The sequence below is a fragment of the Miniopterus natalensis genome, chromosome 5 (assembly GCF_054644295.1).
Source record: "Miniopterus natalensis isolate mMinNat1 chromosome 5, mMinNat1.hap1, whole genome shotgun sequence".
NCBI lineage: Eukaryota > Metazoa > Chordata > Mammalia > Chiroptera > Miniopteridae > Miniopterus > Miniopterus natalensis.
The window spans coordinates 57,739,266-57,859,919 of NC_142085.1; the positions used below are offsets into that span (position 1 = coordinate 57,739,266).

The following is a 120,654-nucleotide window of genomic DNA, read 5'->3' on the forward strand; positions in this document are numbered from 1 at the left end:
TAAGAAAGGAAATAGGCCAAGAAAGGTGGTGCTTGATATCCTGCAGCTGGTTAGCAGCAGCGCTGAAATCTCCCCTTTCATCCTACTATCCCACCTTCTCTATGTAATGCCAACTAACTGTATTTTTTTAAACTGTCAGGTTGGTGTCATAATCTGTGTGGCTTCCAGCTTTCTGTCTCTCTGACTTAGTTGGTTTAAAAGAAACACTCAGCTATTTGGATCATGTTTATTTCCTCCTTCAGCAAAACCACCTGTAGCTAAAGCCATTCTCATGGCCTCTTCCATTAGAGCTGGGCCCCATCGCCTCCTCAAAACTGCTCACAAGTTCATTCCTTAGTCACACTTCATAGTTTTGAGAACACAATACTTCTTCTCACCTTGTTTTTACTCCTTGAACATGTTTTAATCACTTTTGTGGAAACCCCAGTCCCTACCGTTGTCCTGAGTAGCCTCACACCATCACACCTTCCTTCTCTCATAAACTGAAAAACAGTCTGTGCTACTGGGGATTGTGGTTCTATACACGGACTCTAAAGGTTTGTTTTCAGGGAATTGGTACAAAGAAAGGACAATGAGGACTGAGAAGCGAAGACTGAGGTTTACTATCCTAGGATATCTTCCAGTAATACTTGAGCCTTCAATTATTATTGTATTTATTCAATGCAATTATTACATAGCTCTCAAGTCCCCAAGAAAGACCTCCAGGTTAGCGTCCTCTAATCGGGAGTGAGGACACCAGCAGCACGATAAACCACCCTGCCAAGAAAAGCATAAACTGGCCCTGGCCCGTTTGGCTCAGTGGAGTGTCGGCCCACGGACTGAAGGGTCTCGGGTTCGAATCGGGTCAAGGGCACCTACCTCCATTGCAGGCATGTGCCGGAGGCAACCAATTGATGTGTCTCTCACATCAATGTTTCTCTCTCTCTCTCTCCCCCTTCTACTCTCTCTAAAAGCAATGGAAAAAATATCCTCAGGTGAGGATTTTTTAAAAAAGAAAGAAAGAAAAGGGTAAATTGTGTCTAGGTACTTTTAATGCCAGAAAAAATTTTCAGTAACAAATGCTGATGAAATAAATTCACCGAAAAATCCCATGTGAAATAGCTTTCTTTACTCACATTCAGCAATTATCTGTTGAGCACCTCCTACCTGGCAGGCAGTGTAGCCCAGCCTCGGCCCTTACCCTCGCGGCGCGCACTCTGCTGGGAAGGAAGGACAGACATTAGGGACGCAGACACATCCAGGCACAAGGTGCGTGGCGACAGGGAGACCAGAGGGCATCACGGGCGCATAGCTGGGCGCCTTAAGTGGGGTGGGGGTCCCTGAGGAAGCCACGTTTGACCTGACATCAATCCTTGAGAAATAATATTGTCTTGTACAGATAATAGCTTATTTTTATTAACATAATTATGGCTCCATTAATGTTATAGAACCCCCTTGACTGTTCATCATATGTACCCACCCAGGGGTGATCTCAAAATAGCCAGCAACCAGTGACAAAGGACCAAGCGCAGTTAGAACAGAAGCCAACCATTGGGCTAGGGCAGGGCCTGGAAGCTGCCTAGGGTGCTGTGCAGTAACTGCTCGATCTTGGAGAGGTTTGGGGGTCCTGGGGGGACTACAGTGGAGGAGAATGACTCAGGACCACAGCCATTTACCAACCCCGATAGCTCCCAGGTACATACCGATTGCATGTCTGTCCTATTATACTGGGCCCCTCTATTAGAATAGTCTAGATTAGAATTCAAACTTGACAGGAAAAAAAATCCCTTGTTGTTTTAGATCATCTTACTGCACAAAACCACTCACTAAAAAAAACAAAACACAAAGTCTTTTGTACAATAATATGAAGTTGCTAGTTTTACAAAGCATTGGTTTTAAAGTGTTGAGAACTAGCATTTTTCCATACAGTGCTTAACATAAAGTGAGACATTAACCCTGCCTCATTTATTTTTCTTAAGGACAGAAATACAGTTACTTTATTAAAAGAACTTCAATAATTTCTAAATTTAGGCAGTTTAAGAATATACTGAATTTTGGGGGGTATGATCATATGATAAGTAAAGGTCCAATACCTCTTTCAATGTAAGAAAAAGGAAGACATTTTAGCAGAAGTTTAAATGTTTTATTGAATTCACAAAAAGCCAGCAATTGGCTAATACAAAAGAATTATGTTATTGCTTAAAAGGCAAACACAGATTTATATCCAGAAGAAGAGAACAATTATATTAATTGAGTTTGGAGCTGCCATTGTATTGTCAAGTACAATAATCTGTCTAAGTGAGGCCTTCATTTTTAACCCGGCAAAATATGATGAGGCTTGTTTTCTGGTATAAATCCAAGCTTTGCAAAATCCAAACAGGTAATACTTAGGAAATGCAAATTTTGTACTGTATTTACTATGTACTAAACTCTTACAGCCAAGGCAGAAATGCTTACATGAATAGCCGATCTGAACTAAACACGGTAAATTCATGTATTTACTTTTGCTCTACCCTGATGTAAATATTAATGGACCGTCAGTCAATTCTAATGGAAGTTTGTTTACTTCTCCCTGGCTCCCTTCACTTGAGCATGTCAAACAGCTACAAATATTTATATGATAACCTAGAATAACTTTACCAAATGCAATCCCTCTAAGAAAGGGGAAAGGGAAAATTGTTTTTCTTTGACCTTAGTCTCAGGTTGTAACAGAGTTTGTGCTAAAAGGTGACCTCTAAATCTTACATCCTCATATGTTTTTCACCTGGAAAAAGAACAGGGTTTTTTTTAATCGTTGGATAAGAGCATATTAAATTTGTGGGTTTTTTTCAGATTCATTTACGAACATTGCTCTAGTAAGAATTCATTATGTCACAGATATTCACATCGGGGCTCATTTAACTAGATCGAAAACTAGTTTGACAAAGGGAACTCACAATGCACTTCCAAGTGCCTGTGCCCTTTCTAAAACCCAGGAGGAAAGTGCCAAGTTTTGGGACGAGCCAGGGACCAAGAGTCACTTCCAAGGCTTTGTAAGAATATATTCTGGTAACTTGAATATATTGACAGAGAATTTGTTGGGCCCCCATATTTTTTCAGTAAGCCTCCATTTGGCAGGCATATTTTAAGTAGGTTATTTGAATTAAACCTGCATACTACAAAAATAACTCCAACTCGAACAGATTTGCAGGTCCAGTCTTTATATATTTATAGCTTTTTCCCCATTTACTAAAAGGAAGGCAAAAATACATCCTTACAAAGAAGCATCTTACATTCGCTAGAGGCTGTTGAGGCAGCATTGTGGAGGGACCAGCATGGGCTTGGGGACCTGACAGACCGAGATGAGGATTCCTGCCCCACCATCTACTAGTAGAATGATCTGAATAAACTATTCAACCTCTTGGAGTTTCCTTACCTGTATATGTCACTGGGAAAATTACACTTCGGATGGTTGTTGGGAAAATCAGGAATAATCTATGACAGTACTGGGCACATAGTAAGTGCTCAATAAATACTAGCCCTGGATTTTGTTTGTTTGTATTTTGTTTGTGTTCTTTGTGGTGGTTTTGCCTGCTCTTCATCAGTAGGATCTCCCCAACACCAGTGCTGTGGTAAGCTAGACTGGTTCTCATGGCCTACCCCAGTCCTCCATGGTGGGGGATTCTGCCCCCTAGGGGACATCTGGCACCATCGGGCATCTAGTGTGGGGGACTAGAAATGCTGTTAAACATCCTACAATGCACAGAACAGCCCTCCCTCCCCCTACAAAGAGTCATCTAGCCTGAAACGGCAGTAGTGCTGAGGCTAAGAAACCCTGGCCAATAAAATAAGCATAATAAATTCTAGAGGCAGGGAAACCATAGCAACATCAGAAAATTCATCATAAATTTCAAACTCTCTATAAAGGGAGTGAAGGACGGCTTTAGAAATAAGCATAGAATAAGTACAAATAACTATTGAACAGGCTGCCTAGTAGGTGGGAGTGAGTGGGTGGGTGTGTGATTTATTTTGAGTTTGTCTTTTTTTTTTTTTTAACAGTACACCCATTCTTGTTTCAGATATATATGTAGTGTAATGAAGTCAATGTCCTGTGCCATCAATCTGGAATAAATGGTAACTTGCCCTGTACAAAGGGGGCTTTCAGCAATGGCATAAGTCTTTGAATTAAAAATCTTGATATGGGTGTGTACATATCTGGACACTTAAGATCAGTATCCTTCATACTTTAGTGTACAAGGAGGTTTAAAAGTTTAATGTATAAAAAGGTTTATTGTATATGCTTCAGTGTATAAAATTTTTATGAAAAAAATAAAGGAGAATCTGTGATATAATCCAAACAGGAACTGGACTAAAATTTGGAGGCTACGCCATGCAAACCAACAGTATAACTTCAGAGTTTTTATGGACACTTTGTACTTCTGAAATTCCTGTGGACAATAAAAGAAACTGAACTGCTATTACAAATCACACATATTCAAGCTGGTCTTCCTACCTCAATGACTTTTATTAGTGTACTATGGGTTTTAAAATAGAAACCTCATTTATCTTTTTTAAAATCATCACTAATTCAGAAAGTCTTGTTTCTTTTCAACCCAAGCTAGTGAGACCATCCAACTCTAATATATTTTGGTTTTTCACTTGAGGAATGGTATTTTCAAACCACTGCAAGAAATAAAAAGCCAACCCAGGGAATGTCTGGGGTAGAAGTAGATAAAAAACCAGGAACAAAATTTAGTAGTAATCATTATTCTATTCCCTCCTCAAATTTCTTGAACAAACATGTATGTATGGTTTTCCTGCTCTGTCAGGATATAAAGAGTGTCAGAAAAATATATTTAACATAATAAAGTGATAATTTGGTTTATTTTATACTATGTAATTAATTTATTTGAAATAGGATTTTTGAAAATTATTCATGAGTAAATGTCTAATCCTACAAATAGAAAAGGGTGATTTGAACTATTTAGAACCTGCATTTTCTGCTTAATAGTTTTTTAAAAAGTAAAAAGGATTGGTGCTATTGAAACATGATGTAACCATCCTAGGAAAGAGACTCTGTTCCTCAGACCTCAGACTTAAACCAAATACCAATTGGCAGTAAAGAAAACTCACTTAATCTTTGAGATAATGTATTTTTTTTTAAATGAACTGACAGTGTAGGTGAGTCTGTGGTTGAGAAATCAGGTCTGAAGTCCAAAGAGGCAACAATAAGACACTCAAATTCTGCTTTGTGCTTAGTTCATAGGAACAGATGGTGATTTAAGGCTGCTATGGAAAGAATGCTGAGTTGCAACTCTTGATGGCCTAGTCTTAAACTCAGTGACAGAAGCTGGTGTGTCTCAGTTCCCAGATACTGGAATCGGTGTTCTTATAAAACCATGGCGTGGCCTGGGCACAGGCCAAGGAGGAATGGTTGAAATCTGCAAGGCGTCAAGGACGTTACTGACGAGGTGAGCAAGAAGAGCCTGAAAGAGGTGAGTTCCAGTCAATGGAAAGTCCTATTTTAAACAGCAGGCTACACACTGAAGAATCTCATCAACCCAGTAAAAATGGAAAATGTATGTAATTTTCTTTTTCATGTTGGTGAATTCATGGACTATAGCTATATAATGAATTTTAGAGAAAACTGAAGTGGGGGATTATCTTCCAAATCACGGTGAAGGAAGACAAGCATCCTGCTCGGTCAGAGGCAGACAGCAAAGCGCTGGGTCTGGGTCTGGGTCTGGGCGGAGGAAGGCTGACTCCTGTGTCCACCCCTCCAACAGTATTAACTGTGCCCCTGCCGCGTGGAGGCACCAGGCTCATGCACTACGAAGGCAATAACAACGCCTGCCTCAAGCAGGTAACAGGCCAGAGGGAGGCTGCGCAAGTAAAACGACAGAATCATGGACGTACTCCAGTCTGCAAATATCTCCTTGAGTCCTTGTGAGGCCCTGCATCCTATTTCCACCTTGTATTTACCCAACTGAGAGTGTAACAGCTACTTGCATTGAAAATGTCTTTCTTCAGGAATAGCTGAGGTTTAGATAAATCTTTGTAACTGTGAAAAAGCCTGAAATCGTTCAGTTCTAACTCTTTGAGGAGGCTGTACCAGAACCGTACAACACTGCTGTCGCTGCCGCTGACCTCGAACCCGGGCCAGTGGAGATGGATCTCAAAGATGAGCTGTCCAATCTGTTCAAGGACATCTTCCAGAATAAGATTTTCCAAAACTTTCCATTCTGCGCTCTCCAGATCTGCTTTGAGAACATCAATCTGTAACAAAATGATAAACTGAGATGAACAGATTCAATAAACATGGTTTAAAATGTAATCTTGATATCAGGAGCACCACTGTTTAACTACCTCCCCAGAAAGCAGAACTGTTCAAATTTTAGATTTAGAGGCCTTTTTTAAATGGTCACTTGTGAATTTTTAACCTCACTCCATGCCAAATATTAATATACAAATAATGAAATGCCAGTCAGAAATCATAATGGACCCTCTTACCTTCTGTCCAATGGGAAATGATGCCTGAGGAGGAGATGCTGGACTATGTGTATCACGAAGCTCTGTGTCCACAGCCTCTTTCCAGAAACCTACATGCTGCACAGCGGAACCCATGTGCGGCCTGACAGAACAGTGGCCTGCAGGGCGGGCCTGACAGAGGTCCACTGCCTGTAGGGACCACCTCACTAACCTTACCCACTCCAACTTCATCAGGCCTGGAAGCCGGGGAAAGAGTTCTCAGGTATTTGAATATTGGACTTGTAAAAAATTATTGTTATTATTCCATTATTTCTTTTTTTTTATTTTTTATTAATCCTCACCGGAGGATATTTTTCCTATTGATTTTGAGAGAGAGTGGAAGGAAGGGGTGGGGGGGAGAGAGAGAGAGAGAGAGAGAGAATGGATTGGTTGCCTCCCACTTGCACCCCGACTGGGGCTGGGGATCAAACCTGCAACCCAGGTATGTGCCTTGACCAGAAATTGAACCCAAGACCCTTCAGTGCGTGGGCTGATGCTCAAACCGCTGAGCCACACCAAACAGGGCCCATGATTTCTTTTAAAAGTATATAACAGTACAGCATTCTTTAAAAAAAAAAAAAAAGGCAAAAATACCATTCTCTGTTCATTTAATGAATACAAGTTCACAGTCCACATGAATAAATATGGGGGGGGAGTAAGATGGGAGAGATTTTACAATTAATAGTTATGAGAATCAGATCCTTTTTGCTGGCTTTGCACAAAATCCATTAGAATAACGGAACCCCAAATACACCCAGAAAGCAATGAAAGCTAATTACTTACTGAGAGCGAATATGAACCTGGCACTATGCTAACTGTTTCATCTTACAATATCCATTTACTCCTCTCAACAATTCTGCAAGGATGACTCTCCTAGTACTTCTATTCAGAGTTTAGGAAAACAGACTCACAATAGCCCAGCCCGTCACACAGCTGGAGACGCAGAGGGACCTTTGAACCGAATCTGTCTACTGGCCCATGTTCTTAACCATTACACAACGTTGACTCTCCACAACCGCAAAAGGAGAAACAGTAACTTGGAGTCCTTGAAAGGCTTTAGTTTGGAAAACAAGGTGTTATTGGAGAGCAAACAAGGGACAATGAGTAGGCGTATTGTTATCAACATCACCATTTTACATTTGCAGAGCACTTTCCATCTTAAACAATTACTTTCTACATCTATAATCTCAGTAGAACAGCCCAATCAGCAGACAAGGATTTGGTAAAGATGCCTTTCTGTTGCCAAGGAATGGAGAAGTGGAAGCAATTATGAGACCACACCGGGGAAGGTGACAGCATTCAGACACAGACTAGAATAAGGATGGAGGGAATCGCTGTAGTAGAGCAAAGGATGGCTTCCCAAGAGGTGACAGCACAACCCTCATCAGCTCTTCAGGAAGTGCCAACTGAAGTCACCCATATCCTGCCCATGAAAGTAAAATATCTTTGCCTGTTTAGAAGGATGGATAAAGACCAAGACCAATTCTGCCCCAGCCTCTCCTCTCTCAGCACATGGCTGTTTGATAAGTTTCTCAGATGTAGCTGAGTCATGAGGCTCTCAGTGCAGTGATAACATTTCTTGTGGGATTTCAGAGTTGGATGGAGAAGATGCATAGAATTTAGACATAATTGCTCCAAGAAAATGGTCTTTGCCTGGTATCCTGAGGTCCTGTAGGAGATGCTTTCAGTCTTGTGCCTTGGATAGCACCTCCTAGTTCATCGGGGAAAGAGTGATGATGATAACAACCCTAAAATTACCAAGAAGTCTTAGAGAAGGCTAGGTATCTATAAACCAGCTGGTTGGTTCAATGGTTCCAAAATCAAAGAGAAAAACTTAAAACAAACAAACAAGCAAAAAACAACTTTTCTGAAAGGAACAGAGTAAAAGCAGATTCCAAGTGCATACACAAGGCTAAAATAATTCTTGTCAATTGGACACAATAGAGTTAACTCACATTTTTTTCATCTCTGAGGCCCTGGCACTTCCTTTGCTTTAATTTTTTAAGTCTTATGAAAAATATTCCTGAATTAGGGTAATTAACCTGCCAAAAGAAATAGTTAATCAGCCCAGCCTGCATGGCTCAGTGGTTGAGCATCAGTCAACCCATGAACCAGGAGGTAACGGGTTCAATTCGTCAGGGCTCATGTTCAGATTTTGGGCTCAATCCCCAGTAGGGGATGTACAGAAGGTGGCCAATCAATTATTCTCTCTCATCATTGATATTTCTATCTCTCTCTCCCTCTCCTGTCCTCTCTCTGAAATCAATAAAAACCTGTTTAAAAAATTATTTTTTAAAAAAAAGAAATAGTCAATCAAAACTTCACATTTTCTAATTGGTATTGAACATATCCAAAACCCCAAATCAACATTTATTGTGCTGATTCACATAGTCAGGAATTTCTTAGGTTCCTTATAGATTTATTTTTTACTAAATCTTTCTGTGAGCTTGCATATGTTGAATGATCAAAGCATTAAAGGGATAGGGTAAAGCTAATCAACCTAAAATTGACCTAAAAACTATAATTTTGAAGTATAGAGGAATATACTTTACATATTTTTCCAAGTATTTTTAAAATCAGCTGTTAATCAGAAGTTAGGAGCAACTGGAAAACAGCCAAATTATTAGGCTAAATCATAGCAAATATATGCTTCCTTTGGAAATCCAATTTTTATTTACAAAATGCTAACCCATTCTAAATAGCAAAAAGTATATTCAAATAGGACAACATCCCTACCCCTTTTTTATTTCAGCGACTGAAAATTCTCCACTTCCGTCAGAGCTGCACAGGTTGATCTAACTCATGCAGCCCAGGCATGGTGTGGCGCTGAGGAACACAGATAGCCAAACTGCTGTGATTAAAACATGGTTCTCTCTTACACTGTGCTTTTTCTACTTTTAGCATTTCAAAATGTTCTGTTACCACCATTTTGCAAATATAATTTCCATTATTACTGCATAATGTACCCAATATTATTGTTATTATAAAGCATTAAACATTTCTGAATAAGACATACCAATTTTAATACTCTAATATCAGTTTTCTACAATTATGGCACTAAAAAAATCATGCAAATGATCGTATCAGAATTATCAAGTGCCAATCCTGATACAGTTAGGCTAAATTGAGTTTCTTAAGAAGAACGAAGTGTTAACTCTGTAATCTCTAGAGTGACAAGACATTCTTGGGTAGAAGGGTCTCAAACAAGGTAGATGAAAGCAACTTTTTGGTATCATTTCAGAGGCATTAGAGGGGTCTTCCTATCAAAAATTATCTCCTTTTCCTTATGCCTGAAATACATAACAAATCACATTTCATAGAACTTCTGGAGGAAATGAGAAATTTAATTTTAACTGAATTAAGTTGTGAGGCCATCTGGCAGCTTCCTCACTATGGGCAAAGCTTATGCCTACGTTCATCCACCCAGAAATGAGAGATGAGAGGAAGGGAGGGTGGGGTGGAGAAGGGACAACATCATTTGTATTAGTTTGGTAGGGCTGCTGTGTAACAAAGTATCACAAATGGTGTGGCTTCAACAACAGAAATGTGTTGCCTCAGTTCTGGAGACTAGATGTCCAAAATCAAGGTGTGAATTCCTTCTGAGGGCTGTGAGGGAGAATCCGGTCCAGGCCTCTCTCCCAGCTCCTGGTGGTTTGCTGGCAGTCTCTGGCATTCCTTGGCTTCTGCATCACTCTGATTTCTGTCTTCATCTTCATATTATGTTATCCCTGTGCATCTGTGTCCAAATTTACCCTCTCGGTGGGCTTGTGGCTATTGACTAATAGAGTAGGATAGAAGCGACTCTAGGGAACATCCAAGCCTGAGCCATAAAAGGTGATGCAGCTTCTGTTTTGTTCGCTAGTATACTTACTCTTGAAAACTAGCCATTAGGCAAGTGTCTGCCTGCCCGGAGACCACCATGCTGTGAGAAAGTCCAAACCAGCCTTTGCAGAGACCACGTGAGGAGGCCCTGAATTAGAATGAAGAGAACTGCCTGGACGACCCCAGCTGCCACAGCCATCATCTGACGACAACCACATGGCAGAGCCTGAGCCAGGACTGCCCAGCAGAGCTGGTCCCCAAACTGACCCCCAGAAACTTGAGACATAATAAAATGGCCACTGTCATCATTTTAAGTTTTGAGGGTGACTCATTATGTGGCAGTAGATGACCAGGAGTGAGGGCACGTGGATGAGGCCCTAGATCACCACCTCCGTTCAACGGGGGCAACTCCTCTTCTCTGTCTTTTTTATATTTGGAATCCACTGAGAATTTCTACTTGAAAAAGAGCTTTCCTGAGAAAAAAGTTTGAAAGCTTCCATCTATAACCTGCTTTTTTTAAATGACCTTTCTATTGTTTTAATTTATTCAACCAGTCCCCTTTCTGATAGACACTTAGGTTCTTTTCAACTGGATGATATTACAGCTTGTAGTAATAACTGATGTGATCAACAACTTATAGCTAAAGTGTGTTTCATTATTTTCTTAGAATAAGAATACTCCCAGAAGTGGAGTAGCAGTTTCAAAGGACAGGCATGCTTTACAACTTCTAATAATTTCACTAACCTGTAGCCTCTCCCTGTCCCCTGCTCTTGAGAAACAGGACAAACCAGGCTGTGCTCAGGCCAGGAGCCCTGTGCAGGTTCTTCCTGCCATCAACACCTGCTCGTATTCTCTCCCCGAAGCCAAGTGACACTCTGGAACATTCCTAAACATACCTATGCCTTTATGTCTGAACAATTCACTAGATGAGACAAAACTTTAATGCCACTTAAAGAAAGAGAAAAGGAGACAAATCCATTTTAACTAACTACATGTGAAATCATCTTCACATAACTTATTTAAAACATTTTAATAAAAAAATGCTTTATCTGTTGTTCTATATTAAATCTTTAAAAGGATATAGGTTCTTTTTCCACCCAGGAAATGTGTATTAAAGCTTAAAACTGGTTATTACCATATATTATAAAGTTAATTAACCATTGCACTAATAAAAATCTCTGGCTAAGAGCCAAAGCTATATGTGTTACACCAATAAAACATCGATATCAATCATCCAGCTTATCAATCCACTAACACAGAAAAAGGGACTTCCCATGCAGGGCACAAATGACCTACAAACATAGCTGCTTGCCTCAATATCAGCTGTCTAGTTTGGGGGCCAGAGCCATGCACTCTATGCTATTTACAGATATATCTCACATTTTGTAAAAGATAGATTCCTGAAAAGGAGTGTGGAGATTGAGTTTTGTAATTGGGCTCATATTTTTGAAATTATTATTTACTGACCATTCATGTAGTTTTTTATGAATATTTTTTAAATTCTATTATAATCTATTACCTACCACCCCCCAAAATCAAGCTATATTCATTCTCCATATTCATTACAGTTTGGGTCAATATTCAATCATAATTATAAAATAATTGTGTCAATATAACTTCTTCCTGCTTTTTGGGTTAATTCTGGAAAGTTGTTCTTAATTATTAAAGTAAAGTAAATCCAAGCTTTTATATAGCAAGTCTACTTAAAGCAAGATACGTATATCTGCACCTACAAAACGAACACTGAACACAGTAGAAAGAGGATCAGTTTTTGTAGAAAAATAGAAGAAATTATTCTATCGTAAAGGAACAAGGGGATTAAAAGTCTCTTTAAGAGCCTTAGATTTTAAGTACATTAGATCAGGCTCAATTATCACGGTCGGCTGGCAGAAATGTAACATTACAAGATTTCTGCTACCACCAGGGGAAGGGAGATAAGCCTTGCCCTGCATATTATGAGAAATATAAAGGGCTACTCTAAGCTAGTGTAAGACCAATTCTGAACTAAGAAAATAAGTTTTATGTAGTAATCAGCTTACAGAAATAACCTCTGTAGGGGAGTAACACTCAGCAAATGAATTTTTTAAAAAATAAGGAAAACATTTACAAACAAAGACTTTTTTGCCAGATCTCAAGCCTATTCCAAAGAATCCAACCTGAGGCTGCTGAACAAGTACTTTCTGGGTGGGGTCAGGTGATGTGATACATAACCTCAGAAACCCACGTCAGGGACAAGTAATTGGTGAGCTGGTGACAAGTCAAGAGTCAGAAGTCAGCAAGATATGGATGACAGAGAACAGCACGGAATGAAGCAGTGCGAATTCAGGCAGGCCTGAGGTGGCGGTCAGGGACCTGGCCAAGGGCAGAGTCACGCAGAAGGTAGTGGCAGGACCAAGGACAGCGCCAGGCAGCTGCTTTTATTGCTTTCTATCGACCTCACTTCCCTGGGCAGCTGAAAACAACAGCTTTCTCTGACCTTAGATCAGAACCCCGTGCCTTAAACCTACATCATCTGCTTATTTTTCTGGTCTAATCATATTTATACAAACATACTCAAGTATTTCCAGAAAGAGATGAAACATAAAACATAAACATGGATAAACTATTCCTAAACAAATGGATGTGTAAAGAAGTAAGTGACCAAGTAAACATCCAAATAAATGTTCTTCAGCCCAGCCGGGCGTGGCTCAGCCGTTGAGTGTCAACCTAGGATCCAGGCGATCAAGGTTCAATTCCCGGTCAGGGCACATGTCCGGGTTGCGGGCTCAATCAATGACTCTCTCATCATTGATGTTTCTATCTCTCCCCCTCCCTTCCTCTCTCTGAAATCAATAAAGATTCATTTTTTTTTTAAATATTCTTCAGCTAGACATGTTCTTGAGGTTCAGTAGGAGGCCCTAGAAGTAGGACCAAGTCAACCTCAGAGCATGGTGAGGCCAGCAATGTGACTTAGGTTACATAAAACATGGCAAAACATAAAACAAATGCAAAAGGCAAGCACCAATTTAGGACACAAAATAAACTCATTGGGTTATTTAGCTATTTTTTCAATATGCCAAAATATGAATTAAAAATAACACTTTCCTGGGGCTGAAAATTATGAAAAGATCAGCAGTGACTGAAGTCAGGTGTTAGAAGTCAGAAATGAGAGGAGATGAGGGAACAGTAAGAGATCTCAGAGTGTGTGCTGTATGTCAGGGTCAGCTGGCTGTCCTCCACTTCTGGACCGTGGATGGACTTCTAGGGAAGTGTATAACATGGTTTCCACTCGTTAGTGGACATGCCTGATACACCCCCCGCCCCCTTCCTTGAGCTGTAAGTTCTTCCAGGGCAGGACCTAACTCCTGTTTGGTATCAAGTTCCTATGAGAGTTCCTGGCAGGCATTCAGTGTAACATCCTATCAGATAACAAGTCCTGTCTGTTCTGCCTCTGTAACATCTTATACCTGGCCCTTGTCTCTATCTTTCACCTCCACCACCGTGATCATCTTACTTAGGACTCCACTGATTAAAAGGGAGGAGGGAGGAATCAAAGGTTGAAGTTAGGAACGAGGGAGCTATGGATTCCATCGTCCCACTCTGCACCGATGGCGTCAGGGTCTTGATTAGCAACACTTTATGAACCCTACTCTTTAGCCAAATGCAATTCTTTGCTTTCCCTTGAAATGCCATGAAATGCCCCACCCTAGTTCCTTTATACATGCTGCTTTCTCTGTGTAGAACATTAAACAACAGTTCCTGCCGGTCACCACCTCTCCTCTCCACCAACACCCAGAGCCCCACACAGGCTGAATTTCATTCTTTAAGAAACTTCAGGTGTTGGGGTTCTTCAAAAATCCTTACCCTCAGGATCTAAAACAGAAACAATAATCTAAGAAGGATCTAATTACCATAATTCTGACAAGGCTTGGAAATATATACAAATTGTTTTTCTCTTCCAAGATATTTCAGGGGCAATAGTCTAAAAGGCTCCCATCCCAAACATTGTCCAGTTAAATGATCCCAACAGTGAAGTAAGGAAATAGATGACATCGATACATAATTCTATACCTGGCATTCAGTTCTGTTGTTTTGTCATGTTGTGTATAATGCCGCAAACTGTTCCAACGTAAACGCACGCACAGGAATGCTATGGGGCGGAGCTGTGTTGTTCTGTATGATAGCCACTCACCATCTGTGGCCGTCTAAATTTTAATTAATTAAAATCAAATCAAATTGGAATTTCACTTCCTCTGCCACATTTCAAGTGTTCATCGCCTGTGCTCGTGGCTATCATATTGGACGGCGCAGCCACAGGACATGCCCATCACACAAAGTTCTACTGGACAGTGCTGCTCAGGGTCAGCGCTTCAGAGTCACCTGGAGGGCCTGTGGATACACAGCTTCTGACTCAGGACGTCCTGAGAGGGGCCCCGATATTTGCATTTCTTCCAGAAGGCCAGCTGATGGTGATGCTGCTGGAGCTCAACCTTATTTTAAATGCATTCGACATAGTCTAGTATTCTTAGTTACTTATGAAGAGCGGAGCCTCTATGGGAAAGCATATTGGGAGCTGAAGCCTCCTGTGAAGTAGTCAGTGGCAGTGCAATAGACCAGCAACCTACTAACTTCCGTGCCTATTGGAAGTTAAAGTCCCCACTTAACCCTTTGCGGTCGTATTAAATTTGGACATGGGTGTCGTACTGGTCGGAATTAATTTCCATTGAAAGAGCAGTGATACATAACATGCAAGATTATGAAGGATAAACAAGATTTATGAACTGATACATGAATGGAGTTAAGATTTGTACGGTTCCTTGCTGTGGTGGCTGAGAGCAGACAAACGACCGCAAAGGGTTAAAAGTCTACTGTTCTTATTCAGCACTTCCTGAAATGCTAAGCGACTTTCCAGTTCTGGGATTGTTGCCCTTCCTCTGGATTCCCTACATATTTCCTTCTTGCCACCTTCTTCTTGGTTCCAGAACCATGGCAGTTCTTCTGCGGCCAGAATTCTCATGACCACCACACTGCACTGTCCCTTCCTCTCTCAGCCCAGAAATGTGCAATGCATTCACGAAATGCAGCTGCAGCCTGAAAAAGGTGGGTTTGAGGCATCACGCTAATGAGCTGGCTCTCTTCTTGGTCTATTGTATACATTTGAAACTCTAGTACGGACTTAGAAGCCAAATACTGACGTCACTTTGACCATTCAATGAATTCTACACTTCTGTAAATTTTTATTGAAAGCATAGGTGCTTTTTCTTTAAGAAGCACAGCAAAATTCAGTCAGAACTCAAGTGGAACAAGAAAATAAAGATATCTTTAGTCTCATAATGCTCCCATAATAAGATTCAACTTAGACTGTTTTAAGCTGAATGTGTCGAGCCTTTCACCTGAAAAGAAATGTAATATAATTGGGGCAGAGCCTGGCTTTCTAGAGCTTCAAGCTTATTTAATTTGAGGGTCCTCTTTAAGAAAAAGAATACATAATTATAAACTACAGAATGAGGTAAAATCAGTTCTGATTATAATGAAGACATATGCACAAGTCTCAACCCAAGAGGAAAGAAAGGATTAAGTGAAAGTAAACTATAAACAGATGTAAGGCTAAAAGCCAGAAAATAAGAAAAGAAAAAAAAGAGTATTTTTTTTAAACCTGCAAGAAAAGAGTATAAGCAGTACCAGTTTTGAACCTTCTGTTAAATGTATGTAGCAATTAAAATGAGAGGGGAAAAAAACTTTTTACACAAAAAAGATTAGCACTGACTAAAGATATCACCCATACAATACTCAAAGGAATGTGTTAGATATTTAGATATAGGTTATATCTAAAATCCTCATTTAAGGGAATATTTTAAGACAATGATTTGTAGAAACAACATTCATTGGCGCTCGCTGTACATTGCTTCAAAGCCCCTAACATTTGCTTTAGATGTGCTATCCCCCTTTTTCTAAATCTTGTATCAACTGGTAGTAAAAAAAAAAAAAAAAACCTAATAGACAACTTTAATCAAGCACTTGCTATGTGCCCAGCCAAGTAGCATGCTAAGCACTTTACAAGCAATGTCCCAACCAGTCCCCAACAAAGGAAGTAAGTGTTTTATTTTCTTCATTTTACAGATGGAGAAACTGAGGCCTGGGTAGGTCACACACAGCTTGTGAGAGGTGAAGCCAAAACCAAATTCAAGCAGTTTCCATAGAAACATGAGATTCAGAGAAGTTAACCAACATCCCAGGTGACATAGCTATTGAGTGGTAGAATCAGGATTCTAACTGGTCTGACTTGACAACAGAAGTTCTTCACACCATGTTCTCATACTCTCACAATAGTAAAGATCCAAACACAAACTGTGACATCGTCGAGCGTTTCTGGACTTACGGTTCTTTTGCAAAGATGACAGACAGGAGAAAAGTCAATGTGGAGTATTTATTAATTTAATAAGTATTTTTTAATTTTATTTTTTACTTACAGTTTACATTCAATATTATTTTGTATTAGTTTCAGGTGTACAGCACAGTGGTTGGACTCAGAGACACAGAGAACAGACTGGGGGTTGCCAGAGGGCAGGGCTGGGGGGCTGGGATTCGGGAACTCCTTGTTGAGCTCCTCGCACATGCGCGGCCCACCTGCTGCCATATCGAGGTCGAAAGGCAGCCTTCAGGCAGGACACGCGCATTTCAGCAGCTGTAGCTTGTTTTATCATTGGAACTAGTGTCCTCTCCCCTTTATTCCATGTACTTTTTCTGGAACAATAACTCTGTCATTTATATTCATTTCATAGCTTCCCTATGATCAAAAGACATAATCTGGGGCTGGGACATTTTCCTTTCACTTCATGTTTTATCAAGTTTCATACAAATTAATATGAATACATTATAAGAAGAAAACCACCAACTGCATCTGTGGAGGCTAAAATAACTTCGAGTCCCTTGTTCCTGCCAAAAAGGGGTTCCCTCCCACTAACTGTCCCCCAACACACACCAAAAATGGATTATGGATTATGGATTCCCTTCAATTCCAGATTCAGGTCCAGTTGGAAGGGATCAGGACTACAGCCAGCACCATATCACATGTTAAAGTGTCAAAAAGAAAAATCATTTAAGACCTAACATACTGTGAAACGAACATCTGACCCAGGCTTCTCCATTCCCTAGAAGAGGATCAGTTTGGGGTGATGTTTGTTTCTGTTTATAAAAATATGACATGGAATTGTTAAAAACTGGGAAAGTACAAGAAAAGATATACAGAAGAAAAAAATAAATGTCCAAAATCCCAGTCCCAAGAGGAAATGACTATTAACATTTTGGTTGTATTTCTTTCAGCATTTTATCTACTTTTAAAAATAATTAAGATCAATTAGTACTGTGTAATCTTGAAATCTGTTCCTAGTGGGGGTTTTCTTGTTGTTATTTCACTTTAAAAGGCCATCTGCTTAACATTCGTGTACAGCTCCCTTACTTTTCAGGCAAAGATAATTTCAACATCTTGACTTGAGCATTCTAGAGACTGTCTGCAAACAGCCCTAGATTCTCTTAGGCGTCGTTCAGTATAGGCTGCCCTGGGACTTTTTAACCCCACAGTAGTGAGGAGGCGCCCACTCAGTTTACCCTACATACAGCTACATAACAAGATGAGCGCTGACCGTCCTGAAAAATATCACCTTGCATTCTATTTTCATGCTAATACGAACTGAGCAAAAAGTTTGTATTTTTTCATGTTTCACAAGATCTACACCAGGCAATCTCTGAATTGCACAAGCAGGAGTGATTGCAAATCGGGGGGGGGGGGGGGGGGGGGGGGGAGGAAAGAAGGAAGGAAGGGAGGGAGGGGAGGGGAGGGGGGAGGGGAGGGGAGGGGAGGGGAGGGGAGGGGGGGAGGGGAGGGGGGAGGGGAGGGGGGAGGGGAGGGGGGAGGGGAGGGGGAGGGGAGGGGGAGGGAGGGGGAGGGAGGGGGAGGGGAGGGGACGGGGAGGGGGAGGGGAGGGGACGGGGAGGGGACGGGGAGGGGAGGGGAGGGGAGGGGAGGGGAGGGGAGGGGAGGGGAGGGGAGGGGGAGGGGAGGGGGAGGGAGGGAGGAGAGGAGGGGAGGGAGGGAGGAGAGGAGGGGAGGGAGGGAGGAGAGGAGGGGAGGGAGGGAGGAGAGGAGGGGAGGGAGGGAGGAGAGGAGGGGAGGGAGGGAGGAGAGGAGGGGAGGGAGGGAGGAGAGGAGGGGAGGGAGGGAGGAGAGGAGGGAGGGAGGAGAGGAGGGAGGGAGGGAGGAGAGGAGGGAGGGAGGGAGGGAGGGGAAGGAAGAAAGCAAGCACATATGGAAGAGCAGAGGAGTCATTTAAACATTTATCAGGATAAAAGTGTGTAAGAGCCTCGTTCGTGTGCAAGGAGCAGGCCGAGGAGGGGGTGGAGGGCAGGCGAGGCAGCCTCCCTGACTGCGGCTCACCCACAGCGGGCTTCTGGCCGCGGTGTCGCCTCTCACCTGCCCTGACACCGTCCCTTTCCTCAGCCCCACAAGAATAATCGGGTGGCTGCCCGTCGTTAGAGGGAAAAGATACCGTTACTACTTTGTTTGATACGAATGGACATGCGGGAGATTTGACGGGTGACTATCTCTGAGGATCATTCAAATCCATGGGCTTCTAACTGAATCCGAGCGATCAATACATATAATGGGTTTTTTAAGTCTGTGCGTTGGCGCAGCTGTCACAGAGAGAGTGGAGGTCATCGGGAAAGGTTTGTGGGTTGTCAGCCAGGGACTTCATCGTCCTGCTTGATTTCGGTGGTGGCTGTTGTTACAATTTTTAAATTGAGATCCCCAGGATTCTGTCTTCGTTCTTTAAAAGAATCGCTGATGCCTGGGAGGCTTGAGCCACGAGGCAATTCCCTTTTATTGGGGCTGGGGTTTTCCAGATGGCATCTTTTTCGGTAGAAACCAAGGGTGGGATGCGGTGTCCCGACACGCACGCCACGTGGAGCTTGGCAGTCAGTCTGCTGTGATCCGGCGCTGCGGACACCTTCCCTTAAATGGAGGCTCTAGGTTTCCGAGAGTGGGTGGTTTCAGGCAGGCATTTGTCAGGCACAAAGGGAAGCTCTGAGTTATGTTAAAGAGAATGAGAATCGTTACCTCACAGCCTACCTGTTTCTTCCCTGGTAATGTAATCACTCTGAGCCCCCTGGAGAGCCAAACCTCTTACAAAACATTATTGTAGCAAGTTGAAGTTCCTTCAGTTACTAATGATCCTCATACTGGAGTTTTCCACAAATGTCTAAACGGAGGAAAATGCATCCTAACCTTTGCATTTCTCACAAGGGAGGGAAAAGCAGCAGCCTCTTGGTTCTTCTGAAGTGAGTCTCCAGATTGGTTTGAGTTCCTTAGTATGGGAAGTTTAACTAATGAATTCATGTTGAAAACCGTTTCTAATATCCTTAGTTAAGAGCATACATTTTCAATTTGTTGTTTCCATAAAACTGAATGTGGTAAACTAGATGATTTCAACTGTGAGCATCCTGATCTATGCTAGAAATTATCATCCGGACACACATTTGAACTTTGAAAAAACAGTGTACAGGGAAGGATCAATAAGAGAGTCCATAGTCCATGCAAAACATTTATATAGTCTATATTTTTAAAGACAATTCTCAGTTATCTATTGGGTAATTTCCAAACCCACATTGAAAAGCAGTTATAAGTGCACAGTTCATAGCTAAATATCAAATACTTATCTTGAGTTATCTGCAATTTGGATTATCTAGATCCCTGGAGGAATATAATAAATTGTTCATAGTGCAAAAAACAGCTTTCATTGTTTTCAGGGAATGTAACATATTTCTGTTTTCTTCACAAACAAAAACCCAGTTCAAACTTGTTTATAGCAAGCCCCAGAGGAACTTTAAATGTTTTAGTAATAAATATTTCCTTTTAAAATGAATTATTAAATAGAGCTTTAAAATGTGTTGTACTGCAGCTTTAATTTTATTGCACTGGGATTTGACTTTTTTTCAAAAATAAATGTATTTTATTAAAAAGTTGGTTGTAAAAATGCAACTAAGAAAGAAATGTATGAAACAAAAAGTAGAAGTCCCTTATTCCTGCCCACATTTTAGATTTTGGTAGCGCTTCACCAACACTGGCTCTTAATCATGCTTGTTAAGGCTGCTCGCCCAATATTTCTAATGAACTGTGTCTACTCTCAAGAGATCTTAGTCTTGAATTGCCTACCTTCCACAATGTTTCTGGAATTATCTATCTAATTTCAAACCTAGTCAGTGAAGCCCCGTGTTTCAGGGCTTCTGTTGGCCCCCTGCAGTTACGAAATGAAATCCAAACTCCTTTACAGAGCTCACCAGGCCCCTAACAGCCTGGGCTGAACCTCCCTTTTTTGCCTCATGTCCTTGCTTTCTCCACAAATCACCTTCCGTGCTAGCCAAATTTTTTACCTTTTTTGGAATTCGTGATTCTCTTTCTCACCTCTACAACCTTGCTACTGTTTCCCCCCCCTTCTAGCTCTAATAAACTCCCATTCAACTTTTGAGAACCAGCTGAAATAGCATCTCTTCTGTGCCACCTCCCTGACCACCCAAGAAAAAAAGAGCCACTGCTCTTCTGTGTCTCTTATGGTTGCACTTAGTACATTACAATATAATTTTGTACAAATGTTTCTCTCCCCCATAGGCCGTAATGTCTTCAAGGGCAAGGGCCCACATCGCTGTTTCTTTGTCATTGGTTGAGTTCTTGATTTATAGGAGGCCCTCAAAAGAGTTACTGAACACCTAAAGAATGTTCAATAGCATCCAGCAAAAGTAAACAACCAACAATAAAAATCCAGTCTCTCTTCTTCATCTATAGCATGGAATATGATATATTTGAGAGTAGTTAGTACATAAAAGCATTAACAACCTATGGCTGACATGTAGAGGAAAGCACGCCATGAAACTGTGGGTAGGGCTTCCCCAGCGTCATCACAATCACAAAGGGCAAACCCCACCCAGATGTTTCCCCTCCCCGCCTTCCTTCTGCCCTCTTCTTCCAGGTCCTGTGACTTCACACCCACAGCATTCACTCTCAGATGCCCTCCGGCTGGCCAAAGCTCTTTATTATAGAACATACACCAAGCTACACACAAAATGTTCTCCTTTTCCACCCCAGCCAACTTCCATTCCCTCAGCCAATATCGCACAACACCTGCTCGAGAAACAAATAAGATTACACGACTTAAGTAGGCGATGCTCAGGCAAGAATAAGCTCAATCTTTCAGAGAGAAAAATCTTTTTAAAAGATTAGCTAATTAACTCAAATGACTCTAACCAGCAGAATATACTGAAGAGATACTTCTACTGGAAGGCCATCCAGAAGTGCCTTGGACTTTCTGGGTCAGTAGAGACCACCAGCCCCGAGATGGAAGAGTTGGTGTCAGCGAGCAGCCCCCCTCCGCACCCTCATTTTCTGAAAGGTTGCCCACATCTGGCAAGTCTGCAGGAATTTCCCATTGCACCCTCATTAGAGGGTCAGTGCTCAGAAGATCACAATCTCTGAGCATACACTTTTGACCTAGTGGAAAGAAATCATTAAAAAACAAATAGAATTAGCACAAGGAGAGCAAGGAGAAAAAGGCTGAGAGAAGAGATGTGTCAATATTGGGGGAACCACACGGAAAATACAGTGCCTAAATAGATGGCACTCACACAAAAAGCCAAATGAAAGAATCAGAAATGCGGCCATCCCAACATTTTTTTTTCTATTTAAAATGCTTTTCCTCCTCCAGAAGATGTGTCCTATATTTTGTGAAAAATTACAAAAGATTGAGTGAGTCAGAAACCCCAGAGCACTTTTCTTCCTGAAATTATGAAAGCCTAGCTCCCCCAATGTTTCTAATGAACTGTGTCTACCCTCTGACTGGCTCAAAATGTTTCTGCTCTCCCTTCGCTTCTGGTGATCTTCATTTCTATCCCCAATTTGATCTTATTTCCAGGACAGCCATTCCTCTTACAGCCACACACGTTGAGATCAAAGGATGGAGAAGCTGTTACATGCAAGACTAATGCTACAGAGAGAAGAGTTGGAAAGGGCTGAAACTTCATTATATAAAAAAAAAATTTTTCCAAAGGATAAAAACCATTTTCAGAGGAAGCCAAAATCAAAAATAGTAGCAACTGTAAACTTCATTTTAGGAGCCTGAGGGATGTTATAGCCCTCCATGTGGTTGCCTGGGGAACAGGATTCATTTGTCCTTTGCCATCCAATAATTTCTTGGAAATTGCCACTCTGTATTACATCTATGATTGTTAAATTCTCTAAATGAAAAAGTCCCTTCACAATTCTCTGTAAATAGAAAAGCCCCTCAAAAAGTGCAGTTTAAGTTATAGTTTGGGGGATCTTTGTCAGGAAAACGGTACAGAAAACTAAAGTTCCTTTAATATCTCTTGTTTTCTACTTGAACAGCAGATGTTCTTCTCCTTATCTTATACTTCAGTTTGATTACTAACCATGGAGTCTTCTTATAAATAGGAGAATCTGTCTTGATTAAACACACTTAACTTAGGACGTCAAAGAATATAAATGGGAATATTCGAGTCTGAACTAAGCCATGCAAAATTATTCTGATTTTCCCCTAAGCGTGAATAAAAGAATATCCTTGATAACTGATATGTAAGAAGCCAAAAGAATGATTTTTGGTTTTTTGTACATGATACATTTTCTTCAACTCTTGCCTGATGTAGGCCCAACCATGAGGGTGAAAAGCTTGGGTAGCTGTCCTGGGGAGGCTTACTGAAAGTGCCATCGATGTATTAACACATGTTTGTTGTATATAAAAGCAACACTGCTGGCCAAACCCCTATCCTTTCTACTTCCTGTAATTCTATCAGGCCCAAGTAATTATTTCACTGAATGTGCTGAGTCTTTCGTTTCTGATTCCCTTGTGTTGTTAAATGAATAAAGGGCATTCGGAGAGCTGACTCTCCAGCGGGTAGAATATTCCTTCTGCTTATGTTCCTTGCTAATGCTTTTGGCTTCTCTACTCATCACTTTTCACAAGGAAGCTACATGAAGCTAAACTTTATCTCTTCTTAGAAACAGCTTGTGTTAAAATCTAGATCAGGGAAAGAAACTGAGACCCATAGTGAAAGGGGGGGGTAATATGTGATTTGGTGAGTTCTATTTTGTATGAAGTTTTAAGATCCTGGATGTCTTGTGCCTGAGACAGAGATGTTGTAATTCAAACACTTATCCTCTAGTAGAACCATCTATGAAATGATAGCTATCAGCTGAGTAGTAAAATCTCAATTAACCAGAATTTAATCACAGGAGTAATGTTCCTACTTGTCATAAAGCACTGTCTTGGGCACTTTGGGGCTTAAAAATATGTCCCAATAATTTTTTCTGCAGGTCAATTTTAAGGGAGTTGAATGATAACAGAACAGATTCACATAAGTAATCTTATTTTTTAAAAATAAAAAAATTTCCAGGGAATTCATAAGATAAGTGCATACCCAATTCTATTTTCTACAACTGATTACTGCACCAAGAGAGCAAAGTTCAGGATGACTTTACAGGATTGTCAGATATCTCACTTTCCTCACTCCGTTTATCAATGAGGGCCTATTAATGACTATTTTAGGCTCCTGTGGAACACGGCACAGAAGTGTTTGAACACTGAAGTGCTGAGTGAGGTTAGTGATGAAAGCAACACTAATCAACACAATCTTATCAATTTTAGGGTTTAAATTAGTAATGTGCATTTCTTGTTTTATTTGAGGCTATTCAATTCTGCTATAGAAAATGAGAAATCAAATGGGATGGGTGAAACTTGTAAGATGTGTTAGGTATCCATAAGTAACTTATGAGACAATAGGCATAAATAAAATAAGTAGCACATACATGTGCTGAACACAGACAAGGACAGAAATGCTGAACAAACACAAAATTGTCACTGCGCATTAAGTATACATGAGGTATACAAATCACTCAATATTTACAAGGTCTGAAATTGGCCACCCATTAGTTACACGCATTCTGGCCCCACAGACACTCTGCCAGATAAAATCCAGAGCTGCTCATAGACTAACTGGTGAGCTTACAGACATATTTGTCCCTGTGTCTCTCCAGTGGAGACTCCTTGCTCCAAATTTCAACTCTGTTCCTCTTAAACACACCATAGGCAGGTAAGGCTGATGGGGGAGGAGGGGGGAGGAAGAAAGGAAAGGGGAAGGAGGAAGGGGAGGAGGGGAAATGGGGGTGGAGACTGACCGGCCTCAGGCAGTGTGGTCCTCTGCCTCACTTGTACCCAGTGCTAAGTACATAAACCTACTCCATCTCTTTCTCTTTACTTCTCACTGTGTGTTTTAAATGGATTCAATAAGCCATGTAATTCGAACATCTTAATTTGGGAATAGCTTGTCTGGAAGTATAAATTTGGAGGCTGCATTGCATCAAGGTAATTTCCCATATGACAAAACTCATCAGTGCTTCTTAGGCCTTCATACTATCTGCTAATTGTCTGCCACCAAGGGCCAAGAGAAGAAAAATAAATGAAAGGTAGAAAGCAATTATTAATGAGGAAACCTGAAGTAGTCAATCCTGCTTAGTCCTACAGGTTGGTTACAGCTGATCTTTGTTGTGATTTTATATTACATACATATAAGTAGTCGTGTTTTCTCCTGGTAAAATTATCCCTAAGTCGAATCATTAAATTATAGATATTGGCATTTCATAATGTTCCGCAAAGAGTATAGTGGTCTTATAAGGAAGGCTATAATCTCAAGATGCTCAGCCAGCAGGACAAGTTTTACTACCGTCGTTTTAGAAAGGTGCTTACCAACGGTGTAAAACTAACTCATTTCACTGCACTTGTATTTATTTAATACACATTTCACATGGGCCAGGCACTATGGGAAAGATGACTGAATTACAAGATTTCTACCAATGCCATGAAGCAGGTAGACTATTTGAAATGCGCACCAATTATATTATGATTGTTACCAATTATATTAAGATTGATCCCAAGGACACTGAAGAGGTGTCTGGACATCAGGTTCACACTGCTGCTGTTCTAAACACTTCCAAAATCCAATCCAGAATGCTGACTCTCTAACATTTTCTGGAGTAAATGGTTGACCTATTGGAAATTTCCCACTATCACTAAGAAAGCAGAAGCGCAATAAAATATACCAAATAGTCCATACCATAGTACTCCTTTGCAAGTACTTGAATACTGGCCTAAAACAATTCAAATCAACCCAACCCAAAAACTAATAAACAGCTTTCATATGGGGAGCAACTGGCCAGGCACTGTGCTAGGTTCCTTACAGACCTTTTTGTCTTTAATCCTAATGGTCTTGCAAGAAGGTATTAACATCTCTATTTTATAGAAAAATAAAACATGGCTCATAGGGCTTCATTCACCTGTGCTAATCACACAAGTAACGGGAGGTAAAGCCTGTATTAGGGTCTTCTTGGCTGAGAGCCAGTGACCCTTCCACTGGGCAACGCAGCCCAATTTTGCCACCTACCTCAAAGACAGCATTCTGAAAATGTCATCATCATTGTTTTCCTGTGCCAATAACATGATCAGAGCAACTGTGAGAAACCCTCAGGACTCATTTCAGACGGATAACTGATCTCTCCAGCTCATCAGGATAACAATGCCATGGCAAACAGCAAAACCAACAAAAATTTCTAAGGAAAGAGCTGTGCCAAATATTTTTGGGGGCCAGCCTCTTTCTTTGCCTCAATTACTAGCAAAATAAAACACTGGACAGAATAATAACTATGTCTTTCATTGGTTTGGGGATCGGGTAAACAGATTCCTTTTCTAAAACCAGGGACAAGAAGTTTAAGTCTCCAAATAAAATGCTCAGGCATTTTAAACATCTGAAATTTCCTTTAAAATCTCAAGGATGAAATTTCAATTTAAAATATCTATAAATAGCAGGGAATTGAGCAAAATGTTATTGATTTGAGCCAAATGAGAAAGAGGCCCTTTTTCTATTTTTATAGAACAAAGTTCTTTAGGGAATAGGGGCAGCATTCTAAGAATAGAGAGAACATTTTCTCCACGAATACCCACCACTCCCTAACATCACTGCTCTCTCATCTTACATCCTCAGGCGGCGTTCTCTTTACTCCCCCAAAGAAAAGACAGAGATGTATCTGGTGGAAGTATCTGAACATCTCTGAATATTAGATGACATGCAGAACGAGGAAAAGAACATTACTAGGAAAATGTTTTCCATAATCTCACCAGAGACCAATAGAGGCAAACAAGGAAAGCTAGTAATCTACAGTGGTACCTCGGTTTTCTAATTTAATCCGTTCTGGAAGGCAGTTCAAGTTCTGAAACATTCAAAAACCGAGGGATCCACGGCCAACAGCTGGGCCTCAGGACCTTGCCCTCTGCGGAAGCCGCAGGGCATGTTCGGCTTCTGAGGCCTGTTCGAAAACCGAAGCATTTCCTGCCGGGCTTAGGGTGTTCGTAACCACCAAGGGTCTGAATGGCTCACTCACCCACCCACCGAACACTTACGGAGTCCTCACTATGGACTAGCCATCAGGAATACAAAAATCAATGGCATATTAGGTTGAATTTTTCTAGTAAACACTACCATAGCACATGGTACTTCTCTGTAGCACTTATTACAGGACCACATTTCTATCTTTTAAGCGGCATGGAAATCTTAAGAGGCTTGTTTATGGGAATGTAAAATGGTACAGCCACTATGAAAAACTGTATGGCAGTTTCTCAAAAAAAAAAAAAAGTAGCTACCAGAGGGCCCAGCAATTTCATTTCTGGATCTGTATCCAAAAGAACTAAAAGCAGAGTTTGGAAAGCTATTTGCACCCATTCTCATAGCATCATCACTCACAATAGGCAAGAAATGGAAGCAACCCAATTGTTCACTGACAGATGATGGGATAAACAAAATGTGGTAATTACATACAAGGGAATATTATTCAGCCTTAAAAAGGAGGGAAATCCTATCACATGCTACAACACAGGTGAACTTTGAGGACATAATGCTAAGTGAAATAATCCAGTCACAAAAAGACAAACACTATATGATTCCACTTATATTAGGCACCTATAGTAGGCGAATTCACTAAAACAGAAACTAGAATGGTGGTTGTCAAGGGCTGAGGGAAGAAAGGAATTAGTATTTGATGCACACAGAGTTTCAGTTTTGCAAAATGCAAATGTTCTAGAGATTAGATGCACAACAATGTGAATATATGTAGCATTACTTAACTATGCACTTAAAAATGGTTAAGAAGGTAAGTTTTACGTTGTGTATTTTACCACAATTAAAATTGTTTTTAATTAAAAAGAGATTGTATCTTTATGATTTAAGCACAGGTCCTTGCATATAGAATATGCTTAATAAATATTTATTCAATGAATGAATGGATGGACGGATGGACGGACCAGAAGTACTGATGGGAATGTAAACATATGTGCAACATATAAACCAATAATTACTATGCCACGTGAACATAGAGAAATCGGCTCTGTGGATACAAAGAAGTAAAGCGTTTTTGTTATAGTTGATTTTGACATAATATTTATCATATAGAGTTATTTTATTTTATCTACCAATACCACAAAAAAATTTAATATAGATTTAATTCTTTCTAGTTGAATAATTCTTATTTTTTCCTCTTGTTTCTTTTCACTACAGTATAATCTGTCTTCTGACCAAGATGATATTGACACAGAGAAAAATCCATTTTCTGGCACCTTTGCTCTTCCCAGCACCTCTCTTAATTCTAAAGGGTAATGTGAAATAAAGCTTCACTCAACACTGCAGAGGATGGAAGCAGGTGATAAGTCGCTTGCCCGTAGGTTATTAATCAGCTGTCCTCTGGGGCGCAGCATTAGGAAGCTGCATCTGTAATAAACAGCAGGCGAAGAGAACACTCTCCATTTTCCGACTCTGAAGCGCAGGCATGTGCTATAAAACTAAATTGACATCTGTTAGTAGGCTTGTCACATGGATTTTTTTTTCCTGCAGAATCTGGAATAAATTAAATCTTAAAATAAAACTTGGAACAGAGAGGCTGCTTTACATAATTCCTTCTAATGGTGTGCTGTGAACCCATGGCACTGATTTTCAAGAGAAGATCTTATAAGAAATGTTGCAGTATCATTTTAATTGCAAAACTGTTGAACACCAAGCCATGCTAGGAAATCTGTGTTTTTAAAATGGTCCTCATATTTTTCACTAAAATGTGGCAAATGTAATGTTCCTTTCCTGATATTTTTACTGGCTGAAAAATAAATCAGGTTTTACCTCCAGATGAGAATGTGATGCCTTTTCCCAAGCCCCTGGGGTCTGCTTCATGGGTGTTTTGTTATGCCTGGGCACCTCGGGGAGCTGGCAGGGCTGAGCCCCGGGGCAGAAGTGGACAGCCAGGGTGGGACCTCACAGGATCTGCTCAGGAATACACGCCCCCAAAGGGTTCGCTAACATGACAGCGAGTTCTGGGGGCTTTTACTGTCGAAAGGCATTAAGCATCTTTAACACACATAAGGGAACTTGCTGAGCTACGTGACCCAGCGAATCCAAGCTGCAGGACACCAAGCATAACATTCCTCCGTCGACCACAGTCTCCTCTAGGAAAGGAAGCCACACAGAGGAAAACCTTTATGGGCACCTGAGGCTGAGCGCCCCTCTGCTCCCTCGGGATTCACTTGGCTCTTAGTCCCCAAATTTTGTCAAAACGGCAAGATTCTCAGCCAAATACGCCCACCTCTGGTTCACAGCAAAGAACAAAACCAAATGCCAGCTCCCTGGAGACTAATTTCCTCCATATGTGAAATCTTCCTCTTTTGTAATAATACCAGCCCCCTTTGAAAATCTCAAAGAAGCTATTTTTGCCATAATGTTTTTTTAATATATAAAATCACAATTCTGGTCTCATCAAAACTTCACTTCTCTCACTGACATGAGTTTACTTGCTGCACAATCTTCTCAAATGGCAGGTGTTACACACCACACATCATACAACAGGGGAAACTGAGGCAGAGAGGACGCAGCGACTTGGTAAGGAGACAGGGAGGGAGGCTGCAGAAAGCCACAGTCAGGCTCCGGACCACCTTCTTGTTTAAAGGGTTTTGTGTACAGCAGGGGATGAAGGTCTGTAAATGGGAAGCTCAGCCCCTAAAGTGCCGTCTACACACTGAGGGTCATCACAGGGTGACCTGCACATCACCTGGGCCAGAGTGGGGTGCAGTGGGTTAAAATGTGGATTCCTGGGCTCCATGCCACACCAGCTAAATCAGCATCTCTGAGGTTGGTCCTGGGTTTGTCAATTTCAATCAAGTTCCCTAGGTGATCAGATTCTGTGCTTGGGGCCTGACATTGTTATTTTTGGTTTGTTTTCCAGTGTTCTGAATCCCAACAGTAAAATAAGAGAACCACTTGGTTGCACGGGGTGGAGTGGGTCTCTGAATTCCAGAGCACCATTCACACAAAACACCAGTCACGGCTTCTGCCCAAGGAAACCAAGGGGAGAACACAAGCCACCGCTCCCCCCGGTGTGCCTAGTGCCCTCCTCAGATGCACTTTACAGTCTATCCTATCTACACGCTAGCCAAGCACTGAGGGGTGTGAAAGTCATCCAGAAGAGCCCAGGCATTTTGTTTCACAGCGAATCTCACCATCAGGGAAAAAGGATAAAAAGCCAAAAGGATAAAAAGCCAAAACTCACTTCCTAAATGTTGAGAGAGGAGCTCCTGACTCACTTTCTCAAGATGGCTTGTCCTTAGGGGCCACTGCAGGCTGATGGGGACCAGAAGATATCTCTGCATTTCAAATTGCGATTCAGGGCCGTGAATGACTCATTACTCCTAAATTGCCACTGGCTTATTTCGCAGAAACACAGCACCATCGTGATTAAACAGCAATTCTGCAAGATGAAGCTGCCTTCAAATACACAGAAAGATACCTCTCTTTGAAAAAGGAATGTAAACAAATCGAAATAGAAGACTGCACTGGGGCCGAAAAGAGTCACCAGGGCTTCTTCCTTTACCACAGCAAATCCTGTTTCCCTGGAGTTTTCCACCCAAATGTTCTTCTGCAACATCACTGACTAAGGCCTCTGGATGCTCAAGCTGCTGCTAATTAATTCTGAAATAGGCTGTATAAAAGATAAAGTAGTCGGGCTTTGATACCTGCACATTTTATTTAGAGGGTTCTGATGAGAAAGTCAGGTTGGCAAGTATCTTATATATTTCCTGAGTCTTTCACCACCCAGTTGGGATGGGATTCCACACAGTAAAGGGTCTCTGGCCTCGCGCTGCACAAAGCCGAGTTAGGAACACACATCTGAGAGCAGGGGTTCAGTTAACCCCTTAGTCGCCTAGGACTCAGGCATGTCTGGGCCTTGAATTGGGTGACAGACAACCAGAGGACATTTTTGTCCCAGGAAAATAGCACCTCTAGTATAAAAATCTGGTGCAGTGGGCTGGCACGGGAACGGATATGGCAAATGATCTGGAGCACAACACAGCACCGGCGCCTCGCACCACCCTTGCAGGGACTCGGGCTGAGGAGGAAGGACACCTTAGAGCACAAAGTGGCCCAGTGCTGGGCCTCTGGGGGAATATCACCCAGCTTCAAGTCCCAGCACTGCAATTACTATTAAGTATCCTCTGCTCCTGTGTGTCTCAGGCCCTAGTACCAATCTCGCTACTCAGTGGATGGTCCTCCAAAGAGCAGCATCAACACTACCTGGGACCTCAGTAGAAATGCAGAATCTGGGGCCCCACCCCAGACCTCCTGAATCAACCTCTGCTCTTTTTTTTTTTTTTAAATATATCTTTATTGATTTCAGAGAGGAAGGGAGAGGGAGAGAGAGAGAGAAACATCAATGATGAGAGAGTCATTGATCGAGCCCGAAATCCAGGCATGTGCCCTGGCCGGGAATCGAACCCTGATCGCCTGGATCCCAGGTCGACGCTCAACCTCTGAGTCACGCCCGGCCGGGCGACCTCTGCTCTTTAATTAGATCTCCAGAAGGTTCGCATACATATTAAATAAGAGCAGTCTTAGTATAGAATATGATTTGGGACAATATACATGTAGTTTTATTTGCATTTCTCATACTGTAAGAATATTTTTTCATATGAGCCATTTGTATTTTTTTTTCTGTGAACTCTTTTCTCCATTTTATCCAATTTTCTATTAAGCTTCTAATCTTTTCCTTATTGATTTGTTGAAGCTCTTTATATACCAGTGAAATTAGCTCTCTTACAAAGTGAATTACAGATATTTTCCCAGATTGTTATTTGTCTTTTAATTGTGCTTTTGGTATTCTTACCATGCAGAAATTTTATATTTATATATAATCAAATTAATCATCCCTTCTTTTATGGCTTTCTTACTTCAGGATTACTTTTAAATTCCCCATAGTTTTTTCTAGTAGTTTTACAGTATCAGCTTTTTAAAATATTTATTATTTGACTGGTTTGAATTTTTTTCAGTAGAAGGCATCAAACAAGGATCAAAATTAATTTTTTAACAAATTCCTACCCAGTTGTCCACATAACTTTTACTGAACTATCCATCTTTTCCCACTGATTTGAGATAACACCTTCATCATATAGCAAATCTGCATGTATTTGGATCTATTCTGGATTTTTATTCTGTCCATTAATCTATTTATCTATTTATGCAAATGTACCATTTTCTTTAATTATTACAGATTTATAAGAAATTTTAATATCTCATAGGTCTAGAACTTCCTTAATTACTCTTCTTTGCCAGAATTAGATTGGCTATTTTTGCTTGTTAATTCAATGTGAACTCTAGAATCAGCTTATGCAGTTCTACCAAAAAAAAAAGAAAAAAAACCTACTGGCAATTTTATTGGGTTATGTTAAATGAATAGAGTAAGATAAGAAAGATTAAATCAATATGATGTTGATCCCTTCTATCCAAAAACATGCTATGTTTTTTAATACGTTCATGTCTTCTTTAAAATTCTCGAGTAGTTAATATTTTCTTATTGTAGAGTTTCCATGTCTTAAGTTTATTTTTATCTCTTTTTGTTTCTTTTGTAAATGGTGTCTTCTCTTCCTTTACATATTCTAACTGGTTACTCATAAAAGTAAGGTTTTAAATTTTTGTATACTACATTCAGAAAACTCATGAAATGTTCTTATTGCTTGATAGTCTTTATTAGAATCTCTTGAGTTTTCCACTATGCAATCATATTATCTGCCAATGAGTGCTCCCATAATAAAAAATAATACAAATGCTTATAATAATAAAAATTTTATCTCCTTCCTAAATTTTACATCTAAAATTTCTTTCTCTTTCCTAATCTTTTTAGCTGTTATCTTAAGAGCTGTGTTAAATAACAATAATAATTACACACTCTGTGGTACCATTTATATAATATTCTTGAAATGACAAAATTATAGAAATGGAAAACAGATTAGTGACTGACTACCTGGGGCTAGGAAAAGAGGTGGGGGAGGAAAGTAGGCATGGCTGTAAAAGGACAACAGGATCCTTATGGTGCTAAAAGTGTTCTGTATCTGAACTGTATCATTACCAATATCCTGGTTGTGATATCATACAGATACCCTGGTTTGCTATTGGGGGAAGCTGGGTTAAATGTACATGGAATCTCTGTATTATTTCTTACAACTACCTGTGAATCTATATCACAGAATAAGTTTATTTATTTAGAAAATAACTCTAATCCAGTTTTTTAAAATGATAATGACAGACACCCTTACTTTCCCCTGACTTGAATAAGGATATTTCCATTATTTTTACATTAATCATGATTCCAGCTCTTGGGTTGAGATATACTAAAGTAAAAAGCAATTAATCCAAATATATCAGCAACCATGATTTTTTAAAATGGATTAAACTTACATAAAAAGGTGACATATTACAGAAATACCCATCCATTCCTTTCCATTGTTTTTCTTATTTGCAGAGACAATAGTTGAACACAACTATATATATCAAAGAGAGGGAAAATGTAGTAAATACTAACAATTGATGAATCTTAGTAAGAAATATATTAGAGTTCGTTGTATTATTCTTATTCTTACAACTTGAAATTTTTAGAAAAGACAATATGAAAAAAGTAAGGTAAAATCAAAACTCCCAAAAATAACCATGTGGGGTCCATGTTCAATGATCAGTTAACTTGCTATAATCCTTGTTGTATTTAGGAGGAATACAAAAATACTGATAATTTTACATGTTGTTTTAAAATTTTGAAATTATATACATTTAAATTTTAAAGGTAACCATGAAGAATTAAACAAAGAAGCTTTGGCAAGAAGGAAAAAAAAGTACAGAAAACCAAAAAAGCCCAATTTAAAAGAGTAAAAATTAGTCCAAATATGCCAGTAATCCTAATTACTATGAATTAAGTGAATTGAACACACCAATTTAAAGACAAAGATTATCAGATTGAATTTAAAAACACAATCTGGGCATATACCAAATGTCATTCTTATACGCTACATAAACTGAAACTATATCTAAAAAATGAAAATAAAAGAATCTAGAATGGCATTTTATAAAAATACTTATCCAAAAAGATCTGAAATGGCAGAACTAATAGCAGATTAGTTCTTAAATAGAATTTAAGGCAGATTTCTAGGAATTAAAAGTGACATCATATGTATACATGGTTGAATTTCTTCTGGAAAGGGACTGTCACTTTCCACTTCCAGCAGCAAAGCATGAGAGTTATTCCAAACAAGCACTCCAATGTAGCGCAGCATCAATATCTTGTTTATATTTGCCAATTTGATAAGCAAAAAGAAAAAGGAATCTTTCTGTAGTTGAATTTCAAAGCCCATATTCTCTCTCATATAGCAACGACCATAAAACAGAACTGATGTTTTGTGATCAGTGGGGAGCCCCTCAGCCCAGGGAAACAGACACTTCTCCTCCTATAAGGATCCGCAGGGACACTCAGCTGCTGGGGCCCCGTCCAGGGAGGAGAGGGGGGACCCACCCCCTCCTTCCTCAGCACTGAGCAGGGAGGAAGTCCAGATCCACCGGATCGTCCCCTTCGGGTTGCATCTGCTCTGTATTAAGTCTCAGCAGCTTATTTCATTTTTATACAGCACCGTATTTACTTTCTACACAATGGGAGCAAAACTGTTCAGTATCCAGAGACAGCAAACAATAATAGTTCCCAACAACCACGTCTGAAGGACCAATTGCCCTGCCACGTCACACAAAGCTTTCGTTAAACACTCTTGACTGGAATTAGGTGCATTTAGCAATTTCCAGAAAAATCTCCAATGTATTTTCCCTGGAAATAGAGCAAGAAAATGTTTTCTATGAAATTTAGTAAAAATTTCCTGAAACTGTTAATAAAAATTCTTTGAACTTACAAATGACTAATTCATGCCAGGCACTGCTGGAGCCTTTCACATTGTGCTTTCTGACCTAATTCTCAGAAACAACCCATTTAGGTAGCATCATTGTTCCAATTTTACTGACAATCAAACTGAGCACCGGAGAGTCATTTAAGACTTGTCCAGTGCTAAAAACCGACAAGAGGACCCATACCTCAAACCTAGATTAATGAATTTGCAGCGGTAAGCTCTAACGCAGTCCTGTTATATCATCAGCATGGCTGAGACTGAAAAATATAATTTATCACTAACCTGCCTGGATCATTTAGCATACTCTGTGTAATCAAGACCTTAGGAAAAAAGCCTAGATTATGATTAATATGTGCAGAAATTTCAGATTCAATATCACTAGTCATATTGTGGAACAATTCTAATGCGTAGTTACAACAACAAGCAGTTGGGTAAAGACAGTTAATCATTTCAGATAATGCTGGATTCAGGTGAAATTATTCCCTGGCAGACTGGGCTTCTGGTTCCTGAGCTTTTGCTGATGCAGCTGCTCTCACTTGATGCTTTAAAAAGATTTTTTTGATTTATAGTTTGAAGTTAAAATTACCAAAGAGTTTTAAAAGCACTAAGAAAGCCATATGCATCTTCTGTCACCATCTCAAAATACTGCCTTTCCTTTTGCCGACATTTCTGCCTGAGTGGCTGGAATCAAGGTCTGACAAAAAGAAGAAAAATAACAGCTAAACATGGAAAACATCACCGAACTATAGGAGATGTTTTAAAGTCATGAAGTGAAAAACACCACCACTAAAACCTCTTTGGTTTCTATAGTCACTTTCAGAAAAAATAAGAGAAGAAGGCAAGGCGAAAAGCACTGCCATGTTTTACTGTGCGGTGGTTTTCTTTTGTTTTGTTTTTTCTGTCTGCGTCCCCTGCCAGAGCCGCATCCTATCTACCAGCGTCTGTGCACATGCAGAAAAATGAAAACAGACCTCTCCTGCTGCAGGCCAGGAATGAGGTTTCCCTTTATCTGGTATCACATCACTCCTAGAAGCACGCTCCTAAAGGAAGCCATCACTCACTGCTGGGTTTAGTTTTGTTTTGTTTGAAAGCATTCCCCCAAAAATCATCTCTAGAAAAGAATATCAGTCTCTTTTAAATCCTTCAACAGGGATTTTATTTTTAAGCAGCAAAAACATATCTGGCAATTCTAAGCCAGGTCACTTTCATTATTACTGGGGATTTTTTGTGTGTGTGTGGTAAAATACACATAAAAATAACCATTTTAACTATTTTTAAGTGACATTATTCATGTTTTTAACAAAAAAAGTAGCCTTAGGAATACAAGAAATTTTAAGAACATTTCTCCTTTCTAGGTATGTACCTGCTCCTGCTGCTTCAGGAGAGTGTGTAAAGGCTTCATGCCTCACCCCCAGCACAGAGGTTTGCCCACCTCAGCTCCCGTGGAGTTACACAAGCACAAATCTGGTGCAAGCCTGGTTTTCTAAAAGCACATTGTCCATAGGCAGTGTGGCTTAGAAAAATTACATCCACAGATCACTTTCCAAAGTCTTATTTTATCTTCACATTTATCAAATCTTTTAAAAATAGTATTGAAAAAAGCAAAATCACTTTGAGTTTTACCTCTCTTCTCTCCTCCGTCTTTTCTTAAAGAGTGGGGGTGGATAGGGCCAGGATGCAAAGAGCATTAAGGAGGAGCAGGAAAATGCCTAAATGAACGCAAAGATCCGTAGTGAGAGCTCTGAATAATCTAGAGTTTACATATCGAGAATCAGGCCTGTAATTTTCAAGCTGTAAAAAACAGGTCTATGGCGGTAACAAGCAGCAAAAACAAAATAAAGTCCTAAAGAAATGCTCTCACTTCTTTGGGTTCTACTCACAGATTTTACCCCCAAAATCCTATATAATTTTCATTAAGGCTCCCAACTATTAAATGCTAGTTACTCTCAGTGGCAAAGCAAAATACAAGTCAATAGTTAATTACATGTTAAAAGAACAGCAAATTCTTTGAAGTTGTTCTTGAAGAAGCTCCTGTTGTTGAATTAAAGGGAGTTTGTGTGCTGGGTTTTTTTGTGTGTTTTTTAAGAAAAAAGGAAAAGAGGAGGAGAAGAGGCAGGAGGGGAAAAAACAATGCAGACAACAAGCCCTTTTATTAAAGATCAAGCAGCAAACTCGAGTTTAAAATTGCACTCCATGAACACTGTTTCTCAGAAATCCCCATTCTGGCATGTTCTAAATTACATGTCATCTCTGGCTGGGAATAATAGGGCAAGATAGACCAGGCCCAGGAAGGCTGGTGATCAAACATAAGCCAACTGCACTGAATTTCTCTAGTGTCTGCCTACAAAATGCAATGAGCTCAGCTCTACACCAAAATTTGCTTGTAAGGACACAGTTCAAAGTTTGAGTTTCTTTTCTGCTATCCATTCACAATAAAATATTGGTAGAGATTTGACATCCTTTGAACATAAGCATCTCAGTTGCAACACACATAATGTCCATTCAATTTTACACAGTACATTTTAATCAAAGCTACACATATTTTCTGACCTTTAAGAGCCTGGAGACTCAAAATAGTTGTTACAACAGTGAGAAATATGATACACAAGCAATCTGTTATCAAACATAAACCTGACTCTGATTACTTTTTGTATTTGAGGCTGACATAAATAGTTTCTTCTGTCTGGAAATTTTAAATCAACTGCCCATCGGAAATGGCACTCTGGAGCCTATGCCAGAAGTAGGTTTGCTAGTCTCTCTGTCCCGTCTTAGCCAAAACCTTACTTAGCGCTACTCAACAGCAACTAAAATTTTCAAATCAATTTAAAGATCTCTATCCTTGTCAAAACCTTATGTTACAGAGCGGACTCTATAAATAATGATGAGTGATGTGTAAGGTTAAAACTGGACCATTTAGCTACAAAATAGTCACAGGAATGTAAAGTACAGCATAGGGAATATAGTCAATAATATTGTAATAACTATGTATGGTGCTAGATGGGTACTGGAAATATTGGGGATCACTCTGTGAAGAATATAATGGTCTGACCACTATGCTTTACACCTGAAACTAATACAAGATAATATTGATTGTACACTGTAACTGAAAAATAAAATTTTAAAAACCTGGACCTTCAACTATCCAATTCTTGGTTTGCATTTTTAAAAATCACAGTTTATGAGTTTGTTCACTTTATTTAATTAAGAAATCAAATGAAAAAAATCTCACCTTGTGATGCCCAAATTCATTCAAAATGGTTCCCAATTTTCTGGTGTTGCTATGTGGTTTTTGGGCAGCAACAGCCGGATGGGGGTCCCGCCAGTCGATGGACAAGCGGTGATACCAGAGGCGCTGACTCTCCAGAATGTGAGCTGACTTAACACTGGGATCAAAACGATGCACTTCACATCCATTGTTGGCCATGCTAACCTCAAAGTGGGTATCATCACTCCCCAGCCTGCAGGGAAAGAAGAGAGTGGAAATCAACACACAAAAAACATATGATGAAGCAAAAAGTGTTGGCTTGAGAAAATGACAGTTCCAAGGCCAATTTTCTTAGTTATATCAAGCCTTCTCCTATTTTAACAGGTGGCTAACTGTGCACATTCAATAATCCTTCTTTCACAAAGAGCACTATCGCTAAAAGCTTCTGTCTGGATGAAAGAAAGTAGGGAAATTACCTGCTAAAAAGACACAGACAGACCAGAGAATCACATGTTCAAACATGTAGAAGCATATCAAATGTGTTTTTTTAAAAGATGTAAACCATAGTAGCAATGAAACAAAGACTATCCAGCTGTCTTAAGAGATTTTTCCAGTAATATGTCAAAAATATAAGCCCCAGGATCAGCTCCCTTAAGGAGAAGTACATTCTATTAATGAGGAAATTTGTCTCCATTCTAATGGCCACAGTGCTGGGCATACAGCTTGATTTAAAGACAGCAGCTGTCTTCTTAGAAATAGAGTGTGCTTTAGAATAGCGCTATAAACAACAGACAAATGTATGTGGTCCCACCGGATTCAGTGTTCAAGAAGCAGAAGAGGTACCTCACCTAAAATTCACTTCAACAGGGGAAAGAAATCAGATTTAACTACCCAGTAGGTGGCACATTGTGTGCAAAATTCATATTCTTACAAATTCTTAATTTACTCAAAAATATTCCTTATTTAGTGATATATAAGGAATATAAATGAAAAACATGAAATTAACCGAGAGAAGGGTATATTTTAAAATGGTGACTATGGTTTCTCTGACCAAAATACTATAATTAGATGTGATTTAAGATTTCAAAATCCCAGAGTTTCTATAATACATTGGCCAAACTTGAACCCAGGGCAGAAATACTTCATTCTCTTAGACTCTACTATTTCAGAATATTTCATAATTTAGAAATATGCTAGCTCACTGGATAACAATTATTTACCTGGTTCTAGTTAACTGTAAGTTTTCAGTAGAGAGTTTCTCCACTTAGACATTCTTTTTTGTTTTTTGTTTATTTGTTTGTTTGTTTAAAATATTACAGATGTCCCTTTTTCTCCCCAATGACCCCTTCTACCCTGTCTCACCCCCCTCCCCAGTCCCTCTCCTCACCATTGTCCGTGTCCTTGGGTTGTGCATATATGTATATAAATTCTTTGGTTACTCTCTCCCCCTCCACCCACCTGCCCTCCTCCATCCCTCTGACATTCGTCAGTCTGATCTATGCTTCCATGTCACTGAACCTATTCTGTTCATCAGTTTATTAAGTTCTTTAGATTCCACATAAGAGCGAGATCATGTGATGTGTCTTTCTCTGCCTGGCTTATTTCACTTAGCATAATATTCTCCAGGCCCATCCATACTGTCCACTTGCACATTCTTAATACTCTTATTTGCCTTGTCCTCTCCCTTCTCTCCCACTACACTGCTCTTTTCTTCACTAGCTCCATGGCATGTCAACCCTCTGATGTCCCTCAGTTATAATTCTCTCCATCCTTTTGGCCTAGAAAAAGATTCAGAACTCCTCTCACCAACCTCCCATTCCTTTTACCCAAGAGGTCTTGTTTCCTATTTTTAGCCTCCTATTGAACCTGCACAGTTCAGAACACCGTAATCTCCACTAAGTTTTCCATGATCTAATCTGGTGTAGCAGAACCACTACCTAAAAGTAGAAGGGATGGACATGGCACTGTTTCAGGTCCTTGGTTATTCTTTTAAAAAATATTCCTGAGAGTACTAAGGTGAGTGCCCTTTATGTTCCCTGGGAATCAAAAATTCAGGTTATAAATACATAAAAAGATGCTCAAGATCATTAGCCAAGAGAGAGAAACAAATCCAAACCTCAATGAGATACCATTTCACATCCACTAGTGGCTATAAGGTGGCTATCTTTTTGAAGGCCATAATCAAAAAGACCAATAATAAGTGTAGGCAATGATGTGGAGAAATTGCAACCCTCATACATTGCTTGTGGGAATTTAAAATGGTATATATATCCAAGAGAAATGGAAACAAATGTCCACACAAAAACTTACACATGAATTTTCATAGCAACATATCCATAACAGCCAAAAAGTGGAAACATCCCAAATGTCCATCAACTGATGAGTGACAAATAAAATGCAGTATATCCATACAATGGGCTATCATTTGGAAATCAAAAGGAATGAAGTACTGATACGTTACAACATTACTTGAAAACATATGTGAAATGAAAAAGCCAGTCACGAAAGGCCACATATGCTATGCTTCCATTTATATGAAATGTCCAGAATACGTAAAACTACAGAGACAGAAAGTAGGTTAGTGGTTGCCTAGGACTATGAGGCGAAAGGGAGGGGGAGTGTTGGAAAGAAATTAGCAGTGGTTGCTACTGGGGTACAAGGCTTCTTTTGGGGGGAGTGGTAATAAAAATGCTGTAAAAATGTGACCAAAAACCATTGAATTGTACACTTTAAATGAGAGAATTGTGTGGTATGTGGATTATATCTCAACAAAGTTGTTAAAAAAAAAACACCTTAGCCCGGCCGGGCGTGGCTCAGTGGTTGAGCGTCGACCTGGGATCCAGGCGATCGGGGTTCGATTCCCGGTCAGGGCACATGCCCGGGTTGCGGGCTTGATCAATGACTCTCTCATCATTGATGCTTCTATCTCTCTCTCTCCCTCTCCTTTCCTTTCTCTGAAATCAATAAAGATATATTTTAAAAAAAACAAAACAAATAAAAAACACCTTAAAAATAAAATACAATCAGAGCAGCTACAGGGAAAGTCTTTAACCGGCACCACTGAGCGCAGGAGGGTTGAAAGAAGTGTGAGCATGTACTGCCTGGATGGAGGGGCCATATGACCCACCGGCCACCTGCCCTCCCCACCTATCTCACAACCTTCCCAACACTCCCAACACTGGAACCCATGCACCCCAGGGCCGTGGCAGCAGCAGCACCATGCCACTGCTGTGCCCTGTCACCTCTATCTTAACTGAGGACGATGGATACAGCCGCAGCTGAGGGTAGCCTTCCTGGGGTGAGGGAAGAAGGGATCTGAGGACATGAGGATCAGAGGACAAGGGCTGACTGCCCTGCCTTTTGGTCTATTTCCTACCTTTCCTCCACCCCCAAGAACTGGAGCAGGTTTCACCTCCACTTTCTCTCTGAAGTTTCTTTACTAGGAGCCAAAGCTTTTTATTTCAGGAACACCGCTCTGCCCTGGGTCTCTTTCTTCCTTCAGCATCAATTGGGATGCTGTCAGCTGCTATTTACCTGCTCCCCAAGCAAGCAATTCACCTGAGGAAGGGAGGATGCTTGTCTGGACCTTCAGTCTTGAGTAACAGTGTGATCAGCATATACATCTACAATCCAAAGCATCCTTTTTTAGGGCATAAGAAATAGTTTCTTTAGTTCCCAGTTTTCAATTAAGCATCTCCAGGTTTTGAATCAAATGTTGGCCTTCATAATCTATTCGTTTCTATTTCCAGTGGAATTCATCTGCTCTGATCTGCTCTTTACAAAGTCGATTTTGAATAGTGAAGATTTAAATGAAAATAAGAAACCACCTTTTTGCATGTAATAATCTGATATCTTCCAGCAGAACTATCTTATCTAAAGGCTGAAGTATAAGGAAAGCAAAAGTGAATTTTTAAAATTTCTCTAAAAACAGCTTTCCCAGTTTCATTTTACTCAGTTATATGCTTTAAATGAAATTATTCCAGGGTGTAAAATATTAAGCAAAATATAAAGGCAGTTTGGAGCAAGAAAATAAGACCAGGCTGAGATCTCCAATTTGCATGTGGCACTGCAATTATTTTTATGACCTACTTTCATACATTTTTAATGTGATAGCAAATAAACTCTCCTGTCACAACTTCCCATTCTTCCTACAATCTTGAAGCAGAGCTGGTGGGCTCCTGGCAAAAGAGCTCTGTTCTAGTCAACTGGCTGAGCAATTTATTTCCTAATCCTTGAGCCTCCAAGTTTAAATCACAGCAGAGCCAGCTTCCCTCCTTAGTCTCCTTACCTCCAGCAATCAATCATTTATATAGCAAATATATAGTGAGTGCTTACTGCTTATCAAGCTTCACTGATATATACCATTACTCTTCATTTAACCCATAGAAGAATGCTTCTATTAATAATCCCAAAACTCTTATTTGAAACATTTGTGTGTGTTTTTAAAAATCCACAATGACTATAACTAAGAATTCTTGTTTGATAAAGTTTGGCAAGCGATGGCCATTCTCCAGACATCAGCACCTTTGGGTAGGCCTCCACCTCACCCAAATGTCCCTAACACTCACCATTTAGGATGCTGGTGGGCAGCTGTCACTCATGGGCCTGAATGTAAATCGTAGAGGTGATGAAACCTATTGGTGAGGAATAAGCATGTAACACTTGTTGGGGTCCCCAGTGCTTTCATAAAGGACCTCAGGGATCTTGCCTGAAACCTAACTACATGGCTTCCACAAAGAGTCTATGGAACAGGGTGTTCCAAACAAAAGTAACTCTCTCCTGCCTTTTTGAGACATATGTCATTTGTAAGATCAGAACTGTTTAATGAGCAGTGGTGCATTTGGTGAAATAGTTTCATTACTTTATATTCACCCTTTTACAAAAAGCTCTCTAAATCCATTTGTACATTTAGGTCATTTTCAGCCTGAATAACTGAAAATCAATATTTCCCACAGTTTTGACAAAATCTCAAGGTTTCATAAGAGGTTCCTTTTCTTTCTTTCTTTTTTTAATGTAAAAGCATACCCAGATTTACCATTGGCACAAAACATAAAAAATTCAATCATGGCCATTTGCCTTGGGTCACTCACCACACCGTGTATAGAATTTCTAATATCCTCACGGTTCTTCCTTTTTCCTAGGTACACTCTTAATATTTTTCTCTCTCTTTATAATAAGGATGCTCCGATTCTACCTGGAAATCACTGACTTCACCAAGAGGATCATCATTATGCTGAAAACGGAGGTTGCCAACTTATTTATTCTACCTGCAGAATGAGAGAGAAAGTGGCCTTGGCCACTTTGGATGATCAGCACGTACCCACAGTTCCATCACAGACAGACGAGTCTGAACAACGGCAGGAGGCAGAGGATAGCACCTGCTCTACACCGCACCCATTCCTAACTCTGTGTTGCTGAAAAGACCTTGGCCACCTGCAGAAGCGTTTCTGTTTTCTGCTGCTGTAAAACGCACTCACCCTAAAGAGTAGAGACGGCACTGCTTGTTGCGGATTTGATGAGCTAAGCCAAACTTGTCATCAAGACAAACCGACCAGGGCTTCTTTGCAGGGCTGGAGTCCGTAGCCAGGCTGTCTGTGCTCACATGATCACATGCAATCTGCAGGGATTGGAAATCAGTGTGAATAATTTAAAGCACTGGGTGATAAATGGCAGGTAGGCACTTACTGCTTCCTTGGCCCCTGAAAACCATAGCAGGAGAGTTATGCCCTCCACTGCTAACTACACCCTTCCCCAGGGAGACACAGCCTGCTGCTCAATGTTCAGAGCAATTCCAAGTACCAGATTATAAAGAACCTCATGGAGACTAGAGGCAGGTGTGAAGGGACATTAAGAGCGGCTGTAGCCATATGCACAGAGCACACAGGGGAGAACAAGTCAGGAGCAAAGATGCAGGGAGGAGGGGTCAGGAAAGGTTCCACAGAAGGTGTGTTAGTCTTGGGGTATGAAGAGAAGCTGAGACCATGAAGAACATTCCAGACACGGAGGGCAGTGCCTTGGAAACAGAGGCCTGTTACCCACGGAGTTCCTACTGGAAGTCGTGATTGCCCAGCTGGTGTGGCTCAGCGGTTGAGCATCGACATATGATCCAGGAGATAAAGGTTCAAGTTCCGGTCAGGGCACATGCCCGGGTTGCAGGTGTAGGAGGCAGCCGATCAGTGACTCTCATTATTGATGTCTCTCTCTCTCTCTCCTTTCCTCTCTCTGAAATCAATAAAAACATATTTTTTTTTAAAAAAGTCATGAGATACGATCACAGGCATGGGTCTTAGAAGGATTCAAGATTATTGATTCCTTATCTCAGGCAGATAAAATGGGGCCACCACAGGCCAGATAGGTAGCACGTGTTACCCAAGGTTAACAGCTGCTCAGGGGTCATGTAAAATTAATCCATAGTCCCTGCTAAGAGGACAGCGTGCTTTGTAATCTCTTGTTCTAATGAGCTTCTGCCTGGGGTAGAAGCACAAAGGCCCCAGCAGGAAGGAGGCTCTCCCTGAACTAACCAAAGAGCTTCCCTTAACTCATGCACCATTAGACAGGAAAACCAAAGGGAACAAGCACCTAAATCAAGTGGAAGCGAGTCGCCAATTTCAAATGCGCATGAAGTAAATATCTCTGTAAGGAGTTTCTGACTTGTGTTTGAGTCTGACATAGAGCTCAGGGCAGAGGCTGCTGGAGCCAAAGAAACCAAATCTGTGGCCAAGGTATTTACCTTGCTGAGCAAGAGTACTTCCCCCTAATCCCTCAAAACTCTCCTAGTCATCAGGATGCTCCACAAATCCTGCAGCAGCTCTCGCTGCCACAACAGATGACTCCGGATGCAAAAGGTGTTTTGAGGTTCACTGCTTTAATTCATCAGAAAACATAACAGCAAACAATTTTCTTCTTAAGAAGGTATTCTAGGTATTCTAGGCTTGCCAATCCCTTTATTTAACTGATTTTGCAAAATTTTAATCTGAAAAGAGTTTATTACATGGCACCTAATACAGCATCTCCCTTACTCTTGTAATCTAGGGCTGGCCTGGTAAAGTCACCCTAAACTATTTATCAGTGACTATGGCAGAGTCTTCTACTAGGATTTGGACATTTTAGAAGGAAGCTTAAAAACTGAAACCCTATGTATGTATATTCTTTTCCCTCAACCCGGTATCTCTGTCTACAACCACTGTTTAAAGGGAAAAAAATAATAAATGGAACTGAATCTTTCCCCAAGCAACTAGTACAGAATACATTTATTAACTGGATGTGTCAACATATTAATTTGTATAATTTATTCCTATCATTCTCCCACAGATAAATGGAAATTATGCCTCTGTCCACCGCCTAGTCTCCACCCACCCATCCAATGGAGAAGTTGCTAATCTAATTAGTCGGAGCTGTGTGTTCATTGGGCTTGTTGTTACTAGTTGTCGAGTTACTGTGCCTTAGACAATAGCACCTCCACGGCACTGGTCATACCCTGCCTCCTGCAGCAGTTAGTTAGGCCAGGGCAGTTCTGTGGGCCTCCAGGCATGCCTGGTCCTCAGAGCTGAGCCATCTGGTATGGGGCAGCTCTCTGGGGTATTTTTATTAAAGTGTGGTGATGATGCCCATCTGCTATTGTTCTTTGTGTATACTTCTCCCTATGAACTGCCATAATGACAGATCAAAATAGGGACACTCATAGGTTCTTATTCATAATTCCCTCCTAACACCATTAAAAACTAACTCTGGACTCTCCCATGGTGCGTCTCATGGCATGGCCTGCCTACATTATGACGGACATGGGAGGTACTTAAAAATGCAGATTCCTGGGTGCCACTCCAGATGAGTAAGATGAATCTTTGAGGCTGATTCATGTATCTTACCAAGCTCACCCAGGTGATTCTTATGCCAGTGGTCCTGAGAGTCTACTGGAAGCTCTTTGTAAAGCCCCACTGAAATGTTTAGCCAGCCTCCCCTGTCCTTTAGCAAATTAAGGGAAGAGGCTACTCTTAGGCCTGAGCTTTGATCTGAAAACAGCAGCCCCTCCAACCCTACCCCTAACAAAGCCAGACAATTAGACAGAGGCCTCTAAGAGTCAGTAACTATTAAGGGTCAAGATTCAGGGCTTTGGGGTTTAGCTGCTCCTCCTTTGCTAACACTAGGAGTATAGTTTTATTCTATTAAAAGTGATACTTTAAGCATTTTCTCTTCTTCCACAGACTTCATCTTGCACAGATATATCCCTATTGGAAACGCATTCTTTTCCATTCAGTCTCTCTGCTAATATTCCCCTTTCCTCTCCTAGTTCAAAAATAAAACACAGTTTTTCCATTTTAACCATTTACTAGCCATCTCATTGACAGACATTAGTTTTTGAAACAACTAAGAGTACTCAGTAAAATTCAGTTCCTAAATATTAATTAAATATTGATTTTTCAAACTTCCTTGTTAAGATTTATGGGCTAAATCATAAACCCTCTTACAAGCAAATAAGTGAGGGCAGTAACTCCTAGCTAAGCTTTAACTCCAGTAATTACTCTCTCTCTCTCTCTCCCTCTCCCTCTCTCCTAATTCACCTTGTAATTTTGGCCATATAAAAGCAAATTAGGTCTACAGGGCTTTTGTTTGCTGGGAGTACTTTTATTACTGCTTTGATTTCATCAGTTGTTATGGACCTATTCAGGTTTTCTGATTCTTCCTGATTCAGTTTTACATGATCTCACCCATATGTGGAATCTAATAAACAAAATAGACTGAGGAACAAAATAGATCCAGTGATATAGAAGCATGGAACAGACTGAAGGATCTCAGAGGGAAGGTGGAGGTAGATGGGAAGAGATTAATCAAAGAACTTATATGCATGTGTGCATAACCGGTGGACACAAACAACAGTGAGGCGAAGGTTTGGGGTGGGGGTGGGGGTGGGGTAGAAGGGGTCAAGGATGGAGAAAGGGGGACATCTGTAATACTTTCAACAATAAAGACAAATTTAATAAAATAAAATAAAATTAAAATAAAATTAAATAAAAGCAAATTAGGTCTAGACAAAGGAAAATAGACTCAGGGTGAGGGTAGAAGGATGTTTCCTAAAATGCTTTTTAGTTGTTTAACTAAAAGTAATCTAATTTATTTTTATTTTATGTTGTATTGCAAAAGCTTAAATAGCTTTTCTGCCAATCCATAAGTAGAACCTGACAAAGGGAGCCCTTAAAACTTGGGGACTTTGGCAAGAATCACTTCACTGATCAACTATATGTTCATGTAATACCATTATTTTGAAAGCTAAAAATATCAAGGAAAGAGTTCTCTTTTTGTTGCTTTTATCCCAATCTGTGTGTGTGTGCATGCATGTGTGTGTGTAATAGTAAACATAATAAATACTATTGTTATGAAGTTCTAAAGTCTTCCTCTTCAGAACCTAGGTTCTAATGTTATTCTCAAAAATCGGTAGGCGGGTAGATGATTAAATAAATGATAGATGATAGATAGATAGATGATAGATGATGATAGATAGATAGATGATAGATAGATAGATAATAGATAGATAGGTAGATAGATGACAGATATAGACAGATAGATGATAGATAGATAGATAGATAGATAGATAGATAGATAGATAGATAGATAGATAGATGATAGATAGATAGATAGATAGATGATAGATAGATGATAGACAGATAGATAGATGATAGACAGATAGATATAGATGATAGATGATAGATAGAGTTTAAAATGTATTTTATTTTTTAAACAGCAACTGTTGCTTAGATGAATTGTGTACTGCAAGGCATGCTTCCCGGAGGCATATGGTTTGGGGGTTGCCATAAAAAGCTAGATCTGGAGCCTTCCCTTAGCAGAGAGCACTGTGTTTATGATTTAACTGTTAGTTAGCAGCAGCGTATCATCGGCTTCAACACTCAGAGATGTAACCATGATCTTTCACATTAGAAAACAATACCCAATTAACTGGAGCATGATGTTCTGCACACCTTACCCAAACACCACATCCTCTGGTGTTTCGTTCAAAATGCAGGGCCCCAATCAAGCCCGGGAGCGCCATGTCCACCGCAGCCCAGTGCCACCCTGTCCCATGTTCTGGGCTTCCACTCCTGAGCTCCCTAGGCCTGAGGGAGCTTCCCGACCCACCCATCTACCCTGCCGGAGAGCACACACCTTCCCTGTACCCTGGCTGTTTACCAGTGTGAGTGGGTATTTAATTCAGGTTTGGTATCCCAGCCTGTGTCCCGCACAGTGCCAGCCACGAAGCAGGAGCTCAACAAATGTCTCCTGAGCTGAGGAAAGAATAAATTAATGATGAACATATCAAGTGCTGGGCCTTGCTGTACAAGTTGGAACACAGATTTGAGGGAACTAATTTTTATTTGATTTTAAAAAGCAGCAGAAGAGGACGGGGGTGGAATTTGCTTTAGTACCTTGAGAGGTTTAATTTCTTTTCCTTGCCCATATGACTCACTCTGCTAACTGAACATTTTAGGTAATAGTGACTCTAATATTCTGCCAGTTTTATAAATTTTCATCTTCAAATGAGTTCCAAATGAAGCATAAGCCCCAAGAGCAGCCAAAAAGCTCTGCATTACATAGAAAGGGGGAGAGAACACTGGGAAGCAAAAGATTCTATTTAAGAACAAGTGAGTGTCATCTCTGATGAGCTCCCACTTGCTGGCCTCCGAGTGACCCGGAAGTACATAAAAGCACAGCACTTAAGCTGGGTAAAATGAATGATCCCTGATCACAAAACTGCTGTGAGGTCTGGAACTTTATCTCATTCTTTCTGGAGGACAGAAATCCTCCTAATGACCTTCATCAACCCAACATCTATTATTGTACTCACCAAGCTGAATAATCATTGTATAGCCGCTTCTCTGCCTTTCCAACTAGTTTGTTAGCCTCTTGAGGCTTCTATTATATCCCCAGTGCCTAGCACAGCTCCTGTTACATGGTAGGTGCTCAAAAAATAACAATCCTTACACTACTCTCAGCACAGTACAAGGTCACGGGACTGAGAGGGACCTCAGAAATAAGTTAGTACTCTTCCTTTTCGAGATCAGAACAGTGACAGGCAGAGAAGCAAAATAAATTGCCAGGGTCACAACATCAGAGCACACAGTAGTGTGCCTTTTTTTGTGGGTTTTTTTTTTTTAATGTTTCTCCTCTCAGCCCATAAGTCATGGGAAAGATCCAAGAGAGGCTTGAAATGACCTTTTCATGCCTCAAGAGCTTCTTCTAAGTAAATGTGTCTTTTAGAAGTTACAGAACATTAACCTGCAGTACATAGAAAATGGAATGTAGAGGCTTTCACTTGGTCAATTTATTTTGGGGGGTGGAGCCCATCATTCTCAAATTCAACTCATAAATTTAACATCTCTCCTTTTTCTCCGGGGCCTTTAAGGGCTTCTTAAAGTCACAGTTAAGAGGCCCAGCTTCTTACCCTTCACATAAAACCAAATCATAAAATTACAATTTCAGTATTTTAATTAAGTCTGTGTGAGTCCACCAAGTTATTCTGTAGCAGCAAAATAAGATAAAAATTATGTAAAGCACAGGGACCAATTTATCACCCCTTTACTCATGATTAATTCAACAAGCTTTTACTTCCATGTTGAGGTGACAAATAGTAATATCCCTGATTGACTGCATCGTATGAGAAATGGGACTTTCTTCTACCCCTAAATTAGCCTTCTACAGATCTAGAAATATATTCTCTAACATGGATGAAAAATGGGCTTTGCTGCCAGTGAGATTTGGGAGGAGTGAAATGCCCAGAGCCAGTGGGCTGAAGAGATATCAAGAAACAGGGGTCCCCAGTGCCACACCAGCTCCCAGTGAGGTTTCCTGAGTGGGCCTATGCCTCACAGACAGTCTGAGTTGCTAATTTACTAGCACCTCTCTATTCAGGGCAGTTTCCCTCAGGCCTTGATTTCCTCTTCTGTCTCTCTCCCCTGGATCAGGAGACTTGAGAATGGAACCTCCTGATTAATGTGTCAAGAATCATAGACTCTCCTTAATGGACGATCTCTCTGCCTGCTCAGGGCACCGACTCAGCCTGCTGAGCTGGGTGGGAGCTGCCACAACGCGTTAAATTCACAAACACAGGCCGGTGCTCGGTAATGATTCAAACTGCCCTAAAGGACAGAAAGCCTCTGGATCCATAAGCTCCTCTTCAGACTGCCTGCAGGGTCTCCTCTGCTCTCTGCCCTGGCACGTCCCTGCCAAGTGTCTGTGGCAGGAAAGCAAAGATGCGGATTCCTCTAGTCACAAAACGAAGCTTGAACCTCCAGATGAGGGTTTTGTCTTGTGACACACTCGACTGCCTACTCACAGGCACGAATCTGTCTCTTCAAGCAGTTTTCCAAAGCAATTTTCTAAAGTGGATCCTTAAAACACGTCGGGATGAATCATTAAAACATTTCAGGATGGTGATGCTCCTGGAAGGGAAAGGATGCTGCAGAGAATGGAAGGCACTTCTCTGCTTCTGAATGAGTAAATGAATGAAGCAGCAGTGCCTGGGAAACCTGCCCCTCTCACATCTCCATCAGGAGTCGCTGAAAACCCCACCTCCTCACTGACAAATCCTTCTTTAAAAGGGGCAATCAGTATCTATTGCATCATCTCCAAACCCCCTTGCACATGAAACACAACCTGGGTGGTGCTGATATATCTCAGGAACCTCAAGGCCTCTTCATCCAGGGACTGAGCAGGGCCTGCCCAAGGCTGCAGGTCTATGTGCCACCGAGAACCCTGTGAGAGAGAAAACATAGTTGGTGTTTAAGGGGTGAGGAGTTTGAGGGTGGGGCTGGAAAGACCTAGAGTACGAGACAGGCGACAAGGCTGCTCCAGCTGCCTGCAAAACAAGCCCATCTGCACACAGGGCGCAGGGAGCTGGTTCAGAGCTGCTGTCATTAAGACCACATCAGTCACAGGGAGACAAATGAGGCCTGAGAAAGCCCAGCTACCAGGCTAAGCAGAAGATTGCAAAGACGTCCCTGGGGATATCTGACTCTTCTGATCAAAGGCAAACGCCACTTGACCCCATTCAGCTCTCTCAGCTGCAGCTCCCATTCAGAAGAAACACTCCCTAAAGCCTAGTGCATCAGAGATATGTGCCTACTCTACAGGCGAGTTTTGTTGCCTCAGCACCATAATGCCTGAAATCTTGGGACACTTGGCACCTTCCCCAGCTCAGGGAGACAGACGAGGTGGCAAGGAGGCACGGTGGCGCCACCCAGTGTTCCAGATTTCCTGGCCTTTGGGACTTCGCGCATGTGGGTGAGGTGCCCAGAGCTGTCACCAGCTGGATCTGGCAAGGGTGGCCTTCTAGCACTGTGAGGCAGCCCCCACCTCTCAGCAGAGGACATATGGAGCTCCCCTGAGCAGACTGGCTAGAAATCAACCCTAAGACTCCTTTTGTAGTAAGAGTGGTGAGGTGGATGAAGGGTTGGAGGAGGCAATGGTCTGGAAGAAACAAAAATAGGGACCCCTCCAGTCAACAGGAAGCAATAGTCATGAAGTCCTTGCTAGAGTTCAAAGTTCCCCCACCTATGGTTCTTACCACCTGGAAACTTCCTGGAGGCTCACTGTAATTCCAAGGGGTGAGTACAGCGGTGGAAAGGGCTGGGGGGCCTGAGAAGCTCAGCTGCTGGCAGGGTACACGTCTAGTGTCAGGAAAGACTTCTGAGTGTCTTAGCGCAGGGGTTCCTGCAGAGTGCTTGGGATGGTCCCCTAAACTCCCTTTTATGGTGAGGAAGGGGACAAGGGAGGGTTCTGGGGACAAGCAAAGGGACACTTCCTGTATATACATTGTTATTCAGTTAGGTATTGTTATCATCTGAATGTTTGTGCCCCTTCAGAAATTCTTAATTTTTGAACAAGGGGCCAGCATTCTCATTTTGCACTGCGCCCCACAAATTATGCACTCTGTTTGCCCTGAGGGGCAGCTTTTCTGGAAAAACAGCCTTTTCTTATAGCTGTTCTTGTTCTGTGAAGGTTGAACAGGCAGAGACTCTATCAGAGAGCGCCTGAGAACATTAGCTCATATATCTTTCTAGTTACTGTCTTCTACCCCCACCCCAGTTTTTTTTTCTTCTTGTGAATTTGTTTTTATTGGGATACGGAGGATGGGTCAGGAAATTCCACCACCACCACCACCCACGTTTCTTTTTCCCTTCTCTGAATTCGATGCTGATTATCATTTGGTTGAACAATGTTTACGACGCGTCAGCCACTGTGCCAGGCACTGGCCAACACAGATGTGAATAAAACCCGGACGCCCCCGGAGGTGCTCACAGTCTGGTGGGGGAGATGAATGTGTACAAAATAACTTTGATAGGGAAGGGCTGCAACCCTAGGGAGAGCTAGTGTTCGCAGGGCACTATTTAATTACGAAATCATGAATGATAAGCACATTTTAAATACAAATGCCTCTTAGTTTTGCCTGGTCATGTTGTTTTTGCATCAAATGACAAAGAGTGACTTCCCAGGTTGCCACTGGTGCCAGCACAGCAGCTTAATGCCCCATGCGGACCTGCCTGGGCCTGGGGTTTAAAGCTTCCCACGGCACTGTCGTGGGACCGCTCACAAGTGCCCCTTGGCCCCGGAGCCTCTTGATGAAAATTATAAAGGTCATCCGTTACAGTTTTTCTCTAAACCAAGGATCAGTAAACATGTCCTGTAATGGGTTAAATAACAAATGTTTTAGACTTCGCAGGCCGTACAGTTTCTGTTGTAGCTCCTCACTTCCGGCTGTAGCTCAAAAGCAGCCTTAGACAGTAAGTAAACAAGTGGTCATGACTGTCCCCGACAAACTCCATTGACAGAAACAGGCTGGATTTGGCCCGCAAGGCTGCAGTTTGCTGACCCCTGCTCTACTTGATTATAATTTGGAGGTAGAATGGCCTAGAAGAGAGTGTTTACTTGAAATAAGGCAAAAGAGACAGATTATCATATCTAAATTATAACCAACTTTGTCATCTGGGTGACGTGGGCAAATGCCCGTCAGGGTCCCTGCAGTATACAGTGGGCTCCTTCTGACTGGGTAATTCGAGAAGAATTTAATAGACTCTTTTCAAAGGTACAGGCAGGATTTAATGAAACCAAGAAGGAAGAATGCAATAATATTTGTGGCAGGTAGCACCAGACAGCCCTTATAAACCACAAACCTGAAGGAGAAAGGAGGGGGGCAGTTTTTGAAACCCAGAGAGGGAAACAAGATGGAGAAGGCACTTAATGGGGGAACACAGCCAATCTTATCACATTCAGTCCTATTACATGCCCGCCCTGTCAAAGCCAACAGGAAGGCGGAGAGGAGGGAGCCTGTGGTTGGTCTACAGGGTACAAAGCAGGAGGAGCAGGGTACAGGGTGGACCTTGAGGGGCCAATGGCAGTGCCCCTGCACAGCATCCCATGGTGAACCAAATGGAAACTGTGATGTTATCTCAAGGATCCATAAACAGTATCCTTCTTGCACTCTGATATTTCTCATTTCCAACTGAGTGCTGGCCACAACACTACCGCTGGAACAGTGAATAATATAAGCTGAGAGATCTCAGGTGGCAATATAATAGAAACACACAGCCAAGAGATGCCCCCAGAAGTGCCCTGGCCCACTGCTTTGGTTGAGCTGTTTAAAAAACATTTCACATAAAGTAATGTTCTTATTGGAATCAGTCTGACAGTAATTTGTGATTATTTCCCCAAGGAAACCACTAGCTTTTATCATCTCTTTCAATTATCATTTGTCTTAATTCTATAGTGCACACATCAATATTTGTCCTTCAAAAAAATCCCACAAACTGAATTCTCTGATCACCTTAAAACGCCAATGGCCAGTGTTTAAAAGAACAAGGCAAAAAAATACTTTTCTTGTAAAATAATTTATCTTTATGATTTAGATAGAGTAGGCAGCTAGACAGGCAGGAGCACAGCAGGAACGACAGGCCAGGTACAGAATGTCACCAGGGCAGAAAGTCCCAGGTGCCTAGCACTGGGCAAAACTATAAAAACAAGTATTATAAGTAGGACCTTACCCACAGGATAAACTTTCCTCCCCTAGCATGTTGCTGGTCATGTGGTTTAGACCCCCTGACCTTTCACATCTCTAGTCATGCTGTTGAGACACACGCTTAGAGGAGGAACAAGGCGGCCAGAGGATAGCCTCATAAGACTCCCATACAAGCTCTTGCATGACCACTTCCTTAAGCATTAAGCCCTCAGGACAATGAGATTCTGACCCACATCAAACAATCTTAGGAACAAAGCCTTGGGTCTCTTGACCACAGAGACAGAGTTTTGGTCAAACTAGAGATAAATCTAGACTTCAGCTGTGTTTCAGTTCCTGGCCCAAAAAAGCAGCAAAACCAGACAAATGATGCCATGGCTGATATTAAGACCAGATGTAATGACTAATGACCCCCCCTCTAGCACCAGCCCATCAGTAGAGACCATGACCCTGAAAAGACACAGGTGGAAACCTGATGAATATTCTATTGAAATCCTCCTCTGAGACCTTCCCTAAAATCCCCACCTTTGGAAACCAGATAAACACCCTTAAGACAAAGGACCCCAGTGTGCTCTCTCATGCTCTAGTGCTCTCTCTCTCTCAAGCACTCCCATGCCTTCCCCCACTTCTTTCTTTCCTCAGGGGAGCACTCTGGAGCAGCCCCCATCTTTCCCCTTCTTCCCTCAGGCGCGTTATCTTTGCTTTCTTTCTCTGACCTCCAAGGGCCCTTTTTTTTGCCTCTATTACTTGTTTCCCGAGTCCACGCTGCCTCGCTGGCTCACTTTTACCTCTGTGACTCCCTAAATCAATTTCTTATGTTAGAGTTCTTGGCTTTGAATTATTTCTTAGCTTAACTCAAGAACCAAGGTCTAACACTCTAACTCTGCTGTTAACAGTTTTACCCAAACAATTTTCTAAACTCCAGAGTACACTATTATCCATGTGCTCCAAATAGCAAATGGCCAGTCAGTGCTACCCCATCATTCCTGGGAGGTAAGAACATGGATTAGTAGTTCTGTCTGAGCCCCTATTTCATCTTCAGATGGTAAAGGAGCAGCTTAAGCAGAAAGTGGTTAAAGGTACTGTCATTTAGGGCTGGTATGTCTGTCCCCAGCAGGCTTGAGTTCAAATGTCAAACGTAGCATACACAATGAGTTACCACAGAGAAGCCACCATGCTCCTGAGCTTCTGTGGAGATGGCAGTGGGAGCCCTTGACTAGTTTTCAATCCCTGATCCTACCCCCTACACTACTCATACAAAGGAGCCCCTTGCCCAGCACAAACCAGCATCTCAAGGAAGGCCGGCTCCTGGATTTCTGAGGAAAGGAAGCAACTCCTCTTTTGTTTGTGAAGGCTTTAGTTGGCACTTTCTCAAAGAAATGTGCAATGAAAAGTGAGCTGGCCTCTTCTAATGAGGGGCAAATGTTTTGATTACATAGAAAAAATTTCCAAAAATTAAGAACAGCAAGAGATTCTATAAACAGCTAGCTCGTGTTGTTTGAGGCTATTTTACAGACATCCGAGATTCTGTTTCCCAAAGGGTAAAAAGTGATCACTGAGTCAGTCCAAGCCAGTGCACAGAGTTAATGGACTTGGCTCAAAAAGAATTCAAAAAGCATAGCCATGAGGCTGTCAGATATTTTTATAATAGGATTTCAGCATTAAATGTGTTTCTTGAAAAAAGAAAATGATTCTTTCAAACCAAAGAAACTGAATTCCAAGAATTTATTAAAAGATACAAAAAATAAAGCAATATTTTAAAATACTCTTTGCCTACCAGTCTACATTTATGCACGTAAAAGAAATATATTAATTCAAGACCATAAACCCCAAACAAAACTGGTTACATTCAAAAATCATAGAAAACGGCAGACCCACCCATGACCTAGAAAAGAGAACCATCGATACTGCCTTCAGCAAAAGACTGTTTTGTCTTGAAATCTGGAATAACAGATTCCTTCTTCACAGGCAGTTTCCCCCACACCCTTGAATGACCTCACATAGCCCATGCAGAAACTGTCAAATTAAGAACAGTATGACCATCGGTTATACAAGCAAGTTTTGTAAAAGCACTTTTTTCTCTTTTTTTGTATAATAAACCAAAAAATATAAAATAAGCCAAAGAAGGCTTCTAATGGTCCATTCCTCTGTGTTTTCAATCCCACAGTTCTTCAAGGATGAAACCGTATGATGAAGGATTTAAATGATCAGTTTCTTTATTGTGATGGATAATTAGTAGGGTGTTTGTGATATTTTTATAAAGTTTCCATACTCCTAAATACCCATTCCTATAGCTAGTAAGCACCTGAAAAGTTTGAGAACCAGCAATTTCTGTTGGGAAGGATGACTAATGATTGATCCTCTGTGTTATGGTTGTGCCCCTGGGAAAGAACAAAGTAGTGAGTTCTTTACTCAAACTAAACAATACACTGAGCTTGTGTTGATGTGTTGGTATTGGGGACGCCTAAGCTTCTGGGAGAAACAAACCCAAAACAAGCAAAATATATTTATTTTGCAATTTTGTGCTAATAAAAAGCATCTGTTAGTGGATAGGAAACAATGATTGAAGAAAATTGTTTATTTCTTTTTTAAAAAATGAAGGGGATTTGTGCCAGTTGTTAGGGGAAGAGGAGACACAAAATGGTGCCTGGACAGAACATGAACCCAGCCACGGCTGAGAGCTCGTGTGCATCAGCCACTACCTTTCTGGAATGCTCTACCTTAGAGCATCATGGTTTTTAGGTGTTTTTTGAAGTGGGACCAGGGACTCTGAGAGTCTCTGGGGTGGCAGTTCACATTCCTTCCCCTAGGCATACTCATGTAATTAGCTGTTTCCTCACAGTTAACCCTTTTTCAGAAAAAAAAAAAAAGGGGTCAGTTACACATTTTGTTTAAAATGCAGATAGCCCACGCACAAATCTCATTTAAGAAAAAAAGGATCTCAGTTTCAGTTCTGGGAACGATGGGTAAGCACCCCTCACCCTGTGTCTCCCGCTGAATGCAGCCATAAAACCTGGGCAGAATGCACAGAGCAATTATTTGAGGAATCTTAAAAGCAAATACTAGCAGGCAGATTGGAGGAAAATACTAGATGCAAAATACCACTGAACTGGCAGTGAGGTCATCACTGTCTTTTTCTCCTGGTGTCCTGCCTCCTTCCTCCACATAAGACTTTCACACTGGGCATGGGCATTGGCACAGACTGAGAGCTCCAGCAGAAACCTTCTTGTTCAGGCTCAAGGAGGGAAGGGGTCTCCTAATGCTGAGAAGGTAGGGGAAGTAACCCTCATGACCCCCTCTCCTTTCTTTTTCTTTTTCTTCATGATTTTATACCAACTCCTAGGCAATCTCATTGTGGTAACAGAAGTCACAGCAGCAGCCACAGGCACCTAAAACTCTGAGGAAAGGGAAGTTTCCTCTCCAATCTGAAGCCCAAGAGGGGAGGGTGAACCCCCATGAGTATTTTCTGTCTATTTTCTCCCAAAGCTTTGCCTTGGGCTTGGGCACAGGCATGGGAAGTGTGTGGCAAAGCCCAGGGAAATGAAGGCCCAACCTTTCTGGCCAAAGGTTCAGAAAATTCAGGGAACTGGGTAATACTGGGAAAATTACGGAGAAGGAAAGCAACCTCACAAAGTGGTTTATGAGGTCCTGGGCTCATTAATATGATCCTCATGAGTATTTCAAAGGCTTTGAGAACCGAGCTAACAGACAGAGACCGCTTTACCCAGGTGCCAGCCCAGTCACTGCGTGGCATGAATGTGGGATGGAGCTGCAAAACACTGCAAAGTCTTTACAAACAGAACCAATACTGAAATTGCAATCCACAGAAGTTGACTGGAACTTGAGAACTGACCCCAACCAAGTCCATTTGCCTGTTAAACACATATATCAACTTTATCTATAGTATTTAAAACAACTTGGAGTCTTGTAATATAATATTCAAAATGTCCAGGATATAATCTAAGACTACTCAGCATGAAGACTCAGGAAAAATCCCAATTAGTGTGGGGAAAAGACAATCAACAGATACCAATACAGGCATGACACAGATGTTGGAATTATTTGAAAAAACTTAAAAGCAACAAATTTGAAAAATACTCCAAGAAGTAAAGGCATACATTCTTTAAACCAACAGAAAGATAGGTATAAAAAGCCAAATGAAACTTTTAGAACTGAAAAATATAATAACCAAAATAAAGTCTCAGTGGGTGGACTCAATAACAGAATAGATATGACACAAGAAAGAGTCAGTGAACTTGAAGACGGATCAATAGAAAGTATCCAATCTGAACAACAGAGAGAAAAAAACTATTTGAAAAAAAATTAAGAGTCTCAGGGGCTCTAACATGCAGTCATTGGAATCCCAGAGGAGAAAGAGAAAAAATTCAGTGTAGAAAAAAATATTTAAACATATAATGGCTGAAAGATCCCCAAATTTGACAATAGGCATATATCTAAAGATTTAAGACTCTTAGCAAACCCAAATAGAAAAATTAAAATAAATTCATGCATATAAATCTCATCATCAAACTGCTAAAAACTCAAGACAATAACACAACAAACAAACAAAGCTGAGTCTCCGTTAATCTTGTGACATACCCGCTAGTGGGCCAGAGTCAAAATGGCTGAGGAGGAAAGGGCAGAGCCAGCTCGTGCCATAGGGGACCTCTTACCCTAAGGTTCCTTGCCTGTTAAGGCCTGGTCCTGCCTCCGCAAGCCCATCTGGTAAATGTCTCTGGCAGCAGACAGTGCCCATGCTGAAACCCAAATCCAGAGCAGCATCTGCATCCTTTCCCCATCAACCTGCCATCTCTTCATCATTACAGAGCGTAGACTGAAAGGCAGGGGACCAGAAATAAAATCAACTCTGCTAAGAAAAAAATGCACTATAATTCAAGCAGGTTCTGAGAACTTTCAGGAAGGAATAAACGAAAAAGAGAGAAACGAAGGGCAGGGAGGAATAAACACTCAGCTCTAGGTTTATTCTCTAAGTCATCCCAGTAAGTCAGAAAGAGACACCAGACAAATTTGAGTTGGGCCCTCTTCTGAAAGTGACATCTTTAAATTCACTGTGTTTTCTGTATGTGTCAAAATAGTCTAAGAGAAGATAACATAATGCATTGTAGGTTTTATCATAAACTGTCAAAAGAAAAGCCCAATTCCTGGAGTAGATCCAGAGAAATGCAGAGGTTTGCACTTGTTTCCATGATGAGGAAACTACACAGCATCTGCACACACAGCAGGTGCTCAAATGTCAAATCATGGGTCTCACTGGGTAACATCACCCAGGAAAGGAGGGAGGAGTTTCATTCGTCTTATGATAGTAAAGTTATATAAGAATGCGTGCCTAAGAAAGCAAGTAGGAATGAGAAAAGGCACTGACTACATTGTGAAGTGTTCTCCGTCTCTGTCTCTCTCTCTCACATACACACACACACACACTTCTACATATATACACACCCTATGCAAAACATATAAGGTACGCAGATTTTCTGGGACTCAGAATCCTAGAAGCTTAATGTCATCTGAATCAACATCAATCTGCTGAGTTCATGCACTTACTTCAGTCAGAAAACTCCAGCCGGTTAACAGCCCCTGAACATTTACCAACTCCCGAAACACTAGCCTCTCGGGATGGAAGGCCTGCAGTACCCCTATAAACCTATTCAAGGGCCCTTGGATCCTAATAGCTGCCAAAGCCAAAGGAGAAATGCAGTTAGCAGAGGGTGGGGAGAACAGAAAAACCACCAGGAGGGAGGGAAAGGAATGGAGAAGGGAACGGGGCGGGGGGGAGGCATGAGAGGGAAGAGGGGTTGCTCTCCCAGTACCTACACAGCAATCCCTGTCCTCCCTACAAGTTCACCTGGGCCTCAGGTTGTCCATAAAGTGCACATACCCAGGATCTCTTTGGTGGCTCTCAGCTCACATCAATCCCCAAACCACAAGTCTCCCCAAGGGTTCCCTCACTGATCCTGAGGCTGCTGGTCACATCCATGCAGCTGCCCTGAATGGGCATCTCAGCCTTGGAGCCTCCAACGAGCTTCTATGGTGCAATGTCCACCAGAAAGCTTGTCAACGGTAAAGCTCAGTGTTGCTGAGCAATTCTACACGGAAAGTATTTCAGGTCTAAAAATGGTTGCATATAATTATGTATGTATGTATGTATGTATGCAGGTATTTTTCAGTTTTAAATATCTATTCCTTGATTGTTAACTTTTTATCATTTTAATACTTTCCATGTTTCATACCGTCCACATTGCCACTCTCTGGCCCTTATGATAGAGTATTTGGTAGCCAGAGTGAATCCCACTGACAGAGATAAGATTCTGGTTCCAGGGCATTCCTCACATGATTCTGTATTTATAGAACATTTTTTGTCTGAATGCACTGAGTTATAGTGCCTGACAAGTAGAAGCAGACTAATAAATGTTTCTTTTTCTTCTGCGGGAAGCTGCTAGCAGTATAAAACAAGGTGGAGAGAGCTGGCCAGACAATTCTGGAACCAAAAGCACTTAAGCCTCCAACCTAAATGGAAGGAAAGATCTTCCCTCTTTATCACTAAGTGGCCCTTTTCAGGAACGTGGAGAATTGCTGAAAGAAGCAGACCTTTTTGGAGGTCGGTTATTATTGGCTTTGCCGCTGTGTAACTCTGGACTCAAAGTTCTTTGGTGATTGAGAGTGAGAATCTCCAAGGTTAGAAGTGAAGTTGCCAAAGTAGCAGCTGACCCTGGCCCAGTCCCCTTTGCCCATTTTAGATGGGAAATAGCAGGAGTAAAGGGGACAAACTGTACAACTAAACATAGCAGATCCAAGCTGGTGAAAATGTCTGACCATATTTCTTAGTTACATGAGAAAGGAGGGCTAACATTCCTTGCATTAAAGAAAAACAAACTTACTTCCTCCCACATGGAAGAACTTAAAAAGCAAACAGTGATAGTACCCAGAAGACAAACTACTTCTAGCTTTAAATTTTACTTGTTTTGTACCTGTAGAAAATCACTATATTCAAAGACACCTTAAGGATAATCTATACTAGCTCCTTTATACTAGAATTGAAGAAAATGAAGCTCAGAGAGGTGAAGTGACATATCGAAGTCAAACAGGTAGGAGGAGGCAGGGATGTGACTCAGACCCAGACCTCTAGGCTGCTAGTCCCATACTTGCTCTGTTACACCTTGAAGCCTCCATCGCAGGCCTCAGTTCTTCTTCCCCATATCTAGTTCTCCTTTTAATATAGACATTACATGCCCAATAATAACTTCAGAAGGGACTCTCAGGTAAAAACTACAATGGCTGCCTTGCACTGATACATACAGTCATCCATGGAATAGGTGGCACATTTATGAACTTTATCTATAAGCTAGAGAACACACTAAAACGTTAACCAGTAGCTCTGAAAATGTCATGGGTGATGAAATTTCAATGAATTAAAAAGGAGGATTAGGATGTGTCAGGGGACAGGATTCAGGCCTTTCTGATAAATGTCAATGGTATATCTCAGTTGACCCAGGGTCAGCCTGTGTCCCTGAATGACGGCAAGAAGCTGAGATCTTCCCCCACTGGATGTAGCATTAGCAAGAAATAAAAGTATATTATTTTAATCCACAGAAATTTTGAGGATGTTTGTTACTACAGCATAACCCAGCCTATCCTGACTGATGCTGGTACCTCAAAGGCACTGGGTAAAAGATAGTTATCATTATTATGAACGCATCCTCACAGAACCTTCCCAATGCCACACCATCAGAGACTGAATGGTAGGATAGAAAAAACCATTGGTTTTATGGAGATGCTCAGTCAGGGAAAGAAAAGAGCTGTAACCAAAGATAATTCACTGCCAAGATAAGACTCAGACTCAGGAGTGAGGAAGTGCTCAGATAAAGACCATAGGACACTCTGATTACAAAGCAAACCCTACTCTCTGGTCCACTTCCCAAGTGCACCCTGCCCCTAACATACTGTGCCAGCCATTTTTCCTCCCATCCAGAATTCTCTCCCTTATTCACTAGTCAGTTCCAATTCCACTTTTTCTTCCGAGTGCCATTCTAGTCCCACATACTTCCCCCAAAGAGCCTAATCACTCAAGCCTCTACTGGGCAAAATAAACAATGCAAACAAAGCAGGTGCTTCACAATTATTGCTTGCGCTTCTCATTTTATTCTTAAGCAAATGTTCGGTAAAATCTGTTTCAAGTGTGTCAATCTTGTTCCTCTCACCAGACTATAAGCCTTGTGAGGACACCATGTGTTTTACTTGTTTTAAAGTCCCCCACAGAAATGACTCCAAGAGACATTTTTATATTTATTTAAATGCCAGGGAGGAAAGAACATGATATAATTCTTGGGACTGAGGACAATTTTTTTCATTATTCTGAAAGAAAGTATGAAAATTCACTAGCTGGGCTTTTTAGTAATACTTTAATCTGGCTAAATATAAATACTCTTTATTTATTTAGGTGGAAATAAATTATTATAAACCCTAAATGTCTTTGATCCAGCTTTGTTCAAATTAAAATAATAAAATAAAACCAGAGGTGGCAAGTAATTTAGCAGGAACCCTGAGAGAAGCATTGTTGAGAATTTCGAACATTTCATTAAAAATTAACATTTGTTTTGATAGATTAAAAAGTTAATATTTACATAGCAGTTATAAAATTTAAACTAAATCTGTACACATTCTATACCTTGAAATTGTAAAGTTAGTTTTATCCAAATCTATTTGTGAAGAGCACAGAGCTTTTCTGCAAAATGAAATTTTGTTTTCATAATTCCAAAGACTGTTGGCATGCTACCTTGAAACTATAAATGTTAATATAAATTTTATTTGTTAAATGCAGAAAAACTAATTGTCCAGGTAAAAGTGAAAACTATGTTTTCCATGGAAGGTTGATCCCTTAAAGCCTTGCAAACATTGACCATCTGATCATAACTGCTCTGATCCAATTCTAATCATTCAACCTGCACAGCACTGTGCAGTGTCTCTTAAAGAAAATTCAATGCATTCCTCCTTGTAGGAATTTACTTTACAAATAAAATTAAGTAATTCTGCCATACTTTAAAACATGGTGCACAATTTTTATTTTCTTCAATATGCACTGCAGTAGAAGCACTCTTAACCTGTCTCTACAAAACCCATTTGTCCAATTAACTGACCCACAGCATTTTCTCTACCTGTAGACTTCTGCTGCTACCAGACTAGTTATATTTCCACCAGGAGTCATTTAGTTTGTTCCCAAACCAGTTTATATCAGTTGTACAAGTTATGAAATTATATAATTTGATGAAAATTTAAATAAACCGAAGAAATCTGTGCACAGAAAGCAAACAGGTTCTCTTTCCTATAAAAACGAAGTCAATTAAAAGCTAGGTGCTATTTTTAAATACTGTTGTGTTAGGTATCCATGAAGTACCTGTAAAAGAGAAAAACAAAATTGCTTAACTCTAGAGGTGTTCTGCACTAGGATTACTTCACAAGTGTCCAGTTCTTGCTCCACTTAGAAGAAACCCAAACTGAAAATGGTGGGTGATGCAGTTTGGCTGGATTTTTGCAAGAAAGAACGGAACTCCAGCCAAGGGCCATAGTGACAACAAAAGACTGGCAAACAAATGTACCTGCTATGTGTTAAGTTAAAATAGACTGTGTGTATACTCTTCGTGATTCACTGTTTTAACCATCCCTAAGTAACTGAGAAATTACTGCGAGTCAGTGACTTCGGATAGGCTTCTACTCAACTTGCTAATTCCATGATTGTAGAGATTCCACAGCTGCACAGAGACAGTACAGTGTCATTAATCAACTTAAATGCTAGACTAATGTTGGTACATAGCTGGAGAAATAGAAATATAAAGCAGGGCTGTGGACAAAGTAGAAGACTGGAAGAGATAACCTATAACTTCCTTTATGTTTATTTTCTCAAGAAGCTATAAAATTTTCCATCTTTAAAGGTTGTGGAGGTTTTCTAAGCATTGAACATCTCCATAGCATAGAACAAGAAGGTATTTACAAATGAAAAAAACATAAAAATCGGTAACAGGGAGAAACCATTGGCTACTATTCTGAAAACAAAACACAGCCCTTCTTCAAGGTGTAGCTTAAGGAGACCAAGGAGAGTGGAACTGGCCACGAATAGAACTGCTCATCTCAGCACTGCATCTCCGCCCCAGGCCAGGCCAGGGGACAGCCTGCTGCCAGGACTCGGTTTCACCTCCTGAGGGCTCAGCTCAGCTAACAGCGAGGGGATTCCAGGAGAAAAGAGCCAAGCCTGACACTGGGGCAGCTCTTAGTTGAAGGGGAACACCAGTGTTGAAGTGTCTACCCCAACTTTAAGAATAAACCATCCCAATCATAACTGAGATGTGGCCTCCCTGAGGGAGGGAAGGTTCCTCACAGGAGCTGAGGTGTCTGAATTCTGAACACTCCAGGAGTGATTCCGATCTACTCTGTGATTAAGAATTCAGGGCTTCGTAAGGTTCATGAACTTCCCCAAATCAACTGCCAATGAATGTAAATGCAAACATGTGCTGGGCATCCTCAAATGTTTGTCCATGGCTTCCCTCAGACTGTTTTCATCAAATTTTTTAAAATCGCTGTTCTGAGGTCAGTTCAAGCCCTCACTGCTCCGGCTGTCACCACAGCCCAGAGGCAATCTGAGAAGAGGCTGAACACAGCACTCCCTGGACAGAGCCTTCCAGTTGTATTTTTCTTTCTCACTCTAATTTTTTTCCTCCTAAACTCCAATCTGTTCCTATTTCTTCACTTCTATTTTTAAATTGAAAAAGTTTGGTTTCAAAATAACTATAATCTAAGAACTCCTCCAATAAAAGGCACAGAAAATTAAATTTCCAATTTCCCTTACCCCACTTCTCCCATCCCTGTATGGTTTTGTTATTTTTTTTTTTTTTTTAATCTTAAGAGTACTTTTGATCTGTTTTTCCTATTAAGTTAATGACTTGACCAAACATCTGTGCCTTCATTTTAAGTGTCAGCTTCCTGGCTTGCCTAATTTTTTTAAATAGCAAATTATACATTAATATAGTACATACTCTCTCTTCTTCTTCCTGTTCCCGACTCAATACATGACCATCACAAGGAAGGATGCGATGCTGTGTGCGTTAAGGGGGCTCCAATCTGTGCTGGTGATTTGGTTTTATAGATACGAACATGCCTTGTCCAGGAACAAGGCCTAGGCATTCAGATTTTCCAAAACAATCTCTGTATCCAGGGTACCCAAGTAAATTGAAGCACTTCGGTTTCAAAACTGATGTGGCTGTCTGCTCCTGACTGAGGTTAATGGCCTGTAAGTGTACATTAGCTAACTAAGCCTTTTTTTTTCCTTTTTTTTTTTTTACTATTTCTGTACAAAATGAATATTCACTATTCAAAAGAGCATTCCCTATCATAATTATATAATCAGGTCCAATTTGTTCTTAAGCAAAGTAAGTGATATTTGAAATCCAAACTGACAAAATAGCTAAAATTAAGCTCTAAAATATATTAGTTGGCTTGGAAAATATCTAAGATGCTTTAATTATCAAACCTAAAATCTAGAGTAATCAACATATCTTTCTGAGATCCAGATTTCAGCATGGAGAGAGCCAGAGTATAAAGTAGAAAAATTACCAAAACTCACCACAGCTGACCTGGGTTACAATCTCTATTTTCCTTGAACCAGTTATTTAACAAATTCTCTTGGTAGAAGGAAAAAAACACCAGTCTCACTCATAAAGCTATTCTAAGAACCACCTGGGATAACAACAGAGCAAGTCTTTGTAAGCTGGGAAGAGTTGTATAAAGGCAAGGTATTGCTATAACTACTGTTTCATTGAACACGATTGGCCCCCAAAATGTACAGAATGCTCCCTGCACACATCCTTATGAACAAGGTGATGAGGGTCATGTGGGTAAGAATGAAGGCAAGAAAGAAGAACCAAGATAGCTGAAGTCTCAGCAGAAGAAGAACTTGCTCATATAAAAGGTGCAATAGGATGACAGGTACATGGCCACATCTTTTCACAAACCCCTGGTGCTCTGTGTCAGTGCTTTGTGAAAAAAGCTGATGCACTAAGAGGCCAGCAAGCTCACAGAGATGGCAGCTTGAGGTTCTCACTTATCTGGTAAACAACAGACTCCTGGGTTCCCAAGGCAGGGCTGCATGTGTCTGACTCTGCAGTGCATCTGCCAGGCCTGAGAAGCTGTGGGGAGAGGGAGCACCATGAAGTTCACCAGGTGACCCACTCCTGAGCGGCCAAGCCAGGTGCTTCCTAGAGAAGTGAGCATGCAGGCTCCACATTTCTGCTGAACATGTTTACCAATGAGCACCATCAGGCTGGGGTCCCAGGGGTCCCTCACAGTTGTTACCTGTATCTGAACAGAGCCAAGCATGTACTTTCACACCTGTCATTCAGTCTATGGGCACCTGAGAACTGTTGAACTGAGATATAACTCACATCCCATAAAATTTACCATTTCAAACAAATGGGTGGCTTTTAATATATACACATATTATGCAACCATCACCACTATAATTCCAGAATATTTTCATCATCTCAGAAAGAAATCCCATTCCCAACAGCAGTCACTCCCCATTAACTCCCTCTCCCCTGCCCCTATAAACTGAGTAATACAGTATGTAGGCTTTGTGACTATTTTCTCTCACTTAGCATAATGTTTTCAAGGTTTATCCATGCATCAGGGTTTCGTTCCTTTTTATGGCTGAATAATATTCCGTCATATGGATATACCACATTTTATGTATCCATTCATCAGCTGATTGATGTTTGGGTTACTTCTAACTTCTGGTTATCATGAATAATGCTGCTATAACCACTTGTGTACAGGTTTTGTGTGAACATGTTTTCAATTCTCTTGGGTATATACCTAGAAGTGCCATTACTGGGTTATTTCCAGGCATTCTTGAACCTAATGTTCATGTTGGCACACTGTGTGAACTCATTTCCACGACAGATGGAAATACAATTCACCAGGAACCCCAAAAGTCGAAGAAATAAATGAAGACATATATGAAAGGAAAAAAGGGTTCTGCATAAATCAATATATTGCTGCTCCCAAAATGTCACTAATAATCCATTTGCCCTATAACATAAAACTGCAGTAGCCAGAGCTAGGAATAGGGGATACACTGGATCTCAGTTGGCGCAATCCTAATGATAAAAATAACCAACATGCAATGAATGCTTTCTACATCCAAGGCACTGTGCTGAGCACATTATGTGAACTGTCTAACAGTAGAGAGGGTGGGGGAAACATGATTTTTGAAAACAAACACTGATGGCAGCCAATTGTGCCTTCCTACCAGAGTGGTATAAGTCATCACCCCTAGGCCAGGACAGTAGGAGAGGGGATACACAGGAAGCTAAATTGCCTGAGTAAGAAAAGGACACATATTTGGAATTTGTTTGCTGGAAACTCAAGAGAGCAGGATGAGCAGCAGGAGGTTGAAGGCTTGAAAATGGAAGAAAGAGATTGCTGTGTAAATAAGAGAAGGCAAGGTCAATGGCACAGAGTCTAAGAAGAAAACACAGCCAGAAAGAAATCAATGGCCAAGAAAACTGCAAGTAATCAATTTTCAGTTGATTTGTGTTTTGAACTCCCTCTATCACCCTGAAACCTTCAGTAAGGCCCATGCTGACATCACTCCAGAGAATAAAAGAAGTGGGAGTGTGGAGCAGGAGGAGGAAGCAGTGGCCAGAGGTGAAACACCGAGTTAAGAGCAGGAATTCAGAGTGACCAGAAGACATAAGCGCCACACACTATCAGAACCCTGGAGGGGAGGAAAGGTCTCACAGCACATGGCTCAAGCCATTTTAGTTTAGGTATTAAGGGAAAGGGTAACTCCAGAAGCTGGAAAAGATGGAGTCAATCTACCCAACAACTCCACACTTGTGTTAGAAAAGGTGGATAACAGGCTAAAGGAAGCAAACACCAATTTAAACCACTTGAATGCTCCCTACATGGCAATGGCCTCATAACAAAGAACTTGAAGACTTGATGACATTCCCATGAATGGTTAGGGAGTACCAAAGCATTTTCTCATTTCTAGTTGGAAATCTAGGACCATTCTTCTCAGGCTTCAGGCTTCTAACACAAGAATTTCATGGATTTGACTGGGTCCACGCACGTCAGTGGTCACCTTCACCTGTAAGAGTCACAGTTGGGTGGCCCTGAGGCCCCTTCCACAGCACGAGTTGGCAAATATTTTATTGAAGAGTCAGATAGTAAATATGTTAGACTTTGTGAGCCAAGAGGCAAAATCAAGGCTATTAAGTAGGTACTTATATAACCAGGGAGAAAATAAGTTGCACATTTTTATTGATAAAATTCAAAATAATTGCCCACTTTTTTTGTGTGATATAGATCTACCAGTGAGAAGAACAGAAATTTTTTTGGGTAGTAATTGGCTTCACTGGGGTTCAAAGTTAATGTTTCCTAACATTGAAATCAATTGCAAATGTTCATCTACAGAATCCATTCTTAGCTCATGGGCCATACAAAAATAGGTACAGGACAGATATGGCTCCAGATCTCTGTGGTATAGTCACCAATGTCTGAAGCAAAGTTAATGCTGGGTGCTCTGTTCTAAGAGTCTATAGTGTAATCATACGGTCATTCAGAAATTAGAGGCTCATACGGAGTGGACTTTGGGATAGCTCTCAAAAGGTTCAGATGTTCCTGAAAGGCATGGGTTGTCTAGTACCCCAGTGATTGAAATTACCATTCTTTCAGCCAGCATTTACTGAGCACCTACTATGCGTTGGTATTATCATAGGCACTGGGGATAGAGTGGTTCGCAGAACAGATGAGCTCCCCACCTTCAAAGGAGACAAGACTGAAAACAAGAATTTTAAACATTTTTAAATGTCAGAGGGGGAATGCCATAAGAGAAGGCATTAGGAGTGACTGGGATAAGGAGCTACTTTGGATCAAGTAAATTAGTAAGGGTTCCTTTTTCTCAATGTTCTTATCAATCCTTGTCTTAGCAGACACTTTTCCAATATCATGGGCGCTGGGGAAGGTTGTGAAATAGAATCCCACTGTTTCAATTTGCTTCCCCTGCTTATTGGTAGGATGTATCATCTGTGTGCTCATGCCCTCTCTTTCTAAAGATGGGTAGACAGATAGTCTTTCAGGCTTCCTCTTTTAATTGCTTGTTAATTCCCTGCTTGTTTTTCTTTTCAGTTGTCTTTTTCTTACTGTTTTGTTGGTGTTCTTTTAAAATTTGGGGCCTTAATCCTTTATGGGTGATACGCACTGCAAATACCCTCTCCCAGCCTATGGCTTGTTTTTTTAACTTTGTGGTGTCTTTTGTTTACAAAAAGATTTTAGCTGGTAAATACCTTGTAAATAATTTACTTTATGTGAGAATTGGTTGTTAGCTGCCTGTCTTGCTGGACAATTTGAAAAAGTCATAGATTTTGAGTTTAAACCTTCATTCCATCCCTTACAGCTACGTCTTTCTTGCCCAAATGTATTAATGTCTCAAAGCCTCGGTTTCCTCATCTGCAAAATGAGGACAATTCCTACCTTGCAGATTCATTGTGAGAATTAAATAAAAGAATATATGCAATTCCCCTAGCACAGTGGGCCCCTCCAACCTCACTCTTAAATTGTATGTTTCTTGCAGGCCTTATATTCCCCATAATACCATGTGCAGGGTCAATACTTAGATTTTGTTTATTGTGTTGGTTAAATTGAGTTTATCTTTAAAATGCATATAAAATGCCAAGTATAATTATATGCACTTAATTGACTAAAATGTGGAAGACAGGACCAGAAAAAGTTTAGCAAGATTACTACACTAGCTTCCCTTGAACTAAAGAAGTAGCCGAGTTATAGTAAGTGGCACAGTTAATGAGATTTGTAAACATTCTTTTGAGTGAAAGTTGTAGTTTGAAAGCTAAGAAACACATTTATAGAGTCAACCCTGACACAGACAAAAATTATTTAACAGCATGTTGTAAAAGATATTTGTAATTGGTTTTGAGGAGGGAAAAAATCACAAACCAATGTGAAAAAGTAAACCTCAACCATTTTATAATAAATGAGTTATATGGGGAATAAATTTATAATAAAAATGATAACAAAAATTTACTAGTTACTGCTAGCCTTTATTCAAGATTTTAAAAATATATCTTCCTCTGATTGCTGAACATATTACATGTTTTAAATTTCAGCAATAAGAGAAATACTGTTAAAAATTCCAAACAATATCGGGCTTTATACCCCACAGGCACACATACCTGTATCTTTCTGATGCCCAGGGGCCCACATCCCAGCTGCAACACAGGACTGAGCAGAGACAATTTTCATTTACTGAACTGTCCCCACAGGCTGGGTGCTTTCACCCACATGCTCTTATTTAATCTTCACAACAGCCCTGTGAGTTAAGCACAATTACTTTTTTATAGAAGCAGAAACTGAAATTCAGACAGGGTATGCCGCTTGTCCACATCCAGTAACTAGGGGAGCAGAATTTTAACTTCTGAACTTGAGTGTAAAAATATGACACCACCTTACTCAAAATAGACAAAAAGTAAACTAAAAATACTTGCTGTCATATTGTGCACAACAGCAAACACTCTACAACAAGAATATTGCCTCTGATTTGTCCCCAGATTCTGAATACAAGTTTGAAAGTCTTTCAGCTCACTCCAGCTAAACATAAATAAGGGATCACCGTGAAGATGGACTTAAACATGGAGTTTGATTCATCTCACCAGGGGCCTTTGGCTCATTTACACTCCTGGCTTTATTTATTCAAATAACTTGCTTTTTTCCCCAGAGGAGAAAAAAAACAACAAGGCCTGCAGACCATCATCCTATCACCACTGTGCAAAGAATCTAACATAAATAGTGTCAATAAAATCATCATATTTAACAAAGTCCAGGACATTTCACAGTGCTGTTTATAAGATGTAAATAGTCTTGTTTTATCTCACTGTTCTGCTAAACTCAAGTGTCTGCTTCATTTTAGATCTAGGCCCCTGAAAGAGCTTCCCATGCTTTATTTAATACTGTCGAATGTGCATAGTTATTTAGCAGGGCATTCAGGAGGGCAAACCTGAACCATGACCTAGATGATGTCCATTTAGGTACAGATGATTGAGGGATGCTGTGGTGGCCATAAGCACCGTTCACCAGATGTTTCCAGCTCTCTGACTTCTGTCCTCTTGCCCTGGGCAGGGCCCAGCAACCAGCTCTGGTCACTGGATTGTGAATAGGAGTGTTGTGTGTGGCTTACAGCCAGGGCATTTAATAAAACCATGGGAGACCCCCAGAGCACTCACTCGCCTTTGTGGAGGTGACAGGCAATATTCCAGATGGTGGCTGAGCTGCCTGCCTGGGGTCCAGAGAGAGGACAATGCCAGCACAGAGCAGCACCCCACCCCTGCCAACCGGTAATGGATACACAGCATGAGCAAGAAATAAATCTTTGTTAGGATGAGCCCTGAGATTTGAGGGTTGTTTGTGATTGCAGCATAAACTGGCCCCTCCTGCCCTATATCCCAAATGATGCCATGAGAAAGGCCTTGGTATCTCCAGTGATATTAGTATCTGATGCTAAATGTTTTTATCTTGTCAGGGAAAGGTCCCTCAACCCACAGTTCACTCGGACCCCAATCATCATGTTCCACAATCTGAATTAAATAGGCCAAGCAAAATGGAAGCCCGAAAGTTACAGTTGTAACCTTCCGAGCTGCCAGTTCTAATTTACCGATCTGTCCAAGTTCTTAGTTGTAAACAACAGAAAACACTCTGGCTAGTTAAGTAGAAAATAAATCGACTGAAGATTTATTCACTTACAGAATCTTAAGGGCAGAAACACCAGTCTGCCTGCCAATGCAGACCACACTGCCCCACCGCTGGGCGCACACACGGGGCTCATTTCACCACCTGGCACTGGTCCTTCTGCTAGAATCTCGGCCACCGTGTCACTCCGTGGTCCTCGTGCCACTTGAATTTCTAAGGTGTAACTCAGACTCATGCAGGTGTTTCTGAATAGTGAGGCCTGAAGTGCACTAGGTGCAAGGAAAAGTTGGAAAAATATTTTTTGGCTTTTTGCTTAGGAAGATCGGGAATTCCTCAAACACAGGAAGGAAATTCAAAGGTGTGATCAAAAAGAACGATAAATACCCACTGCATCTGTGGAAATGGGCACTATGGACAACTAAGGTCTTCAGTGCTTGTGTCAGTCCGTAACAAAGCTCCCAGAGCCTTCCTGGTTCCGGCAGCTCTTCCTTCAGTTCTACCCTAGGACCCTTCTGATGAATCCCTGTTTTTACTGGGTTCTGTCACTTGCAACCCAAAGAGTCCTGATACAGAAGTAACCATACTTAAAGAATCCCAGAGTACCCAGTTGCCAACAGAGCTGTAAATATTCAGATTCTCTGAAGAATTTTTCAGATCTTTTTATGTATGTGTGTAAGTGAAGTGCCTTTCTGCATTTACGGGGGCGGGGGGGAATCAAACAAAAAACACAAGATTCTAACTTTGGTTTTGAGAACCCTAATTGGGATCATTGGCTACATACTGATTATATTTACTTTCTGTACTACAAGTCCTCACAAATAACTTTTCCTAAACAAATAAAAACAAAAAACAAAACATTGCATCTACATGGATCTTGTGTGTATATACACACCTGAATAAAAATATCAGAAGTATACACAAGCTGCCAACTTACTGTCAAATGCTACTTGGAAATCAGGTTATCTATAAGAATACATCTAGATAGAGAAATCACTGACCAATAAAGAAATACACATACACACAGAAGCACTGATGCTAGACGTGGGTATTATTAAAAACAAGACTAAACAGAAAAAAACCTACACTCTATTCCTAGGTGCTCACATCCAAGATCCCTGAACTAGACTAGTTAAAATGGAATAAAATATGGGGAATACAAAAACCAATGGGCAAAACTGTGCAATAGTTATACTGAATAGTTAAGGAGTGTCAGGACTTTACTTCATGGGGTAACCTAGAGGTTTCCCCTTTCCCTAAAAATGGATATGAGGACAGGAAGGTGGGTCTTGGGCTGTTTATGGCTTGTGGCTTGAGCTGGCTAATCCAGGGTGAATATCTAAGAGACTGAGGGAGAAGTCAAGCCAGGGAAGTGAGTCTTGTTACAGTGGCACTTTAGGGAGAAGGGAGAAGCAACCTGGGATTTCCAGAGCAGCCCTACTCTTTCTCTCCGTCACATGCTGGTCATTCAACTCTTCTTCGAATTCAGTGAGAAATTACCAAGTTTTCCCGATAAATTTCTCTAATTTTTTTTTTTTTTTTTTTTTTTTTGCTTAAGCGAGGCCAGAGTCCATTTTCCTTGTTTACAACCAAAAGGACATTACATTAAGTATAGTCCCCTACACTCTTACTCTCCCAGCATCTAACTCCGGTCTTGGATAATTCATCTTTCTTTACCAGGAATGACTTAAAAGGACCTTCAGCTTTTGCCTATCTATGTGCCATGCTGCCACTCAGTTTAGCAGCCTTAACCTCACTAGGAAAACATACGCCTAATTGTCAATTTTGACATCTGGCTCAGAGGGTGCAACTTCAAATGCCTTCAGAGATCAGACAGGTAATGTAGATGGAGGGAGAGCTGAGCTGGACTCCACTGGACACTATATGCCCCATCTAAAGATGTTTATGTTCAAATACTTAAAACACCTTGCGGCTCAAAAAAAAAATTTTTTTTAAATATATCTTTATTGATTTCAGAGAGAGGAAGAGAGAGGAAGGGAGAGAAAAAAACATCAATGATGAAAGAGTCATTGATCGGCTGCCTCCTGCAACCCGGGCATGTGCCCTGACCGGGAATCGAACCCCGATCGCCTGGATCCTAGGTTGATGCTCAACCGCTGAGCCATTCCAGCCAGGCTCAAACAAAATTCTTCACGGCCAAATTCACCTCCTGGGCCATCAACTAACAACCTAGCTTTCTATTAGTTTAAATTACATACGATCCTGTAAGGCTCATAACACTCAACTTTGTTTCTATCATTTGAGCAGAATAAAAATGCTTCTTAGCAAATTTTCCCATCCTCTATTAGCAGAAAACTCCTTAGGCCATTAATGGGACCAATGTGAGGTATCTAAAGAACTCAAGAGCTGCTTTTAAAAGAAGCTGAGAAAATTGATATAAATGGCTTTTCATGAAGATGGTGCCAAAAGCGAAGAAAGAAGCCACTGCCCATCCCAAAGTCAAAGTCAAAGCAAAGGCTTTGAAGGCAAAGAAAGTAGTGCTTAAAGGCATCCGCAGCCACAAGAAAAAGAGGATCCGCAGGTCACCCATCTTCCAGCATCACCCAAGACACTGGGGCTCTAAAAGCAGCCTCAATATCCTCGGAAGAATGCCCATAGGAGATACAGGCTTGACCACTGTGCCATCACCAGGTTCCCCTGATACCGAGTCAGCCATGAAGACAGAAATCGACAATACACTCGTGCTCACTGTGGATGCCAAGGCCAACAAGTGCCACATCCAACAGGCTGTGAAGAGGCTCTGTGACATTGACTTGACGTGGCCAAAGTCAACACCCTGACCAGGCCCGATGGAGAGAAGAAGGCATAAGTTTGGTTCCCAACTATGATGCTTTGGATGTTGCCAACAAAATTGGGATCATCTAAACTGAGTCCAGCTGGTTAATTCTAAATACAAAATTTTTTCACTGTAAAAAAGAAAATTCATATAAATAGAACCATTTTTAAATGGAGTCGAAGCCACCATCCCAGAGGAAAGGATTCACACGTCTTGCTTGCTCCTTGAAACTTTGGAATGTTTGACTTGGGCAAAATAACCTATGGACTGGGTCAAGCCAATGTTGTTTCACAAACAACTGTCTGTAAAGCTAACTGATAAAGGACTGATAATTATGGAATTGTTTAGAATCAGTAACCAACCATGTACAGGTCAGGAGTAAGTTAGTTTGTTATCAGTAGAAATTTCTTTCTTCTATTCATGTAATTATTTCCTTTCCTTTTCTCACAAAAACCCCTTGCCTTCACCCCATAACTAGAACACTATTTGGGTTTCTGCCTGAATCTGTGTTTCCAAATAGTTATTCTAAAATCTCAAATAAACACTTGTTGCCTTTCACTTTGTTCTTTTACTTTTAGGTTAACAAAGCTTATCAATGCTGGTCAATTCCAGCCTTAGTGTGTGTCTCAGGGTAAATGAAGCAGGCTCCTGTTGCTTTCTATGAATTACCGAAGAAAGAGCCAAACTACTTACAAGCACAAGGACTCCAAAGGTATCGCACAGATGGGAAAACTCACATGCCTACCACCCTTGACAGTCTCCAGTTTCACTACATAGCACCGATTTTCTTCACAGACCAAAAAGGAAATCCAATTCAAGAAAACTGATAAGGCTTTCCTTTCCTTGGAGAAAATGGACTGGCCAAATTGCTCTCAAAAACCTAAAAGCTCCATCACCAATTGTTGAAAAACAATGGAGCCTCCATTAGCTGTTCTTTTGCCCACAGACTGCTCTCTGAGGAACTGTGGGGTTTGGAAGGAGTGCAGAGGCCTATTCCCCATCTAAGGCACATCAAAGTTTTAATCAAAACCTGCCTTTCTCTCTGTGAAACTAAGCAACTGCCATTTCCCACCCACATATTGCTGGAGAGCATTCAATTACCCTCAATGACTTTGTTTAAAATGAAAAGGCTTTGCCTCCTGAGGACAGTGTGAGAGGATTGATTAATGTAGTTCATGAAGGACAGAAGTGTAAGTACACAGAAAAATCCTAAGTACTGGAAACGGCTGCTGGGCTCTATTTTACAAGCAATTCAAACCTACCTTCAGATTCTTCGTAAAGACTTTTAAGGCAACTGGATATATCAAGGGGCATACTGTGCCATTTTCCCTCTTCCTTTCTGATGATAATCGCAGAATTAGAAAACTAAGAGGAAGAGAAGTGACGAAGTAAGGCCAGATTTTGCCATATGGTTTTTCAGAAGAAGAGGAAACATTGTTTTTCTTTCTGACACGTTGTTCCAAAGGATCTGTGACTAACAAACCAAGCCAGCACATTGCTGGGTTCTGTGGCTCTGTGACTCAGAGTCACTTTTCTATCCAACATATTAAATGTCAAGGAAGATATCTCGGATAAGAGAGACATTTCTTCAGGAAGCTTGGCTCCGGCATGAGTGCCTCTCCTGCGCAAAAGAGCCATATATTCTGCTGTCGTTTAGGTGGATTGCCAATCTGTAAGGGAAACATCTACCCAAGACTACATAAAGAAGCATAAATCCTCTATAAATGCCTCCAAAAAGAACTTTACCCAAGGAATCCTAGTCAATGTCTGTTTAAGAAAAAAAAATCAGAAAGAAACACAGACAGAAAACAAAGAGAAGGGAAAGGAAAGAAAAAGAATTACAGTGATACTCTGATGCATGCATCGTCTGCAGGATTAGGAGACCAAGCGCTCTGATGAGAATGCTTAAAGCCACTGTAATATTCAAAAACGAATGGGTTCCAGGCTAGTCCTAATCAAAAAGGGCAGTTTATATCCATCATGTATCACGAGCCCTCATTTCTCGGTGCTCGAAGATGAGAACCCCTGATGTGAAAGACGATTTTAAGCCAGCGTTTGCAGGGCTTGGTGTGAAAGAAGGGGTGAGGAAAGAGGGAAAGGATTCTGTGAGGGCTACACTTCACTTCTCTTTTTTATAACGACTGTTGTCTTTAAGAGAAACATAGGCTACGACCAAAGTGGCAATATAATCGCTGAATTTTTGTTCCTCTAACAAAGGAAGCACTTGACAAGAAACATTCAGCAAACCAATTATTCCATGCAGGTTTTCATCCATGCAGAAAGATCATCCTCGAAATAGATGGAACTTCACTAACCAATCTGGAAGGTGCCTATGGCAAGTGCCCAAGAACCTAAATAACATTGTTTATCATTATTCTCAACAAACAAAAGTTTAGTAAAGTAAGATTCATGGAGTTTAACACGTAACTGCCAAACTTCAACTATATCAATTATTTAATGGTGCATTCAGCTTATATTTCAGCACGTCTTGATGGGAAGCTAAGAAGGAACAAGATTTGTCCCCCAGGAAGATAAGGGATATTGAGCTTTGTTCCCAGAAATGGGAGAACAGAGCAGATAACTGGTCTTTCCAGTTTTAAGGAACATTTCAATCCAACTAATAAAAAGAGAAAAAATGAAACAAATTCAAGATTCCCACTATCTAGGAATTTGGGGAAGGAAGACTGTATACACTGAAAAATATGTAAATAAATAACTAAATAGCTAGGGAAAAGGAAATCCAGGGAAATTTTTTCCTTAGGGGGCTATAAAGTTAGTATTTTAAAAATAAGAATAAACTCACTTTTCTTACATTTTTTAACCAAAGACATTTAGAGTTATGCACAATAGGTTGAAATAGATTTTTCTATTTTTTACACATTGGTGTCTCCAGAGTAAGCATTTCCTAGGCTTCACTTTCGGAAACAAAATCCTTTCCATCAACAACTCTGGAGACAAAACATTCCATTTGAAATGGATTACCAGGTCACAACATGGGCAAAGCAACTCACAAATTGGAAATGCATGTCTGCTGTCATCTCAAACTAGAAGATCAGCATGGAAGAAGGATTGATATGGGAAGGTTTCCAGGCGATATCCTTGACCTGAATGTTCAAGAACTGTAAGAAAATAGGTTATAACAACAAATTACATTTGGGGAATGGCTGAGGCTAAAGACTTAGGACAGATTAGTGAAACTTAAAGCTACCATTATTGTTTACAACACCCCAAACTCTATACAAATATTTCTAATTGAGTTTTAATAAAACTGAGCCCCAGGGCTCAGACTCAAATCTCTCATCTTTGTTAGCCACCCTCACTCCCTAGCTGATCTCTACAGTCTCATGGCTTTAGTGACACTGGTGACGCCCACATCTCTCTCCAGACTGCACATTTCTTCCAACTCCAGTCTCGTATGTCCAACTGCCTGTTTGACATTTCCACCTGGATGTCTAAAGGATATCTCAAACTCAACATGTTCAAAAACAAACGCCTGATTTCTATCCATTCCCTCCAAAACAAAAAACTAAACAACAACAGAAAGCTACTCCTCCCTCATCTACCTTCAGAGCATACCCAGGATCGACCACCTCTACCACCATCTCTGAGCCACCGCATCTCCAGCCTGGATCACTGCAGCCTCCTACAGGGGGTGGATGTGAACCTCCCTTTGGGTAACCCTCTGAGCCCATGCATTCCAAATGTTTCCATTTGCAGGACAGGCTCCAATTATAGACATTGTTGTCTGAAGTAGAGACTAAGAGTGATTCTTGGACAGGTGACAACAGAAACAGTGGAGGCTAAGAGCAGATGTGAAAGAAGAGTGCGGGGCGGGGTTGAGGGCATCAAGGATGGGACATGTGAGAATATCCAGAGAGACAACAGAGCCTGAACTCTTAAGAAATATAAAATCCTAGGTCAATTGTTCCCTCTCAGTTAGCCCTTCTTGACTCCCCAGGTAGAGTTCAAGACCTTAATTCTAGCACTGGTCGCAATACTGGAGGCCTGTGCCCAGGCCAGTGCCTCCCCAACTAGACTCTGAACTCATTTTGTACCCCCAGCACCTGATGCAGCATCTGGGACCTGCTAAGCCCTTGGCAGACGTGCGCTGGATGCCTACCACGGTACCAGGGACCATGCATTAGGAGCATGGAGAAAGTGGCTGCATTCTCGTGAAAGACCAAGACTTTACGCAGGAAGTGAGGTTTGGGAGATAGAAAAAAGTACTTGAGTTTATCCATGAAGATAAGACTGAAGGGAGCAGCATGTGTGGAAAGACAGAGGGCCAGGCTTGAAGAGGAAAGGGCAGCCGGGGAAGAAAGGATGGGGGTGGGGTGATACCAAAAAGTAGATTAGAACTAGGACCCTAAAGGAGACTCAAAGGGAGAGTTTCTCTCCCCGCCAGGGGAGGGGTGGTAGGGAAGCGCGAGAGGGATGTTTAAGAGAGAAAAAGAGAAAGGCAGGTAGCAAAGAGGACTAGGCCGGGGTCGATGGGTCTGAGGACCAGGCAAGCTCATACCTGCCTTTCTCAATCTTTTCGCTCCCAAGTACCAAGGAAATGACTGAGCGCCACAGGGAGGGAGGCCAGAGGCTGAATCACTACTTGGTGAGGCGTGAGCCAAGAGGTTAATGGGGCAGGAAGATCAAGCCCAGGTTATTACCTCAGTCCTCGGGTGCCAATTAACTCCCCATTAAGTGGTGTGGGGGCTCAACCTCTCACCCTGCGCCGGCGCCCCCGCCGTCCGCGGTGTGATTCTAGGGACAGCGGCCGGAGGGTGCGTGAAGGTGGTGGACACGCCGTTCACGGCGGCTACCTCCCCAGCTCCGTCCAGGCCTCGAGGAGAAAACTGGGGCAAGCACAGGATACAAACAGCGTCACGGCCCCTTTCCCTCCGCGCCCCCCCACACCCGCCCCTCGCTCACAGGGAGCGGGGCGTCGGGGGCCGCTCGGCGCGCCGCGAGCAGCGGGGGCGCACTGCGTGAGCTCCGCTCGGCCCGCTCCGTTATGTGACCCGTGCCACCGGCGGGGCCGCCTCGCAGCGCAGGGCTCACGCTTCTGTGAAGGTCCCAGTGGGACGGCCTGCCAGGCCCCCAGCGCAGGGCCCCGGCGCGGCGGCCCAGGGGGAGCGGGCTCCGGCCCCTCCATCGCCGGGTTGGAACTGACCTTCCGACGGGGACGCGCGCGCGGGGCGCAGCAGCCGGGCTCGGGCGTCCCGCCCCCGCCGCCCCCGTGCGGCGCGCGGCGCCCGCTGCGCACGTAGGTCACCTGCCTCCTGCTGGCGCCGAGCGGCGGGCCCCGAGCGGGCGGCAGGGGCGGCGCGGGCAGCCGCGGGGCCGGGGCCGGGGCGGGCGGGGCGCTGCGCGCCGGGGAGCGGGGCCCGGCGCCCCGCAGCTCGGCGCAGAGCCGCAGGCCGAGCAGCAGCGCGGCGCCCAGCAGGCACTGGCTCAGGGAGCCGCAGCCCCTCCCGGGCGGCCTCTCCCTCGCCATGGCCGAGGCCCACCCCGGGCTGAGCGCGGCGGCCGGCGGCAGGGATGTGGCCCCGCGGTCCCAGCCGCCGACAGTGGAAACAGCCCCGCGGGCGGCGGCGAGGGCTCGGACCCGCCTCCCTTCCTCCGGTCCAAGGAAGCCTCGGCGTAACCTTATCCTGCCCGGCCGAGCGGCCCGGCCGCGGGAAGGGGCGAGGCGCGGGGGGGCGGGCGGGGTCCCGGGGCTGGACCTCGAGCGCAGCCTCACCTCCGGGGGCCCCGGGAGGCTCCCTCCACCCCGGCCCGAGGCCTGGCGGAGCTGGAAGCTGTGTGGCCAGAAAGAGCGCGTTCGTAACGCGAGGGGTCCTGGGCCACGGCTTCACTTTCCAGCGTTAGTACCGTGGAAGAAACACAGGACAGGTGAGCTGCCAGGATTTGCTCTCAGGAGCGAGTTCCGACTGTCAAGCAGCTGGTGCCATTAAGCACAATATGAAAATATGTTGCACTTATGCTCAGGTTTACAACGTCTCTCCCTCCAGAAAGAAGGGGGAGGGGGGAGAGAACAGCACTAGCTCAGTGCGGAATATAATCAAATTAGAGTTACTCCGATTCTAAATTCTGCCCGAAGCTAATCCGTGCTTTCTCTCCGTGTTATGAAATGTGGGGGGGTGCAGGAGAGGGGAAAGCCAGCGAACATAACCGACAACAGGGGGAGAGAACAGGAAGATACTGGCACGAAGTAAATCAAATTAATTTAGCTCCACGCACACACCTCCCTGCTGTCTTGCACAGACACAGAGGGACAAATTTATCTTTCAGCAAAATGCTCCCCAGCTGGTATTTTCATCACCACCTTGACCTTAATTAATCAGACCAAAGGCTCACAGCCTGAAGTCCAGTGTTGGCTGTTCCATTTTCACATGTTAGTAAAATTCTTTCCCACAACTTGTTTGCGGTTTGGGTTTTAGGTTTAGGTTTGGGTTTGGATTTGCTTTCTTTAGCTGTGGCCACATTTTTTTTCTTCATGCTTTACTCTTGCATTTTTTCATGTTTCTATGTAGACTACCCCTGCTGACCTATCCTCCCCCCTTAGGAGCCACAGAATGGACAAGAGAGACATGGAATCCCCTCCACTACACCCCATTTGAATTTGGGGAATTTTCCATAGGGAGCCATCCTCTCTAAAATCCCCCTGGCTTAAGAAAGACCCAATTTATTCTTTGTCACTGTACAAAGGATTTGAGCTCTTTCTTTACATGGAGCAAAACTCAACCCAATCTAGTTCATTCCCTGAGCACACCAGGTCCTTAGGCTCCTGAGTGTTTCATTATGACTGACTTTTGGTTTTTTCTTAGATGCAGCCTTCCAGCTATTGCAGATGGCTCTGTTTTTGTTTTTGTTTTTTTACTGAGTTTTTTAGAAAGAGGAAGGGAGAGGGGGAGAGAGAGAAATATCAATGTAAGAGTGAAACATCCATCGGCTGCCTCCTGCCCAACCCCTACTGAGGATCAAGCCTGCAACCTGGGCATGTGCCTTGTCTGGGAATGGAACTGGCAACCTTTCCTTGCACAAGAGGACACCCAACCAACTGAACCACACCGACCAGGGCTATGGGCTCTGTTTTAAAGACTCTAAGCAAGTGCATTTTTCCTGACACAACTCTAAGAAAAGTTCACATCCTTTGTCTATTCAAACAACATGAGCTGTGATTCAGGTATGAACTGTGTGTTGAATCAAGATTCTGCTTTTCAGAAGCTGTGAGACTTTGGACAAAGTACTTAATCTCTCTGAGCCTGTTTTCTAATAGATAAATAGACCTATATACTGGTAAGATTACAAAGATTGCATAAAATATTATATGTTTAGTACCTAAGTAATACCTGGTCCACAGATGGTACTCAATTAGTAGCAATTATTTTTATTGTTTACCATTAAATAAAATTCTGGATTTTATCATGAAAAACAAAATTTAAGCATTGATTCCAAAGTAAGTAAATACAAGAAAGTAAGAGGAGATTTGTAAATATCTTATACAATCTTCTCTGGAATTAGGAGAAGAAATGTAAGAAACAACCATTAAGACTCAAGATCCCACGAGTGTAATCTATTAAGTTGTATAATTGTGTAATGCCATTTAAGACAAGATTTGTACTGTGCTTAATAAACCTGGATCACCGATGTCTGATGTAGACTTCAATAGTTTTATTTTCCATGCAACCAACACAGTGTCACTAACAAAAGTAGTAATCCTTTGAAGATTATACTAACTTATGCCCTTTGCTCATCTGTTGAATTACTCTCCAGAAGGGAAAAATGAGAAGTATCCTATATTATTAAAACAGGAATATTTAATAAGACTCTGGACTGGGGAGTGGAGAGGGGAGACACACAGAACAGTGTAGCTCTTGAAGAGAATGGGCAAAATGACCTCATATTTTCCCTTATCTCATGTCTCTGGTTCTCTAATAATGTTTCCATTATGAGGGGAAAATCTAAATAAAATGCAATATTTAAATGCCCCTTTTCCTTATCTTTTGCAACTGTCGCTATGTGTTTGTTACTTAATAAAAAGGAACTGTTCATATGTACATAGCATCGTTAACTTTCTAGGAAGAGACTCCCATTTTTAACTTCCACACAATATTTCCCTGTGTTGTGGATAATGAATAGTGAAATGGGTCAGCTGATAGTGTGGAGAGGCAAATCCAATCACTGTCATAGCTGAAAAGCAATCTTTCATTCACGACCTTTGCTTTTCTCATAGAGTTGAACTTGTCTTGGTTGTTTCTGGATATGTTTCAAAAATGCAAATAATCATTAACCACTGAGTCATACATCAGTTAATTAAACATGCATGCAGGTCAGTAAACCACAAAAGCAGCTTTCATTGGATCACAAATTACATCTTCCTTGAGATTTCAGCCAACAAATGAGTAAAACGGAACATTTTTTTACTGCTAATCTCCTAGACACCATACATTTCAATTTGCACACATGCTGTAAATGCAGTAGTTCCCAAACTGGGTTAATTTTGCCTCTCAGGGACATTTGGAAAATTTCTGAAGACATTTCTGGTTGTTACAACAGGAGATGGTTGGGGGAGGATGCTGCTGGCATCTAATGGGTAGAGAGCAGGGATGCTGCCAAACATCCTCCAATGCAAAGGGTAGCTTTCCACAAAGAATTATCCAGCCCAAAATGTCCATAGAGCTGAAGTTGAGAAACCCTGATGTCACATAACATAGATGTTAATGTGGCAACTTTTAATTACAGGCTGTCCAGAGAGAAAACAGGCTGACAGTCAAGGGCCCTCACCTCCAAAGTTGTTATTTCTATTTCATAATATGAAGTTCCCAGCCTGACTTAAAGGAATCAGGTTTAGAAAGGAACAGAATTAGAATTCTTGGCATCAGTATCTTCCTCCACCCCACCTACCCCCATCATCTTTTCTCCATGTAATACAAGTTCATTGTGGAAAATGCACACAAGCAAAAGAAGATATCAACTGTCATTCATATAGAGCAATTCAGAGGTAGCTACCCTCTCAGACTTTTTTCTGTGCATATATGTATTGTTTACAAAAATGAGATATTATACATATTTCTTTATAATCAGCTTTTGTAACAATATTATATAATTTACATAATAAATTATGTGTTGTCTATAATAAAAAGAACTCAGTGGGTAGGTGGGAGATAATTTGGGGTGTAAATGAAACAAGAATGGCTGAGTTTATACTTGTAGCTGAGCGATGGAGTTCACAGCTCTCTATTGTTATGTTTGAAATATTTCATAATAAAAATGTCATTAACCAGTAACTTATTGACCTACATTATTTTTTATTGAGGTAACATTGGTTTACAACATTATGTAAGTTTCAGGTGTACAACGTTATAATTTAACATCTGTACATTCTACATCATGCTCACCACCAAAAGTCTAGTTTCCACCCACTACCCATTTTGCCTCCCTCCATCCCCCTTCCCCTCTGGTAACCACCAATCTGTTGTCTGCCTCTATGAGTTTAGTTTTGTTTTGTTTGTTCATTTTGTGTTTGTTTTTTCACATATGAGTGAAATCATACAGTATTTGTCTTTCTCTGACTTATTTCACTTAGAATAATACTCTCAAGGTCCATCCATAATGTCACAGATGACAAGATTTTATTTTTTTATGGCTAAGTAGTGTTCCATTGTGTATATGTGCCATATCTTCTTTATCCATGGCTAGTATACTTTCCATATCTTGGCTAGTATCTCCATAATAGCCAAGATATGGAAACACAGGTTGTTTCCATATCTTGGCTATTATAAATAATGCTGCAGTGGCTCAGCCAGTGTGACTCAGTGGTTGAGCTTCTGCCCATGCGCCAAGAGGTCCTTGGTTCGATTCCCAGTCAGGGCCCGTGCCCAGGTTTCAGGCTCAATCCCCAGTAGGGGATGTGCAGAAGGTAGCCAATCAATGTTTCTTTCATCGATGTTTCTATCTCTCTCTCCCTTCTCCCTCCCCCTTCCTCTCTCTCTAAAAATCGATAAAAACATATATATATATTTTTTTTTTAATATGTCTTTATTGATTTCAGAGAGAGGGAGAAGGAGAGAGAGAGCTAGAAACCTCAATGATGAGAGAGAGTCCTCACTGATCGGCTGCCTCCTGCACACCGCCGACTGGGGATCGAGCCCACAACCGGGCATGTGCCCTGACCGGGAATTGAACCACCATCTCCTGGATCCTAGGGCGATGCTCAACCACTGAGCCACACCCAGCTGGGCAAACATATTTTTTTTAATATTGCTGCAATGAACATAGAGGTGCATATAGCTTTTCAAATTAGTGTTTTCATATTCAGACAAATACCCAGAAGTGAAATTACTGGTTCTATTCTTAATTTTTTGAGAGATATCCATACTGTTTTCTGTACTGGCTATACCAATTTACACTCCCATCCACAGTATATGATAGCTCCCTTTTCTCTGTATCTTCTCAAATACTTGTTATTTCTTGTCTTTTTTATGACAGCCATTCTAAGAGGTGTGAAGTGCTATTTCATTGTGGTTTTGGTTTTCATTTCCCTAATAATTAGTGATGTTGAACACCTTTTCATGTGCCTTCTATAACATATTTTTAATGGCTACATGTACCATAATTTAACCAACCTTCCACTGTTAAACAGATCATTTCCAAGGTTTAGTTTTATAAACTATGCTGTGATGGACATCTTTTTAGCTGAACCTGATAGATCAGATGTGGACCGTGAGAAAAAGAAAGAAGTCAAGGATGATACCAAGGTTTTTCCAGAGTATTGGAAGAATGAAGTTGCTGTTAACTGAGAAGGAAAAGACTCAAGTAAGAATAATTTGAGGTGGAAAATTTAGAGTTTGATTTTGGTGGTCATGTTAAGTTTGGGAAGCCATCAGAATTTAGGAAGATATCTAAGCGGAGATGTCAAATGGGCAGTTGGATTGAAAAGACTGGAATTCAGGAGAGCAGTGATGGCTGGAAATATCAATTTGGATCATCAGCATATTGATGTTGAGTGAGGGAGGGAAGAAATACTTGCAGACTTAGCTCTGAGTTCTCCGATATAAAGTCAGGATGGTGAGGAAGATCCAATAAGGGGTCCTTAGGCAGTTAAGTAGAGAATGTGCTGTCCCAGAAACCAAGGAACTGAGAGGTCTAATAAAGTGTGGGCTGAAAATTGCCCACAAGATTTGACAACATGATGCCTTGTTTAATATCTCTCCCAACTAGAACGTAAATTCCATGAGGTCAGGACTCTGCTTCAATTACTGCTGTAATCCCAGTTCCTAGAACAGTACCTGGCATGTACTATGTACTTAGTAAGTAGCTGCTGAATTAAAAACTGAAGGATGAGTCAAATCCTTGTGCTTTCATTATGTTTTAATTTTTAAGAGTAGAATCACTAAGTTAAAGTGAAATTGTAGGTCTTTCAATGTGAAGTGCTATTATTAATTTTTTGGTCAATCATAAAAGGCTGTATTAATTCCATTTCAGGCTCATCAAATATTCTTTTGTTATCAGTGGGAAACCTCAAAGGATAGCTTGAGCCAGCCTCTGACAGACAAACTGAGAAGTTTATTTTTAGTTCCCTCCTATGCCTGCTATCACTGCACTTGAACTCACACTTAAACTCCCCCTCAAATGCCCATCCCAAGCCGCATCCCAGATGGAATTCGTGTTCACTCCACTGTCAATTAGTTACCTCCTCTCCACCCTGAGGATGTAGCTAAATATTAAGGTACTAGCTCAACATGATTTAAGGCCCCATCAGAAGTGTCCATATTAAAGGAAGAACTCACCAAAATGAAAGCTTTCAAGACCTAGAATAAAGTTATATTAGAATGACAGACACGGGAACCGCTGCTTGCGGCTGGGAGCCCTGCCTAAAATCACACCACTGCCTTGCCCACAGCCTAATAAAGCTGCCTTTGGGCTAGTCTTGTGGAAAATGCCTGGGGAATGGCTTCATGCTCTGGCCTGCTTGGGAAAGAGAGCTTGAGCCTTTCCTGCCTCTGCTGAATCTCTGACGCTGACTTCTTCCCTTGTTGGTCTTTCTCTCACTCCAGGACTTGCTTTTGCCTTCCTCTGCACAGACTGTTTCTCAGGCATAGGAATGGGGTCTTACTCACCTTTGGACCCCCTGCAATGCCTTACAACTTGGATGGGTCTCCATCACATCTCTGGAATTGTTGACAACAGATTTCACACACAACCCCGCTGAGATCAAACCCAAGATAGCACATTTCTTGCAGCAGATCCCGATGCTCATTCATCCTAATTAAAAAAGAATCATACTCAAACCTGTGATGGCTCCTAAGTAATATCTCCAACCTGGTACCTTTTTTCCCTCAAGGAACTGGTGAAGAATTGGGGAGTGGGGAGTGGGGAGTGGGGAGTGCTTCACACAAGCCATTGGAAAAAAGTAACAAAGGTGAAGATGTGGGTGTCAAAGGAGCAGCCATGGAGGCTGGTAGCTCTTAGGTAAACCAGAGGCCTGAACAGGAAATTCCTAAAAGGTGCATCTCACGCACACATTCCTGGTTTCTGAAAACACATCTGAGGCATCGTTAGGTTTATTTACAGACATTAACTCCCACAGTGAGAAATTCCTGGATTTTATGACAACAAAGCAGTTTAGGTTAAGAATGATCCAAACACTACCTGGCTCGTAGGACCACCTACGGAGCACTGCCCCTCCCTCGCCCTCAGCTCATCTCATCATTATGACACATGCCAGAAATAATCTCTCGGCTACAGATCACTTTGAAGTCAAAGACATTCCTGGTTGAAATTTTCCCAAAGTCAAGGGCTTAAAAACCCTTTTAAGGTCAGAAAAGATCACCAGGGAACTGACAGGATAAAGTGAAGCACAGCATGCCCAAAGGCAAAAATCTCAGGGTGCTGTCATGTCAGCTTAGCTTGTGAATATATTAAAAGTCCTGAGGTCAAAAGCCATTTTATTTTCTCATCACATCACTGCTCCAGCCCTCGGGAAAGCATAAGAACTATATTATTTTCAGATCATAATCAGGGGCTCTCAACCTTAGTGTGCATGAGATCACCTGGGGAGTTACGTAAATGTAGGTTCAAAAGCCTCACCTCCAGAGATTAAGTCAGAGGTGAGTCCCCAAAATCTTTAATAAGTTTCAGGTGATCCATGATTCAACTTTTAGAAGCATTGGAAGTAGAGGTGCCCCAGCCGTGGTGGTGGTTAGGGGGGTGGGAGGGGCAAGGGGGGAAGAATGTAGGAAAGTTATTACAAGGTGTTCATGTATCCATGGGTGCAAATGTTCTCTCTCCATCCTCTAAGTATAGTTACTAATAAAGTTTTACACATTAACAAGAGGTCTTCATATTCAAAAGTTGAGGAGGCCCTTTGGCACCCATTCTCTTTGCCACCATGACATTTGATGGGAAGGTGAAGGGGCTACAAAGAGAAAAGCCTCCCTCCTTCCCTCCTTCCCTCCCTCCCCCCCTTTCTTCCTTCTCCTGTGTGCTCTAAGAACTTCCCAGAGCTCATGAATGAAAGGGAAAGGAGTTGGGGTAACCCATAGCTATATTGTATGGCCAGAGCTGCGCCTTGCTTACTCTAAGAAAGGCCATGGCACCTTGAAATCTGCAACACAATCTCTCTGGGACACAGCATCCTTCAACTCACTAAAGGACCCCAGAGGGTTCAGAAGACATGAACTTGGGAGAGCAGATTAAGGAAACAAAGCCAAAAGGTCATGTGTAGCAGAAGACCTGAGTCTCATCCTGGCTTCTCTTCAGCTACTCACTAGCAGTGTACCTTGCACAAGTTCCCTACCTCTCTGTGCTTCAGTTTCCTCGTATATAAAATGGAGATAGTAATAACCACATTCTTGTAGGGCTTTTGTGAAAATTGGATGAGTTAGTGTATTTAAAGAACTTAGTGTGGTTCTTAGTGTCGTACTTTCTGGCCTATAGTAAGTATCCTGTGTGATGAGTGATTATCATTGTTCACAGAAGAAGGGACGTTTGTTTGACTTTTGCCTTAGTTTATATTCCTCTTACCTGCAGGTTGGACTGTCTGTTTGGAGGTTGGGCTTACTGGCTCTTCACCCAACTGCAGTAAGGGGGGAAATGAGAACCGCACCTCCACTTTGCTGTTACTACTGAGCCCGCCCACAGTCTTTTTCCTTTAGAAGCATCGCATGCCAGCGCCTGTCTTACCAAGGTTTCCGATATTATTTCTGGGAAAGCACATTGATCCTATTTAACTAGCAGGTATTTTCCTTCTCCCTTTGACCCGCGCTGTTTTAAACCGTGTCCTTTCTTCCCCATAGTTGTGATTTCTGTGGCTTTGGGTGCCATGTCGCCGCACCACCTTCCTCCCTCCTACCTCTCATTCCGTTTGCTGTGCTCGCTTTTACCCTCTCCCTTCATACTGTGCTGGCTCCATCGCCTCTGATTCCTTTCAACCCGCCCCTCAGAACAGCCACAGCCCTGACCACTTGACCATGAATTTGCACCATCAGTGTCACACGCAAACCCAGCTGCGGAGCCTCACCCCCAACACCTCCTTCAGGACTGTCCCGGGTACAGAGGCTGCAGAGAGTTTCCAGGGAGCTGCCCCGCCCCAGGGGACAGAGGCCAGGAGCTGCGGTCCCTCCCCACGCCCCCCTCAGTGACTTGGAGGGTTGCTCAGAGACAGAGAGACAAATGCTGTCTTGAAAGAATGTGGCCGTTGCTAGGAGAGAAGCAGGAGAAACAGTTCCCTGTCACAAAGGGCGGCCAGGAGAAAAGCAGCCCTAGACCAGACGACACAGAAGAGCGGGGACGAGTTTCGGTGTCTGGCTAATATTGCGGGTGTGTAGCTGCCATTAGGTGCGTCAATTGAAAAGTATGAGATCACTGGAATAGGTTTTTAATAGCTGCAGTTCTTATTTTAATGCCTCTGTGGGTTTTTAACTTAGACTTTAATGTGGGGAAATTGTATGTAAAAAGCAGGAAACAAATTCCTGTTATTGACATAACTTCCTCTGATCAGGTATCACGGCACTTAACTGCCTCTGCAGAGGCTGTTTACCGGCCTAAGTCCCACAGCAGATGCAGGGATGGGGACAGGGATGGTGAATTATTTATTTTTGGCCGCCTGTGGTAACCAGTCTCTAGCTGGAAGAGGAGCTCAGTAAAGTGTGTGCAACTGAGGATTTCAAGGTCCCTGCGAGACCGGACTTGGTATATAGAAACCCAACCTTCAGGCCCCCTACATTCCAGCCAGCTTCGCCATTGGATACCCGGACACCACTGTACTGCCCTGCCCCTGGGCCTTGGCTCATGCTATTCCTCCTGCCTGCAAGGAATGATAGCTCCCTGTCCTGGAGATGAGAAGGTCCTGGGCAGGTCTGAAAAGAGCAAGCTGAACACTTTGGATTTTATTTAATGGGTAAGGGGAGTCATTGATGGTTTCTGAGCAGAAAACACTGGTGTAGATTCAAGGCTGAGCTTGATTAAGACCTTTATAGACCCAAAGAATGCAGATTATGGCACTCTCAAACCCCCACCTTATAGCCCTCAAAATAGAGACAGTACCAAACAGTAAAACACAAAAGAGCAGCTATATTGACACTGAAAAAGCTTGATTGTACATCTTCTGAATGTAAGATTCTGGATGCAAAAAGAGGATTCTTTCCCAGGCCTTTCTCTCTCCTCACCACTCAAGACTAACATGGATCTTTCTTTACTGTAGAACATTCTCCCAGAAATGCATAAAGTTTTATAGGGTTTGAATACAGAGATCTAACAAAATAAAGTGGCCATTGCCCATGTATGAATTTTCTTCACACAAAATTAGATATTATTTGAGAGTAAATCCTCTCGCTTTGCTGCAGCCTCACAGCACTGCTGCAGTGCATTCAAAGTGTCTTGAACCCTTTAAAAGCTACTCTGATGAAATGTTAAGGGAAGCTTCATTTTGTGTGGTCCATTAGATTAGAGCTCTCCTAAGTCTGGTAGACAATAATGAAAATAGTTTGCAAGCCACACAGTCGCATTCCAGCATTCAATTTCAGCATAGGGGGAAACTGGTGAGCATTGGGTACTATATATGACCAGTTACAGTCTTCATTTTGCCTGATTCTGGTTTAAAAGCAAAAGGGTATCAATTTCACAAAGGGTCCTTTAGCCCTAAGCTTTTTTAAAAAAAAAAAACAACAAAAACACAAATATGAAAAGAGGTTACCTTAAGTTTTCATGAATAAGAAATAAAAATCAAAACTAAATCCACAATCTGTCACAATCATATCTCTCTAAAACAGAGAGGCCCTTTTTAACACAAGGGTCTTTCTCCTGTTGACCACCATGCTTTAATAAAATATAACTCTTTCTGTGTAGCTTGTCTCAAATTCCACATTAAACAAAAGGGAGAAGTTCCATTATTTTTCAGGATTTAACATCTCAGGATAAATTGGCTGTTCATCTATTATTCATCTGCCATTGTTGGAAATTAAGTCTTTGTTACTGAAAGTTCAGAATAAAACTTAGCTGGGCAAATCAATAGAATTATTTTTCTCTTTAGACAATAGAGGGTAAGAAGATAATGATTAGAATGTCTTTAAAAAAGAAAACCTGCCTTTCATTAGCAGTTCATGATCCAGAAAAGGCTTTTTGAGTTTCTGAACAAAAGACAGCTCCTAAGGTCCAACAGCTTTGTGTATCAGAGATATTTTCTGCAACTCTGAAACCTTTTTAAGTGCCTAGCAAAAAAAGCATATTCTATGCACAGCCCACTCTCAGAGACATAGGAAAACCTTCATAATTAACACTCTTTGAATTGTATAGGCCAATGCTAAGCCCTGTATTACTGCATTGAAGGCCATCGGGAGCTGTAAGATCAGAAGAGAAAACAGAAAGCTCAGAATAAAAGAAATTGCTCCAGCAATAGAAATAACAGCTCTGCTCTCAGAAGACAGGCTGCTCTGACTGGCTTCACACTTTGGCCCCACGTGGTTTTTTGGGAAACTACTTGTCATGAAATTTTATGATCTGTTAAAAAAAAAAAAAGTGTAAGTGTATTTCTTCTTACCTACCTTACAAGGATGTTGGAAAGATTAAAATTAGATAGTTGCGAAAATGTTTCTCATTCTCCTAGGAAAGGCTGGAGAAATGAGCTGTGGATAAATTTGTGCATTGGAATTTTAAAATAGTCAGAATGATCCTATCTCCCAGCTTTCTCCCATTAAAAACCCAGAATTCTGCTGACCAAGTAGGCAATTCCCTCATCTCTGAATAGCTCTTTAAAATGATTTTACTTGAAGCCCAAAAGTATTTTATACATGAGGGACAAAAAGAAAAAAGAACTGCACTATCCTCCACACCCTTCCTGCATTAGTCAGGAGAGAAATTCCAGCAGTCCTGCCTTGTCTATAAGAGTAAATACTCTCATTACCCCCTCCCTTCCTATCCTCAAAACACATTTTCCTTTGTCTCCTTCCAAATATAAGTCCTAGCAAATGCATTGCCTACTGCTTACAGTCTGTACATATCATCAGATTCTACTCTTTCACTTAAGCCCTGAAGGGTAAGGCATGGCCCACTCTCAGCAAAACCTAATGCCTCCATGCTCCGCACATCAAACCCTCAGCAACAGACCCCAAAACGTGGATTTCCCAAACACTCCACTTTTACTCCGCCACCCTGCCCATGCCCAGTTCTACATTATCAAAATCAGCTTTCAACTAAGACCGGCAACACATTCACATGAAGCTGTAAGTCACTAGTATCTGTTTAAGGAGCTACACCTTCCTAAATATTTTTATTTCATATGCCTCTCCCTTTTGGAATCTGATATATCTTATCTCCCCATCCTTCATGTACATTCTCTCCCACAATCTATTCCCCGTGAGTGGAGCAGAAGGGAAATTTCATTACTGTTTTTAAAAATCTGTATATAATAAGAGATGGTCCAACAGAGATGTGATGCACATAGGAACAGTTTGGAGAAGGCAAAACAAGTTCTTAAATTAAAGAATGAAATCCTGAGTGGAATTTCAGGTGAAATTTGAGGGTAGTAAACTCAGGAAAGAAAGGGAATCCCCTGAAGCCACTTGACTTTGGTATTACCTATTCCACCTGCAGGCTAACCTACCCTGATGACAGGGCTGCGTGGTCCCAGGCACTGAGAGCTGAGTGGTGGAGATGACGGTGATGGCTTCTCAGGCACCGGGCATGGTGGGCATGTAGCGTTCAGTTGCAGACAACAGATGCTACATTTATGTTAATGTAAGCTGAAAGGTACTTATTTCCAAGTATTATGTGGCTTCCTAAATCATGGAAAAGTAGAGGAAGAGGTGCGGACTGAGCTACTGTTGGGAAAGCAGCTGCCCCGCTCTCGGATGCAGCAGATGTGGAGCCACGAGGTGTCTGCCACCATCTCCTCCAGCAGGAGTGGATGTTTCTGGTTCTGCCTCTTTCCACACTTTACTCAGTTTCAAATCCAAGTTTCATGCAAATGCATTAGTCCAAAAGAACCTAAGTCACATATGGAGCCCTAGCTGTAACAGAGTCTAGGAAATGTAGTTTTTAGTTTCCTAGACTCTACGGTGCAAAAGGCATATTGTGAGGAGAAATAAGTGTTGAGCAATTCACAGAATCTGCTATCTTGTGTCCCTAATGAGGGAAGTTCCAATAAAACGGAAGACCAATCTTGAAGTATTAAAACACCTTTATTGTGACTATTCCGTGAAACATTTTTTCAAGTATTTTCTACTTTTCTCAGTCTCTGTTAAAAAAAACACAAAGCTAAATGCAATTTATTTTTTCTCACTGACCCAAAATTATAACCGTAAACATTAATTGCTGTGCTGCAAATAGTACATAAAAATATATTCATAACAAAATAAGGAGGAATACAGTCCTCATTTCTATAATTGGTCACACAATCAAAGCTGGTATTAATAACTACCTTCTTCCACTACCTATTCTTTTTTTTTTTTAATATATCTTTATTGATCTCAGAGAGAGGAAAGGAGAAGGAGTTAGAAACATCAATGATGAGAGTCATTGATTGGCTGCCTCTGCACGCCCCCTACTTGGGATGGAGCCCGCAACCCGGGCATGTGCCCTGACTGGGAATCGAACCACAATCTCCTGGGTCATAGGTCGATGTTCCACCGCTGAGCCACCCTGGCCAGGCCTACTACCTAGTCTGTATTCCTTTCAGCTTCAGCAAGCATTTCAGTTGGTTCTGGCTCTTGCATGGTGGAGTGATCCAAACCTCTATTCCTGAAGGGTCCTGGCTGGATTGGGTTGCTGTAGTTTTCCACTGGCCTTAATCACAGGGCATGGTAATGTTAAGAGACACCCTAAGGGATCTCCTGTATTCCAGGCATACTCTTCCTTGCTTTCATTTTGGAGTTCTAGTCCAAGTTCCCCTTGGTAGTCAGGATCAATCACCCTGGCCAACATCCTAACCACACCCTTCATTGTTTGTTGATTCAGAGGCATGAGGAGCCCAAAGTGGCCAGTGGCAGTCTTTACCTCTGAGTCAAAGGAAGCATTGTTGTGTCTCCTCCTGTCTTCCTCCTCCTGGACTGAGACCTCTAAGCCAGCAGAGCGTAACGTTGTAGGAGGAGGGTGCCAAATGTTGCTAGTAGGTCGCCAGGTGCAGCGGTGAGGGGTGCCACTCCCACTTTTATCCCCTGCTTCCTGGACCCATGAATTCTGACTTTCAGAGAGACAGCACCATATATATTGGATACTGACTCAAAGCACAGACAGCCTTCTGGAGACCCTTGCCGCAGCCCTGCAAGGTATTGCCACCTAGCTGACACTGTAACTGAGTTTTCAAAAGGCTGTTCCACCGTTCTGTCAAGCCGGCTGCTTCAGGATGGTGGACACCATGGTAAACACAGTGAGCTCCATGAGCATGGGCCCAGTGTCACACTTCTCTTGCCGTAAATTGAGTTCTTTGATCAGAAGCAATGCTGTGTGCAATGCTATAATGGTGGATAAAGTGTTCTATAAGTCCACAGATAATCATTTTGTCAGAAGTATTGTGTGCAGGGCAGGAAAATCCATACCCAGAATACGTGTCTATTCCAATAAGAACAAAATGTGCCCCTTGCATGATAAAAGTGATCCAATGTAATTAACCTGCCGTCAGGTGGCTGGCTGATCACCCAGGCAGTGGTGCCATATCAGGGACTCAGCTTTGGTCTCTGTTTCTGGTAGATTGGGCTTTCAGCAGTGGCCATAGTCAGGTTGGCCTTGGTGAGTGGAAGTCCTTGCTACTGAGCCCATGCATAAGCTCCACCCCTGCCACCGAAGCCACTTTGTTCATGAGCCCATTGGGTGATGACAGAGATGGCTGAGGGAAGAGGCTGACTGGTATCCATAGAATGGGTCATCCTATCAACTCTATTAAAATCCTCCTCTGCTGAGGTCATACTTGGGTAAGCATTCCCATGGCACACAAATATCTTCACATTCTGTGCCCGTTAGGAGAGCTCTATCCACATACCTCTTCCTTAAATTTCCTTGTCACCAGTTTCCAATCATGTTCTTTGCAAGTCCACTGGCCATCCAGCCAAACCATTAGCCGTAGCCCATGAAAGCCCATGAATCGGTATATAATCGCACATCTGGCCATTTCTCCTTCCAAGCAGCATGAACAACCAGGTGCACTCCCTGAAGTTCTGCCCACTGGGAGGAGTTCCCTTCACCACTGTCCTTCAGGGATGTCCCAGGAAGGGGCTCTAGTGAGTCCCCGTCCATTTTCAGGCAATGCCTGCATACTGTGCAGAACAATCTGTAAAGCAGGTCTAAGTCTTCTCTTCCACTAATCATAGGGAATGCCCCATGAGGCCGTGGGTGCAGGCTCAGGGTGAGAAGGCAAGTGTAGCAGGAATGGAAATCATGGGCATTTGGGCCATTCTTCATGTAACTTACTCATGCCTTCAGAACCTGCTGGGACCCAGTCACCGATATATCACTTCCATTTGATGATGGAGTGCTGCTGTGCATGTTTATCACGGCTCAGTGGGTCAGATAACAACCAGTTCATGCTGAGAAGCTCAGGTTACATGGTAACTTGGTGTCCCATGGTTAGACCTTCAGCTTCCACTAAGGCCCAGCAGCAGGCCAAGAGCAGTTTTTCAAAAGGAAAGTAGTTATCTGCAGATGACAGCAGGGCTTTGCTCCAAAATCCTAAGGGCCTGTACTGTGATTCACCAATAAGGGCCTGTCAAAGGCTTCAAACAGCATCCCTGTCTGCCACTGCCACTTCAAGTACCAATAGATTTGCTGGATCATACAGCCCAAGGGACAGAGCAGCTTGCACAGCAGCCTGGACCTGCAGCAGAACCTTCTCTTCTTCTGGACCCCACTCAAAACCAGGAGCTTTCAGGCCACTCAGTAAATGGGTCAGAGTAACACACCCAAATGAGGAATATGTTGCTTCTATAACCCAAAGAAGCCTACTAGACATTGTGCCTCTTCTTTGGTTATAAGAGGAGCCAGATCCTACACATCCTTCACCTAGAAGGGATCTCTTGTAATGCTCCACACTAGTGAACCGCTTAAAATTTCACTAGGATAGAAGTCTCCTGAATTTTTGTCAGATTTATCCCACCCTCTGACATACAATTGTCTTACCTACAAATCTAGAGTAGTTACTACTTCTCGATCACCAGGTCCAGTCAGCATAGTGTCATCAATGTAGTGAACCAGAGAGATACCTGGTGGAAGGGAAAGGTAATCAAGACCCCTGCAAACTAAATTATGACATAGGGCTGGAGAGCTGATATGCCCCTAAGGCAGGACTGTGAAAATAAGGCCGATGGTGTAGTTTAAAGGCCTGAGAGCTGATGATGTGGATTCCAGTTTCATTCTCAAGAGGTCTGACTAGACAGTCAATTCTGTATTGCTCAGAAACCTCACTTTTTAAAAATGATTTTGTAAAACTTAATTAAACGTTTTTAAATAAAAATTATATTAAGGAAAGAAAGGCAATGGGAACTCTAGGGTTTCAGATCAACCCCACTCCCCATAAAAGTTATTTTTCCTGTAGTAATTTCAATAATAAGGATACTTTTTATAGCTATAAGAGGAAAATCTAAATATCATGGAACCAATTCAACATTTAGTGTTTTCTAACTTTTACTTTAAAATCTTGTCCTTTCTTTTTCTATCACCAACAGGGGACATTTTATAGATCCTTATCAACTTTACCATTATTATCACCCATTGTTAGGATAAACAAAGTCAAAACAACCCAAGCCATGCTTTTGTGTTGCTCAGGCCACAGTTTTTTTATACCAGAGCTAGCTCCTGAATATATTATTAGTTTGTGGTCAAGATCTTGTTGTAACCAATGGTGTCCTTAGTAATGCAGATTATGTTCTTTAATCAATAGATTTGAGTTATGGGCAATTTGTACGGCAAAAGTTCATGCTGTAAGAGTAATGCCTGTATTTAATTTCCTGTCCTTGGATTCCACTGGGACATATTTTATCATAGTTTTCCTTTCTCCTTAAGCACACTTAAGTAGATTCTCTCCTTTCAACCAAAAGCCCTTGACTAAGTCACCTTAAAAACAAGGGGATCTTTGTGATGGGAAAACATTTCAACTATTCACTAGATCAGAGATCTGTAAACTGCTTCTGAAAGGACCTGATAGTAAATATTTTAGGCTTTGTGAGCCACACAGTCTCTCAGCTCCTCAACTCTGCCACTGTAGCCCGAGAGCAATGAGATAATAGGTAGACAAATGGTCATCACTGTGTTCCAATAAAACTTTATTTACAAAAGCAGTTAGAGGGCCAAATTTGGCCTGAGGGTTGTAATTTGCTTTCACTAAATTTTAAGTTTCACAAGAGCAAGAATGTATCTGATTTAACACTTTATACCTGAAGACTGATACCCAAAAAACACCATGCCTGGTACTCAAACAAAATTTTGTTGAATAACTGGGTAAGTAAATTATCAATGTGACATCAATGAATAGATTATCCCAGCTGAAATTTGAAAAAACTAGTAAGCCTCATTCAACAAGCTCTCTTTTTGGCTTGCTGATTGATTTTCCTTAAAAACTGCAAGAATCTATCTACATACTGCTACAGTCTCACAGCTGGAGTAGACCACAGAGAATAGAGTCACGGCTTTCGTTCTCAGGCAGTTGAGTTATCTAATCAACTAGAGGAATAAGGAGGAAGAAAACGTTCTCAGGAACAAAGCCAATGTGTTCATATCCCCATCCGGGTCTGCACATCTCACCGGTATTATCCTACTGGAACCGTTCAGGAGCGCAAGGCTGCCCTCTGGTAAGGGAGCAGCTTAAGGCTATGTCTCCTCCCTTGCCTTTATGGTCTCTGCAGCTTCCAGGCCTGCTGTGCCTGGGATTTGGCTCCTACTAGGAGAGGAACAAGATAAAAGATAAAAACATCAGACCTGTGTCAGAAACTACATTGGCCAGAAAGCCTTCTGGTGAGCTTGACGCCTTGTCTCGGCTTGGCCTTTCCCACAATGAGCCCTGCATCCTGCTGTTCACCTAGCTCACTGAGAGCACTTCCTATATGTCTGGTCTCCCAAGGCTTATCTTAACTTTGCACCCACTCAGATGTTACTTAACTTCCTTGAACAAAATCCTATTTGACTTGTCTGGTCTAGAGGTCTTCAACCTTGACTGTGCACGGGAACCACCTGCAGAACAAAACAAAAATGTGATACCTGGGCCCGCCCTCACACCAACAGAATTAGAATCTCATGGGTGGGGATAGCAGGGATATTTTTTAAAAGCCCACCTCACACCTTGGTAATTTTAATGTGAATCCAAGATTGAAACACACTGATCCTGACTTTTTACATCAGAATCGCCTGAGGAGTTTTTTTAAATATAGATTCCATGTATTGTAGAATTGTATACCTAAAACCTATATAATTTTATTAACCAATGTCACCCCAATAAATGCAATATAAATAGATAAACAAACAAATAAATAATATAAATTCCATCGCTAATAAATCAGAATCTCAGGGGATGGTGGGACTAGAATTCTCTGCTTTCTTCTGCTTTCTTTCTTGCTGGAATTCCTCTGCATAAACCTGAACAAAATGGACTGCCCTCCCAAGTTTTCATGTTCTCCAGAGCCTGCCAATACTAGGAAACAGAGTCCCTTAGTACAAATTCTTAAGAATCTGACTGACTCGCCCAGCTGGCATGGCTCAGCGGTTGAGCATTGACCTATGATCCAAGAGATCACAGTTCGGCACATTCCTGGGTTGTGGTCTTGATCTCCAGCGGGGGTCATACAGGAGACAGCCAATCAATGATTTTCTCTCATCATTGGTGTTTCTAGCTCTCTCTCTCCCTCTCCCTTCCTCTCTCTGAAATCAATAAATATATATTAAAAAAAAGAATCTGACTCAACCCAATTTATAATTTGATACTTCTAGTAGAGTCTGCTCAAACCTTGAACTTTCCATTGTCAACAAGCCAATAGACTACATTCCCAGCTTCCCTTAAATCTCGGTGTAGCCCTGAGGCTAAATACCGTGCAATGAGATAGTCTCCTGGGAAGTTTCCTTGGGGGTGCATGTGATGATGTGATGGCTGGAGCTCCCACTGACATCTTGGAGCCATGAGCACAAGAGCCACATGCTTGAGATAGTAGAATGTGAGCAGGAACCACTTGATGAAGTCCTGACACCTGTCCTGGACTGCCTGCACCCAAGCTTCTTTTATGTGAGAGAGAAATACATGCCCATTTCCTTTAAGCAACTATTGGGGGGTGTTTCTGTTACTTGAAACTGAACTTAAACCTGATAGTTGCCTATGATCCAAGAAACTATGGCCAAGAAGCAGAGGACAGGAGATACCAGGTAGTGAATTTTCAGGACTAAGCAGGTTTCCCGGAAAGGGGACCTGTGCAGAATAGGCGAACTGTATGGCCTACGATTCACCACAGTCCCTATCCATTGCCAGACAACTTGGGTCTGTATGGAAGGGAAATACTAGAATGCATTAAAAGTTTTGGCTTGGGCTAATATCATAGAACACGCACCAGGGTAAAATTCCAACTCAAGGGAAACGGGCTATGGGCAGTGGAATTGTGGGTAATGTGGCTGCAGGCCAGGTAGGCAGGTGCCCTGAGCAGATGGAAGTCAGTTGTTCTGCTAATAATTGAAGAAACATTGGTTACATTTTTTTCAGGGATCTGGTTAACTCATTTCCTTTGGCTGCTTAGGGCTGTGATTTATAGGCGGCAAAGCCATTGGGGATAATAAAGCCCCCAGGCCTCATGGCAGACTGCTGAGATTTTTCAAGAAGAAAGGGGCCACTTGAACATCTCAATCGGCTTTTCCTGAGTGAATGATACCCAGAGGAAACAGGTTTCTAACGTGTCTCCATCATTCACAACCCCCAGAAGAAAGATAAGAGGAATCAAGAGAAATTGCTATGCTATGGAGGGAAAAAAAAAATGAAATGTTACGTTCATTTCAAATACCTGACATTCTTGAGAGTCCTGGAACAGGTTTCCCAGAACTACAACTCCCAGTGGGCACAGGTCCCACCATCATTTTTTTTTCTTTTTCTTTTTCTCTAAAAGCTCTTAATGGGTTGAGAAAAATTGGTTCCAGTAGCAACTGGTTTGAACAGATCCATTCAATAAAAGAAAGACTACAATATATATCATTTTAAAAAATAGCCTTTCTCCTATCATGTCCTACTGAGCTATGGCCTTTCTGTTCAAGTTCTTTTCTTCCTAAGTGAATAAATCCTCAAAGTATGTACATAATCTCTGTCTGCTGCAGAAGCCCGGTGCCTGCAACACCGGTGCCCTCGAAGCTGCCATATCGCTCTGGGTCACAGGAGCAGCAGGTCTCTCAGCCACAAACACAGGGATTTAAGGAAGAAATCAGTTGTTCTCCCTGTTCAAACAAACAAAAAATGTTTTTAATAGTCTGTAATAGAAAACGGGAAAAAACGCAGCGAAGTAGTCCGTTCTCAGGCCTTAGCACAGATCACCAAAGACTTCAACTTAGACAGGAAATCTTTATGGAAATTTAAAAAAAAAAAAGGCCAGCCAAATGAGAAAAGCAAAGACTATATTCAGAACTTTCTATAGCAAGAGCAGTCACCATCATTCCGAGGCAGACAGAGTTGGAAACTTTGTAGTGGTAAATGAGGGGACTCCAGGCGTGCCCTGAATGGAGGCTGTCATCCTGGGACAGCTGTAGGTGCCAACTAGACGCAGTGTGTCCTGTGTGATAGTTAGGAGAACATACTGAGCTTTCTCTGCTTGGTCCTACGTTAGAAATGAGACAAAAATTAGGGGACCTGTCAGTGATTGATCCAGCCCCTGGCCATTTGGGGCCAATTGTTTCAGAAATGATTGTTTGGCATTCTGAATTGTGACTAGAGATAGCAGCTTGGCTTCCTGCAAATCTGACCTATAGCGGGCTGATTCCCGGGGCTGGCTGTTATAAGGGTTTGGTTTACTGGACAGGCTGCTCCAAGCTGTGGGTGAGCGTTGTTTTTACATATGGTCCGGCCATCACCCATTTGTATGTCATCTCCTCTCTCAGACAAAGACAGATAGCCATCTGCAGGCAGCTGACCTGCAGTCAGCAAGGTGGTCCCCAGCATTTCCAGAGCCCCACTTTGGGAGACAGCTAGTTCCTACTGGCCGCCTTGACCAGAAGTGTCTAAGGACATGCCTGCTTATGTGAGCACATCTCCAAGGCGATGTCCCAAGAAGGCAAGAAAGGAGGGGAAGGCTGGAGGTTATGGTAGCCGTGGAGTCCCGGGAGGAAACGGGGACCAGTGCGCAGTGATCCCCAGCCCTGGCTGTCGTTTGGAACCCCGTGGGCACTTTTAGACGAATACTGATATCACGGCCCCTCCCCACCTCCAAAGATTCTAATTTAATAGAGCAGAGCTGGGGAGCAATATTTCCCAAAACTTCCCAGGTGATTCTAATGTGCAGCCCAGGTTGGCAGCTACTGACCAAAATCTCTGAGAGACACTGGGAGCAAATATTTAGACATTAGTGAAAATGAAACAGGGCAGTCACGACCACTTTCTCAGGAAGACGCCAATCTGTCAGCCTTGTGATGTTGGGCATTAGAAACACTAGATGCAGAGTGAAACTAAAGTCAGAGAGTAGCAAATGGGCAGCAGTGTCATAGAGTGTGAGCCTGCCTACACAACATGAAAACGCAGCGGGACCAAAACCGGGGGCACAAGCAACAAATTCAAAACACTTCAAACCACCGTGAAAACGGCTGGAAGACTACCTGACTGAAATGAACAGCATCCTTCATTTTCATTTTCTACCATTAAAAAATTTATTTCCCCTTCTTTGAAATGCCATTTTATCATAACATATTATTTCTTACAAATTTCCTGTAATGAGTGTGTGTGTCTGTGTGTTTTCAGTCAAAACTTGTACATTTATCAAACACTTTACACAGAATTCAGGACAATAGGAATTTGGGGCATATAAACTCAAAAGAATCACATATTCACTCAACACACCTGGTATCCATTTTTTATTTCTAGTCATTTCTAAATTTTCAAATTTACCAATTTATCTGAATTTAATACAATACCACCCCCTGGTGGAAATCTATAGAAACGAACCCACACTTGAATGTTTTTTTCTCTCTCCACAACCCATCCCCCCAAACACACACACACACCTTCTTTCTCTCCCCCCACAGAATTTTCTCCTCAAACAAAATCAGATGCAAAATCTCAATGAACAAAACAGTAAAAATAAAGCTGTCCTAGGGGCTTTCCCACATTCTCACTGCCAACCCCACATCTCCCTCAAAATATTCAAAATATAATTCATCTCTAAACATATGCCATCTCAGCCCCCAAATTAAAATTAAAATTACTTGTTTCTCCCAAGCTTTCTTATCTCAATGAATAGCACCTCCTTTACCATTTACTCAAACCAAAACCTTCCTGAGGATTCACAGTACACATGAATGGATTAAAGGCTCTGGGTAGGCCCATGTCAAGAAACTAGTTAGATATATTAAATTCAGCAATTCCCAAACTCATTTTATCATGAGGCACATCCCTCTCCTCCCCAGCACTTTTTAACAATTTGCATAACACTCTGGTTATATTTCATTCAGAATGATTGTTCCATCTTAATTAGCAAATTAGTTCTTTCGCTACACATGCTATTCAATCTTCAAAAATGCTTAGCCTCAGTCAACCGTACAACAAGCCAGCTCTCAATTGCCTGTGGTAATGCAAAGTATGACCCTTAGGGGACTGACCCCAGACAGCTATTGAGTTGATGCCACGTCCATAGTAACTTCATTGGTGTCTTCTACCAGGAATTCTCCTAGCAGGGGTCATGCTTTATTACATTTAATGTAATAAACTTGTATTGTGTGATAACCATGTAATATTTTTTAAATATATTTTTATTGATTTGAGAGAGAGAGGGAGAGAGCGGGAGAGAGAGAAATATCGATGAGAGAGAAATATCCACCGGCTGCCTCCTGCACCCTCCCTACTGGGGATCAAGCTCACAATCTGGGCATGTGCCCTGACCTGGAAAACCAACGAGCTCAACCATTGAGCCATACCGGTCAGGCTAACCATGTAATTTTACTTACAAGGATTATAATGCTCATTTGACTACAATCTGTGAGTATCATGGGCAGCTCTGCAACTGACAGTGAGTTCAGTGGTTTCCATACATTATATCTCCTCTTGTGGATTTATGAGCCAAAAATGTCAAAATCCCTACAGCTTCCAGCATCCATGTAAATTAGCAAAGATTTTTGGACGCTAGATCTAATAGTAATCTTTTTTAATCAAAATCTTTATTTTTAATGAAAATAGAGCTTTATGTCCCATGTGATTAGAAATAGATGTAAATCTAGTACCAGATTAGCACTAGAGTAAATTAGTACTAGTTTTAAATCTACTCATACACACTGTGTTATTTCTAATTTTGAAATTATATTTTGATCAATAGTCTCCTGTGCCATTTGCTGTCATTTCATGTCACTTACATCTGTGACTTGGGAGCAGTGGTCCTGAGGGCTTGAACACACTCACTCACCAGTCTGGTGGCCTCCAAAGCAGTACCCCAGTGCATAGAGAAGCCCCCGCTCCCGTGGCCATAGTGGTGGACCACAGGCAGCCTCTGGTCATCCCGGGCTAGGAGCTCTTTCTGCAGCCGAACGCCTGCCCTGTAGGGCCTCAAGCCCACTGTCTCCTTTATGTCCCGGGCTCCATGGAGGGAGGGCTCCAGAGCACAGCATCGGGAAAGAATATCTTTGCTAATTTCTGCATCTGGAGTCAGATTCCAGTCTCCCTTTTGCCTACTTCCACCCAGGATTACGTTGGATGCACCAGGGTAAATATATGTCAGCCCACTCCCATCTCGGATAAAATGCTTTACCCAAGGAGCCTGAACTTTGAGTAGTTGGCCCCTCACTGGGAAAATATTCAAGTCTCCCACAAGCTGTCTGCTTCCAAGGCCTGAACAGTTGACCACAATGTCGAAGGACGGGTGAAGCTCCCACAGGTCTTCTATTCGCCGGGTGAGTAACACGCCCCCGCTTTCTTTTACCCTGGGGAGAGCAAGAGACCAGGAGGTGAGCCTTAGCAGCTTCCTGCTTAAACCCGTACGGGAAGTGATGGGCAGACACGTGGAAACAAACACCTCAAGAGCTTGCAGGGCCCAAGCAGGCCAAATTCTAGCCACTGATTGCTTCACATCCTTGGAAACTAGGAATTCCAAAAGTTGAACCTAAATAAAAAGTTATTTCAAAAATTCAAAGCCAGAGACATTATATACAGGGTGGGGCAAAAGTAGGTTTACAATTATTCATAGGGAAAACACAATAATTAATAAATAATAATATAAGAACCAAAGAATTTATATACATTTATGCATAACCCATGGACACAGACAATAGTGTGCGGAAGGCCAGCAGGGGTGGAGGCTGGGTAAAAGGGGTCAATGGGGGAAAAGGGGTACATTTGTAATACTTTCAACAATAAAGATAAATTTTTAAAAATAATAATAAACTGTGTTTTTCGTACTTGTAAACCTACTTTTGGTCCACCCTACTTTTGTCCCTTTTATGTTTAGTAGAGTTTCCATATCATTCTAGATGCCAAATAAATACCAAGTTAATCCGATATTTTAAATACCCAAGTATTTCCTGTTTATGTCTTTTATTTAGCACCTAAATTAACTATCTTGGATGTTTTGTCTCATATTGTTAACTCTTGCATGTTCCTTTGTACTAGTCTGGTCTACCTACCTAGATGGTTGGGACAGGGGTGACATGCCCCTCTTTCCCTGGTCCCCCAACACACACACACCCGCCTTATGTCTACCACAAGGACGTTAGCATGAGCGGGCTAATATTTAAACATTATGTTCTGTGTCCCATCCATCCCAATTAGAACTCAGAATTATTCTCCTAATTCAGCAAAATGAGAGAATTTACCAGCCTTGGAATTTGAGCAAATTACTTAAACTCACTGAACTTGTTTGCTCAGCTATAACCTAGGGACAAGAGTGCTGAGCTCACAGGGATTTTTATGACAATTATGTAAGAATTCAATAAATGTAAATGTCCTTCTATTCCATTTCAAGGGTACCTTGCTGGTTGAGCTCTGATGAAAGTCCACCCTTCACCTGGAAACTCCTTAAATTATCATAGTGGGCAGGCTGTTGGAAAGCCCTGTCAGGCTTGCTGTTCTGGGTCCCTCCCAGGCCTTATACCCCAGGAGGAAACTTCTGGTGCCCAGGAACCAGTCATCTTTGTGCGGTTGCAATGTGACTACATGGTGATACTGAGTCATAATTGTATAGTCCATGGCCAATGCATTAAGATGACATAGAAATGCAAGAGGAAACTGTACCTGGAAGCTGGATGTTAAATTAGGTGACCAGGCACCTACAAGGCTGCCTTTATGACCATACGAAGTAGTTATTCTGGAGGTTTTGAGAGACATGGTTGGGGGTGTAAGAAGCCTGGTGACTTTGTTCTTGGGGCTTCCTGCAACTGAGCAAGACCTCACCCTGGACAGGGAGAATACCATTGCCCCAACTACCCATGAGGAAATGGGGGGTGGGAGTACTGAAGAAGCTGTGCTCACTAATAACCCCAACCCACTGACCATCACCCTAAAAACCTTGGCATTTTCACCAAGTCTAAAAGCCAGCCCTCTGCTGGACCAAATCAGCCTGACCCATAAACAGGGGGAATGTTGTCCTTGGGGCCCTTCCTTCAACATGATTAGAGTATTGTATCAATATAAATGCCTGGGTTTTATCATGGTACTGTATTAATGAAAGAGAATATCCTGGTTCTTAGAAAATACATATGGCAATATTTAGGAATAACGGGGCATCATGTCTGCAACTTATTCTTTGGTGGTTCTGAAAAAAAAAATGTGTAGAGAAAAGAGCGAGAAGATGATAAAGCAAAATGTTAGGAATCTGGATAAAGGAATTAGAAAAGTTCACCCGCTTCCCTTATCTCGGTGTCCGAGACCACCCCTGACCCACCCACGGGCCAGCCCCACGCACAGAAGCCTTTGGCCAGCCCTCGACAGTCTCCGTGATGGGAACACTCCGGGGTTTCTTCTCACCCACTTCTTCCCAATCTGCCAGAGACCACAGAGCTCCAGCCAGGTTTTTATAGACTTTCCAGAACATTGAGACGAAAGTCCAAGTTGAGGAAGCCAAAGAGTAAATTTGGGGGTAGTAATGAAACTTCAGCTCAAGAGAACTAAAAATGCCAAAAATTATAAAACTCTTTAAGGACAACTCACCTTTTATACCCAACCTTTTGTACACATTCCTCCACTTTGTTTTTTATCATAATAAAAAAATTGTGCAGCGTATTGACAGTCAAGCTCTGCCACTTTGGGCAGGCCTAGCAACTTCCCCTCTCTGAACTAAGTACATGATACCGCAGCTTTGTGTCACTCACTAGCTCTTCCAATTTTTCCCACTCATTTCTATAACAGAAGGACAAAAATGCAGCACTACACAAGACTGCCACTCAGGGAAGATGGTGATGCTGCTAAAATGTGAGTGTTGGCTTATGAGCAACGCCACCATGTGATGGTTCAAAGCATTTGTTAACTGATATATTCAGGTACAAATTTAACATACAAATAGTCATTTACCAGTGAACAAGGCACAAAAATGTGGGTTTTATGAACTGAAACTTATGAAAGTGAAATGACCAATATAAATTGCTAAGAGGTAAAAGTTTGAAGAGTATTTATAAAGCTGTAAAAATATTTCCTGATGCTCCTGGTGTGTTCAATGGACTTAGGCTCCCCCCTCTGTGCTCCCATCCGACTCTCATAAATTTGTACTTAAGCCTCACCATGTGTGTTACTGTAATTGTTAGTTAATAAATAAATATAAAACCACATATATACATAAATATACACCATCACCCCAATAGACTAAATTCCTTAAGAAAAGTGATCATATTTTATCTTTCTTTTTGAACAACAAAGAATTGTGGAATTAATGAATTATCTGAATCTATTATTCTATATCCTATATCTGGGACCTAATCATTATTGCCTGCTTACCTTCAGTCACTTTTCTAACATTATACAATAATTCACATGTTCCTATTCATCCACCAAATATGAAAAGGACCGTGTGTCACAACCCCCAACATGCTTGTAATTTCTAGGCTAAACTGTAGAGAGAGACATTTTACATGTCTGAAGTAAAGATGGCCTTTATGTGTTTCCTAACTAACTGGAAATAGGAAAGCCTGAAAACCAAGCCAAAATGCAAGTTCAAGGCATTTGGGGCTAATCTTGGTGAGGAAGCAATTATGTAATTCAGGTAAGCCCTCAGTTTTAGAGTTCTTCTTTCTAACAAAAGAAAATAATGAAGCTATTTTCTTTATCACTAATGAGAAAAATATTCAAAAATAATTTATAATAATCATAGGGTTCTCTCATTCAAAGAACTAGAAAGCATCTAATTTTATAGCTGGATGCACATTTTCCAAACTCCATTTTACAGAAAAGGAAACTAAGATACTATTTCAATAAGGTAGTTTTACTGCTGTGTAGTGGGGGGTGGTGTGGAGACCAAACTGTGCATCGAGGTGCACACTAGACGTAGAAGGTGGACATGTTACTACCAAAATGGTGTGACTCACTCCTGTGACTCAAACACTGTCTTCAAATTGCTTTACAAAGCCTTCCTTGGCCATTTGTGAGCAACGAGATACGATGCAAGAGCTCTGAGGGACCACAGAGAATTTCCAGTATTTTACAAATAGCTAAGAAATTCTTCATCTACAACAGATGAAGGGAGCAGCAAAGAGCCGTTTAACTGACCTCTTCTCCAACCACGGGAGGTAGGCAGAGCCCTCACACTTCAGCGTTGTGAACGCCTGACCGAACACATGTTGGGGGAACTTCTTCAGCTCAGCCTCCGTCATCTTTCGAAATCCCAGAACCACGTCGGCCCAGAATGGCGCTTCTTCAGTAGGCATGCTCTGAAATACCTGCCAACTGAAACGTTTTAGGTGAACAAGTTTCCTGAAATTGTGTGAAATAACACATTTCTGGCGAGCCCCATGGGACATTCTCTAAAGCACTGAAAAATCACACTTCCTATACATGCAAGAAAGAGCTATCCTTCCATCCTCTTGGGTTCAGATAACTCAGAAGCTAAATTTAAAACGTTCACGATGGAGGGGAGTAAGACATTTAAAAAGTAGCATGTCTTTTAAAGATTGAAGTTAATTCTTTTTCCAAAAGCTCTTGCCCAGATTTTCTTATTTACTTACAACTATGCATATTTGAGGAAAGGTTTTTCTGTTTTACATAACACTTTATATAAATTATAAGCAAACCATCAAAAGTTCAAAGGCTGGCCTCAAATTCTCGACAAAATATCTAAATTGGAATGAGCAATGGTGGTGATGCAGGAGGCCGGGTTGCAAATGATGACTTAAGTTGTAGGGCATCCGTTTAGTTCTTGATAAGAGAAGCCAAGAGTTATCAGAAGGAGTCCTGTTACGGTTAAGTCAGGGGTGGATGAGGCTAGAATGACACTGGTTGACAACAAGAAGCCTGTAATAGGCCCACCAATACTGCTAGGCATATGTTTGAATTTATGTGTTGGGTTGCTTTCATCAGTAGGAATAAATGCGGTAAATCATGGCTGTTCTAAAATAGCCAGTAAAATCATGTGAGTGCTGTACGTGGTTGTTAATGATCTGATCATTGACGTACCAGAATCTAAGTAATCCATAAGTAATTAATTCAAAGCAGTCCCCGTGTAAGACATGAATGTTTGCTGCAGGTCTCTCAACTGGGCCCTCTTGATGTCTCACTCTGCACACTCTCCCTGGGCTGAGTTGCCCTCTTCCTTACCTTCACCATCACCTATAGGCCAAGCACCCAGAAGGCTGTATCTCCAGCCCACTTCTCTCTCTTGATGGCAAAAACCAGACCCACGTTGCCTACTCCCCACTGGATGTCTACATCCAAGTCTCATACAATAACCCCACGTACACACACTTCCCCAACTCCTTTTCCCAGTCTTACCCAATGTGGAAAATGGGAACCCATCCAACACAGGTGCTAATGCCAGAAACCCAAAAATTCACCCTTGACTCTCTCCGCTCTCGCTCCCTGCATGCCTTCAACTACCAGGCCCCATCAGATCTCTTAAGCCCCGGCCGGGTGGCTCAGTTGGTTGGAGCATTGTTCCCTACCTAAAAGGTTGTGTGGGTTTGATTCTCAGTCAGGGTACATACCCAGGTCGCAGGTTCAATCCCCAGTCGGGGTGCACACAGGAGGCAACCAATGATGTTTCTCTCTCACATTGGTGATTCTTTCTCTCTCTCTCTCTCTCTCCCTTCCTCTCTCTCTAAGATCAATAAACATATCCTCAGGGTAGGATTAAAAATAATAAGGGTGGGAGAAATTAAGAAAAGAATTTATATGCATATATGCATAACCCACTGACACAGACAAGAGTGTGGTGAAGGCCTGGGAAGGGAGGGGCAGGGTAGAGAAGGTCAATGTGGGAGGGAAAGGAGGAACAACTGTAATACTTTCAACAATAAAGAAAAATTAATAATAATAATAAATTTCCTCTTAAGCATTTCTTAAATTTTTTTACTCTCTATCCCCACTATCAATAGCTAATCTACTCCACCATCATCTCCCTTTCCACAAATCTGTTCTCTACACTACAGTCAGAATATTTTTGAAATGTAAATATGACCAGTTACTTCACTGTGTAAAATCCCTCAATGGCTTCCCATTACACTGGAATTTTTCAATCCCTCCAACACGCCAGTCACCCCAGACTAAGGTCTATGCGTGTGCTCTTCCCTCAACCCAGAACGCTGCCTCCTCTGACCTCCACCCTGTCTCTGCCCCCTTCACCTCTACACATCACTGGACTAACCTAGCCTCATCTTGATGGTCTGCACTGAAACATTACTTTTTTCCTGGTGGCTTCTCATAAAATCCCAGAGCAAGTTATTCTCCAGACAACTGCTTTCATAACACCCTGCACGCTTCCCTTGGTAACTTGTGTCTCATTTGTAACTCATTAGATTTAGGGCATTATCTACAGACCATAAGCTACATGAGGGTAGGACAGTGTCTGCCCTTCTTAAAAATTCACTTCACACATGTTTGTTGAGCATCTACTATATGCCAAGCAGTATGTACAAAGTTGCTCATTTATATATCCCTAACACCTAGGACAGTACCTGACTCTGATGAATGCTGAAAAGCTGTTTTGAAGGGATGAACAGGTCAATAATGAGCAGATTTGCTTAAGCCAAAGATGCACAGAACATTATGTCCTTGTCTTGGCTTGACTGATGCAAATCTTTTTTGGAAGCAAGTGGATAAAAATGATTCATGTGAGGGGAAATAAATAACTCTCTTTTAGAATAACTTAAGTACATTCTTTGTAATATCCACAATGGTGGTAATGTCTTGCTCTTGAAAGGATATTTGAATTTTGGACATCCCTGTGTTTAAAAATTACTTAGAGCCAAAGTATTTGAATTAGACCGGACCATATTGGTTTTGGACAAAAATAAAGGGTGACCATATATTAATGAGAGCCATTTTTCTATGTGGCTCATCAGCTGGCATTGAGAAAGTTACAGTGTCAACTCGTCTTCGGGAGGTGGAGAAGTGAAAATTGCTATGCTGGACAAAGACTATGGGAAATTAGTGATGTCAACATCATTTGGTGTTTGTGATGGTGAGGGAGGGCAAGAAAAGGAAAAGGGTAGGAGTCTGCCTGATGCAGGTGTGTTCACCCACAGGGAATGTCAGAGACAGCCTGATCTCAAAAGAGGATAGAGCAGGTTTTTTTGTTTTGTTTTTGTTTTAGAAATAGCACAAAAGGTGCACTGTATTTAAGTATTTAGCAAAAAGCAAACATCCTTCTGCTCTTCCGAAGGCTGTAGGGCGTGACTATGTTATAACACAGAATAACACAGGCAACATATAGGTTATGTCACAAGTTAAAAGTTATAGAATGGTTAGTGATCTGTTTAAGACCATGTAGAAAGATATCGCCATATTTTAAGTGCTAGTTTGTGTTAGAAATGTTACATAGGACTTATTTTAAATTGTTTTGTTTAATTGTGTATGTCTCCTGAAATCAGATAGAATCAAACAGGAGTGTGCTAACCATTTCAGAAATATTTTTTTCTAAGTTACATTTTTGGAACACAGCATTTTCCAACGACACTAAATATATAAGATGTCCCTACCTTTTGGGTCTCTGCATCCATTCCAGTGTCACACCTGTTTGCTTTCCATCAGCCACATTATCCTCACATAACCCAAGCTCACTGCTTACCTGGCATATTTTTGTAGCCATATTTGCAAATCACTGCATAACCCCCAAAGACACTTAAAATAATATTTGTGATGAGAAACTGCAATGGTTGTTTATCGTTAAAAAGTCAAATACTGTAATTTGTCTTTCTTGAGTTCTTTGGAGGAAAGCCTAAGATGTTCTTTTAAATCCTCCCACATCTAGGTCAGCACTCTGCTCACAGCAGACACTCAATAATAATTTAAGTTGAACTCTTTAGAGTTAAGATCATTCTAAATTCTAAAATAGCTTCTTTTCCTCTCTTACCCAGACACCAGGTGAACGGCAGCCTCTCCAGCTTCTGCAGAATTGGCGATTGCAAATAGGTGATCAAAGGTCTCTCTAAACCACTGCTTCTGCTTGTGAGCAGGTGTGTCTATAATCATGGAGAAAAGCAAAGTGAAACAGGAAGGAAAATCACGGTAATGACTATTCAGATAAGCTCCTTCCCAGGGCTGGGGGGTGGGCATGAAGACTAGAGGAGGGACGTTTAGATAAAGTGGAGGTTATATAAGCAACCACAGTTTTCGATGTTCGCACATGCTGTCAGCATCTGTTTGTACAATGATTAATTGACAAAAGAGAAACCGACCAATCAGGGGGAAATCTGATATGTGAGCCTGTTGGCAGGTGATCTTGGGCACCCGGTTTATTCCAGAGGTCCTTGAAGGGTCAATAACCAACCCAAGCAGAAGTTCATGGCTGAAGCATCGGCTGACCCTACAGTTAAAACAATAGGAGAAAGAACCCAGGGCCATTTTCCTGGGGACTGAGAACATGGTGGGTGACAAGGGGAGATCTGTGGGGCCCAGGTCAACCAGGACAGAGAATGGAATACGCGTCAATGGGGAGCCCAGGGAGCTCACCCTCCTGCTACAAGGAAATAAGACCTGAATTATGAAGGTTAGCTCCTGAAGAAGGGCTCCCTGCAGCCCTAGCCAGGGCTGCCGTTACCTCCACCCTCCTCCACTCCATGGAATCACGGGCCAGCTTAGAGCAGCATTCCCAGGTCAGCAGGGGTGTGCAGGGACCACACCAGGCACCACCTCTCTGTCAGAGTCCCCTATCCCCCAGACAGCCCCAGCAGAGCACAAGAGATGGGACCTGGACACAGCTTCTAGAAGGGGGCAGGCCTGTCTGAGAGAAAATAAGGGTAAGGGTTCAGCCCCAAAATAAGAGTGTCCAATGCAGATACAGACAAATCCAACTGTGGGTAAAGTATGTGGCCCTCTGGTCCCTGTGGAAGGGTCATGAGGGAGGGTCCAGCGTCAGGCCAGAGACCAGGGAGCAGTAATTCTGAGGGGCTGCTGTGGGGCCAGCACAGAGGAGATGAGGGAACTGAGGCAGAGAGGATGCTGGGTCAGCTCTGCTTGGAGGGATGTCCCTGGAGTTCACAGCAGAGGTAAACAAGGCCCTGGAGTCATCCTGCTTCACAGACAAATCCCCAGGTCAGTGGGGGATTTCAGTAACAGGGTTTTAAAACATGTACAGAGCCCATAAATATTTCTTTAAGAGTGGATCTGTGCTGCCTCTGAACGCGAGCCCAGGTGAGCTCAACCCTGTCTTCCATAACTGCAGACTGGGCCACTGATGTAGAAATCAAGAAGAAATAAATAAATAATAAGCTGCAAAGAAAACTACAATAGACCTCTAAAGATTATACCCCAGTGTATGGGGCTGTACTGAAAGGTTCCCGCCCCAAACCTTAAAACAAAATAATGGCTGAGATCCACACACTGCAGAAGTCATCCCAAAAGAACAAACTATTCCAATTCAACAGGGCGTAGGGCAAGCCTGGTGACCTAATTGGTGTTCTAGTGCTGGTAAAAGGAACCTGTAACTGGAGTGGCAGTAATAACAGCAGCAAATATGGGTATGGCACTTACTGTGTCCCAGGCACTATTCTAAGTGCTTTACATATATTAACTCATTTAATTCTCACACAACCCTGTAAGACCGGATGGTCCCCATATGGTGTTGACATTCATGAGCACAGAAGATATTTACCACCAGGTCTGGTCTGAAGGAAGCCCAGAGAGAAGACCAGAGTCTTTTATTTAGCAACACCAGAGAGAGACCCTGATCCAGAGAATTGGAGGACCAGCCCAGGAGGCCAAGCACAGTAGCAACTCCAGAGAGAGAGATGGAGACATCTAGAGAGAGAGGTCAACAACTGAGTAATTCACAGACTGCCTCTTGAACGGAAGAATGTGAGTTTCCAGATTAAACAGACAGGGCAATTTTCATTGTACAGGTTGCTATTTTTTTAAATAAACCTTGTAACCACTTGATTGTTTAAATTATGTGCACGCATAACTTTGATAAAGAAATAAAAATAAAGGAGGGAAAAGAGAGTGGAAATGAGAAGGTGGAAGCTGTGAGTATAAAACTGGCTGCAAAGTGATTTTGTTTTCTATTTAATGCTATTTCTTTTCTCCCATTTCATGTGGAAACTAGAGAATGGAAAGGATGCATGGATCTATTTTTAAAAATCAATGCATCTTTTGGTATGAACACACACTGACTGTTTTTATACTGCCTTAGAAGTGAAAATCTAAGCCTCTTTACACACAGGTAGTTTCTGACTTGATGGTCATTACTGGAAAGACATAGGAGTTACCAATTGTGGTAGTTATTACTGCTGTTCACCAAATACTTCTGGCTGTCCATCTTCTGGGAGCCTTACAGAATTGCAGTTCCTGGCCTCCTCCTGAGGGGCTGAGAGCCTGTGAGTAGTGCTGGCCAGTGAGCTGTCACCACAGGTGATAAATGTCACTTCCTGGCCAGAGCCTTTAATTGCAAAGGTGAGACACCCCCAGAGCTCCCTACCCTAGGCACAGATATTGATGACACTCAAGACAGCGGCTGTTCCATCAGCTTAGGTCCCTGCTGGTCCCTTGCTGATGCTCAACAAACATACTGTGAGCAAGAAATAAACCTTTGCTTCTTAAGCTGCTAAGATTTGGAGGTTGTTTTTATCTTACAGCATAACTGAGCTTTTGCTAACAGATGAACCAATGCGATGTTAAAAGTTCACTTACAATTACATGCACATCCAGCTGTTTGTCAACACGATTCCATTACCATCATTCTACCCGGCACCTACCCTGTCCAAGAGAGGAGCGAAAGCCCCCTCACCTGGATAGGCGTGGGGTATGAGGATTCCAGCTGCCACGTCGCTCGTGGTCTCAGGAGTGAACTTGTCTGAAATGACGGTGATGGAGCATCGTGGGACCAGTTTGGAAATGCACAGAGCGGTGGAGAGTCCCATCACACCTGCCCCCACAACAGCAACCCGGACCGGATCCATGGGCCTGTGAGGAAAGGTGTGAGCTCCAGCCTTGTTTCCAGGATTATTCCACCCAGTACAAAGTTTGGCCTTGAGGGTTCTTTCCTGAGATCTGCAGCCTCTCAGAATAAGACCTTTCCTGTTGGCATTTCTCGTGGAAGAAGGAGAGCTCCCTGTAAGCTCTCTTCCCATTAAGTATTGGGGCATGGGCAACAAGGTCTTGATGGAGTTTTGGACCTAAGAGCAAAACTGGCCTGGAGTTGCCTTTAGGACTCACGACAGGTAAGTAGGTTTGCATCTAGGGGCCGATTTCTACCCATGCCGCCCCCTTTCCTAAACTACTTTCCCTGTGGGCAAAAGCTAAGGCGGGTGAGTGAAGTGAGCAAGGTAGACACCAGCAGAAAATATAACACTGGGCAGAAAGTTGGAATGATTGGACTCGGCATCCCCTCTCGGGCTCCTCACTCTAACTGGGAACCAGCTCTCCTTGCCTCCTTCCCTGCCTCAGTCACTGCTTTCCCAACCCCCACACCCCCACCCTCACCCCCACCCTATGCCTGAAACCCCACCCTCTGAGAGCAGGCTTTTCTGTAAGCTGGGAGCAACCCATGGTCTCCTAGCCTGGACTCCCTCATCTATAAGCCAGGCCCCACGAATTCTTTATCAGTTCCTGTGGGTGGTAAATAAGAGAGACCCAGAGTTCGTCTTATAAAGAGGGCTCTCTCTGAGAGTCTGTATGGAAATGCAGAAGCCTGGGCTGGGCAGGAGCCTGACACTGACACCCAGCGTGGGAACCAGAGAGCTGATGACAGCTCAACACCCTCCCACACCCTTGCCACTGAGCTTACCTGTCCATCCTGGCTCCCCTGCTTGTCTTCCCACCTCTCTTTCTGCTCTCTGTCTAACTTTCTCTGTAGGTCCCAGGTTCAATCTCCAGAGAGAGAAAATCCAATTAGTCCAGTTAATCATTGCCATCCCTGTCAGTGTTATAGGACCAGGCCAGCTCATTGGGCTAAGCCGATCTGTACATCTGCCCTCGGCACGGTTGCCCTTCTCTGTCGGAAGAGCAGTAGCCAGGGCATCGGGTGATGTGATATAAACCACGGCCACCTGCACATAAAACCCACCTTTCCTCAGGAGGAGGCGGGCAGCTCCCTCTGCTGCGCGCAGGACAAACGGGGTGGGACTCAGCTGTCAGCGGTCTCCTCGGCTCTGAAGCTTTCTGATACTTTAAAGTCCTCCAGCGGGGTTTACTGTGTGTTATTTCTATTTCTCAAGCAGTATATGCATTTCCTCAGCCATTAGTTAACCTGATTGCTCCGCAACAGGCTGGCTCAGGAGCAGGGCTGCCAAGGCAGGGGGAGAAGGGGAGGGTCCAGGGCAAGGGGCAGGCCCGCGGAGAGGGCAAGTTTGAGGAGTGTACACCCCCCCATGTGCCCGAGGCAGAGGCAGCCACCTATTCCCTTAAATGGCTTTCTTACTTCACCCTGGCCTCCCTGCCCAGCAACTTTCTCAAAACAGTTCTAATAAATTGAGAAGTTAATAAATCCGTGGCTGAGAATAACCAGCTGCCAGGGAGGAGAAATGGGAACCAGCAAGGTGGGTACAGCCTGGCCCAGTGACCTGTGACTCAGTGTCACCTGATCCCATTAAGACAAACTCCCTGAGTACGTATAGAGCGACCCCTGGGCCAGGAGCAGGAAGGTTCCAGTACCTGTCTCTGAAAAAGCAGCCTGGAACCCACAGGAGCCTCTGGCACCAACACTTGTTTTCCCAGGGAGGGGTTGGTCTAGTGCCCTGAGAGGCAAAGTGAAAGTAAAACTGCTTCCCATTGGGGAAAGGATGAAGGACATTCCCTCTAATCTCACTCTCCATTGGCCAAGACGCCCGTGTCTCTGCCACTTATTTCCCTGGAGAAAGGAGCCAATGACCTCATCTTGTGAATTGTGAAGCTGTGGCTCTGCCGAACCCTGGCAGTGGGTCTACCCTTTGCAGCTCTTCTCTTTCTAGCTTACAGACCGTCTCGCCACCAGCCCGGGGTTTCTGCAGCTGATTTGCAGGCCTGGCAAATAACGGGTGAAACTGTCCAACTGCCCGCAAGTTCCAGCCAGAAGCAAATCCCGGTTTCCTCGTTGGCTGCCCAGAGTGAGCTGCCCTCTCCTCTCCCCTGGGTGCCTGGCTCTGCTGGGTCAGCTGGGTCTGGGGGGGTTGGAATGGGAGGAGTGAGGGCAGATCAGTGTTGTTGATCACTTAGATGATGACCTGAGTGCAGTTGGAAAAATTATTTAGGAGATAATCCAGGATAAAAACGAAATGATTCTTTAGCCCACATACTCAAATATTTGCTGAGTGTCCACTGTGTGGCAGACACTTTACACTCAACAAGTTTGTTTACAGGGGAGCAGTTTGATGTATCAAAGTAACAATAATAATATCATAACCAATGTGTATTTAGCCTTAACCATGAGCTAGACACATGCATGACACCGTTAACACAACCACCCTATGAGATAAGTATTATCATCATCCCCATTCTATAGATGAATAAATTGAGGTTCCAAGAGAATAAGGGAAGGCCCAAAGTCTCCTAAATGGCAAAACCCAGTGTGAATGTCAGATTCCAAGGCTTGAAGTCTTCACCAAAGCACATACTTAGGTGCCTCAGAAGATCTGTTCTATCTTGAGCAAGTACCTAACTTCTGAATTTCATGTCTCCATTTGAAAATTGGCACTGAACTAAGATTTCTTTTACAAGTTGTTGTGAACATCTGCTGAACTGAGGTATGTAAAATTCTTTGTAAGGTGGAATATATATTTTATTGAGCACCTACTATAAAATCAACCAACAAACATTTACAGAGCAGTCACTCTGTCCAAGGCACATTGCAAGGACTATGAGAGTTTCAAGGATTTCGAAAATGATGTTTGCTCCGTCAAGAAAGAAAACAAGGCAGAAGAAGACAGTCCTCTAATAAGTAGCACTGTAAATGTAGGCCCTGGGATGGCTCAGGAGAGAGGGAGCGTGGTGGACCCAGGTGGGAGGGTAGGAAATATTGGGAGGGAGGACGGTGCAAGCAAAGTCACAGGGGCAGGGAGTTCAAAGAGAGCTGGGGAAATGATGGGTGGCTATGTGGGGGGGGGGGGGGGACGGTATGGGAGTGGATCGAGAAAGTGCCCTAAGTCTGGCTAGGACGGAGGACTGTATCTAAAAAGTAACAGGAGCCATGCCCAGGTCAGGACTCTACTTGCCTCTGACAGGAAGAAAGAAGGAAACATTTAGAAATGAAACCAAGAAAGAAAGCTGTGTGAGTCTACAGCTAATAGGACTTCTATTTTCTGCTGCACAGAACCATAGCAATGTGACTTAAATGAGGGGTCGTTCAGAAAACTGACAATAAAACAGGCGGCATTGAGGGTGAGAGTTAAAAGGGGCCTCAAGGATCATCTAGCAGGACCTTATGTTATCATTTTACAGGCAAGTGGCTGAGGTCCAAAGAGTTGATGTCCCTGAGACTGCAGGTGAGCACAGCTTCACACTCCTCCCCAACAATTTTTCAGAAACTTCCACCTTGAGCTCTGGAAGTGCCCAGAACCTCATCTGTGCAGTGGTCTGGGAACTCCCTGCCCACTCAGCCCCTCCTGCTGTGCTCCGCATGGCAGTCAATGGCTTGGGATGTGTCAGCCTTGTTGGTGTGTTAGTTTGCCAGTAAATAAAGGGCCTCAAGCAACAGAACTTAAATTCTTCAAAAGGCTACTGAGGAAGCAAGTCTCATAGGGCCAGGGATTCAGCTGTGCATGGCTCTAGGATGGTGCAGGAGGGAGGGAAGGAGTTTAGGGCACTCAAGTCTGAAACATTGGTGAGCTCTGACTCAGGACACAAAAGTAGGGCAGAGTCCGTAATTGAACACTTTCTTCTTTATAAAATAAAAACTTACTTATTGAAACATCCATAAAAATCTCTCAAGTTTGGTCCCTAATTGGGGTGAGTGAGTCCAGGGAGGGGTAGGGAATGAATAAAGAACATGAATTTACTCAAAGAACTAGCAGTTGTCAGTAAATACTGTACCATGTGGACTTTAGAGATAAAACAAGCAGCCATTACTGACTTCTGGGAAATTCATATAAGACATGAACACCCACAACTCCCAGATACTCTGTTGGGGGAGGTTACCGGAGACTTTGGACTCCACAGCCAGCTTAATAATCTTAAATGAGAAAACAGTCCTCTGCACCTACACAAATTTAAGAGCCCCTTTGCATGTGCCATCTTACATCTTTGTATTTCGTGTTTTCAGTAAATATTCGACAGGAGTGAGAGAAAGCAGACAGATAAGCTCCTCAGAACCGAGCATTCAATTGAATACATTCAAAGTATATTTTTAATATAAACTTTTCTAACAACATACCTTTTAACAGCAATTTGAGGAAGAGGGTGCAGATTCAGCTTCCATGGGATCTGGAGTTTACACAGTTTTAAAAGCCCTCTTTAATAATATATATATACACAAAATTGTGAAAGAAAAGAATGCCAGTAACTACTGTGAAGTCATCTGACAGAGGGGGAATGTGACAGAAGGAAAACAGTGGAAAGACACAGTGGTCTTAATTGATTGCAGCAAAAATATCTTACTTTTGCAAAATTTACAAAATTTAGATTGTTCTGGTGACCTTTATGTTTTTCTGACTGGACATTTACTGATACAGAAATACATACATGGGTGTTATGGACTGAATGTGTGCAGGGCTTGATGAGGTGACGAGAGTGGGGCCCTCGTGATGGTACCAGTGCCGTTGGAAGAAGAGAGAACAGAGCGCTCTCCCTCTCCCCCCTTCCCTCCCTTCCCGCATGAGCACAAAGAAGAAGTCAGATGAACGCACAGTGAGCTGGCAGCTGCCTACAAGCCGAGAGAAGAGGCCTCAGGATGAAAGCCACCTTGATCTTGGACTTCCAGCCTCCAGAACTGTGAGAAATACATTTCCTTTGCTTAAGCCACCAGTCTGTGGTATTTTGTTATGGCAGCCTAGCAAACTAATAGAGAACACAAAAAGTGAAAAAATATCAAATATTAGCTAAAAGGAAAAAATCTAAATGACAGTAGAAACACAGGCTGAAGATTAAAACAAGAGACAAAATAGGAGAGAGGAAAAATTAAGAAATGTCTTCCTCCTCTCTTTTTATACCATCCTGTTTGGGTTTTTTTGCTTTGTTTTACAAAAGGAGATTATGCCATAATTTTGTAGTTGAAATGTTCAGGATATTAAACTATTTTTTTCAAAATATAGTTTTAAGTCCTAGCCGGTTTGGCTCAGTGGTTAGAGCGTCGGCCCACAGACTGAAGGGTCCTGGATTCAATTCTGGCCAAGGGCATGTACCTCGGTTGCAGGCTCAATCCTCGGCCCATCGGGGTCAGGGCACATGCAGTAGGCAACCAATCAATGTGTCTCTCTAACATCGATGTTTCTCTCTCTCTCTCCCCCTTCCACTTTCTCTGAAAAGCAAGGGAAAAAATATCCTCAGGTGAGGATTAAAATATGTATATTTAATATATATAAAGTAAGTAAAGTTGAGAAAACAAACTTTAAGTACTTAAAAAAAGAGTAAAAATCTTCCTGTAAAATTTCTTTAAAAGGCAAGAATACCTAAATTTCTTTACACTGGCAACAGATCTTCATGATACTTAAAGTCAATTTCCAGGATGACCTGAAAACTTTAAAATGCTACAGCTTCTCTGTACTGTGAAGGAGACTTATGGAGAGAATTTCATAAATTTGGGAAAAGTAAAAATGTCAGACTAGAATACTTACTCCTGGCTCCTAGCAGATGTGTGTCCCTTAACTGGGCCTAACACAAAAACATTTGACTACATATTCAAGCCCTCTTCACTGAGAGTGCTGGGAAGAAAGGTATCTTTTTTTATAACTAGAGTTTTAATGGTTAAGTTATAAAAATAAACATTTTTTGACAGGAATTACCAAAAAATGCTTGCATTTAGAGCTATGGTTCTCATAAGAGGAGAAGGAACATCAGAAGTAGAATCTTCAAGGGGCTTTGCCAAAAGAAACATACTCTTGGTTCTAGTTGAGATGGCAGAGTAGGAGGATGCTGTGC

The 120,654-nt window shown here is 42.0% G+C and overlaps 2 protein-coding genes across 3 annotated transcripts; both read right to left on the reverse strand.

The window, feature by feature from the left end:
* Window positions 1-5,729: 5,729 nt before the first annotated feature.
* Window positions 5,730-79,890, reverse strand: METTL24 (methyltransferase like 24). Of its 2 annotated transcripts, XM_087817162.1 has the most exons (6): window positions 79,567-79,890; window positions 50,483-50,586; window positions 49,802-49,814; window positions 43,323-43,462; window positions 37,870-38,098; window positions 5,730-6,234 (listed from the first exon to the last, which is right to left on the reverse strand). In XM_087817162.1, exons 1-6 carry the CDS (start codon window positions 79,888-79,890, stop codon window positions 5,920-5,922), a joined length of 1,125 nt encoding a protein of 374 aa, XP_087673288.1. In that variant the 3' UTR covers window positions 5,730-5,919. The 2 variants fall into 2 exon arrangements, with proteins under 2 accessions (XP_087673288.1, XP_087673287.1); XM_087817161.1 differs by lacking the exon at window positions 49,802-49,814 and having other exon boundaries at window positions 50,488-50,586.
* Window positions 79,891-103,390: 23,500 nt separating this feature from the next.
* Window positions 103,391-114,566, reverse strand: DDO (D-aspartate oxidase). Its single transcript, XM_016217480.2, has 4 exons — window positions 114,395-114,566; window positions 111,524-111,632; window positions 107,728-107,904; window positions 103,391-103,958 (listed from the first exon to the last, which is right to left on the reverse strand). Exons 1-4 carry the CDS (start codon window positions 114,564-114,566, stop codon window positions 103,391-103,393), a joined length of 1,026 nt encoding a protein of 341 aa, XP_016072966.2.
* Between the last annotated feature and the right edge of the window lie 6,088 nt (window positions 114,567-120,654).

Coding starts and splice junctions, on each gene's coding strand:
- DDO (XM_016217480.2), bottom strand. CDS start 114,566: ATGGATCCGGTCCGGGTTGCTGTTGTGGGGGCAGGTGTGATGGGACTC. Junction 111,633..114,394: donor CATACCCCACGCCTATCCAG/GTGAGGGGGCTT, acceptor CCATGATTATAG/ACACACCTGCTCACAAGCAG. Junction 107,905..111,523: donor GCCGTTCACCTGGTGTCTGG/GTAAGAGAGGAA, acceptor AAAACGTTTCAG/TTGGCAGGTATTTCAGAGCA.
- METTL24 (XM_087817162.1), bottom strand. CDS start 79,890: ATGGCGAGGGAGAGGCCGCCCGGGAGGGGCTGCGGCTCCCTGAGCCAG. Junction 50,587..79,566: donor GCGCGCGTCCCCGTCGGAAG/GTCAGTTCCAAC, acceptor TCTCTCTCACAG/GGTTCTCGGTGGCACATAGA. Junction 38,099..43,322: donor TGCCGTCTCTACTCTTTAGG/GTGAGTGCGTTT, acceptor CTTTCCCTGCAG/GCTGGGGAGTGATGATACCC.